General features: G+C 44.4%; 2 protein-coding genes across 6 annotated transcripts; both read left to right on the top strand.

The window, feature by feature from the left end:
• Window positions 1–26,485: 26,485 nt before the first annotated feature.
• Window positions 26,486–92,536, top strand: RGS8 (regulator of G protein signaling 8). Of its 4 annotated transcripts, none has more exons than XM_058274825.2 (7): window positions 26,486–26,609; window positions 63,991–64,064; window positions 65,992–66,119; window positions 68,803–68,904; window positions 69,720–69,784; window positions 84,985–85,151; window positions 86,353–92,536. In XM_058274825.2, the coding sequence occupies exons 3-7, from the start codon at window positions 66,094–66,096 to the stop codon at window positions 86,533–86,535; spliced, it is 543 nt and encodes a 180-aa protein (XP_058130808.1). In that variant the 5' UTR covers window positions 26,486–26,609; window positions 63,991–64,064; window positions 65,992–66,093; the 3' UTR covers window positions 86,536–92,536. The 4 variants fall into 4 exon arrangements, with proteins under 4 accessions (XP_058130808.1, XP_071063695.1, XP_004469172.2 ...); XM_071207594.1 differs by lacking the exon at window positions 26,486–26,609 and adding an exon at window positions 50,648–51,174; XM_071207595.1 differs by lacking the exon at window positions 26,486–26,609 and adding an exon at window positions 63,336–63,876.
• Window positions 92,537–129,198: 36,662 nt separating this feature from the next.
• On the top strand, window positions 129,199–134,976 carry RGS16 (regulator of G protein signaling 16). 2 transcript variants are annotated; one of them, XM_004469122.5, is made up of 5 exons: window positions 129,199–129,389; window positions 130,256–130,366; window positions 131,126–131,190; window positions 131,478–131,644; window positions 133,064–134,976. In XM_004469122.5, exons 1-5 carry the CDS (start codon window positions 129,346–129,348, stop codon window positions 133,283–133,285), a joined length of 609 nt encoding a protein of 202 aa, XP_004469179.1. In that variant the 5' UTR covers window positions 129,199–129,345; the 3' UTR covers window positions 133,286–134,976. The 2 variants fall into 2 exon arrangements, with proteins under 2 accessions (XP_004469179.1, XP_004469180.1); XM_004469123.5 differs by having other exon boundaries at window positions 129,215–129,389; window positions 131,129–131,190.
• Window positions 134,977–144,179: the final 9,203 nt, after the last annotated feature.

The following is a 144,179-nucleotide window of genomic DNA, read 5'->3' as shown; positions in this document are numbered from 1 at the left end:
CTTGGAACTGTGTAATACAGTAAGGTAGCTACTGGCCACACTAATGAAGGAAGTTTTATGTGGGAAAGTGTGTATGGAGGGTGGGGCATATGGGAATCTCATATGTATTTTTTGTAACATTTATGTAATCTAAAGCTTCTTTAAAAATAAAAAAATTAATTGAAAAAAAAAAAGCAAAAACTAATTCAGGGGAGCTGATGTGGCACAGTGGTTGAGCCCTGGCTTCCTACATACAAGGTCCTGGTACTTCAAAAAAAAAAGAATGCAAACTATCTTATTAACACATTTGAAATATTGGTACATTTTGAAATGAATATTTTGGATATATTGTGTTAAATAAAATACCCTATCAAGTTAATTTCACCTGTGTAGCAGAGTGATATGGTTATGAATTCCAAAAATAGATATTGGATTATGTTTATAATCTGATTTGTACCTGAGCATGATTGAGTTATGATTAGGGTAAAAGACATGGCAAAGACCAGAGTTGAGGGTTTTCCGATGTTGGAGTTTTGATGTTGGAGTTTGATGAAGACTTAAGCTGGAGCCCTGGGAAGTAAACTCACAGAGGAAAGAGAGGCAAGCCCAAGAAAGGGAGGAACCTTGAACCCAGAGAGAAGCAAGACCCTGGAAGGGAGGAAGCCTGAACCCTCACAGCCATTGGCAGTCATCTTGCTCCAACAAGTGAAAATAGACTTTGGTGAGGGAAGTAACTTATGCTTTATGGCCTGGTATCTGTAAGCTCCTATCCCAAATAAATACCGTTTATAAAAACCAGCACCCCTTTGGCTGACTAATACAACCTGTTTCATTTTACCTTTTGAATGTGGCTACTAGAAAATTTAAATGTGGCTACTAGAAAATGTGGCTCATGTTATATTTCTATGGACAGTGCTGCCTTAGAAAACACAAAGTTCAGATTGCACTAAGTATTGACCTTTTATTTACTCAACACAAAGTGATCCTAGTCTCTGAACCTGCCATCATCCTCCTACTGCTGACAATGCAGTTTTAACTCTTGGTTTCAAACTTGGGTATGTAGGTCAATTCCCTCACCTCCCTTTTAATATTAGTAGGTTCTATTACAGGAAGATTGTCATGGTCAAGCCTTATTCTTGCATAACCATAACTTATAATAAGAAAACACAAAAAAAAATGCACAGAAATGAATTTGGATCAACTACCAAGTCGAAGAGGACACAGGGGTTATCAGGATCTTGGCAATATGTTTGCAGCAATCTCAAGATTCTTTCAATTGTGTTTTTTTTCCTGTGGCATCTTTATGAGAACTTCCAATCTTCTTAAAAGGGTAAGTATTACTCTGTTTTCAGGTGGGATGTTTGGGCTTCATAAAGCTTTTCCACTGCTGCTGTCAATCACCATACAGCCTAAGTCATCAGTATCATTATGGCAGTGTTCATTATGGTTTATGAACATAGAGAACCAGATTGCATTGTGACTGACTTGACTCCCTCCATTTAAATCTAGATCTGAAGTCAAAATAAATGTGATGTGTTGGACTTCTTTTACTCTGGCCATGCCACTGAACAGAATACTCTTGTTAGGCTATCGACTGTTGTAGCTGTGTAAAGTCCTAATTTCATAGGGCAGTACAGATGTGGTCATTATGTGTGGTGCTGGAGGTGGATCTGAGCCCCCATTCATCACTTTCCTCCTTACCTTGAATCCTAGCTACTCCTTGACATTATCCTTGGCTCTACCTGTTTTGTTTCCTCAATTCTCAGGCTGACCCTGGCCACTTGGTACTCCAGGTGGCCCTAGATTTGGGAGATGGGTGAAGGTGGCTCTGAGATTTTATCCCAGGCATCCCAGACCAATCTTATTTCTGTGCCCAAATCCCAGTCATAGCTCTGTTTGTCTTAACCTATCAAAATTTCTTAGATATTTGATACCTGCAATTACTTGTCAGCTAATAAGTTCTAACAGTCAACAAAACCAAAGAGTACATGGTAAATGCATATGAAAATGCAATCTTTCATGAATTCCCCTAGATAATTAATTTCCTGGAATATTAAACATGACATTCATTTCTTTCCCAAAGCTCCTGGGAATATCTGAAACACAGGACAAATAATCTTTTGTCAAAATTGTGTTGAGCTTTAATTAACAGAAACCACTATATAACTTATATCAGACACTATATGAAGGTGCTGCATATAAATACAATATTTGGATGAATGAGCACCCTCTGTTGTGAAATCCATTTACTTCACTCACAACTGTTGACATTTAATTCTTTTTACAGAGCAGACTCTGAAACCATTAGTTGTACTTTCCTCTGTATTTGGATTGCCTATATTATGCATTGGATTTTTGGATTAAGTTGTGATGGCTTCTCTTTGTAATTTCTGGGAAGTCACACTAGCATTTGACTATGTAGTCAGGTTTTTACCTGAGGCATGTGCCACAAGAAATGATCTTCAAATTTCCCAGGGTGAGGGACCCTTGATTGTTTTCCCTGAGGCTGCCATCTTGCTTTTGTCTTCAAAGAGTACTCCAGAGGCTTCTCATCCTTTTTTTAACCTCATGCTTTTTACCCACATGATATATAGCATTCAGTTTCTATTAATAAACATTGCTTTTAGTGCAGATGTTTCACAAATGACCACCATCACTCTCACCTAGTCGGAGAACCCTTTTGCTGAAGCCCTATCCTCTCCTGAGAGTTTTTGGCAAAAGGATTTAAATTCTATTGATGAAATTTTAAACACTATTCAGGATAGGGGAAAGAATTTGGAAGGAGTGGTATGAGTCCTTCCCAGGCTCTTAAAATCACATCTTCTAGTTAGTTCTGTATTTGCTAATTTGTTCATTCATTCAAAAATATTTATTTTGCGCCTACTATTGGATAGGTTCTATTGTAGGCACTGGGAATACAATAGCCTAGAAGAGGGCTCAGAACATCAAGGAGAGCCTGAGTGAATAAAGTGATGTTTTGTTATAGTGGTGTGTGTGTGAGAGAGAGAGACACAGACAGACAGATAGACAGAGAGTGACAGAGAAAGACAGAGAGTGAGAGAGAGACAAAGCAGATTTTCCCTTGTGTGTGTGTATGTATGTGTGTGTGTTAGTAGCTATAAGATTCAGCAATATTATTCTATTATAAGATTTGTCAGGATTGCTTTGCTTACCGTAGAGCAAAATTTCCCAAATTTCTTTGAAGATGGATTCCTAGTTTTCCCAGACTAATTAATATCCTAAGAGTATGGTTTGTGAAATAGCATTAGAGAATAGTCAGACCTAATTAATTATAGGAACTCCTATTTCTCTAGCATTTAGGCATCCTTAGCCTTGCATTCTGGGTTATACTTATTTTATTTTATCTTCACAATTACCATGTAAGGTAGACATGGCACATTATCCCCAAGTTTAGACGAGAGGTTATGTGATTTGCTCAAAGTAACCCAAGTAATAAATGGTTTGGTTTTTTTTTTTAAGTTTCAAATCCCATGCTAGTCCCTTACCACCCATAATGTCAATAGTGGCAATGAATCTCAACACTATCTACTGAACTGCAAAGTGTAAGAAAAGGTATTGTAGCAGTATTGTAGTGGACATCTGCAATCAGCTATACTTAGAGAAAACACATTCTATAAAGTATCAATCGGGAAGTGGACTTGGCTCAATGGACAGGGCGTCTACCTACATGGGAGGTCCTCAGTTCAAACTCCCGCCCTCCTTGACCCATGTGGAGCTGGCCCATGCACAGTGCAGATGCGAGCAAGGAGGGCCCTGCCACGCAGGGGTGTCCTCCACGTAGGGGAGCCCCATGGCAAGGAGTGCGCCCCATAAGGAGAGCCGCCCAGTGCAAAAGAAAGTGCAGCCTGCCCAGGAATGGCGCCACACACACGGAGAGCTGACACAACAAGATGACACAACCAAAAGAAACACAGATTCCCAGTGCCACGGATAAGGATAGAAGCGGTTACTGAAGAACACACAGCAAATGGACACAGAGAGCAGACAATTGGGGGGGGGGGGGAAGGGAGGGAGAGTAAGGGGGGAGAAATAAATAAAAAATAAATCTTTTAAAAAATCAATTAACAAGAGATCAACGAAAGTCATTGGCATTTTCTTTTATATACTTCACTTCTGAATGAAGAGTGAATGATAGAGTGAAAGGAGAGGGGGGATTTATTCAGAAAGAAATTTTTACTGAAAGATTGAGGTTATTACAGGTGTAACCCAAATTTCTAAATCCTGTACATTTTCTTCAGTAATAATGAAAGGTGAGATTAGATTTCAGAACTATGACCCTTAAAGAAGACCCAAAGAGAAATGAAATTATATTCAATGTAATGAATTGGCTCAAGCAAGGAAGGAGTCTGATCCATTTTAGAGAGATGTTCCTCACTCCCCTTCCTCAGATCCAAGCAGCCAGGGACTAGTGTTGGTTCTTTCTAAAGTCTTCTGTGCCTTTCCACTCCCACTCCCACTCACCTAGTCCCAGCCTTAATTTCTCACACCTGGTCCATTACAATAATCTTCTACCCAGTCTTCTAGGCTTCAGTCTAGGTCAATGAGATCTACCTTCCATAATAAAACTGGCCTCCTTTCATTAAGCAATCCACTTTAGATGGAACTGAAGCTCTTAGTGACTTAGTACCATCAATAAAATCACATAGGTAACAATTGGCAGAGATGAGAACACTGGAGGTCCAAGGACATTCTCAAGCACTCTCTGAAAATTTGTGAAATTCGGCTTTTCATTTAAATGATAATTCATTAACCATGAGCCTATTTTAGGCCACCAGAGTGATCATGTCATTGTTGAGTCCTGCTATGAAGTTTCAGTGCCTGTGTTTGTGCTCATTATTAATATTATGTTGAGACCAAATAATGTTGCTTTAATTAGGAAGGGCCTTTTAGAAAAAAGGATTTTTCTCATCAGTGATTTCAAGAATCTTGATCTGGGAAAAGATTTTCCCATCTTTTCTAATTCTAAAGAAATGTTTTTACTACAGTTGGTGGGTTTGCCCTATTTCCTCTGGGATAGGATGGAGCACACATGGGTGACATAAGCAAAGGAGAATTATTTTACATTGCAGAAAGCCAGAAATAGGATGGAATCCAACTGTCAATCATAGTCAACCAACAAGCAGAAAATTGGAGAAATTAAAAATACTAGCTTGGAGCCAAGACACTTTGCATGGCCAGCTTTGTGGGGTCTAGAAATAAAGGATTATTGGGCTAGTGTCTATAGAAATTCTCAAGAGGCTACAGATGCCTTGCTGAGTGAATGAAGGAGCTGCCAGGTCACAAAGCAACTAGTGTGTATTCTTGGAAATGAAATGTTAATTAAAGGCCCTTGAGAGAGAGAATACAGACCAAGAACCTCTCTTCTTCAGAAAACCAGCCTTGGTGGATTTCCCTGCAGCAGAGAGAAGTCAACGTTTCTCTAACCCTTTACTCTTCCAGTGCAATGCAGTGATTTTCAAATCTGGGTCAGGGTATGGTAATATCAGAATTGCTTACAATGTTAAAAATACAGCTTACTGGGACTGAATAAGAATCTCAGAGTTTCAGGGAATGGGACTGGTCAGTCAGAGCTCTGTAGAAAACTCTTAAGCATGTTAACATGTTAAGCATGTTAAGGTTGCAGGGAGCACTATAAAATTTTCTTTTTAAAACATAGTCAAAAACTCTTTGCAAGGTGAATGCCTACCTATTGGTGTAATAATAGAGTGTAAGTGTTTTAAACTTTACCACCACATCGCATGGGCTATACATTACTTTACCCAACTGATAATTTATTTATTTAATATATTTTTGCTACAGAAGTTGTGAACTTACAAAACAATCATGCACATGTGTAGAAATCCCATACAACAAACCTTCACCCACATCACACATCACACATTTGTGAAACATTTGTTACAGATTATGAGATAATATCATCAGACTATTACCACTATGATTTTTTTTTAACATGCTAACTCCCCTTGGACGTATAACTAAGTCCTTACATATTAGAGTTTCTTAGGGACAGCAGAAGCAACCTGGCTCCTCAGTGACTCAGAGTTTGGAGATATTGGAGGACAGTCCAAGTTAAGAAAGAGATACTGGAAGAAAGGATGGGAAATGAAATTTAAGCTTCTTGGGCTTGCCCATTTGTTCCTACCTCTAAAGCCCTTTACTTATCATCACACACTTTTCCAAACTGTCTCTTATTCCACGTCATCTTTGCATTCAAGCTAGGGAAAGTTTTTCTTCATAAGCCCTTTTTGGATGTTTTTGGAATTTTGCCTAAACAAGGTCTGCCGAACCTGTCCTATGCTATTTTTAGTTTCTCCTTTGCACATGTGCCCTGAGGAATTGGGATCCTCTGTGCATTCTCTCTTCTGATGAATATTTGATTGGCAACCTTAAAATTTTTCTTTGTGTTTAAATTATAAACTCACTGCAAGCACAAGGCACCTTTCACGGTCTTTTAAACTACATGTCAATATGTGTTCTTGTAGAGTTATAATTACCTATTATTTCGTAGGTTTCTGAATTAAATATTCATTAAATAAAAGCTGAAAATGGTATTAAATCTATATATAATTTTTAATGTGCAAAAATTACTAATCAGTAGGTTAATATAGATTTATCAGTGTTCAGCTTATAAGACAAGAAAGGACATTATATGTCTTTTAATAATGCTTTTTTTTAAAAAGCCATGCACATTTACAGAATAATGCACATTTTCTTAGAATAATGAGTTGTGATGTGGCTGAGGGAGTTACTAAATGCAAATGAGAAATAATTTCACCATGCTGTCTTTGGAGAAAGAATATGATTTTAAATGTAAATGGAGGTTTCCCACTTTTACCAATGATCAGAGTTGACACAGCTAGTGGAAAGGAGCATATGGATGGATGGGGGCAGAAATGCTGCTCTCTGACATCAGGAGCACAGAAGAAACCTGTCAGGACGTCAGCGGCCAAGAGGGTTCCCCTTCATGACAAGGTATATTGAGGCGAATGAGATGAAATTAACTGCAGGCCACATCTTTCTCATCCATGCAGACATAAACGTCGTAGGGAAAGAATGTCTCTAAAACAATCAGCCATTTCATTTGGAAATTTTTATCCACGAGTCACAATACATGGACCTTGAATACTGGGGGATAGTGTAAACTACAAGGTAAACTATAATCCATGCGGTGCAGCTGTGCTCCAAAATGCAATGAATGTTCTACAATGATGAAAGAGGTTGTTGATGTAGAAGGAGTGAGGGTGGGATGGTGTGTGGGGTATATGGGAACCTCTTACATTTTTTAATGTAATATTTTTTCTGATCTATGTATCTTAACAAAAAAGACAAAAAAATAAATGCAACATCACACACACACAAATAAATAAAAAGATCATGCAGGAGCTTTAAAATAGAAGCAATGGTGTCTTGCCCCATCCCCATTCCACTTGTCAGAGGCAACCTCCTTTACGTGATTCTGTTTTTTTGTTTTTTTTTCATAGACCACTTTTTAGAGCAGTTGTATGTTTACAGGAAGATTATGCAGAAAGGACAGAGTTCCCATATACTCCCAACCCGCCTCCACAGTTTCCTTTATTATTATTACTTTGTATTAGTGTGCTGTGTTTGCTACAATTGAACCAGTTATTAGAATTATATTATTAACCAAAGTCCAAAATTTACATTAGGGTGCACACTTTGTGTTGTGTGTTTCTATGGTTGTTGTTGTTTTTTTAAATTTTTATTGTGGTGACATGCACAACATAAAATTTCCCATTTAACCACTTTCAGATATATATTTCAGTGGTATTAATTACATTCTCACTGTTGTGCCACTATCACCACATCTATTACCAACACTTTTAGTGTTTTTGTTAGTTATCTTCTTATTTCTAAATAAATACTATCTACAGCTCCACTCCTGTCAAATGAGTATTACCTTACACAATCCTCTTCCTCTTCCCCTTCTAATTATTATTAGTTCTGTTTCCTTAATTGAATCTTTAAAGAATATCCTTAAATCTCCTTTTCTTTTTCTACCATTTTGATACAACATTTTTAAAATTAGAGAAGTTGTGCGTTTACAGAAAAATCATGCAGAAAATACGGAGTTCCCATATACGCCCCCAGCTATTAACATGTGCCATTAGTGCGGTTGCTTTGTTACAAATGGTTCTGTCATCTTTATTGATTGCCTCTTGACACTCCACTGTGTTAGATGAGAAATGCAGGACACATTTTCTTCCCGCAACTTTTTTTCCTCCTTTTTGCCTCCATTAAATATCTGCTCTTGGATTTCTTTGCATTTATCCATATTGCTGTATGTTTATGCTTCATTTATATGTGCTAGCTAGAGTGGTTCTCTGTTCTTTGGAATCTAAAGCATTAAGATGGAAATAATTTGAATTGATTTATTATATAATTAAATATCCTGTTTTCTTATACACTCTACTGCCACTGAGCATTTTCCTTTATTTTTAGACTATCATCCTTCACAGCTATATAATATTCTATCACATGAGAGACTCACTGGAGCTTGGCTTTGGCTTTGGGATTAAGTCAGACTGTGCTGTTCAGCTTTGGTGCAGGATTAGTCTTTGGAAGCCCAAACAGCCAAATGCTTACTTCACGGTCAGCTCTGAATGTCTGAAATTCATTGTGACAGTGATTGTGTAATCATTTAGGTTACCATCATATAATATCAGCATAACAATATCTTGTAAATAAACATCATGTTTTCTGGATTTGTCATTAATATCAGAATATTGGAGCATTTCAATATGGTTAAGTTTTTATTCTAGATGTGAATGGAAATGAAAGTTTATGTCTTATTCATTTAAATCTCTCAGTCAAATACAGTATAAATATATATTTATTATTGCAGCAGTAAACTACAATAATTAATGATTGTGAAAGTTATTCATTTTATATATCAAAACAATTATTGGGAAGCGGACTTGGCCCAATGCATAGGGCGTCCACCTACCACATGGGAGGTCCGTGGTTCAAACCCCAGGCCTCCTTGACCTGTGTGGAGCTGGCCCGTGCGCAGTGCTGATGCGTGCAAGGAGTGCCGTGCCATGCAGGGGTGTACCCCGCGTAGGGGAGCCCCATGTGCAAGGAGTGTGCCCGTAAGGAGAGCCGCCCAGCGTGAAAGAAAGTCCAGCCTGCCCAGGAATGGTGCTGCACAGGGAGAGCTGACGCAGCAAGATGATGCAACAAAAAGAAACACAGATTCCCGTGCTGCTGACAAGAGCAGAAGCAGACAAAAGAACACGCAGCGAATGAACACAGAGAACAGACAACTGGGGTAGGGGAGAGAGGGGTGGAATGGGAGAGAAATAAATAAAAATAAATCTTTAAAAAACAAAACAATTATTAATAACTTGAATATAAATAAATAGGGAAAGGATACAAATTAGTATGCATTAAAAGTATATTAGCTAGATTACTTTAAGAAACACTAGGTACTTTTTGAACCTACAAATATTTATAACACTAAAACAATTACAATAAAAGGTAAAATATATTAATACAATAGATGATATCATAATTCTAATCTTTGCAGAATTATTTGGTGTTTTAGAATTCATAACATTAAAGAAAATAACCTAGTGGAAGTATATTTATTTTTCAGTTATTTAATTCTTTTTTGGTGATGAGTCTTTCAAGAAGAGGTCTTATTTGGAAATTCTTCATATTTTATGAGAGGGAATAGAAAGCAGAATGTCAATTTTGCTTCCTTGAAATGTCATGAAGAGAAAAACCCCAAGTCATAAAGCATCATATACCATCATCAATTCAGACGTGCTATTAAAAGCCAAGACTTAGCCTATATTCACGAAGCGCCAGGCACTGCTCTCCATGAACTCTCTGTATTAACGACTTTAATTCTCTCAACAGTCCAATGAGCTATGGTTATTAGTAGTCCAATCTACAGGTGAAGAAGTTAGAACACAGAGGGATTCGGTAATTTATCCAAGGTCTCCCAGTGAGGAAGTTGAAGAACATGACTTGAGCCCAGGCAGTCTGACTCCAGAGCCCATGCTCTTAATCATGATGTGATATTTAAATGAGCCCTACCTGGAAAATGCTTAGGATGGTTCCTGACATGTGGTAAGCACCCCCCAAAAGTTAGCTGAAGTCATCACTTGCTGGAATGGGGTGGGGAATGCTGAAATGAGATCTAGGCACTGTTGGATTAGTCACCTTTGACTGTCCCTGCCTCTAGACGGGGTATGTGGCTCCAGGGAGCCAAGAAGCCACCTGTGGCTAGGAGGGTCCAAGGTATCAAAAGCCTATGTGGAAAGTCTTCCTGCCCGGACAGGCCTCCAATGCCCCAGACTTGCATAGGTCCTTCTTGTCTGGGCTCATCACTAGTTTTCTGTCTCACTTTGAGAGTCACCATGAAGATGGCTGGGTCATTCTTGTTTAATTAGCATTGGGTGCACTAACTTTCCATCCTTGCTTTGGAGGATGGTGATGGAATGGAAATTACAGTGGAGTTGGCAGGTTGTCAGAGCATCGGGCTGGAGGGGCTATATATACCTGGCTTGACCCTGGAGGGAAAGAGGGTACCTAGGACTGATGAGAAGAGATGTATAAGTATTTTACAGAGAAAAACTTAGTACAGCCCAATGTGGTTTTAAAACAAAATTTGGCAACCCAAGGAATTTTCTGGGATTAGCAATACACAGTCACAAATGAAATTCATTCCCAAGGGCCATCAATGCCAGCTTCACTGCAATTAACATAAGAACTACAAACTGCAAGCTACTGAGTAGGAGTCCTGGGCCCAGATGTTAAAGATCCAGAGGAAATTTAAGGAGTGATTAATAAAAAAAAAAGCTGAGACACTGTACCTAAGTGTTCATAATTTATCTTCTCCATCATGTACCCTTTAAAATGTGCACCAATATTAGTTATTCATCAATTGTTAACATTAATGCTTTCTTCCTTTAATGGAGTTATGCTTTTATTTATTTTTTTAGAGCTCAATATATTAATTGAGCTTTAAGTTGAGCTTTCTTTGCCCTGTGACTTGGAGAGAGCCTGGCTGAATGACTTACTGTGCCATAACTTCAGGCCGCACTGTGTGGCTGAACCCACCAGAGTTCTAGACATGGAATCCAGTGGAAAACACAATACCTCTAGAATATCACCAGCCTTACAAACCCAAACCTACAACATGATGGCATGGATTGCCAAGTTTTGCGTTTAGGTCCTTCTCCCCACTCTTAGGTTTGGTTCCTCCTGGGGTCTCACAGCTGCCCAGCTTACCTTCCTCCTCCTCCTCATGGAAACTGGACATGGAGTGTGGTCCTATCCCTCACCAAAATTGTCATCAAAATGTCCTCTCTGGTGTGTGCTTTCTCAGGGTTCTGCTGGGTGACAGGCTGTTTTTGCTAGTTTGGGAGCTGTTGAATAGGTTAAAATGTTCTTCTTAGTCTAAGAAGTGTATGAAGAGACATTAAGGCACAACCCATCTGGGTCCACAAAAAGTTAGCAGCAGCCCAGCAGGGGAGTACTTTGAGCATCTGCTGTTTTGGGGGGTCTGTTTCAGTAATTAACTTCATGATACACTTCTACAATACTTAAAAAAAATTGGCATCATCAATAGTTCTGAATAAAATGCAGAACTGAACTGAAGTTAAGGCCCACGAAAGCACAATTTCAATACATTTTGAGATTGCTGCCATGAAGTCTTGAACTATGTAATTATTGTGGTAGGTGGTCTCCAGGGTGGCTCCTGAGGATCTGACCCTGCAGAATTCACGCCCTTGTGTTGTCCCCTCCCACACTGTAGCAGGCTGGCTCCATGTGACCAGGGGCATAAGGCAGCAATGATGATGTATCGCTTTTGATACTGGATTATGAAAGATTATGACTTCTGTTTTGGGTGCTCTCTTACTCTCTTGTGTCCTCTCTCCTGGGGCACTGCTCTAAGGGAAGCTGGGTGCCATGTCATGTGGATCCTCAGGCAGCCCGACGCCTCTGGCCGATAGCCAGCAAGGAACTGAGGCCCAGCAACCACTTCGTGAATGAGCTTGGAAGCAGATTCTCCAGCCCCAGGTAAGTCTTGAAATGGCTACAGGCCCAGACAGCTGGACTACAACTTTGTGAAAGACCCTGAGCCAGATCCAATCAGTGAAACCACTTCTGGATTTCTCCCTCAGAGACCATGCAAGGTAATACATATTCATTGTTTTAAGATGCTAAGTTTTGTGGTAATTTGTGATTCCTAATGGATAACCAAATTAACCAAATTACACAAATTATACAATGTAACCAAATTACACTTATACTATATAAATTGACTTTTTGATGAATAAGTAAATGGGCAAAACATTTGTTTCTTCAGGCCATTGTGCTGTGTTGTTGGTCATTCTGCAAAATTGTTTCTGGAATCATGACAAGAGGGGCCAGGTATTCAGAGACAGTGGGATGCATCCAGCATGCCTCTTGACCCACAAAACCTATGGTATTGCTACAGGTTTGTGCCCAGCAACATAGCACTTCTCAGAAGTTGAATTTTGCCTATCTTCATCAAGAAGGAAAAGAGAGTTTGGTGGTGCTTTTATAATTGCCTACTTTTAGTTAGAGAGTTTATTCTTGATAAGAGAAAACTTATATTTTGACTAGACCATAATGAAGCCAAATTCTCTTCTTAGAATTGGACATGTATGTGATTGGAAGAATTTTTCACAGACTAGCTTGGTAAGCTCAAACCTTATTTCTCCTCCACTAACCACATATTTCCAATGCTATTCACTTCCATATCATGATATGAACTCTGGCCGTGCGTCTTGGTGTCTTAGAGCTGAATGACTCAGTACGAGGGATGGCAGGAGTGTTCCTGGAAGCCATTTCTACATCAGGATGGCTAGAAATGACTTAATATACATGAAAGTGACAGACACATAGATAAACTAAATGTGTCCCTGACTCATCTTCCCCATAGCAGATCCCTAAAATGTCTTTTTCCTGGGAAAGAAGCACTCTCTTTTCTCTTGCATCATTAGTTGTAGGATGATACCAGCAGAGTGCTATGGTCGCTTTCATCACTCTGTGAAGAAGTCCTTCCTGAGAATTAAGCGTAACCAAGAAAAGCAGAAGTACAATAAATATTTTGAGAGAGAGAATGATTTCTGATTCCATCCCTGAATTCAGTTGTGACTGAAACCAAATTTATCTTCTCAGTTACGTGAGCCAATACATTCTAACCCTCCTTTTTTTCCCCCTTAACTAAGTTTGAATTCTTTTTCTGCCCTTTTCATGGCTATACCCTCAACTCCTAGAACCCAGCACGTGACTGATAAATATTTGTTGAATGAATGAATAAATTGGGTTTCTGTCACATTAAACCAAAGACGGCCTTACTAAACCAGGGAGATTTAAACAATTATAAGCAAGGTAGACTTAAAGTGCTGTAGACCAAGTGCCAGGAGATCGGCATCCTTGGCTAGGCACACATGGTGAAATAGAGAGGAAGGGCACTCTGGGAGAGGGCACATCTTAAGTAAATCCTGGATGAAGAATGCCCTGGGCATGCTCAGAACACACAGGTGTAAAGGTCCTTGGAGTGAGTTTAGTGGAGGAGATGGGGGAGATAGTGAAGGTGATGCTGAGAAGGCAGGGTGGTCCACCTCTGAGAGTTTTGAATAACCAACTGAGGAACTTAGAATTTATCTTGGTAGTCAGAGGGAACCAGTTGGTGATTTCAAGCAGAGAAGTGGCATATTATCTCTTCCAGGAATATTTTCAGTTTAACAGAACACTCAAGGCTTCTACCCAAAAGGATTTATTCTTTCACAATAGGAATTTGAGGCCATGAAGCAGGCTAGTGAAGATTTTCATGAAAGAACTTTCAATAGCTTCATATTATACCATGTAGACCACTGTTATCTTATGTCTAGTCATTTTCCTCTGATGATCTGGGGTTAAATTCAGTCATCATTTCTCAAAAACATAGTTGTAATATTTGGTACTCTAAAATGAAAATGTGAAGGCCTGAAGAGAGATAAAGAAAGGAAAACCAAGAAAAATCAAGAAAAGGCTTTCCACTTTCAGGTCCACTCTTTGCTTTGGAAAAATTTAAAATGGTGATTTAAGGTTAGGTTTCATTGATGATAAAGCAATCAGATGATTTAAAAGAGTAACAGCCAAAGAAGAAATTGCAGGGGAGCAGATGTAGCTCACAGGGTTGAGCAACAGCTTACTACACATGAGGTCCATGGTTCAATTCCCGAGCCCAGTACCTAAAAAAAAAAAAAAAAAAAAAAAAATTCACAAATAGCTCAGAAACTAAGACTAATTATATAAAGTTTGGTTGTGGTTGGAGCCTAGGGTATGTAAAATGAAATTAGACTGGGAAAAATAGGAGAGTCAAATTAGATAGTAGGAAAAAATATTTTAAAAAAAGGAAAAAATTAGTGAGTTTGGATATATCTGGAGAAAAACATGATGACTGTGAGCAATCCAAGTTATAGTATGTACCATGTTTTCCCTTCCCCCCCCCAACTTGTTGTTTTATTGCTGTCTGTGTCCATTCACTGTGTGATCTTCTGCGTCTCTTTCTTTTTTTGTCTTCTCTTCTCATTTTCTCCTCTAGGAATCACTGGGATTTAATCCTGGGGACCTCTGATGTGGAGAGAGGTTTCCTATCACTTGTGCCACCTCATTTCCTGGTTTCTGTTGCATCTCGTTTTGACTCTCCCTTTCGTCTCTCTCTTTTTGCTGTGTCATCATCTTGCTATGTGGCTTGCCGCATGGGCACTTGGCTCGCTGTGCTGGCACTTGGCTCACCACACCAGCACTGGTTTGCCGGGTGGGCCTGGCTCACTGTGCAGGCTTGCCTTTACTAGGAGGTCCTGGGGATTGAACCTGGGTCCTCTCATATGGTAGATGGAAGCCCAATCACTTGAGCCACATCTGCTTCCCTGTACCATGTTTTAATACCCTTAATTAATAAAAGTGACTTTATTTATTTTTTGATGGTTCGTATTTTTTTATTTTTTATTTTTTGTCTTTATTTTTTTAATGTAACATTAAAAAAAGATGAGGTCCCCATATACCCCCCACCCCCCTCACCCCACTCCTCCCCCCATAACAACAATCTCCTCCATCATCATGAGACATTCATTGCACTTGGTGAATACATCTCTGAGCACCGCTGCACCTCATGGTCAATGGTCCACATAATAGCCCACACTCTCCCACAGTCCACCCAGTGGGCCATGGGAGGACATACAATGTCTGGTAACTGTCCCTGCAGCACCACCTAAATCTATATGTTATAAACATATTGCATTTATGTGATGTCTCTGCTACTCATTTTTTCTCTTCTGCTTCCTTCTCTCTAATTTATATAAATGAAAAATTGTTTTTCCCTTTGATTTTGAAATTTACAGAAATTTTATATTTCTAGTCTCAAGGTATTCTGCTATTTTCCATGAATCTATATCTACTGTATTTCCTTCTTCTTCTATTATTATTATTATTTTTAAAGGTATTTAGATTACATAAAAGTTACATAAAAATATAGGAGATTCCCATATGTCCCACCACCTATACCTCACCCATTTCCCCACATTAACAACATACTTCATATTTCCTTCTTATTGTAAAAATGCATTTATTATTTGTTAATACATTATTAGAAAGAGATTAGTTTTTTTACTCCCTTCTCACATAAAAACAATTTTTTTTTCTGATTTTGATTTTGTCCTAGAGGGGAAGTGATCATAAAAGTTAATACTCTCTTCCCAGGAGGAACGACACTTTGTGCTGCTTGTCTCCTGAGCTTTGTGGTAGTGATTAGGGAAAGGGAAAGGATAGAGGGCTGAAGTACACAGGAACAAAGAAAAGCATTTTAGATAAGAAAGAAAGTGGGGGATCATGGGGAGATTGTAGTTGGGGTGGAAGAGAGCAATTTTTCAAAGCAATTTTAAGGAAGTTTTGATTTGAAATAAAAGGTTTCACACCTACCTGTCAGTCCCTTCAGACATTCCCATAAAAACATCCTATTTCTGTTTGTAAATGTGTTGGGATTGGATTCAACATAAAGGCGATTTCCTTAAGATGGCCAAGTTTCATTTAGGCTCCTTTTTTTTTTTAAAATCATGCAGTATTAAGGCATTTGAAAGTATGCAAAGAGGATCACAACAGTCATAAAGCAGTGTTTTTGCTCTGTCATTTCTCTCAAATTTTTCTTATATTGTTCTGGGGTTCCAGATTCTGAGTTACTTGATATGCACTCCTGGACTAAGCCTCTCAACTGTCATACAGTGTCCACCAATTTTCTCCTTTCTCCTCAGTTTAGGTGGTATCTCTGATCACTGAGCTATTATAGCCACTGTGATGCTATTGACGTCACTCGAGGCACCATTGCTGATGTCCACTGAGGGGTGGCTGATTCTGTAAATGACGCTAATGTCAACTGCAGGCGTTGCCACCACTGCCTTAGGAAGATATATCTGATGCCTTTCAAGGTACTGTGATGCTGCCTTTTTTGATGTTATCGTTGACGTTTTCCCATCTGGATGCTAATGCTATTAATAGTTGTCCACTGCTCAAACTGCCAAATCCATTCTGCTTCCTTTTGGTTTTTATCCTTAATCTCCTCTCCCTAGGAGTCAGGTAAGAGCCCATAGTGCAAGATACACTGAGAAGCAGAACCTGGCAAGCCTCAGAAACATTCCTTCAGTACTGGTTTCTCCTGAGATCTTTTTTATATTTTCAGTTCTCTCTTTCTTTAGAACATATTTGATCCCTTGAGGTGATTTGGCTTCTCATGTGCTGCCCGCACATCTAAATAGATGTGTTTAGATTCATCTAAATCAGCACATAATTTATGTTCTCAAGATGAGAGCCTGTCTGCATGGACAACAGTTTTTTTCATACTCTTTTTATTTGTATTCCCCCCTTTGATGAAATATTAATGATCATGCTATTAGGATATTTAGGCCATTGTCTCATATCCAGTAAAAATCCCAGTTTTGATAAAGACATGAGCTTATCTCTGTTATTCAAATATCTATTCATATATTCATTCATTTGTTCAGTACATGTGTACTGAGTAATTACTATATGCCCAGCACTGTTCTAAAGATTGTTGCTAGAGAGAAAGAGTGACCAAGAGAGGAAAAATCTCTCTCTTTCTGGAGTTTTCCTTCTCATAGGGGAGACAGGCTAAAAAGTAAACCAATATTATAATTTTAGATAATGGTTAAGTTCTGTGAAGAAAATACATCAGGGAAGGGAGTCAAGAGTGACAGAGTGAGAACAGGGTTCCTTGAGATTAGATGGTCTACCAGGGAAGTCTGAAAACACCAGACTATCAGTACTTTTAGTTGCAGGTTAAGTTCCATCTGGGGTGTCATCCAATGAAATTAAGCTGAGAGCTGATTCCATCTGTATGCTGAGGGCACATGTGTCATCTTGTTTACTTCAACAATTTTAGTTCAGAGTCATTGGCTTGTAAACTGGAAGGAAACACTCTTCTGGTTTCAGGAAATACAATAAACCTGACTGTTTTCCATAGGTAGGTTACTGATGTTTCTAGTAACATCCTCTGCCTCCCTCATCCTTCTCCCATTCTCAGACTGAGCGTTCTCCTTTTTTGAGGTTGACGATGAGGATGATTTTCACTTTCATTTTTTTTATTACAGGACACAGTATGGCCCATATTTAACCATATATCTGTACAACTATATTGTAGCAGGTTATTCAATTTTTAAAAAATGTACTAAGCATTTTCTCTGAATTTATTTTGCTTTCATAACTATTCCTCTAAGTCCCTTGTTTTACAGATGAGTGTACTAGGGCATGAACCCAGTAAGAGCAATGAGAGCTACTCATACTGACTGCCTACAATATGCCAGGGACTGGGAAAAGCATTTTACTGCATATTAGCTCCAAATTTTCTGGGAAACAAGTATTAATATGTTCATTATACCTTGGAGGAAGCTGAGATTGGAGAGATTAAGAGACCTAGCCAAGTCACCCAAGTACTAAGCACAATTTTCTGCTGACCCCAAAGCCTACTCAACTTTCCACTAAACAACAATCATGCCCAAAGTGTAACCAAGTGGTGGCATTTGGATTTGAACCCGGGACTTCTGGGATCTGAGGCACAGAAGAGCAGCAGGGCTAGAATGCAAACTCAGGTTCCCAAATTGCATTGTAGATGAGAGCGTGGACAGTGGGAGTCACACAGATGTAGGTTTAAATCCAGGTGGCAGCATGCCTTTGGATAGTTTATGTAGATTTTCTGACTCTCCATTTTCCTGTCTTTAAATGGGCATAATAAATACGTACCTCAAAGGATATTGAAAGAATTAAATAATGTGCCTTATTTTTAGAGGAGTTTTTGGTGCATACACAGCCCTTGACACATTCTAGCTATCATTGTTCTATCTCAAATGTGGCAGACACTAATGACTGCCAGCTAACAGCCACCCCTCTCATCTGATGGCAAAATCATGATTCTGCATAGCTTTAGGCAACCAAGATTTCTGGTAGGCTTGGGCCCTCTCCATCATGATGGATCTAAGCCAATGGTTTTCCTGGGTCCTGGATAAGCAGTGTCAACATCACCTGGAAACTTGCATTGGAAATTCTCAGACCCCATCCCAGACCTGCTGAATCAAAAACTCTGGGGATAGAGTCCAGCAATCTGTTTTTAACAAATCCTCCAGGTGTTTCTGATGTGGTCAGAAGTTTGAAAACCACTAATCTAAGGCAATCATGATAATCTTGTTCCCTTTTCCAGTAATTAGATTAAATATGGACATATGACCCAGTTTTAGAGGACCCGAGAAGCTAGCTAGCTGAATGGGAGTGGGGTGGTGCTCTGGTTTTCTTTGCAAATTCAAAGAAGTGCATGTATAATTGCCTTCTTTTTTGTAGGATGCTACTTGTAAATGTGACACCTGCAACCTTGCAACCATGAGGAAGACATTTTCCAAGAAAGGAGTAGCAGAAAGGTAGCAAGTACTTGGGTCTTTGTTGATGCTGCTGTGCTGCTGAACAACCAACCTTCAGACTTTTTCCATGTGTGATAATAAGTGCCGTTAGTATTTAAACCACTTTCAGTTCGTTTTCTTATTTGCTGCTGAAAGCAAACCCACTGATATCCCCATATTACACAGTTGCCTCATATAAACCAATGCTCTTTGGAGTGTTGAAAGATTATGGTGCACTGAAAATGTGAGTTTGAATTACCCTAATCATTTATTTTCTTTTTCTTTCTGTACTGGTGATAGAGGTGCAAATACCCATTTCTCTTTCCTTTTAAACTCTGAATGATCCAAGAAGATGCCAAACACCTGGGTGGAAAGAGATTCAATTGTTAATATGTGTTTAGTGATCTGGATGTTAAGCTTCTGAAAATGAAACATTTGGGGTATGAAGTAATGGTTTCACATCTTAGCTATGCTTCAATATTATATGGGAATATTATTAAACAAAACCAGGAATATGTGAAAAACAGGATCACCAAAGAGGAAAACTGACACGGGAATCACGGCAAACTGTCATGCCCATAGAGCAATTCATTCATTCATTTTTTTCAGTCATTCAGAATGAATTGACTATCAATATGTAGGACCCTGTGGTAAGTATGGTGGTATAGTTATGATTCCTGTGTAAGTATGACTTCATAGACTTAAAGACAGCCTTTGTCTTCAGGAGTATATGAAGACATTGCTACCTCATAAGGTGGCATGGTAGAGTTTGGTGTTTGTTTTTTTTAGGAGGTGCCTGGGATTGAACCTGGGACCTTGTACATGGGAAGCAGGTGCTCAAACCACTGAGCTACACCCGCTCCCCTATATAATATATATTCATTGCATGTTTAATGGCACCAGATGCTCTTTCGGGCTTTGTAGATACGGAACTGAACTTGACGAACCATAGCTCCTACTCTGATGGTGCTTTGGCTGCAAGGGGGAGAGAAAGACAGGACGCATCAACACACAAATAAAATATACAATTGTAAATTTGGATAATGTCATGAAGGAAAAGAAAAATGTATTATAAAAGACAGTAACTGGAGTGTTGTAATTTAAGTTGGGGGGGGGGTCAGGAAAGGACTGTTTGTGAAGGTGACATTTAAGCTGAGGCTTAAGGGTAAGTGGGAGTGAGCTCGATGAAGTTTGGGGAATGAGGGGGAGGAAAGCTTAGAAAAGTCCTCTTCTAGGAGCTGGCACTTGAGTCGAGTCCCAGAACTCAAATTGGTGGTAAAAAATGTGTGTATATGTGCATATAAAAAAGACTGTAAGGAAATCATCAAAATGCGAACAGGACTTATCTCTGGGCAATGGGGTTGTATATTTTAAATTCTCTTGTTTCTGCTTTTCTTTATTTAGTGTATTTTCTGTGTACTTCTTTGGTAATCAAAAAAGTTACATAAAAAGTAATTAGGGAAGTGGATGTGGCTAAAACGATAGGGTCTCTGCCTGCCATATGGGAGGACCTGGGTTTGATCCCTGGGGCCTCCTGGTGAAAAAAAAGAAGAGAAAGCATGCCTGCATGGCAAGCCAGTGCCCACGTGGCAATCTGAGTGCCCATGTGGTGAGCCAGTACCTGTGCAAGTGAGTCACGCAGCAAGATGATGACACAACGAAAGAGGGATGAAGGGGAGAGTCAAGGTGAAGCATAGCAGATACCAGGAACTGAGGTGGCGCAGGGGGCAGGGAATCTCGCTCCACATCACAGGTGGCCAGGATCGAATCCCGATGACTCCTAGAGGAGAAAGATGAGAAGAAAAGATAGAAAGAGAAATAGATACAGAAGATCACACAGTGAATGCGCACAGACAGAAAAAACAGCAGGGCGGGGGGTGGGGAGGGGACGTGGGGGGGGGGGGAAGTAATAATAAAAGAAAAAAGAGATAAAAATGGGTGTTTTTCCAACAGGCAATGATGGGGTTGGGGTTGGGCATGTGTGTATGTATGTGTGTGTGTGTGGTTGGGGGTATGTAGCAGTTTGATATGGTTATGAATTCCAAAAATAGATACTGGATTCTTTTTGTAATCTGGTCTGTACCTGGGTGTGATTGAGTTATGATTAGGGTTTTGATTGGGCCACTTCATTAGGGAGTTGAGTCCCCACCCCTTGGTGGGTGGAGACTTACAGAAAAAATCATGGCAAAGGACAGAGTTGAGGGTTTTTGATGTTGGAGTTTTGATGTTGGAGTTTGATGCTGAAGCCTTAAGCTGGAGTCCCGGGAAGTAGCTCACAGAGGAAAGAGAAGCCAACCCCAGGAAGAGAGGAACCCTGAGCGAGGAAGAAGCAAGCCCTGGGAAGAGAAGAACCCTTTACCCAGAGAGAAGTAAGACCCTGGAAGGTAGGAACCCAGGAAGCCTGAACCCTTGCAGATGTCAGCAGCCATCTTGCTCCAATATGTGAAAATAGACTTTGGTGAGGGAAGTAACTTATGCTTTATGGCCTGGAATCTGTAAGCTCCTGCCCCAAATAAATACCCTTTATAAAAACCAGCCAATTTCTGGTATTTTGCATCAGCCGTCCTTTGACTGACTAATACAGGGTGTATGTGTGTGTTCCAGGCAAAGAAATAGTTGAGGCAACAGCACGGAATGTTTCCAATAACTGTAGTTACTAGTAGCTTCTTAGAGCTGCAGCAGGGCAGTGGGGCTGGGAGATGGGACAGGAAACTAGGCAAAAGGTCAGATCATGGAAGACGTAGTGCAGTCAGGAAGACTTTCAAGTTTATCCCGTAGTCAATGGGGAGTAAGACGTAGTCAATGGGGAGTAAGACGATCAGATTGGTATTTTAGAGACAGCTCCCTGGTGAGAGTGTGGAGAGATCTGGGGCGATTGCAGTAATTGAGGTGAGCAAGGTGAGGTGGGGTAGGGGAATGTTGTTTTTTTTTAAGTGGTATATTTAAGGGAGAGACCTGGGGTTTGTTCCTAGCTGTTTTCTGTGGCATATTTTGGGACACATCATTTGGCAGTACTTGTCTGTGTAGACCAATGCAGCTGATTTGACCGATTAAAATTCAAACTATTAATTCAACCAGTCTGATGCCAAATAACTGGGTGGGTGAAGTTCTTTAGCTGCAGCCATGTATTGCAGTGCTCCACAGGTCCAGTCTCCCTTTTATATAGTCTTCACCATCAGTCCTGTGTGGCTTTGAGGAGAGGAAGAGAGCACCTGTCCTTTTCTTACCTTTGTGAGAGATCTGTAATGTCTGTACAGAGATTGATTTCCTCAGACCCAAATACCACTGAAATATAAACTGCCATTATTCTTTTCTCTGATAGCAACTTTCTGGGCAGGTTTTCATTTTTCCTGTTCCTTTCACCCAAATTTGGAGTCTCCATGACTACAATAGAAGAACAGAAGGAAAAGAATACTTCTGTGTTGGAACATCCTAAATGGTATTGTTTATTATAAAGTGTGGATATTTTAAAGGATGCCCACATTTTGGAAAGGTGTAAATGCTGTTCATATGGTGTTCCAAACCAGGACGTTTTTATGTTCTAGCCGTGGGCGGTATGTGAACACATCGAAAAGAAATATCAATAAGTACTCTAGAAACAGACTAAAAAGAGAGCTAGATTTCATGATAAAATTCAGATGAATCAAGATGTATTTGTTTACTTAGCTTGTAGGGCAGGATCTGGGTTTTTCTGCGACCTGAGTAATGAGCTCAGTTGTGACCATGGGTTGATATCCAAAGTACTGTATAAATTTACACTCTGAACCCCTGGGTAAAAACTTCAGGAAAAACTGTTGCATTTCCATGCTCTTTCATGGATGTACGACTAGGCTGCCCAGCATAAGTAGGAAATGAAGATAAGTCCAGTAGGCTTTTCTGAAAGGCAATGGATCTGTTGAAAGCTTTGGAGTTAGAGTTCTGGCTCTGCTACTTACTATTTGTGTGAACTTGTACAAGTCATTTAACACCCCAGGCTTAGATTTTCTCACCTGTTAATGAGAGTAACAAAGCCCCCTTGCAGGGTTACTGGAGGAGAATAGATAAGATAATATAAAATTCCTGGCATTGAATAAGCTCTCAAAAGTATTGCCATCCCCCTCTTCCAAAATTGTTACCTGTTCTTATTTGCACTCTGAAAGTTCAGAGAGCTATGTATGCAGCTACTCGAGAATTTTGATTTCAAATCATCACACTAATTAGAAACACTAGGGGGAAGTGGATGTGGCTCAACTGATAGAGCGTCCGTCTACCGTATGGAGGGTCCAGGGTTCGCTCCCCAGGGACTCCTGACCCATGTGGAGCACTGGCCCATGCGCAGTGCTGTGTTGTGCAAGGAGTGCCATGCCATGCAGGGGCGCCCCCACATAGGGGTGCCCCACGTGCAAGGTGTATGCCCTGCAAGGAGAGCCGCCCCATGTGAAAAAAGTGCAGCCCACCCAGGAGGGGCCTGCACATATGGAGAACTGATGCTGCAAGATGACGCAACACAAAAGAGATGCCGATCCCCAGTGCTGCCAGATAATACAAGCAGATGAAGAAGAACACACAGCAAATGGACACAGAGCAGACAATGGGTGGGGGGGGGGGGGGGAGGAGAGAAGGAGAGAGCAATAAATAAAAAATTAATCTTAAAAAAAAAAGAAACACTAGGGTTAGGGTGGTGAAAAGCCAGGGAGGAAATGGGGGGTTAGCATGGTGGGAAACCCAAAATAGGGTTTCTGAGTTTTCAGGCAGCTGAGATCCCAGACCTTATGCAGCATGTGGAGATTTCTGGAATCTAGTCGGTAGCTGAGGTCATCGTATTCCTGGCTGTCAGGGCAGATGGCCAGTCCTCTGGCTCCCAGCAGGCAGAGGTTAGGGTGATGCCCGGTGGTGCCACATCACTTTATCTGGATGGCTCCATGGACCCAGGTGGGGCCAGTGCTGGCCGACCCTGCTCCACTGAGTGGCCATCTCAATCTTTGTCCCTGTTGTGTGTCCCAGCCACTTCTCAGCCCTCCTTTCCTCCCCCCTGGGCCTCGTCCCAGTCAGGTGCTCTGCTTCCACTCAGGTACCCAGCCTGTGTCCTATTTTGGTTCTCAGCTAAAGGACAGCAAACCTCTGCTAAGGTAAAGTATTCACTGACAAGGTGGGATCTATGCCCTTTAAAAAGCTTTCTCAGAAACTGGGCGAATGACAATTTAACAACAGAATGATAGGCAACAGCTGATGTTTTGGGTGGGGGGCTCTGTCTGGCGCCCGTTAGAATGCATGTGGTGCAGCAGTTGTACTGACTCCTCAGATGGCTGGTCCTTGCTGGAGGTGGAGTTTCTGACTGTTACTCAGAGGAGGTACATTATCAGGTAGAGGCTGAGTACAGGAGGGTGTTTACTTTACGGTTCATCACCCACTCATGTCCAGCCTGATGCACTTTAGCCTGGAAGTGACTCTGATGGCAGAGCAAGGTGCTTGTGGGGTACTCTTTGGGTATTGTCCATCTGTCCAAGGCAGAAATCTCATGTCAGGTGGTTTCTTTGCACCTTCCTGCACTGCGGCCCATATCTGTGATTGCTCAAAGATGCCTTGGGTTTCCTGATGCTTGTCACTCTGCATTGTCATGAAAGTGCTGGGAAAAGGCTACCTGTAAACCTGGAAAACATACCCTGTAAACCTGGAAAAATGCTTCCATGGGAGGATCCTTTAAAAGAGTTTAACTTTGTTGATTTCCATGACAATGTGGAAATATTTTACCTACGACATTTATTGATGACTTCGTTTTTCAGGCACTGTGTTAGGTGCTTTTCATGATGGAGTGGACACTGTTGTTTTGCTTGTCCTGCATCCCTCATTGTCTTCTGTAACAGCACTTTGGTTTCCCTCTAGGGAACACCCATCCCCTGATGCATGTAATCTTTGGATTGGAGCCCATCAATCAAAGTTCTGTGCACTCCACTGGTAAAGAGGATGGGGGCGTGACCCTTGCTAGACTTATCAGGCTCTCTCTCCTGGAAATATGAAACTTGAGTTCAGTGAAACCAGGATGGAAAATACTTGAGTCAATTTATTCTGACAGGGTTGCCCTGAAGAGATTGTCCACTGGTTTCTGTCACCTATAAGCCTGATACTTCCCTGGTCCCTACCTTTTCTGGGACTTGGACATTCAGTTTTTCTCCTCTTTCTGGGAGCTTTCTCAGAGTTAGGTTCTATTGCTTGCAACTGAACTCTGTTTCACATTTATTGAGACAATGACCTGAATGGAGAGATGCCTTTTATTATTCCCATTTTACAGATGAAGAATCTGAAGCAAAGATGTTAAGGTTTCTCAAAAGTAAGGGTCAGTAGTGAGAGTGAAAAAAATAATTACCTTGACAATAATTTACAACTCTGTACATTTTTTTAAAAAATGGGGAATAGAGATAGCTTGTCAGAACTTTACATTCCATCTTGGCAGGGGAGTGTCAGTGGGCTATCAAGTCATCTGGTGGCATTCCATGGCACACTCCATGGCACAGGCTCATCCAGTCTTTGGCCCTATAGATCACTTACAGTTCACCAAGAGCTAAGGAAACGCAGTTCCTGGGTTCTGAAGGTGATCAGGTGTGAGGTGTCACATTGATATGGAGACCACAGTTAGAGAAAAGTCATTGTCTTCAACTGGCTCTGGTGACTTTGAGCCAAGTGTGTTGTGGCCCAAGGAGGAAGAGGTGTGTGTGTATGTGTGTGTGTTAGTGTGAGTATGAGTGTGTGGACTTCATAGCTCAGATTCTTGGGTGTTTTCTGTCAATAAGCATTTATGCTAGGCCTTTGGCTGAGGAGAACAAAATTGGTTAAGAGTGGAAATTATGAGACTCAAAGTTTTCCCTCTAAGGCATAAGACCAATAAAAGTGTGAAAGTGAGAGAAGGGTGAATGATGCCCCCAAAGGATTTTTAAAAACTCACACATACATAAAAGCACATTTACAAAAGAAGGAGGAAAATCAGGAAAAGGCAGAGTAACCAAAACCAAAGAAAGAAATGAAGAGAAGATTTGTGGCAGACTTCAGTTAGTCTACTTCTTCTAGGTCAGAGGATGTCTGATTTCCCAGCATTCTGCACTGGTAATTTTTCCCCTTCCACTATCTTCTGCCTGCTTAGAATGATGGAGGGGAGCTGTGAGTAAGTGAGCAGATGTTGGGAGCAACAGTGTCTCCTTAGATATCTAGAGGTCACCAACTCCTGCATGTGGTCACAGAGGAAGCGGCTTTCTGCTGACACAACATTGGGGTGAGGGATGGTGGTAGCCCTGAACCCTGTTCCCCCAGGCCCAAAGTTAATTGCTAGACTTTGAATGCCAAGAGAGTTGGTTGGATCTAAGGGTCTCAGCATAGAAGGACACAATCGGCTTCTGTCTAGGAGCCAGACTGGTGGCAGGAGAGATGGAACTGTGCTAAGAAACGCAGATCTAAAATTATCCTGCCCTATTTCTGCAGCTGAAAGACACACACTGGGAAAGTCATGGGTATTATGCTGTCAGTCCATTGATGCTTCTTACCCCTTGTCTGAGCTATTATTTCATTTCCAGGTTTGGGAGAGCCCAGGCATGCCTCGACAGAGAGGGGCTGAGAGCAGCTGTGAGCAGGTCTGCCTGACCTTCATACATTTCCTGGAAGGACACTGTTATGGATTGAATTGTATCTTCCAAAAAGGTACGGTCGAGTCCTAACCCTCAGTCCTGTGAACATAACCCCATTTGGAAAGAGGATCTTTGAAGATGTTATTAGTTAAGATCAGGTCAGACTAGATTAGGAGGGGCCCTTAAGCCAACATGACTGGCGTCCTTATAAGGATTGGAGATTTGGTCATGGTCAGCAAGAGAGAGACAGAGGGGTGGCCAAGCGACAGAGGCAGAGGTTGAGCTTTGCTGCCACAAGCCAAGTAACACCATGGCTTGTCAACCACCCACCAGAAGCCAGGGAGGAGCCATGGAACGGGTTCTCCCCTTTAAGAGGATAGGTAACCCAGCCGACACCTTGGTTTTGGACTTCAGGCCTCCAGAACTGGGAGACAGTATTTCTGTTGTGTAAGCCCACTAGTGTGGGGTCCTTTTTTCTGGCAGCTGTGGTACATCAGACACAAGGAGACCCAGGCCAGGGTTTCCTTTTCACTGTTCCCTGGGAGGGGTGAGGCCAGTCAGTAAGGGGGGGATTCCTTTGTCAGGCCACATTGTAAAGGGGTGAGGCCCACGTGGAAGACAGAGAGGGAAATAGATTTTTCCCCGGGCGATTCCTTGATGGACTAACATTTCTTTCCCAAGCTTACTGCTGCTTCACCTATTGGTTAAGAGTTTGGAGTCATACTGCCTGAGTTTGAATTCCATCTGCACTATTTACAAGCCTTGCCAACTTGGCTGATTATTTAATCTTTTTAAGCCTCAGTTTTAAATCTTTACAATAAGGATAACATTCAAGCCCGCTTCACGGTTTATAGTAAGGATTTAAAGAAATTCAGGCCTTTTTGTTGCCTTTTGCAGATCTTGTATTTTTACAAATTGAAGGTTTGAGGCAATCAGGTGCTGAGCCAGGCTATTGGAGCCATTTTTCTGTGTCACATTTTAATTAAGGTGTGTACATTGTCTTTTTAATCAAAATGCTATTGCACACTTAGTAGACTATGGTATAGTGTAACCATAACTTTTATAAGTGCTGTGAAACCAAAAAATTTGTGTGACTTACTTTATTGCAATACTTACTTCCTTTTGGTGGTCTGGAACGGAACCCGCAGTATCTCTGAGGTATGCCTGTAATCCACACAAAAAGCTTAACATCATACTGACATATAGAAAATATGCAATCAATGTTTGTTGATGATGATGATTAGATAGCTGTCTTAGGTGCCTCTGCCCTTAGAATTTTCCTGGCCCCACCATGGAGATCATCTGGCGCCAGGTCAGGAGGTTGCTTGAATTATTCTCCTAATGGTGCGAGAGGGGAAGGGCAGAAAAAGGAATAAGGATGATTTGACAAATATTAAAATCAAGTTATTTAAGCCTCTTGGCATACCCTACCCTGCTTCCTACTTCACTATGGACTTCTAGGCTCGAGGCCAAGCTCGAATGGCCAAGTTTCTTAGAAAGTTGGCTGAAATTGCAGCTGGCTGCAGTGTTCTCAGTGGGTGGGAGGACACGTTCCTCAACTGGACCAGCTCTGGGGAAAGCAAAGTAAAAATGATCATCTGCCTCTCCAGCCTCCTTCCTCCATCCTTTCACCATAGGAGAGTCCTCTCAGGCTTACGGGGTCTTTAAGATCTTTCCTTATTCCAATAAATATCTGGTTTTAGAAAAGGATCTGAAATGAATTCACACTGAAGTGTAAATGACTGACCACCTCAAATGTTACCTTGATATAAAATAATATATTCCCACATTGCTTTCTAAAGTCAGCCCATGGGAGTGTCAGGCCTTCCTACTTCAGTAGTTACGTACCTGCTCTCTGCTCGTTTTTGCTCTCTGCTCGTTTTCCAGTCTCTCCTCTGTATCTCAACACAGGCAAGTAGCATCATTAGCAGCATCAGTTGAAGAAGGGAGCCAAATCATTGCCCTGATTTACAAGATGTATCTCCAAAAATTACTCAGGAATCCTGGGGCACTGAATCTGACAGTGAGGAGAGGGCCAGCCTCTTGGCTCCAATGTCCTCTGCAACCCATTCCCATTTGCTTCTAAAACTCTCTACATTTATAGAAGAAGCATTGAACAGGTGGCTACTGACACCCTGGCAGAGTCAGGGCTATGAGAGGCATTTCTGGGAATTTGAAACCCACAAGAATGGGAAGAGCTGACCACTCTCCTATATACAGCCCTGTTTGAAAAGGGACTTCTCTCTATACATTCCTTGTCTTTTTCTTTCTTTTGTCATTTGTTTGTACATAATGCAAATGTTTACTCCTACCTTAGTATTGATTCCATGAGTATTATGAGATCATCTCTAAGGCTTTCTGCTTCCTGCTTATGCTTATCAATGCTGTATATTCTAGAGTAGCTTTTTTTTTTTACGGTGACACAGAGTAAGAAATACATTGCATATCTTCACCCACACTACACATATATACATACATATATGTTCTTTCACACAACAGTACTCAATCGTTATTATGTGTAAAAAATGCTGCCCACAAATTTTGAGACAGATTTCATTGATTTCATAGGTCACAGCCTGTAATGAGGAGGCTAGGCCTCCTGTTTGCCCTGGGCCAGCACACGATACCAATGGGTGTGTGTGGCCTGAGTGCCTCTGCAATGGGCTGATGACTACCACGTTCGCCCTTGGTCAGCCTGGTGGTTCGCGCCTCTTGGGGTTCACTCATCCTAGCATGGCCACCCTCACTCCCAGCACTACACCAAGGACACCTTGTATCTCCGATGTAGTCGTCTTGGCCAGGAGTGGGGGAAGTGAGGATGTGTCTGGGATTCACACCCAGCGAGTGACACACATAAAATGTCACCATATCAGCAACTCCTCTTTCCATAGTGGAAATGGCAGAGAGGGAATGGAAAAGGAACCTCTTGTAGGGTGAAGAATCTGGGTGAAGGGTTAGTACCATGCAGCTCCACTTTTGTCCCTCTTTGGGTTTGGGACCAAGATGGTCTCCCACCCACTTACCTGCTTTTCCCACGTTGGTGCATTTTTTCTGGGGAGGACTGAATTTGAGAAGGCTGTGGCTCCTTGTGGGCACGGTGATTTAAACCCAAAGGAAGGCCTGGGATGGGGCTTGCCTGGGAATGGTCTAAGTGCAATCATTTTAGGCATGCAATCTCAAGGAGAGATCTCACCAGCCCATTATCATGTACCCTCATGTATCCTGGGAAGTGATTCCTCTGCTAGTTTATACAAGCAGAGAGACACAGAAATTGCAGGTATGCCCATTGGAAGAATCACTAGTTCTCTGAGTTCCAATGGATGAAAAGGTACCTTTCTCTCAGTTTGCCCTGTGGATATCTACGTTTAACACAGTGCTACTTAGGCTCATATTTAAAGCGACAGTGAACTTTCAATTGTACACATGTGAAGCGTTTACATATTATCTTCCTAAGTCTTTATATACTGTTTCCTCTCACTTCTTTAGGGCAGAGACTGTATCATCTCATTCCTACTTTATATCTCCTGTGAAACTAAGCATCACATCATGACCTTGATGATGTTTGATAAATATTTGTTAAATAAATGATACAATTTGTGATTTGACTCTTACCAATTTTTATCTCGCACCAGCTTTTCTCAATACTTGGTCTACCCCATGCATACCTCCCTGACTTCCCAGTCAATGTGTGCTGAGGGAATACAAACAAAATACAATTAGGAAGGCAAATCTATTTTGAAATACTCACCTATAAACAAATGTAGGCCAAAGGCAAATTTAAATGAATCTCAGAATTGTCTGTAGTTATTATCCATGACCCTGTGCCGCCCCAAATTTTACAGATAATCAGGTCATAGTTGATATTGGTTCTGTATTTCCAGTTTAGAACAGAGGAATTCGGGTGGGAGGATGCTGTGAACATGGACTAGGAGAAAATAAGGTTAGAAAAATCCTGGAGTTGTGGTGAGTTAAAGACACAAAAGCAGATGGAATGATATTTTTCTGAGTTGAACTTTATGGAAATGTGCCTCAGTCCACCCCTATATAGCTCCAGTTCATTTTGGTATCTCATCAGATTTGTTCAGGCTTAAGGGAAGGGAATCAGTAGGATTTGTGGGACCAGAACAATTTCTTGTTTAGATTAGTGTAACCTCTTCTTGAGATGACACAACTTTCCCAGTCCCAGAGTATGGATCTGGTTTACAGCTTTTGCTACAACTCAAGTATTTCTCTCAGTACTCTGGACTGCCTGAGAAAGTGATCTTTCCTCTCAAAGGGCACAAGTAGGGAGTTTGTGGAGGTTGAAGCCTGGAGAACAAGGAATCTTTGCAAAATTTAAATCAGCACACTGATTTTGACTTGTATGTCCTGTGAGGACCATTCAGAACCTCTCTTTATGTTGTCCAGCACTGTGGAGTGCAGGGCACACAATAAGTACTCAATAGGCAACTCTTCGGGTGAGTGAATAGATGAGAGCATGAATGAACTCGCTAGAATCACCTTTCGTCATTTTCCTACATATTGTGGTGACCCATTGCACTCCCATTGAGAGGAGGGAACGTACTGACTGGGCCATATTCTTGGCCTATTAAGTAGGTAGGTGGACACCAATTTGGTGTAAATCAAAGGGTAAGCATTTTCATCTCCTCCAAAATCTCTCCCCCAATGACCCAGCCCATGCTTTTGACCTGATCTGAAATTCCCATCGTTATCATCAATTCAACAATAAAGTTGAAGAGTTGAATTTATTCAGCAAGTCACAAACTGTAAATATTTTACTTAGGATTTTACCCTCTTCAATCAGTTTATCAGATTAGCTGATTGATCCTTTTGTCAACAAGTGTATGAAACATAAGACAAATAATTTAGAAGCAGAGAACCCAGAGTGACAAACTCTGAGGGCAGATGGTGGGTGGCTCAAGGATTTCAGTGTAAGGACTGACTAGCCTCTAAGGAGGACCCCTTTGCCTTTGCCTGTTTAGGTGGGGAGTTCTGCTTCCCGATTTTACCCAGGCTTGGCCCCATCCCCAGTAGGAAGCCAAGATCTTTTATAAATATCATTCAATTTTCCCAGCGGCTGGAGAAGACACGTCTAAAAGTAGCTTTGAGGTCAACCCTGTAATCTTAGATCCTCCCAGAAGCAGCTACCTCTGATCTAAGCCTTGTAGGGACCTCCTTTGTGGTACATGTTGAGGGTATACTTTTTGTCCTAAAGGATAATTGGAAATGGATATGACTGAAGGGAGGTAACATTTCTGACCTGTCTCTGTGTCTGACTTTGCTGCCAGATTAAATTTCTTAAAATGCTTCTCTTACAATATCAGAGTTCTGCTCAAAAACATCCAGCGGTGGCCTGTTGCACGTCAGCTCAGTCCTCACTATTGCACCACTATTTCCACCAATTTCACTTATTTGCCTTGTTTGGAACAGAGCTATAAGTAGGGGAAAAAGATAGTTTAAATGTCAATTTGATACATTTAAGAAGTTCACAAGAAGCATGCCAAACACCCTGGGTAAATTTATGTGACAAATTCCTTAAATGATGAACAATATCTGCAATTTATTCACTCTAACTGGGGAGCCTGGCAAAACTATTAGATCGGGATTCAGAAAACTTGAATTTGAATCCTACTTCTGCTATAAGCCCTTCAGTAATTAGTTCTTTTATGGTGTCTCAGTATCCTCAAAGGTAGGTACCCACTGGATTAACAATTGATGGTCAAATTAGATGTTGACTGTGAAAGGACTTCAAATATAAAATTTCATCAATTAACTAAATTTAGAGATTGCCTCATTTTTAAAAGAGAAGTCCCAATGTTTTAGTCTATTATTCAAGAAACTGCCCATTTATGATATACAAGCAAAAGGGATGTGATGAAACATTTATCAGAGCTTTATATTTTTGCATCAGTTTTTAAGTAAAGTGCTGTTCTAGTTTTTTGTACTCTATAAAATAAATATAACACAATTTGGTCTTCCCGAGATACCTGTGACCTCTAGCAATTCCCCTATTTCACGAAGTGTATAGAAATGACAAGGGTTCTTAACCGTTTTTGTCCCACTTTTTGTCCCCTTTGCCAGTCAGGTGAAAATCACAGACCTCTTACTAAGTCCACACTATACTGTGTATTATTTAATAAATACACCTGCACCAACATGTCCCCATAAGAATAATGTTTTTTAAGTTTCAGTTCAAGCTCACAGATCCCTTGATAAGAACCCCTGAATTAGAAGTTAGAAGAATCACACTGCATCTCCAGCAGGCAGAGTCAACTTGAGGCTGACCCAGGGTCTAGTCTGAAATACCACCCTGGACTGGCACTTCCTGTTTCTTGAAAGAGGAACCAAGAAAGGTATAGCTCTTGGTTGCATTTTAGGAGGTGGGTAAGAGTGTGCTCATTAAAAAAAACAAAAACAAAAGCAAAAAAATGCATGGGCAAATTAACTCACACAGTTCTAGAGTGTGTGGTGTTGGGTTTTTTGGTTTGTGGGTGAGGTTGGAGTGAATGGTTACACCTGCTTCCTTCCATCTCCTGGGGCAAATGGTTTCAGCTGCTGCCCAGCAACAGCAGTTTCATAAAAGCCTTTGAGAGTAGCTTGGAAAATGTGTTAGCCAATAGTTGGACGGGACCCTCCCTAACAGCTGAGGGATGCTCCTCACTGGAGCAGAGAATGGGGCAGAAGCAGATGGAGCCTTTTCTCCCCCTGACCCCCAGGGCACATTGGTATGCACTTAGGACTCAGCGGGGGCGGAGCAGACTCGGCGGGCTTTTGCCCTCTGCAGTCTCCCTCGTGGGCTGTGAGGTACTGGGTCTTATCCAGGGCAGGCACTCTGTAAGGGATTGAGCGCCTATTAAATGTGTCCTCTCACGTGTCATTAATCAAGCAGCTGAATGGGGCCGGTGCTGCCGGAGCACAGCGTTCCTCAGGCCCCAGGGATCCCTTTCTCCAGATCCCGGACATTTTGGCTCAGGAAATAGAGATATCAGTCCTGCCAGGAAAGCCCCAAGCCTGCGGCACGTTGTGGGCCACTCCAGGGGTTTCCCTGCATCCCTCGCCTGGGATTCGCAGGCTCCATCACAATCCCAAGGGCTCTGTGAATCCCCCTGGATTCCTAAGCACCCTGCAGCAAGGAAGCCAACTGGGGAGCCTCCAACAGGGAGCTGCACGGGAGTTTCTGAGGACACAGCCTTATGGTGCATGTCTGGCCTGTTTTGTAAAATGTTTTCCTCTTTCCCTGTGGCAAGTGCCGTTCCCTGGGGGCTGCGATGGGAAAGTTCTCGGTCGGCATCCCTTGCCGCCCTCTCCCCCTCCACCACTGAGGCCTGGTCCCCAAGCTAATCCCTGCTCCCAGGAGGATGCTAGGAGCTGTCTGCAAAAGTCAGCCGCCTCCTCCCCCTGCCCCACCCCCTTCCACACGCACTGTGAAAGCTCCTTTGGTTTCTAAGTACTAGACACCCGTTCAGCCACGGCTCTCCTTTCAATGCCTTTTATCCTAGATAGAATAAATAAAGTTGACGAGGGCCTGCCTCTATCCTGATGAGAAAAACCTTCTGGCCTGAGAATGGAGGCATGTTCCCAGGGTGATGAAAGTATAGCAGGAGAGGAGAGGTGACTTTTAATATGAAAAGATGATTTAATATGTGCAAATCATACCTCCCTCTTTGCAATAATCTATCTTTTGCCTTAACCTTTTCAGAATCACAAAAGATAGTCGAATTTTACCCAAGTGGTTTTCGTCTCTCTAGGTTCTCTTTTGCAGACATGCAATGAGTCTACGAGCGCTACATAGACATTCTGAATATGTGAAACTGCACATTCATTTCATAGACGTGTGCACGCAGTTACACACACGTTGTGCTAATTTCCCCTTGTTCTGATTTATGCATTGAGTTCCATGCTTATGAAGTAAGGATTCTTTCAAGGTTATACAAAATGGTAAATGTCCGACTAGCTGGGATGACTCTGCCCTTTTCTTATTCAGGACTGGTGAAATTCTGAACACTGATGGAGTTTTCTCATTTAACCTTCACCCTCATCTAAATAATGCTGGTGATTTTTTTTTAGCAACCAAAATACCAGAAGCCTTGGGGAAAGGGGTACATGGTTTTAATTTTAGGGGGAAAATCATTATGCATCAGGGAGAGTGTTTTAGTTTGCTAGAGGCTGTGGGAGCAATGTACCAGAAATGTACATGCTTTTATAATGGGAATTCATTAGGTTAAAAGCTTACAGTGAAAATGTCCAATTCAAGGCATCATCAAGAGATGCTCTCACCAAGGTGCAGCTGTGGACAATCAGGCACATGGCTACGTCTCTCCTCAGCGGCGGGAGATCAACACAGGGCAGGGCACAATGCCTGTCTCTCTCCTCTCCTCCCAGCCCATGGCTTTTCTCTCTCCTGGCCGCAGGAGACCTCTCTCTATCTCTGGTGCTTCCCCCCCCCACCCTCGCCGTGTGTCTATGGGTTTTCAGTACGCAGTTTACAAAGGACCCTGGTAAGAGGATTAGGACCTACCTGGGTCCCGCAATCGGATAAAAGGCCCTTAACTGAAGTGATCTAATTAAAAGTGATCTAGTCAAAAGGTTACTTAATCTAATCAAAAGGCTCATCTACAATGGGTTTGTAGGCACAGGAATGGGTTTGCTTCAAGAACAGAATACTCCAGGTCCACAAAAGACTCAAATCAGCACAGAAGGGCTTTAGGCTGTTTTTAGGAACTTATGCAATTATTTTTTGACTTTTCAGATTGAGGGATTGTGTTTCTTGAAACAAATTTCATGTAGAAGGTAATAATAATAAAGAACTACCTTTACTGAATGTTTCTATGTAGCAGACATTATTGAAAGTGAACACGAATCAATTCACTTATGATCTGTTTTACAGATAAGGAAGTTGCGACACAGGTAGAAGTAACAGTCCTAAAGTGACACAGCTTTTTTTTTTTTAAAGATTTATTTTATTTACTTATCCCCGCCCCCCCCCCCCCCCCGCCATTATTTGCCCTTGCTGTCTACTCTCTGTATCTGTTTGTTGTGTGCTCTCTTTGTCTGCTTGTCTGTTTTTTCTTTAGGAGGCAATGGAAACTGAATCCAGGACCTCCCATGTGGGGGAGAGGCCCTCAATCTCTTGAGCCTCCTCTCTTCTCTGCTTTGTTGTGTCTCTCATTGTGTTTCCTCTTCGTGTCTCCTTGTCGCATCATCTTGTTGAGTCAGCTTGCCATGCCAGCCTATTGTGCCAGCCAATTGGGTCAGCTTGCTGTCTTGCTCTTCTTCCCTAGGAGGCACGGGAACCGAATCCGGGGCTGCCCATGTGGTAGGTGGGCACCCAAATGCTTGAGCCACATCCACTTCCCCACACAGCTTTTAAGTGGTGGAATGGGGATTCAAACCAAAGCAGTCTGGCTCCAGTGCCTGCCCTCTTAACAATTATGATCATCAAAGCAACCCAAACAACGAAATAAACCAAACAAGGATCAGATAATGCCACATCCTTATTCAAAGGCTATCCGTTATTTGTGAACTTTTCATGGTTTTGGCTTCTTCCTTCTCATTTTACCTTTTCCTCATTTTTCTGACAAGCAGTCCTTTGCCAGAGGGCAGCAGGGGAAGGAACAGACAGGGGAATCCAAATGCATTCACTTCCAGTGATCATCAGTCATTCTAGTAAATGTCAAGTGAGGAAAAAGACCACAACCAATAGCTTCTAGAGACATTTGGATTCTATTTATTATTATTACTATTTTTAAAAATATTCATTTTTATTTATTTATTTCCCTTCCTCCCCCCCACCAGTTGTTTACTCTCTGTGTCCATTTGCTGTGTGTTCTTCTCTGTCCGCTTGTATTCTTGTCAGTGGCACCTGGAATCTGTGTCTCTTTTTGTTGTGTCATCTTGCTCCATTAGCTCTCCTTGTGTGTGGCGCCACTCCTGGGCAGGCTGGACTTCCTTTCATGCGGGGCAGCTCTCCTTGAGGACCACACTCCTTGTGTGTGTGGCTCCCCTACGCGGAGGACACCCCTGTGTGGCATGGCACTCCTTGTGCGCATCAGCACAGCACATGGGCCAGCTCACCACACGGGTCAAGGAGGCCCTGGGTTTGAACCCTGGATCTCCCATGTGGTAGGCAGACGCTCTATCTGCTGAGCCAAGTCTGCTTCCCTCCAGTTATTTTTATCCTTCTTCTCACTATGCCAGAATTTTCTTATACCCTGAATTGGATACATGTATCTATACACATTGTAGCTTTTGGAAACCCTCCAGTTCCTATGTCCTTACTTTTCTCCTACTTCAGTTTGAATCATTCTAATAAGCATTTGACCACCATTTGGCAATGGAGAGTGGTTTCCCACCATAGCATTTTCTTAGTGATAGGAATATATCAGTTGAAAGATGCATTATGTTTTTAATATAGTTTATTTCCTTGGAGGGGAGTTGGGGAAGGTGCATCAGTTATATCACACTGCAGGTACACACAGATTGAAAGACATCGTGATTGTAGAAATGTTAAAATATGAGGAAAAGGTGTTTTAGAAGTGAGAAAATATATTACTTTTTTTCTGCCTTTCAACAAGGAATAAGCCTTGTTACAGTAGCATTTTTGTAAGGGTTCTTCTTATGTGGTCTGCCCTCTCTGGGTATCAGAATTTTGATTACAGTTGTCAGCTGGAGTTCAGCCTGGTTCAGAAGTCTATTTTTAACAATAGCTGAAGGGGTTCCTTTTTTCAAGACAAGAAAAGGATTATTTAAGAATAAGGGAACTGATTCATGGAAAGAAAGGGTGAGTTTCCTTCTTTTTTGGAAGGGGCTGGCTTCAGGGGTTGCTGCCTAAAGGGTGGAGATTCCTATCTGAGGCAACAGAGTTGGAAATGGCAAAGAGGTGAACCAGGTCTGAGATCATCAGGGGAAGCCAAGAGATTCAAATTCTAGAAATAAATTCAAGCACCATGATTCAGGTAGATTCTTCATAAAAAATGGTCCCAATTCCTTCTCCTCCTAGCCACACCTTTATAATGTAACTTTGTAGCTCCTCTTGTCAAGGTATTGAATCTGTTTCCCTACCCTTGAATCTGGGCTGGCCTTGTAACTTGGTTTGGCCAATAGAATGTGGCAGAAATGATCCACCAGTTCCAAGCCTAGTTCTCAAGAAGTCTTTGTGCTTCTCCTTTTACTTTGGAGGCCCCTGACTCTGTCATAAAAAGGTAGGGCTGTTCAGTGGATGATGAGATCCACCCCATGATCCTAGCAGGCCAAGATCAACTAAGCCTGGCCCAGAAAAGTAAGACCCCCAGATAACTCAGAGACACATGATCAGTAACAAATGGTGGTTATTTCAAGCCACTAAGGTTTTGTGTGGTCTGTTAGATAACAATGGCTGACCAATGCAATGCTCAAAGACAGGATTGAAATTAGTGAAACAGACCTAAGGATTTAGGATTTAGAATCAGATAGACACTAGGTTTGGAGCAAAAGCAGTTTAGGAAAAAAAAAAAGGTATGCTTCAGGCACCATTGTTGAGAATACCTTTGAGGTATCATGAGTTACCTTTGTGAGATATTGGTGGATTCTTAAATTCCTTGAGTTCTGACAGAAGGACAGAGGTGTGGTAGGCACAATGAAAACTAGAGAAGAAACCAAAGTTGTTTTGTTCACTGGAATATCTCTAGCAATCATGTCCTTAGCTCAGTTTCTGGCCCAAAAGAGGTGCTAAATAAATATGAGTGGATTAAATAAATAAATAAATCATCTCTGCAGCAGAAGATTCATTCATTCATACTTACAACAAATTTTATACTGAGCACTATATATAGGTGCAGATGCTCGTAAGTGAGCATATGTAGGAATGGGAATTTTAAAACTTCCACATACAGAGAAGCTCAATGTATTTAAACACTTTACTAAACATTTATCCTAAGCATGTGCATATGTACAACAAATTGTACAGTGTTCTGATATTTACTTCCGGTTTCCTATCTAAGGATTGTGTGAATCATGCAGCTGGATATGGGCTCTCTTCCCCTTGCTTCATTTGCTCCTGCTTTGCTGTTGACCACTTCTATGCCCCAGGCTGTTCATGTCAAACAGCAGTATGGTTTGGAGGGAATGCTTCCCTAAATAGCTATTTAAAAGTGATTACAGGTAGTTTTGCAGTTCTTAAAATTCAGACTTGGCCTACAGAGTCCCCCAAAAAGGATTCCTGAGCTCCAACAGCTGCAAATTCTGAGAATCCTGGAAAGGAGGACAGTCTGTTTTCTTTCAAAATGCTCTGCAAAATGTGAACTGCCTCTGTTTATTACAATGTGTGCATTTTTGTGGTGCTTCAACCTTTCCTCAGGATCTGTTGCAATGATGAGAGGGGTTAGAACCTGCTTCAGCATAGGTTTACAGAGTTTGAACTGAAAAAATGACTACCTCTTGTTATGGAAGTTATGAATGCTAAGATATTCCCTAGGTACTTTCTTTGGCTGTGTGGTCCTTTGATATTCTACCAGGTAGCCATTTTCTTTTTGCTATAATGTAGGCCAATTGTTCTCAAATTCAGTCTATTCATAGGGGGTCAGCCCAAAATGATCCCTAACCACAGCAAAACGAGAAAAAAAATAGCACAATGTAGGATGAGTGTGCGTATTTCTGTATGTGTGTGTGTGCGTATCTTCAGATCAATTTCCATGTACTTATATGTGGGTGCATGGTTGTCAATTGACTTTCATGAGAAGAATTGTCTCACTCTAAGATTATGTCCATTAGATTTTATTTTGGCATTAGAATTTTCTTTATTTCATAAAATGATGGTGATAGTATTTTCAATGTTTATATTTGAAAAATTATAAGGTTGACAATGCTGTGGTTGCTGCCTAGGGATTTTAAAAATGTAATGGGCCATGATTTACAAGCCTGGAAATCATTGAAAGGCTGTAGTAGGAAAAGTGAGGAGATCCAAGGAAGGATAATTCCTTGATTTCCAAAAGTAAAGAATTCTTTTAGGCAAATTAAACATTCGGGCAAGATAGCTGGCTCAAAGTTCACTCCCAAGCTGTGTTTGATAAGTGGACTATGGCATGATGGATGAGTAAATTAATATACCAACTATATTTGTTTTGGTTTGAGTCTTTTATGTTTACCCCAGAAAATTATATTCTTAAAGCGAACCTATTGTGAACCTTTGATTAAATCAGTTAAGGGCCATTTGATTACACTGCAGGATCAGGGTAGGTCTTACTCCTCTTACTGGGGTCCTTTATAAACAGAGGAATAAAAGCCTCAGACACAGAAAAAAAAGTTTTAGAGACAGAGAGAAACCTCCAGAAGTTGAAATCAACAAACCTGGGAGAGAGAAAATCCACAGGTGGTGCAGTCTGAAGCTAAAGCAACAAGACTCAAAGGAGAAGAGAAAGACAAGCAGACACTGCCATGTGCCTGATCACCCACAGCTGAGCTTGGGGAGCCTGGAGGGGAAGGCAGAGACCAGCAGAGCCACCATTGTGTCTTGACACATGGTAGGAGTCCAGGATTGACAGCAACGGATCTTTAGGGAGAGAGCTTTGCCTGATGCCTTGATTTGGACATTTTTCCCAGCCTTGGAACTGTAGGCTTTTAACTTAATAAATCCCCATTATAAAAGCCGACTCATTTCTGATATATTACTCCCAGTAGCTTTTAGCAAACTGAAACAATATTCAAATAATGTTTTATTATTATTAGTCTTAGTATTAGTATTATTTTAAATCTTTTTATTTTGAAGTGCTTTCAGATTTACAGGATGGTGATAAAAATAATACAAACCCCACGGAGAGAACTCCAGCATATCCTTATCCCCTCAGATAACCAGATATACCAATATTAAAATTTTTTATCTATCCCTCTATCCCTCTGTCCCTCTATCTCTATCACTATACTATCTCTCTCTCTTTCTCTCTACCCACACTCTGAACACTTGAGTGCAGGTTGTATACATCTTGCTCCATGAACACTCACTGCCACCATGTACATTTCCTAAAAATAAGATATTCACTTAAGTAACCACATTAAATGCAGTTATCAAGTTCAGGAAATTTTAAATTAATATAAAAATTACAGTCTATATTCCAATTTTTTTTCATAGATTCCGATAATGTCCTTTTGAGCCTTTTCTCATCCAGGATCTCATATTGCATTTAATTCTCTCTGTCTCTCTCTTTGGTTTTAAAAAAAACACATTTATTTATTTATTTGAGAGGGTGGTTATTTATATTAGTGCAGTTGTAGACTCACAGAAAAATCATACAGAAAGTACAAATTTCCCATATACTTCCATACGCACACACACACATACAGTTTTCCCTATTGTTAACATTGTGCATTAGTGTGCTAACTTTGTTAAAACTTATGAAACAGTTCTATTATAATTATATTAATTATATTATAGTCCATAGTTTACTTTAGGGTTCATTCTTTGCATTGTACAGTTCAGTGAATTTTTAAAATTTTTATTATTATTATTATTGGAACATACATACACTCTGTATTTGTCTCTTTAGTTCCTCTTCCTTGTTTTTTATATTGTGGGAACATATATACAATATAAACTTTCCCATCTCAATCATTCCCAAGCATACCTTTCACTGGGATTAATTGTAATCACTATGTTGTGGTACTCTCACCAACTTCCATTATTAAAACTTTTTCATCTTCCCAGACCCCCTATACCCAATATGCATTAACTACTTGTTTCCACTGACCCCAGCCCTTGGCAACCAGTACTCTACTTTTGCCTCTATGAGTGTGCATATGCTCTGATATTTTCTCTATAGTTTCCATGGGGCTTAAATTTAATATCCTAAATATATGACAATCTCATTTTCTTTGATACCAATTTCACTTCAATAGCATACACAAACTATGTTCCTATACCTGTCTCCCACCTTTTTGTGGTTCTTGTCACAAATTACATGTTTATACATTATGAGTCCAATGATATTCATCAGTACAGTTTATGCATTTGTTTTTTACGTCCTATAGGAAGTAAAAAGTGGAGTTACAAACCAAAAACATAATAATACTGACATTTCTGTTTACTCATGGCATTACCCCCCCTGGCTGAAGATCTTACTTTCTTTCTTTTTTTGTCTTAAACAACAACTCAGGTATTGTTTTTGTTTTTTTTTTTTAAAGATTTATTTTTTATTTTATTTCTCTCCCCTTCCTTGCCCCCCTCCCATTGTTTGCTCTATGTGTCCATTTGCTATGTGTTTGTCTGTGTCTACTTGTATTCTTGTCGGTGGCACTGGAAAACTGTCTCTTTTTTTTTTGCATCATCTTGCTGCATCAGCTCTTTGTGTGTGAGGCACCACACCTGGGCAGGCTGCACTTTTTTTGCACTGGGCAGCTCTCCTTACGGGGTGCACTCCTTGCACGTGGAGCTCCTCTACATGGGGGACACCCCTGCATTGCACAGCACTCCTTGTGTGCTTCAGCACTGCATATGGGCCAGCTCATCACATGGGTCAGGAGGCCCTGGGTGGGCGACCTCCTACCCAGGAGGACCTGGACCTCCCATGTGGTAGGTGGACACTTTATCCATTGAGCCAAAACTGCTTCTTATTGTGGCTTCTTATTCTTATTGTGGCTTCTATCTGTTGTCTACTCTTTTGGTTTTTTTTTTTTCCAACCAGCAGAATTGCATCTCTTGTAGGGCTGGTCTAGAGGTGATAACCTTCCTCAGCTTTTGTGTATCTGGGAATGACTTAATCCCTCTCTCATTTTTGAAAGACAGTTTTGTTGGATGTAATAATCTCTGTTGTTAATTTTTTGCTTTCAGCACTTCAAATATACCATACACAGCCTTCTTGGCTCAATGTTTTCAAATGAGAAAGTGGTATTTAATCAATCCTGGAGATTCCTTTGTATATGGCATATTGCTTCTCTCTTGTAGCTTTCAGAATTCTCTCCTTAGTATTAGCATTTGACAGTCTGATTATAATACATTGTGGTGTGAGTCTACTTGGGTTTTTCATGTTTGGAGCTCATTGAACATCTTGGATGTATATATTCATATCTTTCATTAAATTTGGGAAGTGCCCAATCATTATTTCTTTTACTATTCTTTCTGTTCCTTTCTCTCCTTTTGTTCCTTCTGGGATTCCCACAATGTGTTTATTGGTATGCTTGATGGTGTCCCACATATTCCTTGGGCTTTGTTTACTTTTCTTCCTTCTTTCTTCTTCTGTTCCTCTGACTGGGTGCTTTCAATTGTCTTGTCTTCAAGTTCACAGGTTCTTTCTTTTGCCAGTTCCAATTTGTTGAAATCCTCTAGGAAATTTTTAGTTTCTGGTACTGTGGTCTTCAGCTCTACTTGGCTCATTATCATAATTTCCTTCTCTCTATTGATATTCTCTTTGTGTTCATCTATTGTTTTCCTGATTTCCATTAGTACTTTGTACACATTTCCCTTTATTTCTTTGAGCGTATTTAAGACCATTTTAAAAAAATCTCTGGTGTTCCAGGTCTGATCCTCTTCATTCATGAACTCTAATGCTTTAATCTTCTCGTTTGCCTGGGCCATGACTTCCTGTTTCTTTGTATGTTTTGTTGAAACCTGGGCATTTTGATAGTTTAATGTGTTATTGCTTGAATTTAGATTCTGAGGCATCTGTTCCTTAAGTTTGTACCCAGCTAATGTTATTACAGAGCCCTCCTTGAATGCCAGGAGCTAACAAGAAAGAGAAGGGGAATGAGGAGGAGGAGGAGGATAAGGAGGAGGAGGAGGAGGAGGAGGAGGAGGAGGAGGAAGAATATATTTTTCAGTCTTTGCATATTGACCTGTGCAAGTGCACTCCTTCAAAGCTTATCTATAAAATGAGTTTAGAGACTAGCTCAAGGCCAAAGCATAGAGGCCACCTTGTTCCTTTCTGAGCATGTGTCTTGTCTTGGTTATGTACATGTGACCCTAGGATCTCCCTGTTTACACAGACATGAATGTCCCCTCTTCCCTAGGAACATGACATTGTATGTTCTACAGCAGCAATTCCTTGCTCCAGGCAGCACAAATTGACTGCTCTCCCATAGCATTCTGTGTGTGAGCTCTGTGAGCTGCCTTTTACAAACAGGGAAAGTTCTGTGATGGTGAGTCTGTGATGAGAGCCCTGGTTCAGTCTCTCAGGCTGCACCACACAGATTGGGCCAGACATACATGTGCCTAGGATGTACATGAGGGTTACTCTGCTCCCTCCAGAACCAGAACCAGGGGCTTGCACTGGGTGAATGGGCTGGTTCTGCACTAATCCAGTGAGGGAGTAGGGGAGAGGTCATTCAGGTGCCACAAGATCCTACCACTTTTAATTTGCCTTCTTGATTTGGTGATCACCTTGATACAGCCATCCTTTAATTGTTTTCTGTAGCTTTGAGAAAGTTGTTTCTGCCAGTTCTTGCTGGTTGTTCAAAGATTCAGTGTGGGGATGGCGCCCAGAAGCTTCCACCTCACTGTCTTGATTGGGATGGGACCTCCTAGGTTTATTCTTTTATACTCAAAATTAACTTGGGATGGGTAGTTAAAAATGTCTGGTATGCAGGGAATGCAGCTGGAAGTACCCAGAGTGGGCTTTGAAATTTGTGCTGTTCTATTTTGTATCAGTGAGCTTCTGCTGTGTAGCAAGCTGCTTTAAAACTTAATGGCTTAAAACAACAACTATTTATTAGGTCATAATTCTGTGGGTCAGCTGGGCAGTTTTTCTGGACTGGGCTAATTTTGACTGGGATCTTGACTGGCCTCACTCATGTGTCTCTAGTCAGCTGGCATAGTGGCTGAACTGGATTTGCTGGCTGCTGGCTGGTGCACGAGTGGTGATGGAATTAATGTTTCTATTTATCTAGTAAGCTCATCAGGGCTTCTTCACATGGGGCCTGCAGGATCCTAAGAGCAGCAAGAGAGAACAAGCTGCAATTCACAAGTGCTTTTCAAGGTTCTGCTTGTGTCCCATAAAGCAAGTGACATGGCCAAACTAGAGTCAGTGTGGAAGACACCGCCTAAGGGCCTGGATACAGTAAGCTGTGAACAGATTGAGGGCCTTTACTTCAACAATCTACCACACCTGGTATGAATAAATACCTAGCAATGATCTTCAAAAAAATTACTAAGCCCATTTTTATCCAATTTATTTCAAATGAGACAAGTAGGAGATATGTAGAACAGAATTGTATAATTATGGAATTGGAAACAAATTCATAGATAACCTAGCCCTGTCATTTAACAGAAGAGGAAATGGAGATCCAAAGTCATTAAATTACCTTTCCAAAGAGACAGAGCTAGGTACTGAGACAATTTTAAACACATCTGTGTACTCAAAGAATTTAATAGTCTAGGAAGAGAGGTAAAACTATATTGAGTCTTCCATTTTTTCAGCACCTGGGATAAGGTGAGGGAAGCAAAGTAAAACAGGGCAGATATAGTCTCTGCCTTCATGGAGTTTATATTCTAGCAGGGACACAGATAAGAAACAGGTAATGAAAAATAGTGTACTATACTAAGATCAGGATGTTATGAGGAGTCAAGATAGGGGCAGGCGAAATCCATTGGTACTTTAGGCACTTTACATGTATAAACTCATTCTCATAACAACAGTGTGAGGCAGGTTCTATGAGTATCCCTATTTTATAGGTAAAGAAACTGGCATAGAGTGGTTAAGCTGGTAATTGGCAGAAATGGGATAGAGTACAGGCTCTGCAGCACTCCCATCTGCTGCCTATCAAAATGGGAATAGGGAGAACTGGATGGAGCTGAAGGGTCATTCAGATAGGATAATCTAGCTAAGCACAGAATTTCTGGATATTTACTTTAAATTCTATTCCCTATAAATAACCTTCAAATACTTGCAAAATTTAAACTCTGTGGGTGAGTGATGAATGTGAGCACGTGCATACATGCAGACCTGTGCCCAAGTATGGATGGGCTTGAACTCTTACGAGCCTACATATAAAGTAATTCATATAGTGAGGTTCAATGGCTTTCTTCCTTTGAATATTAACTATTTCTTCCTCTCCATCCATTCATCTATCCATCCACCCCCTACACACTCATCTATCCATCCATTATTCCAACTATCATTCCATTCTATTTTATTTGTACTTGGACTCTTCTGACTCCTACCTACACTAAAACTGAGTTATTTATTTTTTAAATTTCTGTTGTTTTTTTTAACTTTCTTTCCTCAGGCTGGCAGGTTCTGCTTTCTCACTGCCATAGGCTCTCCCCTCTTTCTAGGGGAGGTGGACCCCTCTCTACTTTTCTCCTCTTAAACTTTAATTGTGTTCATTAATTGTGTTCCCTGTGACAGATGATATTGTGTGGGAGAGCAATGAAAGCTTTCTTCAACAGTGGCTAATTAATAAGAGAGATAAATCCACTTTTGCTGGAAGGGTAGGGAGTCTAAAAAACTATTGAAGACTGAACTCAGGGACGTGGATTTGGCTCAACTGATAGAGTGTCCGCCTACTACATGGGAGGTCCATGGTTCAAACCCCGGGCCTCCTTGGCCCGTGTGGAGCTGGCCCACGTACAGTGCTGATGTGTGCAAGGAGTGCTGTGCCACACAGAGGTGTCCCCCGTGTAGGGGAGCCCCACACACAAGGAGTGTGCCCTGTAAGGAGAGCTGCCCTGCATGAAGAAATTGCAGCCTGTGCAGGAGTGGCACCACAGACACAGAGAGCTGATACAGCATGATGACGCAATGAAAACAAGACACAGATTCTGGATGCGACCGACAAGAATGCAAGTGGACACGGAAAAACACACAGTGAATGGACACAGAGAGCAGACAACTGGGGGGGGGGCGGGGGGTAGAAGGGGAGAGAAATAAATAAAAAATAATTCTTTAAAAAAAAATTTAAAAATGACTGAACTCAGACATTCACTGTGTCTATGTGCATGTGCATGCATGTCTGCATGGATGTGTGTGTTACATACTCTTAGGGAGATATTTATACCTCCTATTTCACTGAAAGAGGCTCTCTAATTTCTGATTTTGGTTCTTCAACACTCTTCTGTATCTCTGCATTGGTTTATTAATATTCACCATCTTTTCTGGCTTCATTCCTGTTGAAATGCAAGTAATATCCTCATTATTTCCAAGGCTGTTTCCTTTGTATTTATTTTCTATTGCTGCCATAACAAATTACCACAAACTTAGTGACTTAAGTGACACAAATTTATCATCTTACCATTTTAGGTTAGAAATCTTACCTGGGTCTTAAAATCAAGGTGTCCACAGGGACATGTTTCTTTCTGAATGCTCCAGGGAAGTATCAATTTGCTTGCTCATTTGGTTGTTGGCAGAATTCAGTTCCTTACAGTTGTAGGACTGAGATCCCTATTTCCTTACTGGCCGTCAGCCAAGGCCCATTCCCCGTTTCTAGAGGTTACCCACATTCATTGGCCTGTGGCATCCCTCCTCCATCTTCAAGGCCAGCAATAGTGGCCTGAGCCCCTCTCACAATTCAAATCTTTCTTGTCTCTTCTTCCATCTCATCTCTCTGACTCACTCCTAAGTTTCTCTTCACTGTCAAGAACTTGTATGTTTAGAATGGGCCAACCTAGATAATACAGGATAATCTTCCTATCTCAGAGCCCTAAACCTTAATGTCTTTTGCAAAGTCCCTTTGCCATGTAAGGTAACGTATTCACAGGTTCTGGGATTAGAGTATGGACATCTTTGGGAGGTCATTATTTTGTATACCACACTTCTGTGCTCTCGCTTCCCTCTTTTTCCATATTCTTTTATCCTTGCCCCCATTATTCCCCTCTCTTCCTCCTCTTCTCCCTCCTTTCCTTTCTCTCCCTTATTCTTTCATTCTTAAAACAAGGATTTTTTGCTTTTTTTTTTTTTTTTAAAACTATCTACTATGTGACAGGCACTGGCAGTTAAAAGTTGGGTTAGTCACAGCCTCTGCCTCAGACAGCTTACAATTTAATGGGAGAAATTAATTTCAGTTGAAAGAAAAAAAAAAGACAAGGTCTTAGATGGCACAAGTTTCTCATACATTTAATCCCTTTAATCTCTCCCTTTTCCCATCCTAAAAAGAAAGAATATTGACAATGAATTAATAAAAATCTCACAATAACAGAAGGTTAAAAAAAAACCTATATCTAGAAGATAACAGTATATATGCAGTTTTAAAAAATATTTATCTTTAGGCTGTATAAACGTACCACAAATTACAGTGTAGTGTGATTGTTGTACTTCCAATAGCTTTTCACTATGGAATTGGTGAAATTCCTCAGCCAGAGATAGGTAAATAAATGTTTCTGCCTTGTCAGGCTTGGATTCATTTCTTCTTTCTTCATTTGGTGCTGTATTTGGGCAGGAAACAACTTCCCCCACCTCATTCTCCAAAACAAACACCTCACCTTGATGTTGCTTTCCTTTAAAGCTAAGTATCTTTTCTGGCTCAGCAAAACTTCTTAATTCAGTTTATTCTAACAAATATAGTTCCTATACATGCTAGATACTTTCTAGTTACTGGAGATACAAAAATGAGAGTCCCTGTTCTTTAAAGCAAAATCCATTTTTCGTTGCTTTGAAGGACTCCCCATCCACTCATATTTTGTTATTTTGCCATTGCTGTTTACAGTCCCCTAAGCCAGTTTCCTACACTGTGTTCCTAGAATGTGCACCAATGTGTTGAGATATTTCTTCCCTCAGTCTTTGAGCAGTCTGGTGGGGCCCTGGGCTCCATTTATTCCAGTGGTCCATGTAAAAATTATTTTCTGTGTGTGATTTACAGTGAATATCTGGGAAGCAATACTTTAAGCCAGTGGTTGTTAAGGGTGTTCCCGGACTTGTAACATCAGCACACCGGGAATTTGTTAGAAATGAAAATTCTCATGCCCTACCCTAGACCTACTGAATCAGCATCTCAGGGGGTGGGGCCCAGCAAACTGTGCTTTAACAACCTTCTAGAGGATTCTAATGTCAGTTAAAGTTTGAGACTACTTTCTTAAAGGTCACCAATGACTGAATTTCAATGTCAGCCAGCTTTATAACAGTTCTCACTGACTGATTTCTCGGCGGTATTTGACTCTCCTCAAAGCTCTTCTTTACTGTCTCCTGCCACACTTCATTTCTCTGGTTCTTCTACTCCCTCTCTCTGATAATTTTTCTCAGTATCCTTGATTGGATCCTCTTTCTCTACTCCTCCTTTAAATGTAGTCACTTCTCAAAGTTCTGCCCTCAGCCCTTTTTTTCTTGCTGTCTTTCAGTGAGTTCATGTACTTCCCTCATCTCTTATCTTCAAGTAGAAAGTTCTCAGGTCCCTACCTCTTTACTAAAAGCATGTGCTGTATTTCTGCCTCCTCCCAACTTCTGCCCTGAGATTTTAACAGAGTGTAACCTATCCCAAATCAAAATATCATAGCTTTTCTCTGCTCAGCCCAAATCTGTTCTACCTCCTGGGTTCCCTAGCCTTAAAGCCAGTTCTCAAATGGTAAAGTAGAGTCATTCTCAACTCCTTCCCATCATTTCCCATTCTGAACTTCCCCCATCTCTCAAGTCAAATCAAGTCCCGCTTTTTCTACCTTCCCACATCTCTGTACTTCGTCATTTCCTTTAAGCCCACTGTCTTATTTTGGCTCTTACCCTCTTTCCCCCAGGCACTTGAAATAACCTTTGATTGGCTTCAGTTTCTTTCAATCCCTGTCCACTCAGTATCTTCCAAAAACACATATCTGGTTATTACAATGATTTGATCAGCACATCTTTGTTTTTGTTTTTATTATCTGGTCACAATGTATGACTTTACCATGGCCTCCTATCTTACTCTATATTCTACTCAACCTCCCTAGAAAGAACATTCTCTGTGCCCAAAACACACCAGGCATCTCTAGATACTGTTCCTCAGCTTCGACTTATCTTCCCTCCTAAACTCTGCTTGTCAAAATCCACTCTTAACCTTTAATGTGCAGGTCAGTTGATATCTCCTCTGGGGGGGACTTCTCTGAATCTCTCAGTCTCCCCTTTTCTATACTCCCTCAGCATTTCTTTGGTACTCTTTTGAGTAGCTTATTCAGGCATTTGATTCAGTTATGTAAAGATCTATCTCTCCTTCTGGATAGCCTAAAACATGACAAAGCTGTCTTAGTCATCTTGGATACCCCAAAGCACTTAGCTGGGCTCCCATCAGTTGTTTGTTGAATTGAACTGATGTTGATGAATCAGTGTGGCCTTTTATGCAGCAGCCAGATGATGATCATGAAAGTCTACTGAAGCAATGTTCCACCGGTAGCATCCATCTCCCAAGGGCTCCTGCGTCCTTTCTCCTGCTCAATGCTCTACAGGACCTCTGCAGAGGCCTGAAGGAAAAGAACTTTCTTGTAGTGGGGAAGGACAGTTCCCTAGAAATCTGTTGCAATCTAGTACTTTGCCCTGTCTGCATCCCATTGCCTCCAGAGAAGACCCTTATTTAAGATCTCTACTCTTCATTAGCAGCATTTAAGTATTCCCCAGCTGCAGTTTCCTTTGATCTTCTCCAGTTTCCACTGCTTGTTTATTTCCCTGTCAGCCTCTTTTGCTGGCTGGAGTTTTAAATAGAGCGAGTGACTGTCAGCTCAGGGTCCTGTGCAGCGAACCTACTGCAAGTGGGTGCCAAGGGTTGGCTCTCACCCTCAAAGGCTGCTCCAGGCACCAACTCAAGCTGTCCAGAAGGTTCTGCTCCTGACCATCCAAATGGAAGGTAACAGACAGAAGCATCACAGGATACACGCTATCCCCTCCCTGCAACTGCCCTTTCTGCTCTGTTCTTGCCTCCACCACCACTGTGATCCCAGGTTGGGCAGATGGCCGAGAGGGCAGCAGCTTGCCTGGAGCATAAAGTGGGAAGTGACACGGAAACTTTCATGCATTATATTCTTCCATGTCTATTTTTTTCTCTCCTTCTTTAAGAAATTTGAGCCGTGGTTGGTATAAATTGTATAGCTGTTCCAACTTCCTAAGAAAAAGTGGTCTTGCTTGTTGGTTATGGAGGAAAAGAGAGACAACTGTGAAGCCAGGCCAGGAATATGGGGCTTTGTCCTTCCCCTTCCACCATTGCATGAAGCAAAATGCTTCCAGTCTGGTCTCTTTTTTGAGCAAAAGCAGGTCATCCTTCTCCCCCATGCCAGTGACCCTGCTTTACCTCCTTCTCCTGCTTGCCACTATGTGATCTTTTCTCTTCCCCACCTCCACTCGCTGTCACCCCCTCTGCACTCTGCCTCTCTCTGAATTCTCCAGAGCAGCCGGCCCCACGGAGGCAGCTGCCAGCGAGCGCGCTGTCTACAGGAGAGCCACACAGGCAGTGCCATCCTGCTCCGGTCTGCGGTGCCTCCCCCAACTCTGCGCGGCAGTGCGCATCATCTGTCAGAGTGCCCCCTCCCCTCCCTGCGCTTCCCTCCCCCTTTCCCTGCCGCTCGGTCTTTCCCTTTTCATGAGATGCAAAGCTGGGCGAGGAGCAGAACCGGAGCAGCATGCTGCAGCAGCTCTTCTAGGGGCGCCTTGGCGCGGTGGGCCGCCCCTGCGCCACTGTCTCCCATGCACCAGGAGGTGGCTGACTTGGTCACTCCGGGGCTCACCGAGCCATGCCCAGCTGCGGCCCATGCCAGCCACATCTTCCCTGCTGCGCTGCCCACCACCAGACAGGTAAGAGAGAGCAGCTCCTTTTGGAAGGGCTGAGTGGAGCTCTGAATTGGCCAGCTCGAGCCAAAAGTCTTGCTGGAAAAAAGGCACTGCCTTCCTGTCATAATGCCGGTTTATTTCCTAACAGAGCTCCTAGGAGCAGGTTAATCGTCATCCCCGCCATGGGCAAGGGGGCAGGAACATGCCCGCCCTTCTAATGAGTAGACTCTAAGCTGCAAATAACAAGTACCTTTTCTGTTCCTCCTCCTCCTCAACCCCAACTCCCCAGATCCCCTGAAATCTGCTTTCTGGTAGAACAGGATACTGTTTCTTCCCTCGGACGCCTTCATGGGGCACTGGAAATACTATAGGCTGATACCTGGACTATGACATTGTCTCTTTCATTTTAGTTTCATTCATATATTTATATATATTTGTTGTTGTTTTTGCTGCTGCCGTTTTAAACAGGTCCCCTGCACATCAGTTTGGCTGCACACAGCGTGTTTGGTTTCCAGTTGGCATGGAGGTCTCCAGCGTTGCTGGTGACTAACGCGGGTGATACATTCCAGTGCAGAACGACTCATAAGCGCAATGAGTTGGAGTGGGATAAAAATACACTGGAGGTCACCAGTTTCTAAGCAGGGAGTTGAGGGCACAGTTGCCACCTACAGGAGGTGATGAGTTCCTGGCATCAGCTAAATGTGTCCTTGGCGTAGTCTAGTTGGTGACTTTTTCCAAGGAGGAGGATGACTCTTCTCTTTCTATGTTAGGGCCACTCACTCAATACTCTTATCTGTTGACTGACCACAGACTGAAAACCTGCCTTTAAGGTCTGTGTAGGCCCTGGCCTCCAGGTGCTTACTGTCTAATGAAATAAGAAGGAAAACCGACACCATCCTGCAATTTCAGTTATTTTTGTATTATTTGTTCCCACAGATTTGGAAAACTTCAGGGTTTCCTTGGAAGATTGAAGGAGGTGCTGGAAAGTGGGGGAGTGAGATAACTATTATCATGTGATCATACAAGTGCCTGGGGGAAAGTTAAATCTCTAAAAATGCAACGTGGTATTATGATGCTGATGTGGCTGTGGTTAATATTTTGGGAATGGTAGCCCCATGGGCAGCCAATCAATCTGGCAAACTAGTCTTCATTAACTGTTTGCTCTCTGCCCAGTCTTAGAGTAGGGGTCCTGGAAGAAGTACGTGTTAGAGTGGGGAGGTTGATGGGAGTGAGGTGGGTGGGGAGGGGAGAGTGTGGTGTGTGCCCACATGGCCTGGCAAGCCACACATTGTGTCTTGCTGGCTGAGGCTGCCCTGGGCATAGGGTCCTTTTGACTTTTTTTTTTTTTTTTTACTTTCACACACTGCCTAACACATGCAGAGATTTGGAAACTTCCATATATTCTTTGTTCAGTTGAATGAAGCCTGCTAATGAAGCCAAGGTCTTTCTCCTGTGGGTCCATGGGCTCTGACTGGAAGAAAACACTGCCTTCGTCACAACAGCCATTTCACAAATGCCAGGCACTTCTGGGAATTGCACGAGAGTGTGGATGAATGGCTGAGAAGAACCTACCACCCTTCCACTAAAAAAAATAAAAAATCTCGAAGTGTGGATCTCACTGATGGGTCAGCAGCAGCAGCATCTGAATCACAGAAACATGTTGCTCTAGAGTGGACAGAGCACTGGAAGGCCCGTGTTCAAGTCTCACGAGGGCCATTCACTGATTTACCCTGGGCCGGGCTCTCAGGCCACTGAGCAGCTTCAATTTTGCAATCTGTAAAATGGGAATGATAACGTGTGCTCAGCTTACTCCTGAAAGTTTTTGAGGCTCAAATAAAAGGAACAGTGACAGCCCCCAATTGTCGAGCTCCTACCATGTGCGAAGAAACCTTGCTGGCCACGGTCCCTACCTTATGCTCTTTAATTCCCCCAATTTGCCAGAGGAGTTTGAGGCTCAGGAAAGCTAAGACACTCCATCAAGTTCAGCTAGAAAAGTGAAAGCACTTCATTTGCACTTTCCCTTTTCCTCTTTGTCCAAATATACATCTCCAGTGATGGTAGAAATGCTCCCTTGCTTTCCCTCTGCACCTTGGTGATTAGGATATTTTTCACTGTCCAAAAAGCATTAACCTTCTCATTAGGACCTCATCAGTGTCCTCTGTATGGAATTCCCCTAAGGCTTCTGATTCCTAAAAGAAAAAAAAAAAGGTCCTAGAAGGAAGAGGGTCTCTGAGTAGCTGAGTGGCTTGAAGTAGATTCCTCCCAGGGCCTGTCTCTCAAGGAAAAGCATCAAGGAGGATTTGTTCAGCATCTCTGTGCACGGGTGCACCCACACAGCCCTCGTCCCTCCTCCCACAGCCAGGGCAGACATTAGTGTGCACTTGGCACATGCCCGAAAGCAAGGCTTCCCAATGCTTACCCCTGAGAACGCTCCGCTCCCAGACGGCTCTGTGAAGGTAGGAGCAGCTCTCAGTAGGAGAATGATTTGATTGCTGAGGATTTTCCTTTTTGCGTAATTCTAGGTGGCTGGCTAGAACGGAGCTGGAAGAGAGGACAAGAAAGCCATTGCCTAGAGGCATTAAAAATGGAGGATTAGAAAGAGCTTATTTTATATTCAGAGGAAGGAGGGAGTGTGCAAGTTGCTTTCTGCCCACAGCTGTAGACCCTGATGGCAAATGGTAAAGCTTTTGTTACTGCCTACGAAGGGGAAGAGATTGATAACCAGTGCCCTGGCACTGAATGATAGGAGGAGACAGCCACATTTCAACTGAGGCTGCACTTTGTGCTTTCATCTCAGCCCCAAAGCTTTTTCAACTAGGTCCTGCTGTTTCTCTATCTCTGGCCCAGCTGTCCTGTTCACTGCAGCCTCGTTCCCAACCCCATTTGGTGTTGTGCCCCTGCCTTCTTATAATTCTGATGGTCTCAACGTGGCTTCATGTTTGTAAGACTGAATAATTTACAAGGCATGCTTGTTCATAAATCTCGTGTAATTCGTACAGTAACCCAGGACATTGGTACTGTCTAAATAAGCCTAATTTCAGAGGCGAGAAAGCAAGGTACTAAGGCAATATGACCCTGCCATGAAGGAGTAGAGTTGGAGTCAAACCCTTGTCACTGGACCCCAGATCCTGTGCCATTTCAACTACTTCATGCTGCCTCTCCTGGCCAGCACCTATTTCAAACATGCTCTCATGAACCCATCAGCTGGCTGGTTTGGTTAAGTTTAACAAACATTTATCGAGCCTCTTCTTGGTGCCAGGCACTGTGCTAGGTGCGGGAGTTGTAGAGATGAAAAATACGTCTTTACCTTGTGTCCTTATGCCTGGGACATTGCTTAGTGCAGAGGAGATGCTTAAAAGCTAGTTATTCAATGAATGAATGGCCTTTCATTGCCTTTGATGAACTTAGGGTCTGTTCAGGAGAAGCAAGTTGCAGGCACCTAATTGTGCCAGGTGCCGAGGTAGGGAAGGATGCATGGGAGACATGGGAACACAAAGGGAGGCACTTGTTGAGTCTGGGTGTTCAGAGGAGGTTCTTGGAGGAGATGGTCCTGATGTGCACCTTGAAGGATGAGCAAAATTTCATCAGGTTGAGGGCATTCCAGGCAGAGGGAATGGAATAAATAGGCCAGGAGACATGGAGCCCCATGACACGTGCTAAAGATGAGAAGCAGTTGGGGGTTGTTGTGGCACAAAGCATAAGCCAGGGTGTGGTGGACACCTCTTGAGGGGTCAGGACCCAGACCTGGGAGAATTTATGAGTCAGGATCTTTATTAAAACTTGCGCTTTATCCTTAGCCTAAGGTGGCAACAGGGTAGAAGGTAATATAGTCATGTTTGCAATTTAAACAGATTGTGTTTAAATTCAGAATGGAGTTGAATTTAAGGGAACAGAACTGGATCAGGGAGACCAAAGAAACATTAGAACTTGAACCAGGGAGGTGGCAGTAAGGATGGACAGGAGGAGATGGATTTGAAAACTATGGGGGAGATTTCACCAGTATGATTTGGTAATTGATTGACTATAGGGATGAGAGAAAAGGAGATTTCTCTAATTACTTCCCTATTTCTAGCCTGGGTTACTCAGGGGATAATGGTACTAGAAACTCTGGTCAGGAATTCCAGATGAGAACAAGATTTGTGTGTGTGTGTGTGTGTGTGTAGTGGGAGGGGGAGTGGAGGTAGAAAAGATGAAGGCATGAGGGTATGTGTGTAGATAAAATGGGTCAGAAAGAGAAGGGGAAACGATGTGTTCAAATTTTAAATATATTTACATTTGCAGTGCCTGTGGGATATGTTCAGCAAAACCTGGGCTCTAGGAACCTATATGATTGGGAGAGGAGCCAGAGTTGGAGAACAAGATTTAGAAATGGTCAGTATATTCAGTGTAGTTAGGACTACGGGCAAGGATGAGATTGCCCAAAGAGCATGCAAGGAGAGAAGAGCAGGAAGGCAAAGCCAGAGGGGGTCATGCCAGCAGTTAGGCGCTGGGCAGAGGAGGGGGAGGCGTCATCATCGAAGGAGACCAAGAGGAAGGGCTGTCAGGAGAACGTGATGCCATGAAGCCAGGGGAGGGCAGATGAGCAAGTGGGTGGTCCACCATGGAAAAGGCAGCCAAGAGGTCCAAAAGATAGGGCTGAAACAGGTCCATTGGCCCTTCTAATATGCAGGGTGCTGTTTCAGGGGGGTGGAGGGGCTGGAAGCCCGACGGCAAAGAATGGGGGTGGGGGAGATAGGAAATGAGGAAACACAGAAGACTCTGAGAGAGGACTGGCTCAGGGCCACAGGATTCACCTTGATTGGGCACATTTGAAAGTGGAAGGAATGAAGTAAAGGATGTGTATAACCGTGGGATAGATGTGTGGAGGGGGAGAAGGGGAAAGTCGTGGAGGTGCTTAGCTCCTGGGGCCTCGGTTATCTTGCTGAAACAGGAGACCGGGCTGTGGATGTGTGAAGGACTGTGCGTGTCACACAAATCCTCTTTTTCGCTCCACTTTGGCGTCCTGCTTTTCCGTTGCCTTCCCAGAAGCTCGCTGGCCACTGGGAAACTAATTTGTGGGAACTCAGCTTGATGTGTAAGTCTGAAAACACAGTAGGAATGAAGAAGGCTTAGGAGGTAGGCAAACATTTGTATCCTCATCCAGTGTTGACTGCTTGTGGCCGTGCATTGGGGGTGTGCAGATGTGCAGGTCAGCAGCGGCGAGAAAGGACGTGGCCGGAGTCTACTCCGGGGGCTCTGTCCTCGAATCCTGGCTATGCCGCTAAGAAATGCGACCTTGGGCAAAGTTAAATTTCTGTGAGTGATATTGAGTCACGGACGCTCTAAATCTCTATGCATTTTAGACCTACTCCCAGGAGTCAAATAAAAGATTTTTCTGAAAATGAATTTATTAATGGGGAAGAAAAGCTACAATGGGAAATATCCAGGAAATCCAGTCCCCTTTGAATTGCCTCCTCCTTTTACATTTCAGTTTCCTGCGCTAATATTTTACACTTCTCACGCTCAGCATAGTGAAGCACACTTCGTCATCGGTCACCACTTTTAAAAGTTTTTGTTATGCAAAAATTTAAATATATACAAGTCAAGAGAATAGAATACTGAGCCCCATGCTTCAACTCTCCCCACTCCCAGCCTAGGTGATTTTGAAATGATTCCCAAATAGTATATCATTTCAACTCTAAATAGTTCAGAATGTTACGAAAAAAATGGCCTTAATATCAATATAACATTAAAAAAGAATCATGAATCTTAATATCATTGAAAATCCAATCAGTGGTCAAATATTCCCAATTTTCTCATAATATATATATTTTTAGGAGGTACTGGGCAATGAGGACCTTGTACGTGGGAAGCAGGTGCTCAACCACTGAGCTACATCTCTTCCCCAGTGAGAGTTGTTTTTTTTTGCTTATTTGGTTGTTTTATTTTAGGAGGTACTAGGGAGCAAACCAGCTCTTACTGAGGAACAGAAGTAGCTGAGTGGATGAGCGCCTGCTTCCCATGTACAAGGTCCTGGGTTCAATCCCCAATAACTCCAAAAAAAAAAAAGGATTTGAATCAGGACTTAAAATAAGTCCATACATTGCATTTTTCTTTTCATACATTGCATTTTGATGTGCTTCTTAACTGCCTTTTTAACACTCATTGTATTGTCTGAGACAGTTCTGTAATCTTATAATGCCTCCTGATTTTATGTCAGACACAATTGAGGTTTAGACACCAAAGCTGCCACAGTTTAATTTTAAAATTCCTTCTAGACACACTCATAAGAGGAGTGTATAGATAGCGAATGAAGAACAGAGGCTAGAAAGAAGAAAAGGTGGCAGCAAGATTTAAGGAGACAAATAAAGGCTTACGTGGAACAAAAGGAAAAGAAAAGGCCAAGAAGCTTGAAATTCCTTACAAATGTGTTATACATTTTTGTATCACCTCAGTTAGCAGGTGGCAAAAATGAATCCTGAAATAATAACACTCTATTTATATAGTGCCTTTTCTTAAAGAGCTCATGAAATAGATGAGCAGACCTCGCCCAATAACCCTCTTTGTAAAGTATAGAAGTAGTAGGAATTCTAATTCCCATTTTTACAGATGATGAAACTAAATTGATAAGGCTAATAATGACAATAACAGTGACTTGCATTTAACAGTCATTTGATATTTGCCAAGCATTGTGCTAAACACTATTACAGTAGCTAATTTAATCTTCATAACAAGCCACGACAATGGTATTGTTATTATCTTCATCCTATCAATGATGTAAATAACATTCAGAGGGGCCAAATAATGTGCCTGCAGTTATATCCTAGAAAATTATGGAGCTGGGAATTAAATCCAGGTCTGTCAAACCCACTATTCTTTTTTTTTTTTTCCAGGTCACTCTCCTCCCCAATAAACCAGCAATCTTTTTTTACATACACTTGCTCACTGGCAAAATTTCACTTAAAAACAAGCTCAAAGCATCACCAAATATAATAATAGAGTACAGTATACTGGAGTTTTAAAAAGCACTTTCCCACAGAATTTCTCGTTTCTTTCTCATAACCACCTTGAAAAATAGAGGAGAGATATGCTAATTTGTGTTTTGCTGATGAAGAAATTGAAGTTCAAAGCTCCTGATTCATGCCATTCAGTTAGTCAGTGATTGCACAGCTAGTAAGGGTGGTTAGTGGTCATGGAGCTAGTTAAAGGCAGGATTAAGCTAGAGACCATTTCTTCTGATTCTAAATTCAGTGCTTCTCTGCTTGACTTTGCAAACCTCATGGGCCCACACCTTTAGCTGCAGACTTCTCTCATGTGCCCTCTGATGTTCCTTATGAGCAGTTGAGCAGAGTTATTACAAATTAAATATATGGATGCTTGAACTGGATGATGAACAGGAAATGAGGCTGCTAATGCTCAGAGGAATGACATTGAGACGTAAAAAAAAAAAATTTTTTTAGGAGAGTTTTGGGCCAAGTGGCCTCTTTCTGTCCTGCCCTTCCCTATGTCCTTCCAGTCTCCATGGAAACCCCAAATCAATGCAGCATATGTTGATTCATGTTTCTACTGTTACTAGGAAGCTATGAAGTGGAAATTGCTTTTAAAAGATTTGCGGAAGGGCCTTAGCATGCAGACTGGAATTCAAATCTAATATCCAAATGACTGTTTTATTAAAAGCATTTAATGTATTACTATTCTAGGTGGTATGTCGATTAAATAAAAACACAAGGGGCATTTGACAAAAAACCTCCTCCACTATCAAGGCTTTTAAAAATATTATATTGCAGATCTTAATTTCCTTTATCTTCAATTTAATTACATTTGTGGTGGCCTGTGTGACAATGCCAGGTGCTCCGTTTGCTCTTGATTAATTCCACCCAGCCTTGACAAGGCTGTTGGGAAAGATAATTTGCAAGTGCCTTCTCTACCTGTGCTGTGCCCCTGAGTGTTGTTAGTATAAAGTTCACTTTTCAATCTTGACCTGGAAACTGTATGAGTCTAAAATATTTCTGCTATAAAGGATCCTCAGGGATTTTTTTCAGATATTTTTTCCTGAACTCAAAATAAAAATCTGCCAGAATTTATTAAACACCTGCTATGTACAGGACAATGAGAATTGATGGCAAGGGGAGCAAGTCACAGAGCCTATCTTGTTGGAGTGCACAGTCAGTTAGGAGGATCAGAAAACATAAATCACAGATTGGAATGAGGCTGTCAGACCAACATGCAGCAGTGTGCCAGGTTGGGATGGAGGGCTTCCTTCTCACTGATAGGGGCCTGGGGAAGCTTTGGAAAGGAGTAGATATATTTTTAGCTTGGAAGTTTTGAATTTAGAGAAGAAGCTGGGAGTTTATAGGCACACCCAGGATGGGGACATTGTAGGCACAGACCAGCCTGGAGTGTGTGTGTGTGTGCATGCACACATGCATGCAATGGGATATAACACAGGATGGGTGAATGAGATCAATTTATGGATGTCTTGGAATGTTGAGCAGGGCATGGAGCTGTATTGAAACTCATTAAAGATTGTTACACAGATGACTCACTATGGTATCTGTCGATTTAAGGTATTGGCCTTGTACCTTTGTGGTGAGAATTAAATAAGATAATGCAAGTGCCATGTTTAGCATAGTCCCTAGCATATTAGCTATATGTGTGGGTCCGGAGGAGGTGGGTCCCTCTGGCAGTAGTGGTAGTGTATGGGAAGGTGGAGGACTGGGGGTGACACAGGGGCGGGAAGATCAGTTATTTAGGACAGGGTGGGGAGGGCACGCACTGCCCTGAGTGCTGAATAACCTCTGACGTGGTGGTGTCAATGGTGGTAGAAGATGAGGTTGAGAAATATTTCGGAAATATAATGGCAAGAGTTAGAAACTGATTCAGCAAGGGGGTTAGAGAAAAAGAAGCCAAAACTGATCTGCGGTGTTTAGACTCACATACCAGGACAGAAGTGATGTCACGAACACAGATAAGGAGTCCGGAAGGATAGAGGATTTGGGGAGAAAGGCAGTGGTTTCCAATTCAGTACAGTCTGTGGGTGCTGAGACATATGGAGCTGTCCAGCAGACCCTTGGAAAAGCAGTGTGGGGTTCAAAAGAGCCAGTGATTCTGGAGAGCAGTGCTATGTAGAGTGGGGGCCTGTAGAAGAGCAAGAGCACAATGGTTTAAGGCGACCTGAGCAGCAAGAGGAGGGCTGGGAATTGCTGTTTTCCAGGGGAAAAAACGTGAGTCATGGCCAGATGAGATGACACGTTCTCAATCTTCAGCCGGCAACTGAGGGGCAGTGGCATGAAAAGAATCCGTCTCTCCACAGTCCTGGGCCAGGGCTCTCAGCCCAGGGAATGCCGGGTCTGAGTGGGTGACTTCACTTCTGATAAGCACGCAATCCTACCTCCCTTTTCCTGATCCAGAGAGTCCCACCTCTCCTCACCTCTCCTACCTCTTGCCTCCAGAAAGAAGTCAATGCTAGAATGCTTACATTAGGTTTAGCTTAATACCCACGCCCCTATGCACCTGCCTCTATGGGAAGATTAAGTTAGAGTCCTCTAATGAGAGAGGACCTTACTGGGTTTGTGCTTCTCAAACTGGGGTGCTTTGTGGTAACACCTCAGCATTTAGAAGTGTTTTGGTTAAAAAGTCTGGACTCATTTTTTTTGTTTTGTTTTGTTTTTTGGTAATAGCTTTATTGAGATATAATTTACACACCACATACAATTTGCTCTTATTTTTAAAAAAGATTTATTTATTTATTTCTCTCCCCTTCCCCTGCCCCAGTTATCTGTTCTGTGTGTCTATTTGCTGCGTGTTCTTCTTTGTCTGCTTCTGTTGTTGTCAGTGGCATGGGAATCTGTGTTTCTTTTTTTGTTGCGTCATCTTGTTTTGTCAGCTCTCCGTGTGTGCGGCACCATTCCTGGGCAGGCTGCACTTTCTTTTGCACTGGGCGGCTCTCCTTACTGGGTGCACTCCTTGCGCATGGGGCTCCCCTACGCGGGGGACACCCCTGCGTGGGGGGACACTCCTTGTACACATCAGCACTGCACATGGGCCAGCTCCACACGGGTCAAGGAGGCCTGGGGGTTTGAAATGCTGACCTCCCATGTGGTAGACGGACACCCTAACCACTGGGCCAAGTCCGCATCCCTGGACTAATTTTAATTTTCTCTTTTTAACTATGCTATATGCATGTCAACACACTCTGGTCTCTCCCCTATTTATTTTCTGCTCTTTCCTTTTAAACTTTGTAAATTACTCTATCTTTCCTTAAACATTTTGGATTCGTTTATTGCCTTTCTGCAACTAGATTATTTCTCTAAAGGCCAATTTCAGCTTCTGATGACTGGTTAATATTTGTCAGCTTCCACTAGAGGCTTGGGTCCATCTGCAGTGTTACCTTGTCTGCTCAGTGGCTTTAATTCCTGGATATCAGACTCAAGGAAGCCTTTATCCCACCATTTTAGCCCTGAAAGACACTACCTTTGTGTTAAAATGGGGGCAGTTGCTGGAAGCACCAAGTTTGGTATCAGACATCATTTCTGCAGCTTATTTATGACTTGCCTCTGATTTTTTCACCTGTAAAATGAGGGCAATGAAGGTATCAGCCTTGTAAGATTGTTAATGAGAATTAAATAACACAAACACAATACTTAGCACAGTGTTTGGCATATAGTAAGTGCTCATTAAACATTATATGCTTGAGACCAGGGGTGGATTTGTCTTATGATATAAACATGGCTGGGATTAGAGAAGTGCTTATCAAAGGGCTTCTATTTGCCAGTTGATCTGCATGTCCATTTCTTACAGTACAGTGTACCAGGAAAATTTCAGAAGTGAAGGATTCTCTTTCTGCTTACGTTCTAAGCCCCAGCTAACAACATGGTTCAAGGGATTATGAGGAATGGAAAACTTTTCTTTTGCATCTCGTTTTATAACACCACGCCTTCTTTGCCTACCAGAGGGGCACTGTGGACATTATCAGAGAGACAATGAGTCACTGAGGAGGCAGCATCAGAATTTTTATTTCATCCTATCATCAGGCAATGAGTAGTCATGGCAGAATCATTTCACTGTGGAAATACAGGTTATGCACCACTAGATCTGACAGGAAAGGCTGGGTTCTAGCATGGCGCAGTAGAAAAAGCTCTGCTGTAGGAATCATAAGACACAAGTTCTGATCCTTGTGCTGTGTCTTACTTGCCGTGTTACTTGGAAAAAGGTACTTCACCTTTTTTATCCTCAAATTTCTCATCAGTAACAGGGATGATATATGCTATGGTGTGGGAGTGCCATGGAAATGCTTTATACATTGTAAAAGGTAAACATATGTAATCTATTATCTTTATTATAAAGCCATCACTCTCTATAGAGATTTCTGCTGCCTCTAGAAAATGCTGCCTTCTGGGTTTCAAAAATGACTTGCAGCAATGTGAGGCCTGTTTGGAACTAGTTCCTGAGTGGGAGCAAGAGATGTAGCCTTAGAGACCAAGAGAGTAATAAAGAGAAGGTAAGCTCTGTTTTAGGGCAGTGGTTCTCAAACCTCAGCATGCCTCAGAATCGCCTGGAGGGCTGGGCCCCGCAGCCAGAGTTTCTGATTCTGTGGGTCTGGGGTGGAGCCCAGGACTTGCATTTCTAGTATGTTCCCAGGTGATGCTGATAGTGTTGGTCCAGGGACCACACTTGCAGAACCACTGCACTAGGGCAAGCGGAAACAAAGATTCCTTCTTCTGGGACTGAATCGGGCAGAGTGAAGGTCTATGTGGCTAAGGAAGATTTGAAGAAAAAATAGAAAAGACAGAAAAATAGTGATACTGTGCAGATTGGGCAGAACAAAGGAAAAAGTCTCACTCTGTAACAACTGCAAGAAGGGGGAGTTGCTAGGTGATGGATGAGAGAGGAGAGAGAGGTGAATTTCCACTGTAGAAAAAGCCAGGTGAGAGGCAAGAGCTCAGAATCGGATATGTGCATGTTTAGGAAGACCAAGGTGGAAATTTCTTACTAAGAAGTGGGGTGGGTCGTAGTTGGTGCTGGGGGGAGGAAGTGAAAATGGGCAGGGTGAGGAAGGGGGACAGCTGAGAAGTGCCAGAGGGGGTAATTTCAGGGCTGTGTGCTTTGGCTTGGTAGTGCGGCACAATAGAGATTGGGAGAAAGGGGGTGGAATTTAGATGTGTGACCTGCCTCGTAGCTTTCCTGCTCTCTGCATTTATCACATCACATCACACCCAGCAAGAAGACAGCCCCTCTCCTCCTGGCTCATTAGGAGATTTGATTCAGCTTGGCTCCTGCTGTCAGCAGCTGTCTGGGGCAAGATCTTTATGCTCCCCACTCCCCGAGCAGCAACCAGCCTCCAGCCCACGGCAGAGCTCATTAGAAGAGGGCACTGGACATTTTGATTTTCAGCTCACTGGTGGCTGGAAAGAGTTAATACCTCCGACTTGGCTTCACTGTCCCCTGCACTGCCTCTGGGTGCAGAAGAAGGCAGCTTTGGGCGGTGGTGACTTCTGTCTGAGCTGCAGCCAAAGGAGCAGGGAAGCAGGTTAGGGAGACTGAGGAGGAAGTTGCGGGAGCAGTGCCAGGCGAGCTCTGCTCAGGGGCACCTCCTGTATCCCGCCAATGAGGACGGGCGTGCAGCCGGTGCCTGGGAGCCGAGCCACCGCCCGCTGGGTGTAGGCTGCTTCAGGACTGACTGGATGTGATGAGCAGAGAGAAGAGCTTTCGGCGGTGCTGCTGGCTGCCTGGCTCAAGCGGAGGGAGGTGTGTTGTGCATGTGCGTGTATGTAAGCGTGTGTGTGCCTCTGTGTGCATGCACACAGACCCATTCACCACCAAGGATTTGACTGCTAAAAGAAAGATCTACTCTTTCCCCAGAGCTCCTTAACTCGCAGCCTCTCTGACCATCCAGTTAGCAGCGACCCGCAGGCCATGAGGACTGGCCAAAGACAGTGAGTATTGCTTTTTCTTTTCCTCTTTCCTCTCCTGGGTGTCCATGTGTGTTGATTGCATTATCCATATTTAATTAGTCTGCCTCTCCATGCATACTGATTGCTCTCTCCCCTCTGAGGCTCTCAGTTTCTCTCCCCCTCTTTATAAATCTTCGCTCTTAACTTTTAACTTTTGTTTTCTCTTTGAGTATCCTCTTTCTATTACGTCCCGTCCTGTTTGCCCCATAGTCACCTATAACTTAATGCCCACTAGCAAGGGCTCATGGACAGTAAGTGCAATCACATCCCTAGTCTCCTAAATTTTGGGTAACCCCAAACCCTGTATCTCATAAGTCTAGGGCCAAATGGGATAACTGCCCTCAGGTGCTGGGATGGACACAGAAGCTGGGGTCATAGTATACTGCGGATTCTTATTTAATGGAGTCCAAGGCTGAGCTCATCATAGGGGATAGGGTTGGGGTATCTGAGGGGCAATGATGGGCAGGGCTGGATTTGGAAGAGAGAGAAGCAGGCATCTGTTGGAAAGGGCAAACCCGCGCAGGCCAGCAGTGGAATGGGAAGAGAGTGAGGAAGCCTGTGAGGATACCCTGCCCCAAATGACCTTGTCTGCTGAGTCAGGGTAGCAGTCCCTGGTTCGCTTGACTCTGGGGCAGCGAAGTCCCCTTTCCTTGGGGGTATATCTCGTAAGCAAGGGTGAATGACACTTAGGTGCCCAAGACATGATTTCTAAGGATCCTGTAGCAGCAAAGGGCTTTGATTTCCTGACTACTGGGCAAGCTGGGTGAAGGCATGGTTAGGACAAACGTTAGGAACTGTCCCTGCTGTCAGGCAGCACCAGCCATACTCCATCTCCCAGGGATGAGTCTTTCTGCAAAGTCTGATTTTTAAAATTTATAGTTTGTTTATTTTTATTTTTTAGTTCTAACAAAGCCACCTCTTTATTTTATTAATTATAGTATTATTAGAGAAGCGATTATTAAATGTATTTGTGAAATGTTTGGAGTAATATAAAAATAAGTTAAATGGTGTAGCTCAAATAAGAGCCTTTTATCTACCCAAATTAGGTTTCTTTTAAAATGGATTCTATGTTTGGTATCGGGATTCCCTAGGGGAACCCTTTAGGGATAGGCTTGCTCTTTTCTCCTATCAGTTACCTTCTGTGGGAACAAAGGGTTTGAAGCATTGGGAATGGGACCCTCAGGAGAGAGAGATTAAAAATCAACCAGCCTGCAACCTCAACATCCTTTTCCTCTTGTCCTCCCCACTTTGGGTCAAGAATGGGCCAATCCCCAGGTTTAGGGAGTTCAGGTGGCCTCCAAAGGGCAAGAAAGAGTGACTTGCATATTCATTTCTCCAGCCTGTGCCTTTGATCCTTGCAAAGGAGCCAGGCTGTGTGGTGACAGCGCCTGATGAGCCTCCTTTGCAGTTTCCCCATCCTTCCTCCCACTCGTACCTTCCCAAGGCTTCACAGGCTCTCACCTCCAGGACAGGTTCCCTCGGAGGGAGGCCAAAATCAGAAGAGCATCAAAATCAGAGCAAGTGCTGACTGCCCCCTCCTGTGCCCCTTGCCGGCTGGTCACTTGGGTCCCACTCTAGTAAGGGAAAGGAATGGTCATTTTTGGTATGCCAGGTTCATCCTTCCCCTAGGGCACATGTCCCATTTTACTGTTGATAGCAGTGATTGCAGAAATGGCAACTCCTGATCAACAATCAGCAAAGTGCAGCCCTTAACAATTGGTTCTTGTTAATCCTTGCTTGGTCTCTAACCAACCAAAGCCCCCTGAGATCAAACAGAGCTTTTTGGGATTGGTGTGTGTATGTGTGGTGGGGGGAGGTTTCCTTTGGTAGAAAAGCACCCGAGAGGGTCTATAGTGCAGCCAGATAAGAGAGGGAGACCCCCCTCTTACAGCAGATTCTTTGATTTTAGGTGAGAGGACGTGAAAGGGCACTCCCTCTGCCCCGCAGTCTTATCTCCTGCCCTGACGCCCCTGCAAACCAGCCAAAGGGTTAACCATAAGCGGATGCCTGTATGGCTGCCTTACTGATGCCACGGAGGTAACTGATCAACAAGTTATTTTCTTGCCCCTGCCCTTTCCTCTTTTCTCCAGCACCCCACCTCTCCTGCTGCTTGAGCCTGGCCCAAGCCTTCTAATCCAATGGGTGGTCTACTTGCCTCTCTCCCCCTTGGCTTCCTATTGTGCTGTCTTCTTACTTTTGTGCCTTGGCAATGACTTATGAGATGGGATAAGGGACTGTGCATGAGCCGTATTGAACTATTTAGGGATCTCTATGAGTTTACTGGGACAGGAGCTTCAGGGAGAAGGAAAATGAGGGCAAATATAGTCTTTCTTTCTTTCTTTGCTTTCTTTTCTTGCTTTCTTTCAAGTAACCTTGACCTTTGATTCTTGCTTTTGCTCTGGTTATTTTAGACCTAACTAACAAGATTATAACTCAGAACTCAGCTAGATAAGATGGAAAAAGAAAAAAAATTTTGACCCAAAAAATACTTTGTTGAAGATTTGGCAAACTATATGGGAGAATCACAGTTATTTTCACAACAAGAAGCACCCTTTACACTGGCCCCTCTAAACCTTGTTAAATAGCTTGCAAAGATTTGCCATTTTTTTGAAAGCCCTCTTAATTGCTTCTTGGGGGCAGTGACCTGACTGTTTCATAATTGATTACTTTGAGGCGTAGAGGAATGGACCAACTTACTGAAAGTTGTATTCTAGCCTGTGGAGTGGCCTGAGAAGAACCTTTGCTTGAGTTCACAGAATCTGATGACTCAAGGGCCCGTTGTCATTGCACCCTGTGATTTGTGAGAGGGAGCAGATGCATGAGATGCTCCCTGCCTCAGGAGAGAGACTGGCTGGAGCTGCTCAATTAAAATGCCATGAAATAGATGGCTTCACAGCGTGGCCTGGCTGAGATGAGAGGCGGGAGCACAGGACATGCAGGCCCAGTTTTCGGCAGAAGAGAGGATATTACTGGGAACTTGACTGTTCTGGCCCTAAAAGGCTCTTTGGAGATGAGCTGTGGGATACAAATGTTGTCCATCCCCCTCCAAATGTGACACCATCCCAGTAGACTGTGTTGGGTAAGATTTCTGTGAAGAAATACAATGACCACAGACGGGGATGAAAACCCATTTGAAGTAAAAGAAAGGGATTGAATTGGATGCCCTCTGATGTCCCTGCCTGACCCTTCAAGGATTTCTGAAAAGGAAAGGGAGAGCCAGTCTGGAAGGGCTTCCTTTCAACTTGGCATCTCCATGGGCAAATTATTGTGTGCCTGGCGGTCCTCTTTTTTGTTCATTTTTTTATTATCTTTTTTAAAAAAAGATACATAGATCACACAAAATGTTACCTTAAAAAATATAAGAGGTTCCCATATACCCCACTCCCTACAGCCCCACTCCTCCCACATCGACAACTTCTTTCATTAGTGTGGGATATTAATTGCATTTGATGAGTACATTGTAGAGCACTGCTACACGGCGTGGATTTATATAGTTTATGTTGGGACTTGGCGGTCGTCTTTTATAAGTTACGGGTAAGTCTTGGTCTGATCACACCCAAACCCTTCCTCTGACTTTTGCCCTTCCGAGGAGGTATTGCATGGTTAAAGTTCAGGGGTTGGCAAACTTATTCTGTCAAAAACCAGAGAGTAAATATTTACGTTTTGTGGGCCATACAGTCTATCAAACAGACAACTATTCAACTTGGCCCTTGGAGTCAAAAACAGCCTTAGATAACAGGTAAATAAATGGGTGTGGCTGTGTTCCAATAAAAACATTATTTACACAAACAGTCAGGTACTCTGGGAAGATCTGTCCCGAGGGTTGTAGTTTGTCAGCCTGTGATTAAAAGTAAATAGGGGCTGATGGTGGCAAACAGAAAGAGGCACTAATATAATTCCCCACAGGATCCTCCACCACAGAACTGGGGCCCTGATTAGTAGTGTCTTATATGGGGCCTTAGGAGAATTAAAAAATGTGAGAAATTTAAACATGCATGTTAAAATTTAAAATATGCCAAAATGTTAATAGAAATTGAAGAACTTAAGGAAGTGTAAGAGCTGAGCAATGTATACCGGCTCTTAACTGCAGTTTGTACCACTAATGCTTCTCCTCACCTGCAGCCACCAGTCCTTGCTGGTTGGTAACCATTCACATATACAATCACCTGTTACCTCAGAGCGGCAAACTTGATACAGAACTGATCTGCCTTGAAGCCCCATGTTTTGTGCGCTGAGGCTCTGTAAGATGTGCCCCTACATTATGCAAGCATGCTTCTGCTCTCCGGGTGAGCACAATCTCTGGAACTCGGCAATCGGGAGGTGCTGCTGCTACTTTGCCCTCCTAGTGGGGAGGCAAAATGTGGATTGTTATTATGTCATCACTGTATTTCCTTCCCAACAGAGAAGCTTAATTTAGAAATCCTTCCAAGCTAACGACCTTCATTGACTTACCATCAACTTGCCCCTGTCAGCTTTAGAAAGCATTAAGCCTCTAGGAATAGGGTACCTATTACTATTCCTGGAGAAGGATGTGGAGTGAGTATACCCCCTTGATCTTCCAGGTTTTTCTCCTCTTGTTCATGAAATCTTCAGGGGCCACCTGGGGGAAGGGAGGGGGCAGTGCCGGCTCCAGCTGTAGCAGCTGCAGGAGCCCTTTAGAAGGTTGACAGCTGTTTTCATGACAGTTTCCCCTTCCTTCTACCCCTGTGCTCCGTTGCAGGAACAAAGGGATGAGGACTCGACTGGGATGCCTGTCTCATAAATCAGATTCATGTAGCGATTTCACAGCTATTCTTCCCGACAAACCCAACCGTGCTCTCAAGTGAGTAGTAAGGCCACACGGCATTCCCGGGATGCCCCCTGATGGACTATATAACTCTGTCCTTCTCTCGTGAGTTATTGACCAGATGGGCCAAGTGACAATGAATTCCTACCTCATGGCAGCTCATTTTGTGTCCCTGAATGTGCGTGAAAGGAATGTTTATTTTCCTTCTCAAGATGTGTGGCTTAACAACCACAGAATGGGGACCTTCCTTTTTATCTCAAGAAAATCTTTTCATCTGTCACTCTTTAAAGCTGCGGGTGGTGAAGGATATTTCTTGGTTATACTTATTGGTTGATCTGAGTTCTCAGTTTGGAGACAGACATTCAAACCTATGCTAAACATCCGTTTAGGCTCAGATCATCAGGATTCAGCACCTATTCTGTACAGGTGCTGCTTAGATGAGTTCACAAACGTTACTTAGTTTAACCCTCACACAGCTCTGCAATGGGCATTATTATCCCATTTCAGAGGTGAAGAAATTAAGGTGATAACAAGAGATGGAATCAGGAACAGCACCTAATTCTTCTGACTCTTTCCATTGCGATCTTGACAGCTTTAAATCATGCATTCAGCTTTGTTCCTCAGACTGAAAGCCAATCTACCAAATTCTTGGGACTCCAATCCTGAGGTTTTCCCATTACTTACTTCAGGTTTTCTCATTATTTTACAAATTAGAAGTGACAGAATTGTAGGCGTCTGGGAACAGCCTTCACCTGCCTCCTGTGGTTCCAAGTTCTGTGCAAATCTTGTCAGGGGCTGAGGGCGGGGAGATCATTGAGAAATAGTCAAGAGAGACATTTCTTCTTTCCTAGGAGACTATCCACAGAAGAAGCTACGAGGTGGGCAGATTCCTTTGATGTGCTTCTCTCTCATAAGTGTAAGTAGAATTTGGGTGGCATCGTGTCATGGCAAATCCATGATCCAGGTTCTGTGCTGAGTGTCCCAGTCAGCTCTGGTTCTGGTCCCCACATCACCTAGAGGGGCATCTAGGTCATCAGGGCAGTTTCACTCTAAATGTAATGAGACGAGGGCCTTCTTTACTGGTTTCTGGGTTCAAAGTATGGTCTCATGAAGACTTTGTGTTGTCAGGGGTTTAAGTGAGAGAGTGTTCAGCTTGGGCCTTGGGAGTGATGGGGCTGGATGGAGGTGAGAGAGGCTAGGTTCCAGCCCAGATCTTGTTTATAAAACTAAATGGCCTCCCTTCAAGTCACTGGAGAGCCCTGGGTTACTCATCAGGCAAATGAATATTCTGTGCATCTTGTGATTCACAGTGCTTGAATTGGCAGAGTTCAGAAAGACTGGGTTTTGAGTTTTCTTACTGCTTTTTATTTTGGGGGTGTACTACGTCCCAGTTGTATTGAACCCCTCCGTTTCCGAGTGGGCATACATTTTACTAGAACACAACTTCCTTTTCCATTTATTCCCTTCCTCATCACTTATGCCTTTTTCCCACAAAGGCAGAAGTAGTTGTCCTGCAGATTATAGGGTGGGGAACTTACTTTAATGATGGCTAAATTTTTCAGCTTTTGTTTTTTCCTGGTCATGAGTTGGTCCAAACTCTTTGGGCTTTGAAATCCCAGAGGCACAGAATATATGGGGGTGGGGAGAGCAGGGACAAGGAAGAGAGAAGGGTATTCTGAAAGAAAGGAAGATTTTAAATAGGTATTTGGTGTGCTCCTCTTAAATCTCATCTATGTTTATTAGAAGTGCTAGCTGATCTGCTTTTAGCTTAGAGTAACATTTCTGCTTCAAGGGGGAGCATGCTTTTATATAATTACATAAAGAACGCTGCATGGGAATCAGACCTATGTTCTCAATTTTGACCCAGCTCTGCCACAAGATAGCTAGATGGCCTTGATGGCATCCCTGTGTCTTTAGAACCTATCTTTAGAAGTGATTTTGCTTTCTGTTTGATGAGCAGTTCCCTGATCATGCCCCCTGATCCTAATAAACTACTTAACTAATGCTTTCAAATAGATTTCAAAATGAAATGCAAAATCTAAAAATAAGCACATATTGTAGTAAGTAATTTTGAGGCAAATTGTCATTTTAGTGTTCTATGTATTACAGTGAGGAAGGAAAATAAAGCCATCTAGATACAGCATATATAACATACGGCTCTACCCCAAACAACAAGCTTCAACAGCAAATTTGTCAACGTTAATGGCATATGTACAAGAATATTTAGGATTTGACAGCAATACTTATTATTGTTTTTTTGTTGTTTGTTTGTTTAATGAGGCTATTCTGACTTTTTCCCCTGGAGTCTCATTAGGCTAAACAAATGTCACTACCAATTTACACTTTCTTTCCTAGTTGGATTTGATTCAAGGTCATCTTGAAGTTTGGTTTCTATTTCAGCCTCACAACTGACTCAGTTCAAGTCCCTGAGGCTGTTTCCTCATTCTAAAATGGGGATAGAAAAACCTGCTTGCTACCTGTCACCGGGTATGAGAAACTTAATATGAGGACACTTTCAGATATTTGGGGTTCTCTACTCAGGTGTTTTGTAAGGATATTGTGGCACTTAAAAAATGATATTTTTATTTATCAAATGTAAAATAAATGTGCATTGAAAATAAGGTGACAAATTTCTCTGCCAATTATGGATATAATTGTGGACAAAGTTTGTAGTGGTGAAATTAGTGGTTGGAAGCTTGAGGTATTAATATATTTGGTTTGCTGCAGTGGCAAGACCTGGAGATTTAAGAGGTTTAATTTCATTGACTTTCAGATCTGAAGACACTTTTTCTGACAGGGGGATTTTGCAAATGGATTACAATCTGACACCAGATTGCTTCTTTATGAAACCACTATAGAAATAGGCTTTTTGAACTCGAGAGTTCTGTAATCCTTCTTGGAGTCTGATGTTTTGTTTTTACTTCTGTTTAGTAAGGACATAAAAAGCCAAGGCAGTAAATGTCTTTTAGATGAAAGGGGTCCTTATGCAGGTGTCACAAGCAGAATTTCAAGCTTTTAGATCCTGTGAACGCTGTGAAGGAGTCAGAGCCCAGGTTACCTTGTAGGGTGTTGACAACTTTCTAAAAATCTCACTAATTTGGGTTAGTATTGTGACTCAATTAGGGCTGATTATGCTTTTCCAAAGGGATTGCATGTGTTAAAGCCCCTTGGGAGTCACAGCTGTTGATCAGAGGTGTGCAGGGCTTTCACTTAAGAGAAAAAAAAAAATGTCCTAAAAAATAAAGAGAGAAGAATCACGGAATGACTGGGTACTACAGGAATGCGAATTAGTCTAGAATCCACCATTCCTCAGCAACTCTCCTCCCTAAGTTTTCAAGTTTCAGAAAACTCAGATAATTATGTATTTTTCTCATTCTCAATCTATAGAGCATCTTTGTCATCCCTCCTCTGCCTGATGTGTTTTGGGCACTCACTTGTTTAAAAAAAAAAAAAAAGCTGAGTGATCATTATGTACAAAGTCCATGCTAGGCAGTTGGAAGTAGCTTTCACAAAGATGAACAGAACACAGTCTCTGGAGGATAACGCAACCTTCTGAGAATACACACACATAAACACACACACACACTAAACCGAAGAAACAATAGAGCGTACTAACTGCAGAGCATGGTGGCCGCAAGCCTTCAAATAGAATTCTGGCATTCGGTGCGCCTTTTAAATTCCATCTTGTTTATACCAGAAGTCCTAATAGAGCTGGGAGCAGAAGAGCTGCTTTTAGTTTAGAGCTTTGTGTCCACCTAATTGGGGAACAAAATTTTGTACAAAGAAGTGAAGAGCACTGGGTGGACGTCAGACCTGTGTTCTCAAATTTGACCCAGCTCCACTACTAGATAGCTGGTGGCCTTGACAGAGTCCCTCATCTCTTGGAAAATCTGTCTCCTCATCTGTCTAATGAAGGATCTGGAGCAGAACCTCTCAGAGTCTAGATCCAGTTCTACGCCTTGTTCTAGGATGCTGTCTACAGCAACCCCCTAGCTAGGCACTGGACAATCACATGTTGGAAGTGATTTGACCATGCTGCCTGCAGGGTTACATAAAACAGCTTCAAAGCCAAAATGGTTGGAGCTATCAGAAGAGGGGTAAGTCACCTGTGTTTAAGCCTTCTGCCCTCATTGGCAGTGTCCTACTCTGCAGAACACATAATGGGTTCAAATCTCAAGAAAAAAGCAACTTTGCTATTTTTTAAACCTGAGAATAAAAGTATCTGGCAGGCAAATCTTTGGAGCAGTTTTATTTCCAATCACATTTGTTGACAAATGTAGTACAAAGCTGAAGAAGCACCCGCAGAGGTCTGGGAAGGAACCTCTTCCTAAGTGTGATTTTTTTTTTTTTAAGCTTTCAAATAAAAAATGAAATTGCAGAAGCCTTCACTAGATGTGGGAAGGATTTCTAATGTGTGTTGTTTTGGCATCGTTTTCTCTGCGCATTCCAGTGACAATTAGAGTTGGTGTCTGAATTGCCTGTATCATCTGCTCCCAAGGATGTGGTGTGTAGTGCCCAGAAGCCTCTCTGTCCCTGCATCTCCCACCCAGGAGGGTGAGGCCTCCCAGCTTGTAAGCGATCTTTTCTGACAGGACATTAGGGGGCAGGCACCAAATTGTGTATCATTGGCTGATATTCCTCATGAGGTCCAGGCATATACTTGTTATTTAGCCAACTTCTAATGGACTTTCAGTCCTTAACTCAGACTCAAGTCTCCCTTCCTCTTTCTTTTCCTTCCCTCCTTTCTTCTTCCTTCATTCTTTCTTGGGTATAAAAGCTGGATGGGTAGAGATTCATCCCAGTTTAAAGGTGACGGTGTAGTTGCCTTCACTTCTCACTTCTCACATCCTGACCCACACCTGGATAATGGAACCCTCCACCCTGGACTGTATTTTGTTGCTTAAAACTTATTTTGTTGTTGCATGGAGGGCCTATGCAATATTAGTGGAAGAGTGCAATTGAAAAGTCCTCTTGTGTTTGCAGAGTTAGTACCCATCTCTGAGTCAAGAGACTCTATTCCCTAGGGCTGCCATAACAAAGTACCACAAACTTGGTGACTTAAAACAATAGACTGTTATTCTGGCCCCATTCTGAAGGCCAGAAGTTCAATATCAAAGGTGTCAGCAGGACCATGGCTCTAGGAGACTTTCCTTCCTTGCCTCTTCCTAGTTTCTTGTTGCATCCCTTGGCTTGTAGACCCATCGCTCTAATCTCCACCTGTCTTCACGTATATGTCTGGGTCTATGTCCGTCTCTTTCCCTCTTATAAGGAGACCAGTCACTCGACCCAAGGCTCACTCTATTCCAGTATGACCTTATCTTAACTAATTCCATTTGAAAAGACTCTATTTTCAAGTAAAATCATATTCATTGGTACTGGGGATTAGGACTTTAACATATCCTTTTTGGAGGCAAAATTCAACCCATAACAGAAACCAATAATGCAGCCTTTATTTTTTTCAGAAATTATCCCCTCTGGGCTAATGGTTATGATATAGAAAAATATAATGACTTGACATGGTCACACGAAAACCCAAGGGCAAACTCAACACAAATAAACAAGTAAACACAAACCTTATCAGCTCATGAAATTGCCTAAATTACTCATCTAAGTGGATTTTAGCTCTAGAATATCGCTTAACAATTAGGCTTCCATTTACTGCACAACCCTCTCTACATCGCTCTCCAAGGCAGAAGGTTCTAGAACAGTGCAATTCCAGGTGTGATCCAAGAAAGGCAGCACCAGCAGCTTCTGGGAGCTGTTGAGAAATGTGAACTCTTGGCTCCTGTTTTTACCTACTGAATCTGAATTTGTGGAGGTGGAGCCCAGGATCTGCATTTTCACAAGCCCTCTGGTAATTTTTATGCATACCAAATTTTAAGAACTGCTCTAAAACACAAGCAAATAAAATCATGAATCTGGAACATCCTGGTGGGGCAAAGGGCCCATGCTTTCCTGGGAACACACTGAAGGCAGTACCACAGCTTTCCAAAGTTCTCCAGCAGCATGTCCCTACCTCCAAATATGTCGCAGAATTGGTGGAGGACGTCCCCAGTTGGCAAGGCCAAAAATAAACAAATAGGCTGAGTGTGCTTTCTAGATAAATTGAGGCTAAGGGTACAGATGGGTAGAAAAGAAACTTTTCCTCCTTGCCATTAGCTCCACAATATTGTAATTTTTCTTTGCACCCAGGAATATGGGTGCATTTTGCCTTTAAAGAAGTTGTGGCTGTTATATATTAGGCAACTATTAAAAGCTTATTGAAGAGATTTGAATGAAAGTGATTGGACAGGCTTCTAAAACCCATTCTGTCACCAGAAGTGACCTTGGGCAAGTTATTTATCATCTGTTAACCTCACTTTCCTCATCTATAAAAGGGGCATGATAAGACTTACTTTGTAGAGTTGCCATGAGGATTAAATGTGATTAGGGATGTGGGATGTTAAGTACAATGACTTTTTGTAGAGGGGTCAATAAAGGATAACTATTTTTGTTATTTTTCCTTACAACATAATAGTAAATTCTTCGAGAAAATGTGCATTTCACACCTCCTAGATGCTGTCAATGGCATCAGAAGTTTCTCCTCTCTCCGAGACAGCTTGAGATTGAGGACTGATTGAGGATAGGTTAGGGGTTGTATTAGAATCACCAGTGGGGCATTTTCAAAGTTTTAAATACCTTGCTCCCTTAGTCTCATGAGGTTTTGGCATTCCTTCTTTCACCCTGTATGTGAAGGAATCCCTTTAGAGATGTAGTTTTTAAAAGCCCAGTAGGTGAATCTGATAAATTCCCTCTTTGAGAGTCTCTGTAGTTTTCCTATATCAAACCAACTCCACAAATATTCCTTGATAATTTTTGAAATCTTTTGAGTTATGGACTAATGGACTGATGGTTGGGGTTTTATAATATTTCTCTCTTTTTAAAGGAGTCATTTGTGAATGCTAAACGTTTGCCCTCTCAGGGGCAAATTTCATTTGTCTTCCCTTTCAATAGAAAACCACTTGCCACTCCACTTTTTAAAATGATGGCTACATATATAGGCTTTATCTTTTCTCCCCTGATTATCTGACTCAGTTTCTGCTTGATAAAATAGGGAAGACCATTGGAATAGGATATGTAAGAGCGAGAATCTCCTAACACTTCTGCTACCAGACTTGAGCAGTGATAGCTACACAACCTCAGAACCTCTCCATTTCCTTTTGTCCAATGTGTAGTCTTGATCATAGGCTCTCTCAGGCTTTTTCTAGTTCAAAGACCCAAGCAACCTCCAAGTTGTAGTACTATTATATCATCTAGCTATTTATAAACTAACAAAACAGAAATCATTGAAGAAAATTACTTTAATCAAAGACTGAGTGTAATTAGCATACCAACTACTTGTCAACAAATGTCAGTAACCGGAAATCATTTGTTCTCCCAATAATCCCCCTACCTAAACCTTGATTAGCCCCAGTTATTTGTTCAAATATCTTTATTTTATCTATTATGAAAAAGGAAGGCTTCGGTCCCAAAACTATAAATTTATCACAACTTTAAAATTAGTGGTTGGGTTCTGAATCAAAGAGGTTTTTATTTCACCATTCATAGATGTATCCTGGATTTTATGAATGTATTTTCCTCTCCTATCATCTGCCTGACCTTGGAACCCATTCACCAGTTTATTTTCTTCAATTTATCAGGGATATGCGAGGACTCTGCACTTTGGGACAGCACTCTGGTAAACAGAGAGCGAAAATAAATAAATAAATCTTTCTGTGATCTTGTATTTTTCCTAGCTCTGGAACCGAGATAGGCTCAAGCCCATCCCTGATGCCAGCTAAATCAGAGCTTCATGGACCTTGAACTGTTACCTAAGCCTCCCCCCACCGCACCAGCTGCACTGCTCATTCATAGTGACCCAGTTTCCTTTCTTATGTAAGCACCCTGCATTAAGGAGCTGGAGGGAGAATGCCAGCAGCAGGCCGCCTTGTGGCTACGCGCGTGTTCTTGGAGATCCTGTGGATGCTCGGGATGCCAACATCCTTCCCTTGGCTCCAGGACTTGTGGGCACAAGCCTTTCCCTCCCTGCCATTAGATAGACTCCAATCTCAAAGCAGCTGTGATATTCCAGAGCTTTGACTTCTTCTAGAGTCATACAAAGAAAACCAAATGGAAAAGTAAGAATGAAATGAAATGAAGTGAAAAAAGGGCAGACTGTCCATTGCTCTCCCATTTTCCTGAACGGTCTACCACCTGCTGCCTTTGTGTTACCAGGATTGTTTTTGGTATCAGGCATGTGATGTTCTGTGTGATGACTCCTCATGCCACTGAAGTACAGGAATAATAGCCACCAGCACATGTTGAGCTCTCACCGACTATGTGCCAGGCTCTGTGTGTTGCTTACGTGTATTAACCCCCTTATCCTCACAACCCTTTGGAGCAGATACTATTAGCATCTGCATTTTACAGATGAGAGAACTGAGCCACAGAAAGGTCAAGCATCTTGCCCAAGGTCATACTTAGCAAGGGTGTGTCAGAGCCAGGACACCACAATCCCAGACAGACTCTTCAGAGGTCAGTGAGAGTCACTCTTAGCTGCTGGACGTTGTGGGTGGGGATGGCGGGTGGTGGCTGGGGACTGGGGTATGGGGCGCACTTGCTGATAGGGGAAGCACCACAAGTGCAGAGCAGCTCACACTGAGAGAGCCTTTCAGAAGTATACCCTGCTCCTGCATTTTGACATATGGACAAGCAGAAGGGAAAGAGAGGGTCCTGCTGAAAGGAAAGAGAAAGATGGAAGGAGTGGAGGGAAAAGGGACAGAGGTCAGAAGAAAAAAGAGAGGAGGGTCAGGGAAAGATGCTGAGGAGTTAGTGAGCCTGTGAAAAGCCTGCTGGGAAGAAGTGGGAGGTGAATAGCAAGAGGGAGGAAGGGATGTGGATGGGATGAAAAAACATTCCTGCTGTCTCTAGTCCCCTAGATTCCTTTGCTAGGTGTCCCACAAGCAGGAAAGGTATGCCAAGGGGGAGGGGGCGAGTGGTCTGTACATAAAAGCTGCTCCCATCTGCTGTGGGGAAGGGGGTCTCCTGCAGCCGCTGGGGCCTTCCACTCCCCTTTCTCAACTCCACTGCTGCAGGGTGAAGTTTCTCTTTGCTCAGGGACCCTCCACCACCTCCCTTGCCCAGGGCCCGCCCTGGGAATATGAAAAGTGGGGGCTGGGAGGTGGGGGCTGAGAGGGGATAGATGGAGCGGGGAGAAGGTGGGAGAGCCGAGGAGGGCTGAGGGCAGGTGCACTCTGTGCAGGGCTCGGGGACCTTTGTGGGGCCATCTTGGCAACTTCTGTTCTCTAGAGGCTGCCGTCAGTCCAGGCCCTCTTGGGGAAAGGCCAGTGAGAGCAGTGCCCTTCTCTCCTTCCTTCCTGTCTCTCAAGCTCTTCTCTTGAAACCCTCTTCAACTTTCCAGTGCCATATTTTACTTTGGCTCCCTTTGCATTCCCTCTGGCGCCCTGGCCCTGCCCATGGAGTCACCACAGTTTGGGCAGAGGCTGCCTGCAAGGACAGGATATTTTTATCTCTGTTACACTGTCCCTGGGCCACTGTTGGAAAATATGCCTGTGGGCTCTGTAGGGTGCACACAGCATCTTGGGAAGGATGCTTTCTCTCTTTCCAAAAGATGAAAGGGCACAGAGAAGGTGGGTCATCAGTGGGGACATAGAGGAGAGAGTTTAGGCAGATCCCAGGTAATAGGTGGTACCTAACTTGTTTTCTAATGGCCTCGATTTGCACCCCAGAGAAGGTGATGGCAGGTGCTCTTCCACTTGAGAGTCTCCAGGTCTGTAAGCAAGAGTGTCTTTGCTGTGTGTGTGTCTGATTTTGGTCCTTGTTTATCCCTTCTTTGGAGGAAATGATACCTTGAGGCCCAACAGTGATCTCTGGCGAAGACCAAGCTGAGAGAGCTCTCAAGTCATGCAGATGTGCCTGACAATCCTGTTTCCACCTCTTTTCTGCCCAAGTGACAATTAACTGAAATGCTCTAATTCCACCTTACTGAAACTTCTATATAAGCGAACATCTATAGATGGCTTATATAGAGCTACTGGGCACTTTCATGTGGATTAGCTCATTTAATCCTCCTAAACAATCCAATGCAATAAATCCTCGGATGATTCCCATTTTACAGATGAGAGGTCTTGGGTGTTGAGCTGTTAAGGAACTTTTCCAAAGTCACACAGGATTCAAACCCAGGGTGTCTGACTCCAGAGCCTTTATCTTCATCATAGAGTTGATGCAAAAATTAAGTGAGTTAGTATAGGTAAATTGGGTAGCATAGAACTTGGCCTGATGGTGGTGATGGTGATGAGGGTGGAGGTACAGTGGAAAACAGTGGGCTGAATCTGATGCTTAAGCTGCTATGGGGGCACTGAACAGAATGCCAGCTCTACCTGGGAGAGTTCATCAGATCCACCTCCTCACTTTACAGGTGAGGATGCTGAGACCCAACAAATCTGAATGTGTTGTTCAAGCTCAAAGAGCTAATTATTGGCCTAACTCTGATCAGAATTGGTGCCCCTGAGTGAGACCTGTGATGCTCCTGTCCCAGATGGGACTGGCAGGGTATAGCAGGCTGCCTCTCCGGAGCTGCCAGACATTGGTGATCTGGATACAAGTTCACCACACATTTCACCCCCAATGCCCAACCACAATGTGTCAGTCTCAATTGTTTTTCCTGCAATTCAGTTGAATTCTGTGGCCCTTTCCTCATCCTCTCTGTTTTTCTACTCTCAGACCCTCTTCCACCTTCCTCGGTGACCTTGTCATTTTCCCTCCATCCCACCTGCCGCCATTGTTCCTGGGAACATCATCATCCATGGCATGGCCTCCTTGTCTTGCCCGGCAATGGGTCTCCTCCCATCGCTTCCAGGTCCTCAGTGGCATAGATATCCCTGGGTCCCATCGCTAAGGAGAACAGCTCCACCTCCAACACACATAAGAATGCAGGCCTTGTGGTTTGCCATTCCTTGCCACTTACTGACCTTGTGAACTTGGGCAAGTAATTTAACTTCTCTAACCCTCAGTTTTCTCACCTGTCAGCTGGGGAAAATATCAGGACCTATGCTATAGATTTGCTATAAGGAGCAAATGCCATAATGTTCATAAAACATTTAGCACGGTGCCAGGCCCAAAGTAAGTGTTTAAAGTTAGTGCTTACTGTGGTGGTTATTTTTTTTAATTCTTTTTGTGGCTTCGTCTTTTTGTTGTTGTTGTTGTTTAAAACCTCCTACTTATCCTGTTCCCCTTCTTCCATGTCCTGATGGCCAGTTCCTAAATTCTTGTTCTCCAAGTTTCATTTGCCAAGCTGGAACTGATGGTCCTCTCTTGGAAGGATGGGTTTACCACAAAAGTCCTTTGTCTCTTCCTGGTGTTCTGTCACTCTCTCCAGGACATGAGGTCAATGCCTTCACCACTGTTGCCAATTTCTTGTTGTGTTCCTATTCATTTTTACAAGCTAGCTGTTTCCAACCTTTTCTATTCTCTTTGGTGTCCCCACAATAGCAAAACAAGCACTTGAAATTATCCAATTAATTATTTTTAAATTTCTGTTACATTAGACTAGACCGCAAGTTCTGTGAGGCAGTGACCTTGTCCCCAAAACTTCTTAGCACGTGATTACAGACCACCTTCTTTCTCAGGGACCTCACCCCTAATGAATTCAGAAGATCAAGGCCATCCAACTTGATTGTTCTCATATGTGTCCCTTCCTTGAACATTTCACTGTCCTCATCTCCCTCTTTTTCTTTACTTCTGACTCTAAGAAGATGAGTCTTTCTACTTCATCTTGGTCTTTCTCTTCCTCTAAAACATGTCTTTACCATACTACTCTTTAGCCTCTTTAATTTCTTTTTTCTCTGACTCCTTCCCTTCTACCTGCAAACATATCTGGAAAGATCTTACTTTGAAGTTCTATGGATCTGGCTGAGAATCTTGGCTCTACTCTTGCCTCTGAGTATCTCTGGGCAATTTATTCTACTTCTCTAAGCTGTCAGTTTCTTCATAAGGAAAATGAGGGTGATATATCTATGTATCAGCATTGTTGTAAAAATTAATTGAGCTGGTATAAAATTCCCAGTAGAAGTATAGCATGCAGTATATAAACAGCATTCCATGCCTCAAATCCTTAAAATAAAATAAAATAAAATAAAATAAAATAAAATAAAATAAAATAAAATAATAAAATGCTGCTTTCCCTAGTCCTACCACTTTCCCCAGCTAATATCTGACAGGAACTCCTTCAATTTCCTGTGCCAAAATTAGAAACTTCTTTGTATCTACACCCAGCCTGCCCTCTTTCTCTCTATTATAATTCTGTTCTCAGGCCCACTTCTACCTTCCTAGGGACCACATTCTACCTTCCTAGGGACCACATTATACCAATTAAAGTCTTTCTTTCTTGGGCTTTAACTCCTCCCACTCAACAAGTCCTTTCTGATCAGATCAGACTTCACTCGCTCTCAAGACTATTTAAAATAAAATCTCTTTTCCTCCACTCCTGCTTCCTTCCAGCTCTGTTGTGTGGTCCCTCTATTTCCTTCTCTGACATGTTTCTTGCAAGAACCATCTGAATGAACCATTTCCACTTCCTCCCCTCTCATTTGCCCCTATACTTACCACAGTAAGGCTAGAGCTCCCATCATGTTACTGAAACACTTGCTGCCAAGGCCACCACTGGTGGCTGAACCTGGTTCCTGAATCTAGTGGTCATTTCTCAGACTGTATTTAGCTTGACCTCTGGGTAGCATTGGACATGCTGGCCACTTCCTCCTCCTTGAAATGTCCTCTTCCCAGGCCTTTTGTTGCACAGTTATCTCTATCTCTGTGGCTCTCTCACAGGTCTGTAAGTATATAACTAGCCTATAAGTAGACTCAATAAATTTTAGCTACACTATCATTCCTACTACCATACTATTATGACTATTTCCAATTACTCAATAAACTTTCCTAATCCTAGGCCTCTTCTCAGGTGGTTCCCTCTTCCTGAAATTCTCTTCTTCCTCTTCTCCTTCCTTCTTTCTCTTAGTGTCTTTCTTCTCAACTTCACATCTTAGCTTAGAAGCCTCTTCACCTACGATAATTCCTTTTCCTCTTCAGGTCTAACTCAGGCGCCCTCCTGGCTACTACCATAGCACCTGATACTTTCCCTATCATGCACCATACCACACTACACCATAATCACCACACTCATGTTTTCTTGGACCTTGGACTACAAGTTCTATAAGAGCATAACTGTGTCTCTTTTCAAACATCCCTCTAGCAAGTTCCCTGATCACAGGATGGGCAAGTGAGCTGGTGAATGAATGGGGATGGCGTTATTGCTGCCTTGGGTGGGGAGCTGGTATACCTTATTGTCAGTTTTTTAATGCTACATATTATTAGTTGTGTGGTCTTAGGCAACTCACTCACCTTCTCTAAGCATCCATTTCCTCATCTTTAAAATGAGAAGTAAAACAATGTGCCTGAGAGAGCCTTGCAGGAGTCATCTCTTTTAATCTGCCTAAAACCCAAGAAAGCTGAGAGGTAAATTTAAATATGAAAAGAGGTAATGGTTATGTCTCTTGTAGCACTGGGCCAGACCCAGAGTCTCCTTAGGTTATGTTAACCCATACCATAGAGGAACGCAGAAAGATAATCTTCTTTCCTTATCTTTAACTAAATTCAAAACTGGCTCACAAGTGCCTGTGCCTGCTCAGTGAAAAGCAAAACAAGATCTAACACAAACAAAAAACTAGCTTTCTCATTCAGGGAACTTAGTTCCTTCTGGTTTGAAAAAAACAGACTCTTCCAAGTCATTTCCCAGTAACTTTTTAAGATAAACACACAGACTGGGAAGATCATCCCCTTCCCCTTTCCTTCCCATTCCCTGACTACGGTGGAAAGTACATGAAGACCGAGGCAGCAGGGGAGGGCCTCTGGCCTGTGTCCTCAAGTCCTGTTCCTGTCCACTGCTGGTGTCCATGGCTCGTGGAACTCGTACTCAGGTCCGCTTACTGACCTGCCCCTCCCTGGTTTGCATTGAGTCACCTTGGAGGTTTCCACATCTCCAGCTGTTTTTCCATCCACTCTCCACCTGTAACCTTTGCCACATGGTCCCCTTTTCACACACAGTGGTAATCTCCTGGTAAGCATTCAAGCGCTCAAATCTGAGTTCCCTCTGGAGCCTGTGGAAACTTCTGGATCTCTTCCATGGAGAGCTTGGAGAGGACAGGGTGTAGAAAGGGCGGCAAGAAGACCATCCATAGGGCGGGGATTTTATAATTTGTTCTCCAATGTATCCCAGGACCAAGAACAGTGCTTAGTACATTAGTAATTCTTTAAAAAAAAACAGTGAGTTGAGTGAACAATTCTCAGGTCGTTGCTCTGCATACATATCACCATGTCACAGTTCTAGGGTCATTTTGATTCTCAACTTATCTGGGATTTCTGCTCCCTCCTCTTGGAGTTTGAACCCAAAGTGGAGGTGAGGAGGGAGGGTGCCATGAGCAGACTTCTTATTTAGGGCTCAAGTATCTTTCCCTTCTTTTCCTTCCCTGGCATAGGAACAATTTTATTTCCATCCTGCCTGATGGGAAGCAAGCTTTAATCAGATCCTACTTTCTTCATACTCCATGGTTTGCAGTTAAGGTGGCCATATGGACTGCTCCTCAGCTATGGTGGTTAGGATTTATACCATTGTCCCCAGGTAATTAACAGTAGTTCCCCTTCACTCTCAAAAATGCCCTGGCTTGGATGATAGATGACAGGACCACCCTACTTTTGTTAAAGACTTTAAGCTCAGATCTTCAGACTTAAATATCTTCGTGATTTGATGCTTGGCTTTGGGAGTGCCATGAGTTCTTGGCTCTTGCATTTAAAACTCTTAGCTTTTATGACAATTGTTCAATTTTGAAAGTCAAAGATGCACAATGACTTTTTAATTAGGAAAAATAGAACATTTCAGAAAAGTAAAACTAAATATTTTAAAACATCAACAGCATGGCATCCCCAATCCATCAGAAGGATCCCTGGTGCAAACTGGCTGATGTCAAACATCCAAGCCATCTAAGTCACCCAGAATTAATCACTGTTAGCATTTCATCTTTTGGGGGAATTTTAGAAAAGAAATAAAACAGCCAGAGTCCTTTTTAACCAATGCAATGACTTTTAAAAATTATTGGTTATATCTGCTCTTCCCAGGAGGACAGTTTATAAAAAATTATGGATGTTATTCAGTTTGTGAAGATTAGGCTAAGGGTTTAAAGAAATTATAAGAAAATATTATAAAATGAAAATATTAACCAGAATCATAGGCTGTCAATAAACATTATTCCTCTTTCCAACACTATGTGCTTATCTTATGCCGGTTGGAAGTTCTGCTTGGCATGACACATGGTGTCGATTAATAAATAGAAAAGGGTGTATTAATCATTAAATCATTTGGTAGAAAAATTTTAATTAATATTAATTAAAACACATAACTCAATAGGCCAGATCTTTTAAAACAAAGGGTTGATGGAATAAAACATTAAAATACAGGACCTGAAAGTTTTTTAAAAGAGGCCAAGAACCACTGTACATGGAACAGAATAGAATTACTGACTGAATTTCAGTAGGATGTTTACTTTCAGATGTTTTTCTGGTAGTGGTAAAGGATTTGCCCTGAGACATTGGCAACCTCGTGTAGTTTGTCTTGTTATAGACTGTTTTTTTTTCAGGGTGATTGACTTGGGTTAGGGTAGGGAATGGAATACATGCATTTCCTTGCCTTAATTAGCAACACAGGCTCACCAGAAGACCCAGGCTATAGCCAACTTAGCATTAGGGACAGGCAGTGACCACTGATGGCTGATTAGAGTGGCCAGGCTTTCCCATAGTTGCTATCACTGTAGATCCCTAAACATTTCTCTCTGATATCACTGTGGTTCTTGAATAAGAAGTATGCTTGCCTCTGAGGGTATCAGTGACAGAGTTTTCAAGAGAGTGTGGATGAGCAATGGGGGTTGGGCAGTAAGGGCCACCTCACATGACTTCCCCTCTTTCTTTTTATCCTGTGGTTCTTGAGCTTAAGCTTCTTTCTCTGTTCCTATTTACCTCTCACCATATCCGCAGATGGGGTGGCTGCATTCCGCGCCTTCTTGAAGACAGAATTCAGTGAAGAGAACCTGGAGTTCTGGTTGGCCTGTGAGGAGTTCAAGAAGACCAGATCAACCACCAAACTGGTCTCCAAGGCCCATAGGATCTTTGAGGAGTTTGTGGATGTGCAGGCTCCACGGGAGGTATGTTGGTGGTGGTGACCATCTTGTCAGACCTCTACCTGGGGCTTCTGCTCACATGTCTCTCTCTGTGGGAATCTGAGCCAGGTTTGCTGAGGACTTTCTTATACCTCACCACTTTGACAGTTGCATTAGAAGAAAAAGGATCATTTTCAGGAGCTTCTGAAGCTCAGGGCTTCTGTAAAAGGAGCTCTATTAGATTTTTAAACTGTTAACTGTGTTAAACATGTCAGCAGCAACTGTGTTGCTACAGGGATTTTATAAGTATAGATACTATTGAGTCCATTTTAATTTTTCTAGTAGAGGGCAGTGTGGTTTAATGGAATGAGCATCTGCTTTGGAATCTTGTTCCAGTCTCAGCATCACTACTTACTAACTGTGTGATCTTGGTCAAGTTACTTAACCTCTCTGAGTTTCATTCTCCCCAAGGTAAAAGGGTATAATCTCACTTACCTTTCAAGACTACCATATTAGGGAGAAAGCATCTATTACAATATTCGTCATGGCTCATTAATAAGTAGCTAGAGTTATTGACATTATTTTACGATAATTTATTCTTACTAATTTTAATAAGGAAATGAATTATTGCTGTTCTGAGCTGTAAAACAGAATTTTATTCGGCAGGGTTTAATGGAAGAAGCAGCTGCAGGTGCAGTGTAGATGCATTACCTACCTTCAATTATATTTTGACTTAGCGTGCCTGAGATCTTTGGCTAGTTGACCAAGATGCCATAGGCCCCTTCTGATGCTGGTTGGAACAAAGATGTACATTCTAACAGAGCTTTTCTTACTAGTGCGTTTGTTTCCTTAGTAGTTAAGAAGGGACAAGAGGGAAAGCATACCTTAAGGAGTCCATAACAATAGCTGGTTTTAATCAAACCCTTTGCCTGACATTATGAAGAAGTCTGGATTAAAAGTCAGATAATTTACAGTTTTAAGTTGGCTCTGATTCCATGCTACTTTCAACAGACCTTTTAGAGTCTTTTCCTTCAGTGTCCTTATCTATAAGTTGGAACTAAGACTATCTGCTCTTTAAATCTCACAGGATTCTTGAAGTGGTGAAATCAGCTTGAAAAGCATAAATCACTTTATGGATGTAAGATGCTTTATGATGCTGTCATTAAAATTATTATAGACTTAGGGCCTGCAACCAGGCACCTTGACCGTTGAGGGCTTGTAACCTTGCTCTTGTCTGTGTCTCTAGGTGAACATTGACTTCCAGACCCGAGAAGCCACGAGGAAGAACATGCAGGAGCCATCCCTGACTTGCTTTGACCAAGCCCAGGGAAAAGTACACAGCCTCATGGAGAAAGACTCTTACCCCAGGTTCCTGAGGTCCAAAATGTACTTAGATTTGCTGTCCCAAAGCCAGAGGAGGCTCAGTTAGACCTTGATGGCGACTCTTGGAAATCACTGGCTTTCCCCCCTCCCCTTGCTGCCAAAACCATATTCTAATGTGAAATGTCATAGGTGTTCAAAAGCAGTGGCATTTGGGGTAGGAGGCTGGAGGTGAGGAGAGGACGAAGGGCCATTCCAAAGAACGACCTGGCCTCCAGGCCTTGGACTCTGCTCCGTTTACCTATGCTTGTGTTTGGGTTAGTGGTAGTATACCTCGTCACCCTTCTCTGGGTCATCAACTTGCCCTCTATATTGCCTTGGGTCATCCCCTCTGAGAAGGCAGATTTGCTATGCTGGGCTAATCTGTAAATAATGCAAATGCAATTTCCGCCCCTTGCACACCCTCCTCAGTTCAATTCCCTGACTCCCCACCTGTCCTATATCCCTGGGAGGAATGGCTGGAAGACTGTGGCTCACATTTGTGATTTGCTATCACAGTGTAGTGGCCAGTCCTGGGTATTGGGACCGCTCACCTTAGGAGAGAGGTCTCTGTGGAATCCCAGGTATCTAGCACTGTCATTGACAGGTGACCTCTGGCAGAAGGGGCAAACGCCATGGGATTGGGCGTTTCTTCCATTTCCACAGTGTGCAAAGCTGTGGTCACTGCCCATCTTAGTCTAGGAAATTCACAAGACTCCCCCACCCTTGCATTTCCAAAAAGGGCATGGGGAGCCATCTTTCATGACCTCTGACATGGAGCTGCTATGAAGAAAGATGCAGCTTGCAAGTCTTCCTCAATTCTACCAAGAAGTTTTCTAGAAGTTGAATGACCAGGGAATGTAGAACCTGTAGACTTTTGTGCAGTGGGACACCATGTTACCAGTCCGTCACTTCATGTAATCTCTGCCATCACCTCCCCGTGGCACCACACATCGCTGGTCTCTTAAGATGATAGACAACTTGGAAAAGGGAGGTGAATTCTCACAGCATGGACAACTCCCGTGGTGCCTAATATTTTCCTGTCTCTTCCCATCCACACTTCCATGCAGGTCATGTATTTATGATGGGGGAGAAAGGGAACTTAGGCTGAAACTCTCCCAGCTTGCTTCCTGGGAGCATGCTTTCTTAGAAAGGTCCCTCCCTTAAGGGCGACCTTGACTCTTCTGCAGCTTCCTCTTGACTTCCACCTTCCTGGGACTGACCATGGAACAGGAGATGTGGCTAAGAAGATCACTGTGAACATCTGGCTTGGGGGCAAATGGGCCTGGCTGTGGAGAGCCTTCCTAAACTGCTTTCCTGGTCCCCTGGGGCTGCTACTGAAAGTGAGTCAGGAAACTCTTGTAGAGGATGTGTGCAGCAGGTAACCTAGTCTAGCTACTCAGGAAAAAGTGGACTTTGACACAAGAGAGCAGTGCCAAAGAGACAAAACTTCAGCAGAAACCAGAAAATGGAAGAGGATCCTGGAAGCAGCTGTTTTCCAGGTGGTCTGAAACTCCCAGAGAACGTGGAGGACTATTGGAGTAATTCAAGGTGATGGATTTGGCTCTTAGATTTAACTGCAAATCTGCAAAACTTTATGCTTGTGTAAATGAAACAGCACATGAAATTAGGTGTCAAATCTAGAGTGCGGGTAATCGAGAGCTGGGCCAAAGCACACTCTTCAGTGTTTGCATTCCTGTCCAAGAATTTTGTGGATCTCTTCCTTCCTTGACTACATTAGGCACCTTAAAACCTGCTGGTGTGAAGAGTCACTGACCTGCCAAGGCACATTGTTATATCTATGAGTGAGGGTTGGCTTATCTGTATGAATCACTGAGGAGAGGAAAAGCTGTTGCTTCTAAGTCCTCACATTGAAGAGACCTGTGGAATTTCAGTTTCAAGAACTCAGAAGCCTCAAATGGGTGTTTCTAGTTAGATGGGTAGTATTCCCCACACACACTGGTTAAAAAGAAAAAAAAACATTCTTAGCTAAACCTGCCAGAATTGATGTAATGATAAAATTCTCTTACAGGGTATTTTCAACATTGTTTACATATGAAATGTGCATCTGCTGCCAACTTACTGTCGAATTTGAGGTGCATATAAATTGGAAGTGCATGAAGTTATGGAAATGCTAAACGTTCTATGAGGGGACTTTTCACCACTTCCAGTATCCCAAGGACAAAAGTCTGAAAATTGTGCAGCGGCCTCATTTGTAGTCCAGAGTTCTTGCCAACTGGTGGGACAGAGGCTGCAGATGGTAGTGTCATGGCATGCTGGTAACTTCTTCCTACGATGGGGAGGTGTGAAGGACCAAGCTTGGGTATCCTGAATTTTGCAGCTAAGCCAGGGTATGTGGGTGAGTGTCCATGTGTAGAGAAACGTGACAGCTATTATGGTACTTCTGTAGAGCGTCTCTACGTGTATGTGTGTGTGACAACTGTGAGCAGTAGGCTAGGAGACCGCAGTGATGTCTTCTAGTGTAGGCGTAGCCTCCCTCCCATCTTTGATGTCCTGCTTCCCACAAAAGGTACACAGCATTCTACTCTGATGTCCACTTTTAGGCACTTTGATCATGCCAACACAGATTTTGGTTTGTGATGAAACAAAGAAATGTTTACAACATCTAGAGCAATATCCAAGCATACCTCATTCCTGACCTTCAGAGTCTACCCATCCTGTCCTCTCTCCTTTTCTCTCTGCCCTATGCCCTCACCTGCCTCTCTGGGGCAGTACCAGCAGGTGTTGCTGCTTCCATTTCATGTCTTCCTTTGCTCCTCATGCCAGGCTTGTTCTATGGACCACCTTCTAGGCTGAAGGCTTGCTCTAGTCCTGGGATCTCTGCAGACCTGAGGCAGCCACGGGAGGTAGGCTGGGCAGGGCTGTGACTTTCAGAACTGCTCTCCATCCTCTGAGTGATCTTTAGGGACCCTATTTGAGGGCTAACCTGTTTTGAGGCTCATGTGAGATTTGCTGATGCCCTTGGCAAACTAAGTAGAACGCAGTCAATGACAACCATCACAGTTCCCGGCTCTGCAGGGACAGGAAGGATCCTCTGAGGCAGTGCTTGTCATTAAACTTGAGCACGAACAGTGATCACCACAAAACCCTGTCACAAGTGCCAGTTCCCAGGTTCCACCTGACATGCTAATATCCAATAGATGTGGGGTGGGACCCAGAAATTGGCATTTTTAAGAAGTTCTGGTAAGTATATTGATGTGACCTTTGGCTATTCATTAGAATCACCTGTGGAGTTTTTTTTTTAAACAAATTTTATTTAGAGTGAAATAAACTATATAAAATTGATTTCCTCCACCAAAAATAACAGCAAATTTTCTGAATTATTCCTAGATAAACCACAAAACACTTATTTTTGTAGGCTTTCCAGGTTTTGCTTATAAATCAAGATGAGGCAAGAGATATAGTTATGAAAATAGAAAAAAACAGACGAATTAGTTGTCAGTATCCATGGCCTCTGATTCTGCCTTGACCATGAAACATAAGTGCCCAACATATACCTGCTAAAAAGCTTATGAAGCTGTAGGCTCAAAAACGGAATGTAAACAGCAACAACCAGATGTGGAAAGAGGCATTCAAACTTTATAACTTGTTCCTTTAGGTTGACTTGATAAAGACAAAATCTACACTGAAATTCTTGCTTGGCAAGATCAGTTTCTCTTGCTCTGTGGTAATTCCCCTAACTGTCCAACAGAAATTTTTAACAACATATTTAAAACTCCTACTAGTTAAAGATCAGTTGTGAGCATCATTGTAACATTTTACAAAATACATTCGTGTTTTCCACACCTCTTCAAAATACCTACAACTGGACTGATAACCTGACAATTGGATCCACAGTGAAGATGACTTAACTAACATAATTAAAGAGTGCCACTAACAGAGATTATACCAAAATGAAATGTGACACTTTCAGTGCTATCTTCTGGAAGAACAGTTGGGTTTTCAAAGCATGAGAGTTCAAACAGGGAACTTTTAATTAGGTAGATTATTAATGATTCAATGGGAGACCTATAGGCAAAGATGTTCAGTGATTAAGCAGCCTATGTATACCTTATACCTTTTCTCTACATATAATAGAAAATCTATTTTTAAAGTCTCTTAGGTATTTTCAATGGTTTCTGAATTACCTGTCAGTAATTCTGAATTACCACACTCTGAGAGTCTAATATCCAATAGACCTGAGGTGGGACCCAGAAATTAGCCTTTTTGTTTGTTTGTTTGAAATCGGCATTTTTAACCAGTTCTGGCAGGTGTATTGGTGTGACCCTTGGCTGTTCATTAGAATCACCTGTGGAGTTCTAAAATCCAAACACTTGGGCCCATGCCAGAACAATTAAACCAGAAGCTCTGGGACTGGGTCCCAGGCATCTGTATATTTTAAAGCTCCTTATGTGATCCCAGTGTAGAAATGAGGTTGGAACCACTGACCTGAGGAATGAGAGAGAGCACAGCTGAGGGTAAAATACCATGGTGGGGCAAGAGGTCTGAGAACATCCAGATGGAAATAAGTACAACGACCAAGAATTCTGGCTGTCCCGGAGTTTGACTTCTTGGGGTAACTACCTGTATACCCTCTGCAATCTGATTTGCTCCTCTAAGATAAATGTGTGTGTGTTACCCAAGCTACCTGCACTGTTTGGCAGCAGGTATGCCAAAAGGGGCCGGGGAAGGGGAGCTGAAGGAGTACTTTATCAAGAGATCTGTCATGCCTCCATGGCTTGTTGGCAGCGCTTCCTCCAAGCCGGCCTCACGGGCTGTTTGCTGTGTTCGTCTGTTCTCGTGCTCTCTCGAGTCTGGCCGTTTTGTGTTAGGTGGGCCTCCGTGCCCAAGGCCAAGCATCATGGTTAGTTGGAACTCAGGTAGTGCTGAAGAGAGTCATGGTGAGAATAACAGTAGTAACACAAAACTTCCACATTTCTTAATGGAGGTGTCACATGTGTGACAAGATCCTTGTGGCTTTTCCAAGGCCACAGTAGGATTTTGGTCCCCCCTCTAAGTTCTTATCTTCCTTTTTGGTCCCAGGCTGAGTGGGCGGCTGGGAAGTTTCTAGCTGATTTCACTCTCTGGTGCTCCCCCCAGAACTTGCTGCTCTGAATAAACCAAAGCTGTGACCTGGTGTTCCACCCAGGCAAGAGGTGCAGCTCCTTGGTGCAGGACCTCAGGGCTTCTCCCCGCAGGGCCGGCGTGTCCGGGTACTCCAGGCGCTGGGGCTGTGGAGGAGCTTGCTCTGCTCTGAGGGCAAGGAGGACCCTCCTGTGCTGAGAGCTGGAGGAGGGTGGGAGTGGAGAAGGCTGAAGAGGAGGGAGCAGGGGGTGGGGGTGGGTGGGGGTAGGGGAAGAAGCAGCAGCTTATGCGGTGTCCGCTTCTCCACAAACCAGAAGGGGAAGGTGATGAGTGCACACTGTGAGGCAGGCCGGCCTCCACCAGCCAGCGGCTCCAGCACCCTTCTGACCGTCCATGCCCCCGCCAGGCAGGGCACGGCAATGATGGCTTTCCCGGTATGCGGTCCCTCCATCTGCCAAGTGTCAGCCCTCTGGCAACCTGCAACTCTGCGGGTTAGAAGCAAGAGAGACTGCAAAGTCACCCCTGGTGGCGAGAGACTGGGCACCTGTGCTGCTCGGCCTGAGACTGGAGGAAGAGGCCAAGAGCAGAAATGTCTTCCTGTCCTGGGGTCTCCCAGGACTCCACAGGGTGCCGTGGACCAAGAAGGGAACCTCGTGAAGGGACCACTGGCCTCCCCGTGCCTGGGGCCCGGGTCCTCTCCGTGGACTGCTCCCTTCTTTGACTCTTCTTCCTTTCGCGCCCTCCCCCTGCTGCCCCTCTGCCAGGTGTGGAAAAGGTGGCTGGGCTCGCCGGGGCCGCAGCCACCGTAGCATTAGCTGAGTCACGCGGCGTGCACAACAGATGTGTAGCAGCTCATCTGCCATATAAACCGCTTGGCTGACGGAGTCCTCATTGAGTTGTCTCATTACTGTGAAAAGTGGAATAATGTCATTCACCTTTACTATAAACAATGCTGTGAGAACATAATAAACAGAACCTGAACAGGCTGCCCTCTGCTCTCTGCCCACATTTCTGGCCGGCTGACTCTTTATGAGGAAACGCTTCAAGTAACACATGGCCTCCCCAGGGAAGGCAGGCGGCCCCACCCAGGCAGTGTCTGGCACGGGGCCTGGCACCAGGAAAAGCAGGAGTGTGGGCGGACACGGGATGGGGATGAGCGTGGAGGTGGAGAGTGACTTTGGGCCATGAGAGTGGCTTTGAAACCGTAAAGTGCTATACAAATGCCATGTGGTATTTTTATTGGTACCACCTACTGCTTGAAAATGCAAGGAGAGAAGGGACTAAGGGAAGGTTTGTCTATTTGTTCAGCTGGAGCAGTCTGAAAATGGAGTGGGTGGATCTTGCTTATGGGTATACCTCACCTTACACAATCCATGTGCCCCTGAAAAGGGTGCATGAGTCATCTAATCTTGTCTCCAGTGATGGGGTGCCGTGGAGGGGATTGAAGGAAAATAAGGCACAGTACCTGCTCTGAAAAGCTCATTCTTCAGGTGGGATAATAAGATGTAGAAATACAAAATTCAATAACCAAAATAATTTAAAATGCTCCAGAGGAGGTCTGTCTTTAAAGGAAACCTGAAGTTTCTTTGAAAGGGAAACTGTAAGGTTAGGTGGAAAAAGAAAAAGCCTTTTGTAATGCAAATATCACCCCCCCAATACCAATTTTGTGGACTGGGCAATTATTACTGTTTCCCCTTTAAACAGGGTCCACCTGCCCAAAAGTTGCAAAAGAGGTAGCATCTCACCTGCCCCGGGAACCCCTTCCCCTCATTTCTAGGTGCTGAAGATGTTTGAGGCTCCGTTCTTATCTTCCTTTCAGTAAAAACGCTGGCCTTTGTCTTCTCTCTCCCCACTGCCCACCTCTTAAACAGTGTGACGATGATAACTGCCTGTTAGATCCTGCCTGTTCCTGAGCATTATCAAGCAGGGAGGTCGCAGAGGGGTCTCATGAGAATGTCCGAGCAGGGGTCTTCACGGGGCTTTTATTTGCATGGCCCCCCAGCAGGGCATGCCCTGAGCACACCGCGCTCAGGGCCGGTGCCTCAGAGCAGAGGCTGCAGTGCCTTACGTGGTGAACTTGCCTTCCTGGTGCCACGCAGCCAGGAGCTCTCTGACTCTCTGACTCAAGGACTACTGGAGAGCCTCTACCTCAGACCCCAAACTCAGGGTCTAGCAGATGCCCCAAATTCTACTCCTGGGAGCACATGCATTTGTGCTAAGGCTGTACATCAGCTGAAATGTAGAGACCTCTGGGGGACAGACTATGATTAGGCAACTAGCAGTCACATATTATGAGTGAGGACACATTTATAGCACTTGCCACTGGGAGCAAAATGGCCTCAGGGCAGTGTTGGCAGTGGGAGGGGTGCCAGGTGTGAGGAGAGAAGGAGGACATGGCTGGGGATGTATGGAGAGGGTGCCCGGCAGTGGGCACAAGGAGGGCAAAGGGAGGGAAGGTCAAAGCCGCATTTCACCAGCTGCCCGGGGGGCACAAGCAGACCTACCGCGAGAAGGGGCAGCACCCCACAGAGTGAGGGCGGAGGCTCTGATTCCACCTTCATGACTTGTGAGGCCCTGGGCAAGTTACCAACATCTCTCTACCTCAGTTTCCTCAGTTGTAAAACAGGGATCATAACACTGCCTGCATGAAGTACATGGGTAACAACAGGCTAAGTGCTTAGAATACTGCCGGACATATGGTCATGTGTACTAACTGTCGGCGCTTATTATGAGTTATTAATTTAAACAAGATAATGCTTGGGGAGTCAGCACCTCGCACAAGCATAACTCAGGGGATGAACTCAATAAATAACGACTTTGGGGGGTTCCTCTTTCTCTGTCATTAACTCCCTGCCCCTAGTTCCCATAACTTCCCTGGTCAATGGTAAATAAAAGGCAGTTGAGTGCCACCTTAACTCACAGTCTTGATTCAGTATTCAATATGTCCAGGAGAGTGTGAAAAGAACCCTCTGACCTTGATTTAAAGTTGAAACTCCTGTCAGAATGAGTGGAGGGCTGCAGCTGAGGAGGGGATAGGCCTGGCCTCTCTCTTTCCAGCTTGGCTCTTCTATTCCTTCTGCTGCTATTGCCACCTGGGGCCAAAGCAGAGGGTGTTGGGGGCAGCTCATCCCTGGCAGGCACGCCTTGGGCTCTCACACCTGGCAGGACTCTGACGGGTCCTCCGTAGATTCCTTGGAGATCCTGTCTCTGGGAAGCCCTGGCTGCAGTTCCCTCGACAAGGACGAATGCTTCCTTCTCTGGCTGGCGGCTTAGCCTTTCCTGGGCAAATGCTCCAGCTTCTCTCAGCTGCAGTCTGTTTGCCCCTCTAGCGTATCCTCTTGCACAGGTGTCCCCTGACCCTACCAGGTCGCTTTCCCTCAAGAGGCCCACACTGGCCCATTGAAAACATGTAGGCCTCATTTACCCATGAGAATTACCAGGCAGCAACTGCTCTGCTTTGCTCTGTAGCCAGAGCCCCCAGCCAGCCCACTGCTCACTTTTGAAATTTTCCAGGCTGGAACTGGACTGAGTCCTCAAGCATCAAGGGGCCCATGTCAAGCTTTCCAAGGCTCCCACAGAATCTGCAGCCCCTGGGAGTGAGGTAAGAGGCAGGGACCCCCTGCCTCCCCTTTCCAGTGGGGTGGGACTTAGAGCACACTAACAGTTCTCTCCCCAAATCTCCCCAAATCTTCTGACATGCTCACCTCCTGCTCTTTTTCTCCGTGGGTGTAAGTTTTACTGCCCCGTCACTGGTTCTCCCCACATCCCCTGAGTGCCACTTGGGCTTGGTCTGAAACCTGTTTGGGTATCTGAGGTCTATCTCCTAGGCCGTGAAAAAAGCCTCCATTTTAACATCCACTTATGCATGAACATACTTGCCATCTCATTAGCACTCAGCAAATGTGAAGGGAAAAAAGTGAAGTCCCTTCTGGTCCTATTTTCTGTCAACATGGATCCATGGACAGAGGAAGACAAAAAAGAGGTCACTGAGATAACTCCCTCCTGGGACAGAATTCTTAGCTGGGGCTTGTCCTGTCCCCTGTCCAGGAGTTGGGGGACAAAGCCTTCCTGAAGGCTGGAGGGAACGGGTGGTGATGATGCCATGGGTGCCACCTCCCCTGTCCATGCCTTATTCCCACAGCATAGGGGGGGCATCCAAGCCCACCCCTCCCCTAGGTCACAGGGCTGGTGACCCAGCCACGAAATCATAAAGGCCACAAGCCTGAGGGGACTGTCCTTTACCTGGGGATTTATCAGCACACTCTTCCTGTTATTCCGGCCTCTGATGCTAGACTGTCTGGGTTTGAATCCCAGCTCTAACTTTTACAAGCTATGCAATCCTAGGAAAGTTACTTACCTTCTGTTGACTTTGTTTTCTCATCCATAAAGCTAAAATAATAAGAAAGAGACAACCATATGGGGCCCTTGTGAACTTTGAGTAAACACAAGGGACAATGCCTGGTACAAAGTATTCACACAGTGTGAGTTACCAGGTATCACCTCTCATGCTGGGATGACTGGGGAGCCAAGCCAGCACCCTGCCCTCTTTTCACAGCTCACTTGCTTCTTGACTGAATGTCAAAGAAAACCACTTATCAGGGATTGAATCGTGTCCCCCATGAAGGGTATGTTCAGATTCCAACCCCTGGTCCTGCGGGTGTGAACCCATCTGTAAACAGGACCTTTGAAGGTGTTACTAGTTAAGGTGTGCCCAGACTGAATGAGGATGGGCCTTAATCCAGCACTGCTGAAGTCCTAAAATCAAAGGAAATTGGACACCAGAAGCGAAGCCACAGGGAGCAGCCAGAGCTCAGAGTCAACAGAGCCCAGAAGGAAAAGAAGATGCTGCCATGTGCATAGCCAAGGAACCCCAAAGGGTGCCTGCCAGTCAGAAGACACCTACCCAGGAAAGAGCAAGCCTTCCAGCCGCAGAAACTGTGAGCCAATCAATTCCTGTTGGTAAACTGACCTATTGTGTGGTATTTGCTTTAACAGCCAGAAAACTAATTCTTCACTTAAAGCAAAAGGTATTCCAGGATGAATGTTTCTTCCCTTCCCCCATGAGTTACAATCTCCCTGAGGGCAGAGGCTGTGCCTAGATCGTTCACTGCTTAGTCCATAAATATCTCTTATAAAGATTATCATATGGGCAAATGTTTTTGAATACCTTGGAGATTAGGCATTGGGTAAACTGGAAGGAGGAGGGAGGAAATCTACAAGCTGGGTCCTTAAAGAATTTACTTAACTCTTTACAAAAATTGGCACAGGGCCTTACCAAATGAGTGGTATGGATGTAAGTGGTATAGATCCAAAGCAGCAATATTAAGAGAAAATGCTTATTGAGCAGGAACTTTGTTGAGAAATTTAGATGTGTCAGCTCATTGAATCCCTGCCACAATTCTGAGATAGATACCATTATTATACCCATTTGGCAGATGAGGAAACAGAAGCACAGAGAGGTTAGGTAACATATCTCAGGTCACAGAACATGTAAGCGGCCCAGTAGGGGTTTAGAACCCTGGTGTCCTGCGTTCAGAGCCGGCCCTCTTCACGTCCGCCCTGCCGTGGACTGGAAGGGAATGGGGGCCGGGGGTGGTGTGGGATGGGAAGGATGAGTATACCACAGAGCAGGCGGGGTGGGGCGAGCGTAGGGTAACGGTGGGGGTCAGTTCTCCGTCTTTTCCACCCTCCCCGCTCAGAAATCTGGAGAAGGTGCAGGCCGGGTGGAAAATCTTGGTCCTGAAAGACTGGAAGCAAACGCACTGGAAAGTGGATGAGCCAATTATCTGCCGGCGCTCTTGCTGGGCAGCGAGCGCAGGCGCGCCTGTGCGTGCTTGTCTGTTTCTGCCTGGTTTGTACTCGTTAGGACCCTTAGCCTGCTCTTGTCTCCCAAGGGACACAACCTCCGAGCACGCCCTTCCTCCCAGGAGGCTGAGGTCACGGCTTGTTCCCTAACCAGGGACAAGTTTGGGCTCTTGTGCATCTGTCTGGGGCAAGCACATCCGGGGGTGCAGGCGCCGTACATGCTCTTCAGGGGAGGGAGAGGCGGCTCCCATCCTGGGGCGCTAATCTCAGCCTTGCAGGCACCCGAAGAGGCGGGGCGCTCCCCTCCGGAACCCCCGTGGTGGGAAAGAATGTGGGATTTGGATGCAGACAGGCCTGCCAGGAATCCCAGTGCTGGTGCTTACAATAGGTGATGCTGGGGAAAGTGTCCAGTCTCTCCTAGCCTCAGCTTTCCTAACAGCGAAAGGAGATAATGCCCAGGCAGGGTGCCTAGGAAGGTTAGAGATGACATATATAAAGCATCTAGGACTTTATATCAGGGCAGGGCGTGGTATTTGATAGGTGCTCAAAAAATAGTAGCCATAACAATGATTAATTTGGAGATCCAGAGCCTGGTTTACAGACACCCAGTGCTGGGCTATCATGGGGGGTCAGAACCTGTCATGGAGCTGTGGGCAATAGAAAGTCTATCCAGGTAGGTTAAATGTAAACTGTACTTGCAAAACAAACGAACAGAATCACTGTCAGCGGCAATGACCCGATGATTTTCAATCCCGAGGCGCTCTGCCCTGCCCTGCCCTATGATCTAAATATAACAGGAATTATCTTGCTACACAAGATTTTCAATGCAGCACCCTAAATTCAAACAAATCAACTGAAAGTTTGAGTTGGCAGAGTTAAAAAAAAAAAATCCTTGTTTATTTCAAAGCCAAAACAATTGTCAAGTACTTTCTGCATGCCCTTATCTTATTTATCCCAGGACCAGAATTATAATTGACTTACAGATTTTAAAATAACATGGGGAACAGAACAGAAGTGTTCATTGTCATTCAAGGTCCAGGGTATTTAAGTGGTTGGTTCTGCAATAGATTTAAATGGAGCCTGTCTCGACTACAGAATAGCTGTATGTAGTTTTGCTGGAGTATTAAGAGAAATGATGTTTTTAAAACTTTTAAACTGAAGTTCATCATTCATACATGAACATCCTTAAACAATTAGTGTATAAGTTGTGAACTTACAAAATAAACATGCATAACATCATACAGGGCTCCCATACGCCTTGCGTTGTTGTGAACAGTTGTTACCAACTATGAAAGAGCATTGCCAAAATATTACTAATAAGTATAGCCAATATTTTACATTTGGTGTATTTTCCCCCCCAGCCCATCTGATTAATGACACCCTTTATTTGTACTATATACATGTTATAGCTCATGAGAGAATGTTCTCATGTTTGTTCTGATATCCACAGTCCATCTTCCACCACAGGATACATTGTGTTACACAGTTCCATACTTTGTACAGTCCATTCAGAGAGTACACTCAGTGGCTTTTACATTCATCCAAGAGTTTTGCTGTCATCTCAAGTTTAGAATGTTTTCATTATTTCAAAAAGAAAAATCCCATACCCCTTTATACCTCCCACTGTTGTCCCTTAGAATTGATATATCTACTTTGCCATTGCTGCAAAAATATTACAATATTACTGTTAACTATAATCCATAAGTTACATTCCCATGTATCATTATACACTTAACACTTTGTAAAGGAAGAACATTCTTATACTATTAACCACAGTTTTCATCTACCACCCAAATCACCACGTTATGCAGAAGGGAAATTATTTTTATTACATGATCTAAAAATGAAATTGTCAGGGTTTTCCAGTAAGTGCTTTATCAGGTCAGTTGTAACCAATAAACAAGAATGGTTTAAAACCAGCAACTCCTCAGGGCTTAAGTTGGAAGCATCCCACAGGAAATGGCAAGGAAGGGATGAAGGGCTGGGAAGGGGGATTCTCAAGTGTGGCTTCTGGGACCTTGTGTATCATCATCATATTCAAAACACAGAAACGCGCGAGACTGTGGCATGCTGGGTCAGGGCGCTCTTCCGCTCCCTTCATCACAGGGAGGAGAGACAACTCCTGCAGAGAGGAACATGGGGTAATTACCCACAAACAATCTCAGCCCTCACTCGACCAGGAGCTCAGTGAAGTCAAGCAGCCTGGTAAGGACTGAGCCAGGGCTGGAGGGCAAATAAATTTGCATTCCAGACTCTGGGGCAGTAGTTGCTAAGATAAAGCAACCCCCTGTGAGAAGAGGAGAGAGTGCCTGTGGACAGCATGGAAGCACTGGGACCCCACCCCTCAGACTGGCAAATACCACTTGCTGGCAGCTCTGCCCAGGGACTTGTCTCAGCCAGGAGGAGACATTCTCACACAAAGGGGCTGCATCTGGGACTGCTCTGCAGCCAGGGAGACAATCTTACTCTGTTGAGGGAGCAGCTGTTGGCCCACCTGCTCACCAGGAGAGGATAACCCCTTCTTTGAGTAGGAGCATGGGAGCCATACCCTCAGATAAAGGGCCAGAGTGTCAGTGAAGAGAGACGTTGGTCCGTTTGGCCAGCACCAAATGCCCAGGCCACTAGCGTGGGCAGGTGAGCCAGGTGCAGTGGTCTGTCACGTGCTGCCCCCCACGCCATGGAAGATGCCATGCCCAGGACTGTAGCCTGCCTGGCTCAGTAGCATGTGCCCTGCATTACCCTGCACTAGAAGCTGCCCCTGTCCCAGGGCCAGACCAGCAGGCTGAGCAGAGTCTGGTGATGCCAGGCTCGGGGGGAAAGATTCTGGGGCGTTGGGCTACTTGCACCTCCACAAGGATACGGGCAACCCACTCTGCACGTCCCCAAGCAGAGCCCACCCACCTTGGGCATGTGTGTGCTTGTCTGTGGTGGGGCAGGGAGATGCTCTCTAAGGTTGTAGAGGAAACCTCCATTCTGTTCACATTTACCAGCAACCAGAAGGGGAACGAGACAGACTGGTGGTGAGGAAGTAACACATCCTGCAGTCGTGGAGCTGGAACGGGAAACTTGTTGGAGGGGTTGGGAAGGAAGCAATCAATTCATGTAGGGATTGCTGTCTTTTATTAAGCACTTACTGTATGCCCCATTATCTTATTTAAGCCCCACCACAGCTCTATGATACAGGTACTGTTATCCCATTTTATAGATAAGGTAAATGAGACTCTGATGGGTTAATTAATGTATCTCCAGGCGAATGGCAAGATGGGGTTGCAGACCAAGTGTGTCTGACCTGACCCTGGAACTGGCACACTTAGCTATGGCCTTCCACCACCTCAGGTGGCTGCGCTTTGCCATCCCATGGCCCTTCTAGAGCTCCTCTCTATGAGTGAACTAAGCCATTCAGTTATTTAACATTTCATAGGTTGCTCACTTCTTCCTCTCTTTTCACCCAGAGCATAAGCTCTTATACGGAAAGAGTCAAGTCTGGTCACTTTTCATAGTTGTGTTTATTCTACGTAACATTGGGCTGTCCTTCCTGGATGAAGATGATGTCCCTGACTCTCTCTCTGTAGGGCTTGAATATTAGAGTCTTTTTCCAGTCTTTCCCCCAATTGCTCTTGATAACCTCAAGAAATTCCATCAGAAGATGAGGACTAGGTGAGGGGCTCTGCCCCCGGCCAGAATAGGATTTGAGCCTGAGGGCTTTCCGAGGAGTGTTTTTAAGGCCCGCAATTACTTAAATAAACACAAATCTGTGAATACTGTAAGGCAGGAGCCTAAGGCAAGGGAACAGCTGGTCTGCCGAGGGCATATTTGTCTGGCAATTCTAATTTTTATTTGAATGCCCATCTGCCTTGTCAGTGACATCATGGCACAGCTGCGGATCTTGTTTTCTCTTCCTGTTGAACACGCCGGTGGCATGGCCTTCCACTCAGGGAAGATTAAATGGCTCTGTGGGTGGCCTCACCCTGGTTAGTGTGTGTGCAGTGGGGTGCAGTGGTGGGGGAGGGGCAGAGAGGGATTGGGGGGGAGAGGGTGGTGCTGAAGAGCAGAAACAACGGGGCAGCTCTGGCTTTGCGTGAGCATGGGGACCGCCTGGGGCCGGCTGGGGCAGGCCTGGGAGCATCTCAGCACCTCATTTGCTGCGTGCAGCAGGGGTGGGGAGGGGCTTCCTGGGAACAGGCTGCTCTGAAGCCCAGAAACATTTGCCACTTCTGCAGCTAAGCCATTGGTCCTGGGACTAAAGGGCCAAATGAGTATCTGTCCAGAGCCAGGACTGGAGGTCCTGGAGGTTCCAGAACACCCCAGGCCCAGTGCTCGGGCCAAGGCCCATGAGCACAGGTATATAGAGTGCCTAGTACAGGGAAGCAGATTTGGCTCAACTGATAGAGCATCTGTCTACCACATGGGAGGTCCAGGGTTCAAACCCAGAGCCTCCTCACCCATGTGATGAGCTGGCCACACAGTGCTGATGCGCGCAAGGAGTGCCGTGCCACGCAGGTGTGTCCCCCCCCAGGGGAGCCCCACGCACAAGGAGTGCACCCTGTAAGGAGAGCTACCCCGCATGAAAAAAGTGCAGCCTGCCCAGGAGTGACACCTCACACACAGAGAGCTGACACAGCAAGATGACGCAAAAAAAAGAGACAGATTCCCGGTGCCGCTGACAAGAATACAAGCAGACACAGAAGAACACACAGCGAATGGACACAGAGAACAGACAACCTGGGGGGGGGGGTGGCCGGGAAGGGGAGAGAAATAAATACAAAATAAATCTTTAAAAAAAAAAATGCGGATTAACAGCAAAACCTTAAAAAAAAGTGCCTAGTACATTCTCCACTTTTTCCTCACCTTCTGGTCTCCATTGCAGCCCTGGTTCAAAGCCTGTTCTGGTTATCTACTAGCTGTGTGACCTTGGGCAGTTTTCTTAACCTCTCTGAACCTCAGTTTCCTCATCTGTAAAATCAGCATCTCTACTGCTAGGTATATAAATTTCAGAAGCATTCTTATGCAAGGACACCAGGTGACAGGTACAAGTATGTTCCTAGCAGTGCTGTCAGTAATAGCAAAAGTCTAGAGATTACAGAAATGGTCCTCAAAAGAAGAAAGGATAAATTGGGATATATTTGCCTATCTACTGCAAAATACAATGAAATATTGTATAGTTGTGAAAATGAAAGGACAACAGTGACATATAACCAGATGGGTGAACTTTACCAAAATCACACTGCGTGAAAGAAGCAAGTTGTTTTACTAAAATTCAAACACAACCCAAATACACAACATATTTTAAGGTTTCCATATATATGAAATAAAACTAAAAAAAAAAAAAAGCAAGGAAATGAAAGGGGATAGGGTTGACTTGGGTAAGGGGAGGTAGAGAAAGACTGGGAGAGGAAAATATAAGTAGATGTAAGTTGCCATTGTTGTAGGATCCAAGGGTTTTCATTGCTTCATGAAAATAAATGAGTGGATGAGAGAAAGAATAAATAAATAAAAACCAAGTCTGGACCAATAAGGATAGCCTGATATGAATCAAGAATTATAAATTTGAATTCAGTTGTTTGCCCTGAGGTCCATTAAACAAAATATCATGGTTGCCGGGATTGCAGGACGGCATTAAATGAGATAATGTGCGTAACAACCTACTAATGCAGTATCTGACTCCCAGTAGGTGCTCAAGAAATAAACTTTACCTTTCTATACTCCCAGCCAGCCAGGGACTTTATCTTGCTCCCCCAAAATCAGGATCCTTAGAGCTTTGATCCTTTAGGGCCGAATTCCACATTGGCCTCTAATTTCCTTTCCCTTCCTTCCTCTCTTCCTCCACTGTCTTCCCCTCCCCAGAGCAAATCAAGCTTATCTAGCTTGTGTCTCTGTGTCATGGGGCTAGTGTATGTGAGAGAGAGGGCTTTGAGGTTATATGGAGTGCCCCCAGCAAACTGTTGCTTTCCGATGTGCTCTGCAACATAGCAGAGGATGAAAAGGAAAGACAAGATGCAACTCTGGCAACTGGGGAGCTTCCGGTCCTGTGTGGAGGTCCCCCGCAAGGAAAATGGACATGTGACAGTGCCATTGGTACTCAGAGGGGAGGGACTAGAGGTGGTCTGTAATATTCTAGGACTCCTGGAGAAAGTGGCCTGGGGAGGCACCTTGGCATGGTGCCTGTGATCTAATGGAAGGAACCCTGGATTTGGAATTGGAGTCATGTGATCTATGGACCTTTTACCAAAAAAAAAAAAAAAGACAATTAAAAAATAAATTAAAACAAACCAAACAAAATAAAAAAGCCTAGTTTAGAGTCCTGACCTTCCTTCTCACTGACTGTAGGTGGCATTGCTTAGACTAACTGAACATCACTTTCCTCATTTGTAAAATGCAGCTTTGGAATGTAAACACCAACACACTCTCATGCAAATGACCGATATAATGCCTGGCACACGGTGGACACTCAACAAACTCCATTTCCCCTTGAGGGCTCTAGTGTCCTCCTTAAGGGACTGGTATACTCACTCCACTAGAGTGAAAATTGGCAAGACAGCATCATTTCAAGTTTCTGCTCTGCGAAGTGGGTGGGATAGCTGGGTAATGTTTGTCATGGGTTGGAAGGAGTTCCCTGATTCCCACCCTTGCCTCCCGAGCCACTTCGCCCATATCCGCTGGGGCAGGGTGAATGGAAAAGACAAGACAAATCGCACGTACTCTTTCCTCGACCTTCACGTCAGATGGAACTAAAGGGAGGGTGACAACCAGAGAAGTCCTGGAGGGAGAAAGAAGTCACAGAACAAGCCATAGAGGGGAACCCTGATGGTGGAGAAAGTTGGGAAAAGTGTGAGGATACTTACAATTTTATAACTCGTAGGCCTTTTTAAAAAGCATTAGTTTGGCTGGAGGCATTTAAACCTCCTTTCTCCTCAAAAAGTGGCTTCTCTGCCCAGCCCAGCAACGTGATGAGGTCTAGGTCTTTGAGATCAAAGGGAAGCCTGGGGTGAATTCTGCTACTTATTTTCAAAGCAGACGTATTGAGCACCAACTGCATCCTAGGCATGATGGGAGGCTTTGTTTGTACTTTTTTTTTTTTTTAATCTTCACAGAATCTTGTTATCTGACTAGTGAAATGCCTTCAAAAGTTTATTTTCTAGGTGAGGAGGTGGTTTCTTAAATCAGGGATGAGGTTAGCAGAGACAGATAGTGAAATACGTGAGGATCGAAAGTAGGAGTGGGGGTGGAACTGACTGGTGAGAGGCGAAGCTTGCCCCTGTCACAGACAGGAAGTGAGGGCGGCTGGCACCGTCGGTCACACCTGCCAGTCTAACTCAGAGCGGAGGTGGTGTCTGCGGATTCTGACCAGAGTACAGATATGAGCTTTGGGAAGGAGGCCCTTGGAGGCCCCAGCTTCTTCTCTGGAAACATTTCCCACCATGACTCACCTCTCACGCAGCTAGTCCCAGCGCACCACGTTGGAAAGGGAGGGTGACTAATGTTTGCCCCTTCTCCGGGCAGTGTTTGCGCTGACCCTCGGTGAAACCCTTAGGGGGAAGGGATGAAGCGCCATGAGATTTTGAGCATCACCTGGAATTGGGGGAGGAAGGAGGATTCAAAAGGGCCCCTTGGGTGCTGTTCTCATCATTCCAAATGGGCAGAACTCTGTCTTACTTGAAAATGTGGGCTGCCTCCCCCTGTGCCTTTATGTATTTGAAACTCTGGGGGATTTGTTTGTCTTTGTGAGTAGGGAAAGGTCTTCTGACATTTAGGAGAAATGTTGTGAGATAGTTGTATATGAAAGTGTCTTATAAATAGTCAGAGTTACGTAAGTGTAAGGCAATGCTTTTATTACTGCTTCCTGTGGCGCCTGCTGCAGGCCGAGGCCTCTGATCTCACTCCCTCTGGGAGCCCTTCTCCCTGCACAGGAGCCTGACCCAGATTTGAAGCCCAGGAGGCATCTTATGTAAGCATCGGCTAAATGGAATAAGACCCCTCTTCCCAGTCCAACTTTGGTTTGATTTAATTCAATTTTAAAAATTTGATTAGGTGTTCACCCTGTGTCCAGGCACTGCACATAGCTGAGGATACAAAGGAAAATAATACGTGCATAGTTCCTCTCTTCAAGGATTTACAGTTCAGTGTTTGAAAGAAAAAAAGTGGAAATCTTTGTGTTAAAAGAAATTTTAGTTAAGACCCCAATACATACAGCAGTGAGGGGGCTGCTTTGGTTGAGGCAGGGGAAAGGGGAAACAAAGGAGGGGGAGGGAGAGAGGGAATCCTGTGGACTGGACCTCACCATTTCCCCTCGAGGCACCTCTAGGGTTTCTCAGAGGCCAGTTTGAAAAGCAATAATTTCCATACAGTTTTTTTTTTTTAAGTGGAAACAGGAGAATATTTTCATGGCTCATGTGTTCCTAAAGAACACAGAAAGCAGTAAGCTTAAAAGAAAAAACTGATAAATTAGACTATATAAAATTCTAAAACCTTGGCTCATCAAAAGACATTGTTAAAATAAATAGGGAAGTCAGACATGGGGAAGAGTTTTGCAGTACATATATCTGGCAATAGACAAGTATCCAGGATATGTAAAGAACTCCGATGACTCAATAGAAAACAAACAAACAAAAAATGATTTACAAAATTAGGCAAAAGACATGAACAGATACTTCACTAATGAAGATACATAAATGGTCAATAAGTCAAACAGTAAAACTACTCAGTATCATCCATCCAGGAAAAATGAAAATCAATTGATTTGCCAACAGACTGCTTTGTAAATAGTGTACCTTATGCCCTTAAGGGTTCCATGGATCCCCAAGTGATTTTCCTATTTTAGTGACAAAACTCTTTCTCATGTCCTTCCTTTGCCTCTACATTATTTGAAGCCACTGTGCTAAAGTCATGACGATACAGCTTGACTATCCATAGAAGTCCCTGGTAATGTAAATCTTCACTTGTGTCCTCAGAAGACTCTTTTCCAAGTTCATAAATGACGTATTAGTATTTCTCTTTGCCAGGGAGGGATTTCCCAGTGGACTGCAGTGAGCTACTGTACTCTAAGCATAACTCCACAATGATTCTCTCCTGCCCATAAACAGCCACACTTGTGAGGTGGAAATGACTACCCAAAGAGTGATAAGAGACCTCTGTATAAAGCCCCAAAGGCTCTTCTGGGCACTAGCACACATTAGGAAAAATGAAATCAAAATCCACAGTGAGGTTCCAGAATCTGCCGACTAGAATGCATAAAACAAAAACCCCAATCGCAGCACAGGTTGGCAAGGACGTGGAATAACTGGAGCTCTTATTCGTTACTGAGGTGAATGCAAAATGGTACAAATCACTTTGGAAAGCAGGTTCACAGTGTCTTATAAAGTTGAATTTAAACCTGCCTTATGATTCAGCTATTCCACTCATGGGGATGTAAGCCTACGTCCATAGAAAGACTTGCATGCAAATATTCAAAGCAGTTTTCTTCACATAGCCAAACCATGAAATAACCCAAATAAGGACGACAACGGATAAACAAATTGTGGTCTATTCATACCATGGGACCAGTCAGCAATGAAAGGAATGAGCTACTGATACATGTAAAAGCATGGATTTATCCCAAAAGCATTCTACTGAGCAAAAAAAACCAGACACGAAAGACTACATTCTGTGTGATCTCATTTATGAGCAGTTCCAGAACAGGCAAACTTATCTATATTTTTAAAAATCAGAAAAGTAGTATGTTGGTTTGTAGCAGGGTTTAACTGGGAAGGGGCATGAGAGAACTAATTGGGGTGATGGAAATATTCTAGTCTTAATAGTGGTGGGGTTACATTTGTGAATGCAGTTGTCAAAACTCCTTGAAATGAGAATTTCACTGTTTGGAAGAAATATCTCAGTTAAAAAGAAATGTTAAAAGGCAAGAAATTGTTAGTTTCCAATTTCAAGAAGGCAGAGTAAAGACCTTTCATACTTTTCTCTTAAAAACAATTTACAAACACCCAGTAGAACAAGAAACAGCAAAATAACCTCCAACTCAATGTAACATGGAGAGAGAAAGCAGATGGAGGAATGGCAAGACTTTGCAGAGACCACAGAAGCAAAACCTGAGCCCACCGGGGCAGAAGCGAGGGAGGGGAATTGATTGATTGACTAGAGGCACCTTCATTTGCCTGAAGAATTCTAGAAATATTCAAGTACTAGAGGAATGAGGTGAGGGTTGGGAGAGGGGCTGCCGAAAGCAGAAGTACTGTTTGGGAGCTTGATGAGAAATGTTAATTTTGCCCTCCCTATTACTTCTCTAAAACACCATCAACATGAACCCACAAAACCCCTTCTCCTTTGACTTTTCTGCAAACCTGGACCTTCCTAAAGGGTTTGGGAAATCTGAAGCCAGGAAGATCCTGGACTACTTCTGTTTTTCCACACTATACTATACTTCCCTGATGAAAAAAAGTTACCAAGTTAGTTACTTGCTTGAATAGAAGGGAAAGGGGAAATTCTAGATAGGAAAAGAAAAAGCAGGTTAATACCTCCAAATATCACCTAGCTACCTAAACATGCACGTGCACTATATATTTTTTAGTCGTATACTTTATGCAGTATTTCCACTATAATTTATTCTCAGTGCAAAGCGGTGAGGTAGAACAGATACTATCACTCCCCATCTTACATGTAAGGGAAACCAAAGCACAGAGAGGTTACATGAACTGTTCAAAATCACACAGCTAGTTATTGTCTAATCAGAACAAGGGCCTGGGTCTCTTGGCTCCAAGATCAGTATTCTTCCCTGATTCAATGAGCATTCTTCCATGCTTCAAAAATATAAGCAGACAGACAAGAAAGAGACTATAAGGCATGATTCCATTTATATACAACCCTAAACAATGCAATCTAATCCATAGTGACAGCAGATCAATGGTTGCCTGGGGATAGAAGGGTGGACAAGAACAGGAAGCAGGGACTACAAAGAGGTATGAGGAGACTTTCAGAGGTAATGAATGTTCTCATTATTTTGATTGTGATGATTTCACTGGTGTTTACATAAGTCAAACTTATCAAATGTACACTTTAAATAGGTACGGTTTATTGTATGTCAATTATCCCTCAATAAATCTCTTTTTAAAATATGGGCAGAAGTGAATCAGTGACTGGGAGTTCTTCCGATTATCATTACCACTTTTATAGCCATTATGAAACATCCAGAATAATACAGACCTTGCCTTCATGGAGATTGCTTGCTTAAAGAAAAGGACTTCAAGAAAGGGAAATAAGGCAAACGAACATGAGCATCTAACATATTGTCTTTTTAAATTGTCATGAAAAATGATGCTCTGGATAGCTGAGGTTTGCAGGGCAGGCATAAATAACTACTACCCCTTTTCCCACCCCACTAACAGTTGAGTTCACATGCCAAGCATTTGCTACATCACTGGGTTTCATTCTAAAAGTTGAGGGCAAAACCAATTTTTGTTAGTGGGATTGCTTTCCATATTCTTTCATTGATTCAAATACATTTTTGTGCACCTACTCTGCAAGGCTCTGAACTCATCACAACACAAGCTAGGATAAACAGCATAGTCTCTGTCTTCAGGGAACTCACGGGCTGAGCAACCACCCCTGCACCCCTAATTTACCACTCTGGCCTCAACTTTCTTTTTCAGCGTAACTTCCACTCATGATTCCTTTTGTGCCTCTTTTTCTCAACAAGGAGGTTTACTGTTTGTGCCCCTACACACACCCCAGACCATTTCCTTTACTGATGCTATTCCTTTGCCTGGAATCCAATTAAACTGAGCAAAGAAATTTTGAGCATCTGCTGTGTTAGGACTGTGGGAGATGCTACAAAAAGAAATGATATCTTGCCGCTGGATACTGCAAATCTTGGTTTTTCAATGTTTAAATCCTATCCATCCATCATGAAGCCTTCCCAGGTTTCCTGAGCAGCTGTGATTTTCTGATCTCTGCCACTTTGGTGAATTTGAATGGCAGCTCTCTCCTGGTGCTTTAAACTTGCTGATAGGTGATTCCTCAGGCATGCCTTATCCAGGGGAGCACAATGGAGACACCCAACAATCCCATGACTCACTTTCACAGATGGGTCGCTGAAATGCTGCTCTTTCACTTCCCCAACCCCAGATTTTGCAACCCAGCATACAGTGGGCAAGAAAGGTCACAGCCGCCATTTACTGGGCCTCCCTCCACACGTTGCTTGGGCCACCTCCTTCTTCAACTCACCTTTGCTTCAGTTGCTACCACCACTTTTTCCTCACCTTCCTGTTTCCCTGGCTGTTGACACCCTCTCTGCCTTCCTCTCTGCTGCTCTCCCACTCAGTCTCTGCTCTACTCACTTAAATGAGCCCTAACCACAGATGCCCTCACTTCCCCCTATAGCTCAGGAGCTCACCCTTTTCTAGGCCACCCTTTCGTCCCATCCCATAGTCCAAGTCTGTCCCAGAAGCTGACGCTACTCTGTCATGGGCCCAGAGCCAGATCACAGTTCAATGCTACTTTAGGGAGCTTTTCGGGTTTTTCCAGGCTTAGGCTTATCAGATGTCTCATCAGACCAGGGAATGTGGTCAGATATTTTCTTCTGCGGCCTGTGAAGTGAGAGGGGTTGGGGTAGCCCCCTTTACTATTAGGGTAATTTTGATTGAAGCAAAGGAAATTCAGCTTGAACCAGTAGTAGCAAAAGGGTTTTTTTTGGCAAGAGTACTAGGACATCCTGTGGAATCTGGGGCAGAGATGCAGCCTGGATGGGATCAGAAATCTTGAGTACAGGTTAGCCCTGTCTCTCCACTCCTCTCAGCTTCTCTCTGTGCATCTGCTCTACCTTTTCTCTTCTCACAGACAGCCTTCCTCTGTTTCCTAGTTCACATGACAAGACAAAAAAAAGCCAATAGCTCCTGTGTTTACATATCAGTCATCACAGAAAGTCATCGAGAGGAAGACCCTTCTCTCAGTCTCAGGTCCAAGATGCCCATTTTGACTCAGATGTGTTCACTTCTGGCCACGGAGGCAAAGCTGTATTGTAACACCACAACAGCGGCTATGACCATGGGGCTGCATGAGGAAAAGGAAAGATTCCTAGAGCAAGGGGTACTGGGGCCCCAATCCAAAAGACCCTCTCATGGAGCACATAACAATAGCCACTCCCTCCAGGAAGCTGGTTCCCCATTCTGCACCCAACCACCCAGACACTACTGTTACCAGTATGGGGGTATCTTCTCTCCCCAAGCCGGCAGTCACACATTAAGCTCCAGGAGGACAGGGACAGAGTTCTGCGTACCTCCCAGTGCTTACCCAGTAGCTGTGCTCAGCAGCTGAGAGAAGATGATAATGCCAGGAATTGTTCTGAGCCTTTACATAGGAACTCATCTAACCCTCAAAATGACTCTATTATGTAGGTGAGAACAAAAAGGCCAAGGAGGATAAGTAATTTGTCCAAATATCACGCAGCAGTAGGTGGTGGAGCCAGGAATCAAACCCAGGCAGTATAGTAGTATAGTGCTCAAGTCCCATTTCCTAACCAGTAATCCTACCAACTCCATGATGTCTGGTGAGTTTCTACCTTGGTTCTCAGGTTTTTTCCAAGTGAACCATATTTGTATATGCACACTAGCAGCAGTGTCCCTGGATGAGAAGGAGAAGCAGCAGTCAGGAACTTCGTGGCCTTTCTTCCTTAGGTGGAATTGGCCACTCTCTCCTTTATGTGCACACCTTACCTGTACACAGGTAGCACCAGACTATATACCTGTCTGTTTCAATGGCATGACCAGAGTTTTTGCTTTTTAAAAAACTATTTATTGTGATAACAAATACACAATACAACATTTCTCATTTTAACCACTTTCAAGTATATGCTTCAGTGATGGTAATTACATTCACTATGTTGTGCCTCCCTCATCACCATCCACTGCCAGAGCTTTTGTATTATCCCAAACAGATGAGGTTTGTCTTTAATATTTACTTACTATAATTTTATTTTAAATAAAAGTATTGCTGGGCAATTAGTTTTAAAAGTTATATATAGAAAGACATATAATAAAAATGAGCTCTTTCTCTATCTCCCTTGCCTACACTCCACCTACCTTTCCCCAGAGGAAACAACTTCAAGTTAAATTATTCATCTGATATTTCCCATATATGTCTAATGCATGGAGTGTACTGCTCTCTCTAGATTCATCAGTTGTAGACATCAATTATTTGACTTCCTATTGTGGTAATGAGGGTTTTAAACTCATGTACTAGAATTTTCTTCTCCTAATGATCCAATTTCTGGTTAAATCTAAATTCAACACTCTTGTTATCATGATTGTGTAAATACTGTTTACCATTAAAAAGTATTTAATTACATATCCACTCTTGCTCCTTTTTTGTTTGTTTTTTTCCTGGGATTAATAATTGTCTCTAATTTTCATTTGTTTAGTTTTCTATCAACACCTCACTAAATCCTCCCACATGCTCCAACAGCTCTAGAAACACTGCTCAATGAAATTTCCACACTGTCAAGCATGTTAACTAATTTTTCCCCCCTGAGACATTCTCCTGGAGTCCCCTGACCCCTTATTTGGGATAGGTCTGCTGTCCAACTATTGTCCAGCCCTCTCCTTTGCTGACTTCCTGAGAATTCCTTTCACTTCTCATTCATCTCCTGATTCTTGTTGTCTATTCCATCCTCTACCTTATTTTATGCCCTTATTTCAACAGAGCTTATCTTCCAGTCACAGTCCTCTGTGAAAGAGTACATGAGTGATAATTTGAGATTTTTCTGACTGAAAATCTTTCTTTCCTGCTCAGTCTTTTTTTTAAATTTTTATTTTTAAAGATTTATTTATTTATTTATTACTCTCCCCTTTCCTCCCACCCCCCTGCCCCAGTTGTCTGTTCTCTGTGTCTATTCACTGCGTCGTCTTCTTTGTCCGCTTCTGTTATTGTCAGCAGCACGGGAATCTGTGTTTCTTTTTGTTGCGTCATCTTGTTGTGTCAGCTCTCCATGTGTGCAGCACCATTCCTGGGCAGGCTGTGCTTTCTTTCGCGCTGGGCGGCTCTCCTCACGGGGCGCACTCCTTGTGCGTGGGGCTCCCCTACGCGGGGGACACCCCTGTGTGGTACGGCACTCCTTGCGCGCATCAGCACTGCACGTGGGCCAGCTCCACATGAGTCAAGGAGGCCCGGGGTTTGAACCACGGACCTCCATTGTGGTAGGCGGACGCCCCAACCACTGGGCCAAGTCCGATTCCCTCCTGCTCAGTCTGGATGTGGGTGGGGTGGAATTCCAGGTGAACATAGTTTCTACTTTGGATTTTGGAGGCATTATTACTATTGTCTTCTGTTTTCAACATTGCTATGGAGGAGACTGATGTCATTTTTATTCCTCTTCATTGTGGTCTGTTCCCCAACCCCTTGCCCTGGTCTATAAACTTTTAGGGTCTCCTTTTCCCCCAGGGCTTCTGAAGTTACAATGATGCAGGTCTTGATGTGTGTCCTTTTGCATTCAGTATGAGCATTTGGTAGGCCTGGCCAATTTAGACTCTGACACATCACTTTAGGGATGGTTTACTTATACAATTTCTTTGATAATTTCCTCTCCACTGTTTTCTCAGTTCTCTTTCTGATATTCCTATTAGTTAGAAATGTGATCCTTTGGCTTTATTCCCTAATTTTCTTTTTTTCCCTTCTTCTCCTCCCCCTCCCCTGCCCTACTGTTTTTGTTGCCTGTGTCCATTTGCTGTGTGATCTTCTGTATCTATTTCTCTTTTTGTCTTCTCATCTTTCTCCTCTAGGATTCACTGGGATTCAATCCTGGGAACCCCTGATGTGGAGAGAGGTTCCCTGTCAATTGTGCCACCTCAGTTCCTGGTCTCTGCTCCACTTCACCTTGACTCTCCCTTTGTCTCTCTTTTGTTGCGTCATCATCTTGCTGCATGACTCATTTGTGTGGACACTGGCTCACCATACAAGCACTTGCACAGGCACTTGGCTTGCCATGCAGGCACTCGGCTCACCGCGCAGGCACTTGGCGCAACATGCGGGCCCTGGCTTACCATGCAGGCACATTTTCTCTTTTTCTTTTTTTTTGTTTTCACCAGGAGGCCCAAGGGAGCAAACCCGGGTCCTCCCATATGGTAGGCGGAGGCCCTATCACTTTGAGCCACGTATGCTTCCCCTAATTTTCTTATTTATTCTTTCTTACTGTCCTTTTCTTGATCTTCTTTCCCTTCTACTTTGCTGGAAGATTTCCTTGACATCGTTGCAGGACATTTCTATTGATTTATGTTTTTCCTATCATATTTTTAAATTCTAAGAGTTTGTTCTTCTTTTCTGAGTGTTCCTTAAAAAAACTCTGTTCTTGCTTCACAAGTGCAGTATTTTTTCCTATAATACTTCTCTGAGGATGTAAATGTGGGGCTCTGTCTTGTTTTAGTTTGTTTGCCTTCTCTTCTGTCCCCTGCTTTGTTTCTGGTTTCTTTTCCTGTTTTCAGTCTCTTTCACATTTGAGACTCTGCTCTAAGTTCTGGTGATCCTTGGTTGTTCATGTATTTACGAGTGACGCAATAAGAACAGGACTTACAATTCTGTATGCAGGAGTGGGACTGGTTTTTTTTTTTTTTTTTCCCCAAATGTCAGCACCTTTAGGAGTCCTCTCTGGAAAGGTTTGGCCTCTCCATTGGAAATGAGGCACAGCGTCAGGCAACGGTCTGGCTTGCCTCTCTGGCCAGCTCTGGTGCGAAGTAGGTACCGCTTCCGCTAGGGTAAGGGTGGCTGGTACAGGCGCTCCGCCCTTCGGCCCTCCCACTGCACGTCATCTCATGCCCCCCCCTGCTTGCCAAGCCGACCGCCTAGCCTTATAAGGGCATGTAGCCCGCCCGGACCAATAGGGAGCTGGGGCCAGCAACAGCCCTCCCCGCACCAGCCCAGTATATCAGTGCCTGCAGTTCCACAATAAACCGGATCTGCGCCATCAGCCAGTCTCCATGGTCTGTCCCCTCTAGCCGGGCCGCGTCATCCTCGCCTCCTGCGACCCCACGAAGCCCCGCAGAGGCTTCAGGAAAGACAGGGCCCCTTGGGCTGGTGGCAGAATGGAACAGAGAGCTGTTAGGTGACAAAATAAGAGGGAGCTTGGGACTGTTTTCCAGGGGTTTCCCTGGGGGGACAGCTAGACCCTAGAGCAGAATGCCTGGGAGGTGTGATTGGGCAAGGAGTCCATAGATAGTCCTACAAGAGTTCCCCGTTCACTGAGAGAAGTAACAAAGCACAGAGAGGTGCTGGACCTGAGGGACATGTAGACAGGCATCTTGGCTGTCTCAGCAGAAATGTGAGTGGAGAAAAGACCAAAGACCAGACAGCCATGCCCTGCCCTCACCCCTCCTATTCCATGTCTCAGCATCGCATAAGCCCTATAACCCTGGTACCATTTCATGGAGAGACATCTCAGGAAGGTCTGATTTCTTTTCTTTTCTTTTTTCTTTCCTTTTCTTTCCTTTCCTTTTCTTCTTACTTTCTTTTTTCTCTTTCCCTCTTTCTCTCTTTCCCTCCCTCTTCCTCTCCTTTCCCTCTCTTTCTCTCTTTTTGTTTATCTCTCTCACCTCTCCAGCCGTCTGCAGAATGGCTACTCAGAGATAGAAATTAAGTTAAGCTATAAGACATAAACAAAGGAGAATTTTGAGAACTGAGATTCCTACCTGGTAGGCATGCATATGCATATAAACTAATTCCAAGTATACAAAATAATAATGATATGAAACAAAATCCTCAGTACAAAATGCAGGAGCTCTGGATAGGTTTCTGTTGGCTTCCTGACTTCCCTCAGCCTCTACATTCTGGGCCTAGCCTGCATCCATCACTGGGAGGCCAAAGAAGGATTCTCCCTGTGTCACCTCAGTCATACTACATCAGGGAATCACCAGCCCTCCAATGGCAAAGTCAAACAAATAGAGCTGAAACTGCCAGCATTTCTGGAAAGAATTTCAGCTTCAGCTTCAGCATCACACATGTGTATGCACACACGGTCACATGCATGCACACATGGATTGGGTTCCCAGCTTGCGAAATCGAGGGAGAGATGGAGGAACCTTGCCCAGAGGCCTTTGGTATCTCTAGAGTTCTTATGAGAGTCCCAAACAGGTGTTTGGGGAAATTCAAGACATGCCTTGATTCTTGTAGTCTGGAAGTTGCAGAAAGGCAAGATGAAAAGGATACACCGAGGCAGGCAGGGAGGCACACAGTAGGACAGCCACAGGGACCAGGCATCCTCCTGCACACTGGAGAGAAGCATGCCTCCCCTTCCGCCATCTCCCGGAGAGCCTGGAGCTGAGGCAATGTGTCACTATATTTTCAGCAGTTCTGCTAAGCTTTGTCTCAGAGACGCGAAAGACAAGTCTCCAGAGGTTTGCGTGTTTGATTCACACCCTAACACGGCAGCTGTCTGCTGCCAGGGGAAACACGGCTGTGCAGATTTCCAGCAGCAGCCAAGAGTAAGTCTTCATCCCTTAGAGCCACTTTGCCTGTCTTGTTGTTTGGGCTTTGAGGAAACGTGTGAATGATGTAGTGCCAATCCTCTTTGCTAGGAATGCCTCATGAAATATATCAAGGACTCTATGCTCCATATTTCAAAGAGAGAAACTGAGTCCTGAAAGGCTGGACAGGTGATCTAGGACAACAGTAAAAAGGACCCAGAAATCCATGTTCATGCTCCCTGCTTTTTCTGTCCATTCTTGCCAACCAAGCTACTCTGAAGTATTGATTTATTATTAGACTGCTAAATGCATATGTACAACCTGATTAATAAAAATCAAGATGAAAAAAAAATCCATTCACAATACAAATGCCTTAGAGGATGATCTTTCTTACTAAGCAGTAATTCTTTTTCACTTTGTAAAATGATTGCCTTTAGGAGTCCATCATGGTAAGCTTCCCTAGAACTTTTAAATGTTGGCTTATTGATCTTTGCTTGTCAAGAAAAGCAGGGAAGGGAGTGAGCAGTGAAACTTTCAGCTAGAGTGCCTCGTTTTCAGTGAGAGCTGAAGTGTAGTTGGAGATTAAAGTCAATTTCTGAAATGATGATGTAAGCTGATGGGTATATAAATTGATTTACAAAAAAAGGCAGCTTTGGGACCCATTGTGCATTTTGTATTAAGTGAGAGCTACCGATAGCAATGTAAACCAGAGGTGTAGAATCTCAGAGGGGCTGGCTTTGTGGAGTTCTGGTGGGCTAAGTCTGGGTACAGGTAGAAGAGTCTGCTTTGCCAAAGAAGAAACCAGAGATGGTTTCCAAACAACCTCACAGATCTCATCTGCCTGGAGGCTGAGACACCTGGAATTGCTGGGGTAACAGTTGGGGCTCTAGGGATGGTGATTGGCAGGGCAAGGGGCTGTACAGCCTGTGGCACTAAGTCCAGATGGCGTTTTCCGCCTTCTCCCACCACACATCACGGCAAGGACTGGGGAGCAGGAATCATTTCTTCTGCATTAGTATGCCTGCCTTTCTCTTCAACGCCCTTGGGAGGGCACACGTTGTCCTGAGAGCTTTTCAGACTTCAAATTTGGGTGCCACCACGACCTAACTGGAGAGACTGGGCAAGATTCCTAACTTTTCTCAGCCTTAGATTTTACTGCTAGAAATGCACGGGATGCTCTCCGTGAAGGAAGTGCCTACAGTAGGGACTCAAAATCAGTGGCTATTATTTTTATTGGAAGGGAGCCCGAAATCCCATCAGTGAGAAAGAGAAAGGACTGCATCCGGCCATCCAGAGGGACTTCGATAGAGAGCAGATGAATGGTCAGCCCCCCCCCACCCCCCACCCCCACCCCCCGTCCCCCGCCCCGCCAGCCCAGCCTGGCGGGAGCTTTGCATCATCAGCAGCAGGGTGCCAGTTAGCTACACCCATCTGGGGCTTTGAATCAGGAGCTGGTGATGCACAGAAATGAGACGGTGGAGCGTCCGCGCTGGGGTTGGCGGCGGCTGCAGCATCCGGTTTCCAGGGGCGGCGGGGCAGGCAGGGTGCCTGGGGAGTTCCAGCGTTGGTGGCGGAGTAGGCTGAGGCATCGAGCCTTCAGCTGTGGCACCTGTTGGGCCCTCATCAGACGTTTTGTGGAGGGACTTTTTGGCTGCCTAGCCTCCATTTGTTCTTGTGTTTCCTGAGACTTTCTGAAAATTCTCTGGGCAACCCCGAACTCCTTTCAATAACTTCTTCAAGTCAGAGGAAGTCAATTTCTGTTCTTCGCAACAGAAACCAGTACGCCTCCCAACCACCTTACTGAAAGCAGTTCCCCCGACCCTTTCCTTTGTTGCGCCTGTCCCTGTTGGTAGTGATTTCAGCAGTTTGATACAGCTTCCGTATCTGTCTTGCCTACCAGAACAGAAGCCCCCTGAGGAGCCAACCCGTCCCTCCTCACCGGGACTCGCCTCCGCCAGTCCTGGAAGCTGCTTGGCGCAGGGTAGAGGTGACGCCCAGAGCGCGGGAGACAGACTGCGGCTGAGCCAAGCTCACCCCCAGGGGTAGTGCCCTCCCGCGCCTCGGCTTCCCAGCAGCAGAGCAGGGATACCAACACAGGCCCTGTGAGACCTGAACAAGGTAACTAAGTGGGGAGCAGCTGGCGCACAGTGTCGATGAATGACCGAACGTGGCCAGGAGAAATGCAGGGGAGAATTAACTGTTGTTTTTCAGGATTTTAAGATCTTAGTCCCATCACCTCAAGTCCTGGGAGGGACCTAGGGTTAGATGTGGAAAGTTTACCAGATTGGAACTTCGGGGTTGTCTAGGGGGTCACCGAAGTCGGGGTGCAGGCTTCCAGGTGTCCCCTCCCCCCAGGTTTGTTGTATTAGCATCCCAAACGGGGGCCCTCAGAGCCTGAGAAGTCCAGCTTCTCTGAATCCATTGCGTCATGGACCCCTCTGCCCCCAGGGGGCTTTTTATCATCTTTCCCCGGCCAGTGGGGAGGGCCAGCGGGACTGCAGTGCTTCCAGGAAGAGCTGCTCCTCCAGGGAGCGCCAAGCCGCGGAGGAAGCCGGAAGGTGGAGAGGCCGCCTCTCACCCGGCCCGGGCGGGGCTGGGCAGCCGATCAAAACACCGCATTCCTGGACCGCTGCTTCTCTCTGGGAGGCTTGTTTACCTTTTCCCTGGCCTGGGCCCTTCCGGAGCCGAGAGCGGGCGCCCCACGTGAGCCAGCCTGTGTGTGTATACATGCGCAAGCAGAGTGGATGGGGCAACCCGGCCCGCGATGTGAGTCGCAGACATTTGCTGCTCTATTTTAAGCTTCTGAAGCCTCAGGTCCTGTCTGTTTCCCAGCAGTTGTCACTTGGTCAGAGGAAAGGGAAAGCGGGGGTGGGAGACAATGAGGCCGAGCCACAGGCGCTCATTAATTTCAGCTGGGTGGAAATTCCCATCCTTCACACCAGCGCCCCCCTCCTTCCTCCTCTCCGCCCTTCCCCGCCCCCCTCCTCCCCCTGCTGCAGCGCCCAGTGACTCAGAAAACTTCACTGGTTAGGGCAAAGTCTTGATAATTTTAATAACAAAATGAGGCCAGAACTGCGTATTTGTCTAGCGAATTAGACTTCTTAGAATGAGAGAAGACTCTTGTCTCTCATTTTTAAAGGTAAGTCAGACATTATTAAGCCTGATTGCAAGGAAGACAACTGGGGTACAGAGAAGTTAGTGATTTCACATCGTCACACAGCTGGTTAATCATAGCACCAGTCACAGAGCACAGATCTCCTGAGTTTTAAATCATGTTCTGTCACTCAGTACACAGTCATTTAGGATATGCCCCCCACAGCACGGAGCTTTTCTCGGGCTTATGAGCCTCTGTATTGTGAAGAGAGAAGCATTGGGGCTGCTCCTCAAGTACACGGAGGGCATTTATTGAGTGCCTACTGCGTGCAGTTACTGTGCTTTTGTGGGTTCACAGTTTCTGGAAGAGAAAACTGCTAAACACATAATTTCAACAAAATATGGTAAAGTGTTCTGCTGTCAGTGAGTACAGGATGTTATGGGAACACCGAGGGAGGGGTAATTCGCTTTTCCAGGCAATGAGGAAACTGTCACAGTCAAGGTAGCTTTCCCCCCTTCCTTTCATTATGAAAAATTTCAAGCAAACAGAAGAGTCAAAAGGTGGTTATAGTGAACACTGCCTGGATTCAGCACATTGCTTTTCTCTCCCTTGATATATAGATAGGTAGCTAGGGAATCTATCGATAGACACACATATATGTTGATATATAGCCAAATCATTTGAAAGAAAGTGAGGGGTGTCATGGTAGTCACATTTCAGCATGCATCTTCTAAGAATAAGTACATTCAAAGAAGGGAATTTTGAACCACATTTTGTCAGATGAGAAGGAAGGTCATTCTGGATGGTGGCAACAATGAGTGCAAAAGCAAATGGGTGAGTGACATGGAATATTTGGAGGAAAGGTTGTTGAGCGTGACCAGAGCTGGAGGATTTAGGGAATGGATGGAAGAGGAGGTTGCAGCAACTGACTGAACCAGGCTAGCAGGGACCCAGAATGCCCCCATAGAATTGATGTGACCCAGTGGAGGTGGGAATGACATGCTCTGATCCATCTTAATCTGGCACTGAGTGAAATACGGGTAGGATGGAGAAGATGGATTAGGAAGCAAGAGAGTGAGGACAGTGGTTGTGTAAGATACAGGGGGAAGATTCCAGAGATGAAAAAAGGGTTACTGCACTTGAAGGCTGATTGGAAATTGGAGGGAGGGGAGTGAGGGATAATTGATGATGAGTGTGATTTCTTCCCAAAGCAACTGAGTCGACCGTGGTGCCACTGACTCAGTCAGGTGTAGTGATGTGTAGCAGACACCAAATTAATTTTGGATAAGTTAAGCATGAAGATACCTAATGGGCAGCTGGAAATAGGGATCACAAATAGGGGCCAGAAAGGCTTGGGGGGGGGGGTCATCAGCGTACAGATAGTGGTTGGAACAATAACAGCTGATAATCTTTTTCCAGTAGAGGCAGTAGTATGAGAAGAGAAGAGGGTATAGGCTACAACACTGGGGAGCATCTCTATCTGGCAGGCAGGTAATGACAAAGAGGAGCTGTGGAATTGAGCCAGAGTGTGATAAAGCCTACCAGGAAGGTTTGAGGTCAACCTTAAATGAGCTGAGACGTGTAAAATTCCAAACATCAGGCTAGGACTTGGGGGGTCACTGAATAACTGGATAGTACTGTTATTAGAGCTGAGGGAAGTTCTACATGAACAGACTGGTCCCAGGGTCCAATGCAGCCAAGAGTGACAGAGCTTACTCTTGTTAAATTGTACTTCGGAAGCTGAAAGTCCTTTTACTCTGCTCTGCCTCCTCCCCAAAAGTGAAGAAGAGGAACAGGGTCAGATTGAACTACAAGAGAAGGTAAGTATTAGAGGCATGGAATCCTCTTGGAGCTGGGGATACAAGGGTGTCAGAACACAGGGCAGAAGAGAGGTTTTTGCAAGTCTGGGTGGGGGTGGGGCGAGGTGGGGTGGGTGCGCAGTATGCAGACTGAGTGGCTAACAATGGAGTCAGATGACCCAATATGAAATCATGGTCCCTTCCTATCTGGCCTCAGTATCTCCATGTGTAAAACAAGGACAGTAATCGTACCTTCTTCATAGGTTAGTGTGAGGGTTAAAGGAGAGGACTGTAGTAACCATGATGTACAGCACAGAAGAAATGCTCATTAAATGTTAGCAATTCTTATAGCTATTACTGCAACCAGAGGGCTCAGAAAGCCTGGGGATTTGGATCCAGAAGCTTCCCTTGTAGTCACACAGGGAGCAGCAGTCAGACGCCTGGGGAAGAGGGAGGGGCTGGCCCCTGGCTCAGTCACACAGCTCACCGCGTGTCTCTCAGCGTTCAAATGTGTGGGGCCCATTAGGGAGGGCTCATTTCTTTCTCTGCAAAACATCCCTGCACCCCTGCTGTGCTCGTCCCTCTGTCCACCTGGGCCTGTTTCTAGGACAGCTGCTGTGTCAGGGGCTGATGGCCCGGGAGCTTGTGAAAGGACCACCTGTTCCCATTGCTCCCTCCCTCCCACCCCAACCCTGCCAGCCCCAGCCTCCCAGCTGCTCACACATCAGACCACGTTTCTCCCTCCACTCAGGTGTTGCAGGCACATTGTGAGAGGCACGTTTCCTTACAACTTGCCACTGTACTCACAACTAGTGTTGATGCTTTGTCAAGTCTCCCGTTTCCCTTTAAAACAGTTTTTCCTCTGTGCCCCTGCCTCAGCCCTCCCACTCCCCACTCTCCCTATTGGCATGGGGGTTCATGGAAGGTGACTCAAAGGACAGGGAAAGGACTGCAGAGGGGGCAAGTCCTGAACTCCCAGGAGATGGCCTCTGACCTGATGTCTCTGAATGCATGTGTGGTGCCCACAGGTTGAGGTTACTGTTCCTGGGGCCCTTAGGTCTGATCTGTGGCCTTTGTAAGCACCTAGAAATCCCTGATCAGGACAGTGTGGAGAAATGGCCAGAAGCATCAGCCTGGGGCAGTAGAGAAGCTGCTCAGAGGTAAGGAGATGGGACATCACGAAGGTCCTGGGTTTGGACCTTATAGACAGAACTGGGTTCCCATCTTCTGTTTCCTAGGTGCATCACCGTGGGTAGAACATGACCTTGTTGAGGTCTGGTTTCTCATCTGCAGCAGTGGTGTCTGCAAAGCACTGAGCTCAGGGTCCCATTGTGGTGGGCCTCACGACACAGCAGCTCCCCTTCCTCCAAAACAAGGCCCAGAACAGCTTCAGCCATTAGCGGACCGAAGTCAGCTGAAATCTGCTCTTACTACCAAATCCAGAGCTTGGGTTTGGCCCAGAGCTTCTCACCAGCATGTGCCTCTCAAGAATACTGAGGAGTAGGGGAAGAGAGGAGTGAGGCACGCACATATCTTCAAAAGACCTTGGAAGAGCTCAAAGATCGGTAGGGAGAATTGGCCCTGGCACTGTGTGTTTGGTTCTCTTTCTAACTCTAGCTGAGCGCTGGAGCCACTGACATCTTAGACCCTTCCCAGACTTTGCCACAGCTTGCTCTGCATCAGACCACTCTAGAGAGTCACAAGAAAAGGGCCTATTATGGGGTTTGTAAACTTCACTGCATGATCCAGCCTCTCTGTGCCCCATTTCCAGAAAGTTGTCTAAAGTTTAGCTGAGAATGTGAGCATTCTGGGGAGGCTGGGTTGACTATAACTCTACAAAGGTATTAACCATGTTTAGAGTGGGATTCATTCATTCATTCAGTCAGTATTTAATGTGTCAACATGGTACCAATCACTGGGCTAGGTGCCAGGGTATGGAGTTTCAGGCCCCTCCGAGGTCTAACTTGAAGACCTGCCTGAGTGAGCACCCAGATATCCAAGGCAGCCTTCCAACTGAGAGCTGGAGTGTCTTTGGAACAAGGTTGGTCTGATTCACTGACCTGGGCTGGAACTTGCATAGGCTTAAACAGCTACTCATAGAGGTTTCCATCTGTGGGGGTCTTTCAGTCCCCTGCACCTAAAGAACAATGCTTCCCTCACTCTTTTCTTATCTCCTTTCTCCTCTTGACACAATGATAAGGCCATTTTTAAGAGTCTTCTCAGAGAGCTGAGTGTTTTCTCCTTGCCCACAATGTCACGTATCATGCCACGGTGGTTGCCCTAGTAGGAGAATAAGGTAGGGGAATGGAGTTGGTCAGATTCTCACCTCTACCCCCGGGCCAGGGGATGGCATCTGTTAGATACCCTCAGCCTCAACCCCAGTGCTGGCTCCCTGCCTGGAGACAGCGGCACGATTCACATGCAGGGCCTGCCTGGCCTTCCATTTCTGAAGTGAAAAAGTGCTCAAGCCTCAACTTGGGCAGGAATAGGGAACTGGAAGGGTAAACATCACCTTTTGACCACTTAGAAATTCTAGGTTTCACCCTTTTCCTTCTAGTCTTTTATTCTAAGCAGCTTCTCCGGACCTTGGACAATCATTAAAAGAGAAAATTCAGATGATGATGAACTTTGTTCCTAAGTCTTAGTGAATGGAAGTGAGATGATCTCAGAAAAATGACATTTGTGACAAAGATGAAGAAGGGGAAGAGGATGAAGGTGAGAAAGAGGAAGATATCCAGAAACCCAGGGTTCTTAGGTAATTGTCTTATTTTGGACTCAGCACTATGAGGATAAGCTGTGGCCCCCTTTTCTGGCCAGCAGTTTTACCGTTACCCTAGCAAATGCATCAGTGTGATGGCAGGGGAGCTGGAGCTTAGCAGGAGGGAGCTGAGGCCATGGGCAGAGCATGGGGCAGGCAGAGGGCAGGCACAGTGTGGGAGGGAACCTGGGCACTGACGGTCAAGGCAAATTCAGGAGTCTGGAGGCAGGAGGACAGTGGGGTCAGGGTGTGGAGTACAGCAGACGGAAACAGCCCAGCAGGCAAGTTCGCCTGCGTCACGCTACAGAACCCAGAACGTGCAAGAACCAGGGCAACCCAAACCACAGAGGGCCAGGGCCACAGGAGCCGAGAGGAGCACTACATCCCAAGAGGTTTAGAGCTGAGGGGCTCCCTCCCTGGTGGGAACCAGGGATGCCAAGAGCAAAGCGGGAGGGGCATGGGCTGGAAAGGTTGGCAGGGGAAAACGAAGCTCTGAATTTTCCAGCAAATACAAATAAAAGTACAGATGATAATGGAGGGACTTTAGCAGAGCAAGGGGCTTTTCACAGGCACACTCAGAAACTGCAGGCACAAGGAACTAAGAAGTGGAGAAGCAGGAAAATCCAGAGCCGGTGATGACATGCAGCTAAGGGCAGAGAGAGAGAGTGGAAAATATGAATAGGGAGAGAGGAATGGAGTGGGGAAAAACAGAGGGGGTGGGGAGAGCATATGTGGAAAGAGAATTACAGAAGGCAGGGGGTGAGTTGTAGCATTTTGCCATTATGCCCCAAGAATGTGCTTCATTCTTCTCCTCTGAGCTAATTCTGAGTCTCAAAAAGTGTCACCTAGCAGGTTGGCATAGTGCATGATTAGGAACACAGGCTCCCAGCTGACCATGTACTAGCTGTGTGACCTTGGGCAAATTACTTAGCCAATTTCTGCCACAGTTTACTCAAATGTTATGTGAAAACAGTATGTTACCCACCTTATGGGGATAATTGTGAGGATTAAGAGAGATAATTCAGGCAAGAGCTCATGAAACAGAGCCTGGCACATAGTAAGTGTTCAATGAATATTGGCTATTATTATTTGTGTTGAAACATCGGCCAACATTCTGGAGCATATGTTGAATTGAGCAAGTTGGGACTGAAGATAAAAAGATGACCACAACTATGGTCACTGCCCTCCAGGAGGTCATAGAGGAAACCGACTAAATCAAGTACAGGACAACGGAGGTAGGACTGAGGCACAGGATGGCTCCAGAGAGGACCTGGTCAACTACTTGGGGATGAGGTGGGTGGGGGAATTAGCACAGATATTAGGAAAGAGAAGACATTTGAGCTAGGTCTCAAAAAATAAGCTGAACAGTCGTGAAGTCAGTACTAATCTAGGACGACAGAACTCAGAACTGCCATTGCCTCTGATGAAAGGGATTGGCTGGAAAGGGACACGGGGGCATTTCTGGGCTAACAGAAGTGTTCTGTAGCCTGGCTGGGTATTGGTTACTTGTCAAAACACATTGAACTATATACTTAAGCTCTGTGCATTTTATTATACATATATTATACCTAGTAAAATTAGCTTATTGAAAAATATTCTTGTAGTTGTACTGGGAGAGTGGGGCCTTCAAAGTCAAGGTTAGGGGCCTGTAGGTATAAGGCATACAGTGCCTCTGGTAACCTGCCAGCTGCCGAGTCTGGCTGGATTTTAGGGTGTGAGGTGAAGGGAAGGGAGATAGAGCCTTATATGCCATGCACAAGTGTCTGGATATCATCCTTCAAGCCATGGGTACCATGAAGAGCTGAAGCCTCATCTCCAGGAGGCTGAGACTGCCTGCTGTGGAGGCTGGTGTCTGGGGCCCGTGTTGAGCAGAAAGCAGCAGGCCTCCCACACACCATCTCCTTAGAACTCTGCCCAGAGTCTTCCCTGAGGGGGAGGGATGAGGATGAAAAACCAGAGAGGAAGAATACAGCTGACAAAGAGAGCTGTACCCAGTGCCCTCGAGGATAATCAGGGAGGCACACTCAACTTCCTGCAGCCAGGCTGAACTCGGTCAACTTCCTCCACCCAGGAGGGAGGGCACCCAAAGCTTCTTTCATGATCCAGCAAGGAAACATCTCCAAGGTACTGCCTACTTCACTTCTGCTGGAGGCCACCTCTGCCTCCTCATCCAATTGCCTCAGGATAAGTGTAGCCCCTGTGGTTTTAATGCCCTTAACCCTAAAAGTGGCACCCAATGGTATTCCACCTAAGTGTCTCTGCCAGTTTTTAAGGAATTCCTGAATCTTCTTGCCCTAGGTGAGCACTCTGCAGTATACCCAGACTACAGCAGACTTCTTCCGAGCTGGTTCTTTCATTTGGAACACTTCTTCAACAAGTCTTGGACCTAAATCTCACTATCCTCTATCCTTTTCCTCTATGAAAAACCCCTCCAACTCCTTTATTTTTTTTTAACAGTGATCTCCCCCTTTCCTAGACATTTGTTCCAGTTCCAGGTAATAATTCCCTTTCACCCCCACCATGTTAGTATTGTTGCCTCACTAAATAAATTATTAGGTCCTTGGAGGTAGAGAGGAGTCTTAAGAGCTAGAGCTTCCACATTGACTTGGGAACACAGTAAATTCTAAATAAATAGATAAATAAATTAGGCAAGGGAGTGTAGAATTTATTAAGAATCAAGAAAATTAGGAATAAGTACACCTGAGACATGGGTTGCAGGTGTGCTACAGGGTAAGACATGCAAATAAATATTTATTAGATTTATGATTGAATTAAAAGGATCCAGACCATGGTGGGGATCGTCTGTACCAAAGTTGAAGTCAAGAAAGTGCTTTCATTTCCCTTAACCATTTTCAGTAGACAAAGATCTAGTATAGATGTCAGCCTCTGTGGTACGGGGAGTGCTGATGTTGGAGGACTGAAGGAGATGGAAGGCAGTGTGGTTTCTGGACATTGCATGATATTTAATCCTGATCCTAGCTTTTCCCAAGCTGGTGACCCCAGATGACATAGGCTGTGCCCCCACAGCTTCCATTAAAGAGAGCAGAGCTGTGCTGGGAGCGCTGCACGAAAACAAGGTCAAGTTTTGCCAAAGCCAGTGCAACTTGCTGGTGAGCTCAATTTGCTGAATTTACAGCACCTGTCAAGTCATCCTGCATTGCTGAAATTGCAGATATGATATGAACTGTCCTGCTGGGAAGAGAATTTGGGATAAATTGTGAACTTCAAAAGTTTCTGCCTGGAAACTGAAGAGGTAACCATGGCAACCAGGAGGCAGGGTGAACTCTGAGAAGGCCCTTCATCTCCAACAGGGAGCTTTGTGCTCTTGGATTTGCCTGTCTGTGGGAGGAAGTACTAGCTCAGGAATCTGGAGATCAGGCCCAGGTCTCCGTTGTTTTAATGCACTTAACTAAAGGTGCCTCTGGCACTGTTGTTTTGTTGTCTGCAAAATGGACATGAAAAACCTCTTATGGCGGCTTCCCAGGGAAGCCGAAAGGCACGCAGGCTTGAGGAACCCTAAGCAGGTTCTCCTTGGAATCAGTATTCATGTTGTCATGTGGCCATGTCTGGGCAGGTTCAAACTTGGTGCTACTGAGGACAAGGCTGTGCTTTTGGTCCTTCCATAAACTCATTTTTGTTGCATGAAGAAAAACTGCCCCACAGACTACATCCACACCCCCACCTGGCAGCTGTGCTGTGGAAGCACCAGGTGAAGCAACCCCTCACCTCGGCTCACCACCGCTGTCGCCAGCAGAACGTCCTGCTGATGAGGGAGTTTGCTGCTTTGTCATGTGGATGAAGGACTATGCTGGAAAACAGAAACTTTCAAAAGTTTTCTAAAGATATTCGCATTACGTTTGTGACCGACTGGGTCATCTCCTGCAGGTCCTGGCTTTCTGAGGGAATCTGCCTTGGCAAATGAAGCCTATGCATCATTCTGATTTTAGCTTCTGTGGCTTGAGCAGTAACTCCAAAGCTGCTTTCTCAGCCAGCCTTCTCTTAAGCTCTCTCAGCTGGGAACATCTCCTTACCTGTTTCTCTTTTACCTCACCCTTTACATCCAGGAAAGCAGAGGAGGCTTGCTGAGGAGTAGAATTCTTGGATACCCCTTATGAAATAAAAAATTCAAGAGACACAAATTCCAAGAGACACAAAAAACTCACTGCTTTTCTTGTTCTCTTGGGATTCCTGTATCCCTACTGAAAGTGAAAGCTAGCACTTTCTAAGTGCTGACTACGAGTTGAGCCCTGTTGTCAGCAACTTAGTGTGGTACAGTTTGGCACGCCCTCCAGATCCGTGCTTCAGGCCTGAAGCCCTCATCTCACGAGAGACCCAGAGCAATGTCTGCTGTGGGTTTATAGCGCAATCCTGCAGAGGAGCGCTTGCAGAGGGAACTGCCTTGTTTAAGATTAGGCGGTCTTCTCTACTGGACCGCACCCAGTGACGGGTTGAGAAACAACCTTGCTTCAATGGGGAACAGTGACGATAAGCCTTCCCAGCTCCGGATCTTCCCATGTTTGCTGAATGCAGTGGCATGAAGTTCAACTAAACCCTTTCGCTGACACTCCTTCCTAAGTGTTGTTCTGGAAAACTCTCCCCAGTAAGCCTCTTGTGTGCAAATCTGTTACCTCAGAGTCTGTGTCCTGTGAATTCAAACTAAGACACAGGTATTAACTTATCACCGTCCCTGTCTTAGAGATGAGGAAACTGAAGCATGGAAAGATTGAGAAACCTGTCCAAGATCTCCCATCTGGAAGTGGTAGAGCCATGATTTGAAACCTAACGATCTAGCTCTAGACCCCACACTCTTAAACTTTCATGCAGCCTCCTAATAATCCCAAGGGAGCTGGGAACGGGACTGTAATGCCTTTGAGGGACCGGTGAGGTGAGGAGTGAGGTGGGCACATTTATTACCTTTATCGCAGAGCTAGCAACAGCTTTAGCTCAGGGTTATTCACCAGTTACAGAAGTCGTGGGGTTCTTTTTGATTTTTTGTTCTGTTTTGGCAGTGGAAAAAACCTGGTAACTTCAGATTTGAATTTTGGTGCCAACATTAACTTTAACTTTAAGCAAGTTATTTAACCTCCGAGGAGTCTTAAAAGTACCTGGCACACAGCAGGTATAATGCCCACCCCTCACCCCATCCCCCAACCGTTTATTTCCGGCTCTGTATCTCGGGCAAGTCTCTTTAACTTTCTGATCTCAAGCTTCTTCATCTGTAAAATGGAAAAGATGCTGAAGAAGTGCTCAGCACCGTGACCAACGGGGTAGGAACCCAATAAGGAGTCATCAGTAAAATCAAGGTTCTGTCTTGGCTGTTACACCCTGTGCCCCTGCCCTTCAGGACCCAACAGGTTCAGACTCTTCCAGGGACCCACACAACACGTGCAGTCCCGCCCCTGCCCGCACCCCACCCCCCGCAAACCCTCCCGACTTGAGTTGTTTTCCCGCTTTTACCAGAGGTCGGCAGGGTTTTGTTTTTTTTCCTCCCTCTAAACTGGGCGTGCGCTTCTCGTCTTCGCGTTGCTTTCCCCCGCGTCCGGCTCCCCACGCCCGGCGCCGGCGCGGAAGCCGGGGCAGCCCCGTGCGCCCGCGCGCCGCCCCCCGCTGGGAAGGCTGGGGGCGGGGCGGGGCCGCGCAGCCTCGGGCCGCGCAGCCTCCGCTCGCCGCACCCGGCCCCCTCCGCGCCCGGCCCCGCTCTCCCATTGGTCAGCGGCTCGTGGCCCCGCCCCCGCTCCCTCCGAGGGAATAAAAACCGGGTAGCGGCTGTGGGGCGCGACCAGCTTGATAAATCCGAACTTTCGCGTAGCGTCTTCGGCTCCCACTGCTCTTCTACCTCCTCATCCTCGGAGTGCCGGTCCGAGCCGCCACCATCCTCCCGACGACGTGCTGCCCTGAGCCTGCAACCATGTGCCGGACCCTGTCCGCCTTCCCTACCACCTGCCTGGAGAGGTAAGAGAAGCTTGCCCCGCTGCCCAGAGGAAGAAGCTCAAGTTCTCCAACTCTTAGGGAATGCAGCGGCAGCTTAGGAGACCTGGGTGGGCCGGAGAGTGGGCGCCAGTGGCTCGAGTGGAGAGGCAGAGGAAGAGACTAACTTGATGCCGGCTGCTCTGATACTTCTCTTAGAGTCATAGAGAAGAGACGTCCCTGGAGAAAGGGGAGGGATAGGCGAGGGCATGAGGGTCCCACTGCTTGCCTCCATTCCCTTGTCCTCTGACAAACGGCAGCCCGCCCGTGGTGACCTTATGAGACCCGACTGCACGAAGGCCACGCTGGCAGAATAGGTTCTTCCCAGTTTCTTAAGCACTTGATTTTCAGTTCACAGCTCAGAGCTAGGGGCACGGTCCCCTCTGCCCCTGGGAAGACAGGGAGATGCTTTTCAGGTCCTATCCATGAGATGTGTGTGGGCTTCTCAGGAACTGGCTCAGTAGTCTCCAGACCTTACCCACTCTGGTGGCTGGGAAGGAAGAGGCACAGATCCAGAAATACTCCTGATCAGCCTAGAGGGTGCTGAGCTGCCTGCCTTCTGCTAATCATGAGGCACAGAGATAGATCAGTGTGACTTAAGTGGGAAAAAACATACATACAATGCTGTTACAAGTAAAAGGCCTACCTGGACTCTAACACCATTTTGTTGTTTCTGGATGGATGATGCTCATGAGAGCAGCAAAGTCTGGGCCCTAGCAACAGCCTTGTCCCAAGAATCCTTGTGGCAGGAATTTGGGTGACACCAGCTTGACCTCTGCTGGGTCCCATAATCCTCTCCATGTTAGCTGATAAAAGAGTGAATCCTTATGTGTGCAAACATTGTTTTCCAGAGCCAAAGAACTCAAGACACGTCTGGGGATCTTTCTTCACAAATCAGAATTGGGCTCTGAGACTGGAAATGCTGGCAAGCTTGAGCGGGGCAGTAACTGCACCAAAGAAAGGTAAGTCCTCAAGACAAAAAAACCCCCAAAACAAACAAACCACAAAAAACAATAATAAGAAAAAAGAGAGGTCAGTCCAGCCAAGGACTCCTAAAGGGGAGGGAGCCAGATTTAGGAAAGGAGTCATGAGAAGGAAAAGACGAGGAGAAACTAGGGTTTTTTAAGGTCTGCGGGCTTGGCTCCAGGGATCTAAGTCCACCCACAGAAGGCTCCTCCGGGTCCTGAGTGTCTGTTATCATATGATCTCATCTGGAGATATGCATTGCAGATGAAACCAGGGCCAGGACCACTTGACTTTACTGCTGTCAGCATGGACCTTGCCTACAAGCCCTCCCATACTGAGCATCTGCCGTTGCTAGTGCAGTCCTAGGTTCCCTGAGGTTTTGGGTGGACATAGTCACTCTTCATGAGGCCTTTTTGTCCCTGGAGAGATATACAAAACAGTCTGAGAATGGGCAGGTATTTTTGTATTTTGGGGCAGGAAAGATACAGCCTTAAGAGACACTGGCTGAGGGCAGAAGGGTCCAGCTTCAGTTCATACTTAACTGAATCGCCTTCTTAGAAACACCACTGCCCCCACCCCCCAACCAGGAGCGGGAGGAGGCAGCTTCAGCAGTCACCCAGCCAGCGGTCGTGTGAATTACACAGATTCCCATTAGAATCCTGGCTAGGATTGTGCTCTGCCTTGATTTGCTGCTGTTTGTTATTATTTTTTCCATTTTAAAATCTCGGTTCTTTTTTTTTTCTCTCTCTCTTTAGCAGAAACTTCTCAGAAGATGTGCTGGGGTGGAGAGAATCGTTTGACTTGCTGCTGAATAGTAAAAGTGAGTAGGACCATGTTGTGTCTGTCTGTGCACGGCACGTGTGTGCTCACGTGCTCTGAAGTACACACATGCGGGATGCTGAGAGCGTGGGCAAAATAATAGTAGTAGTGATAATAATAATAATGATCCCCTAGTGTGCCAGCCTCTATTCAGAATACAAAGGCAGGTCCTTGTTCAGGAAAATTGCATCCTAAAAATAGAGCCATTAACTGCAATTGCTGTCTTTTCTTCCTTTATTCCCTTCTGCCCCTGGTCTGACCTGTCCCTCTTCCCTCCCTCAACCACAGATGGAGTGGCTGCCTTCCATGCTTTCCTCAAGACCGAGTTCAGCCAGGAGAATCTCGAGTTCTGGCTGGCCTGTGAGGAGTTCAAGAAGATCCGGTCGGCTGCCAAGCTGGCCTCCAGGGCCCAGAGGGTCTTTGAGGAGTTCATTCGCAGCGAAGCCCCTAAAGAGGTCAGAGCCCCCACGTGTCTCATGATCCTCCAGACTCTGCCTGCTCCTTCCCTACTGAGAACTGGGGGTTATGGGGCCAGGTGGTGAAGGATGGGGTCTAGAAGTAGAGTGACCTTATTTGTCAAAGGAGTGCGTGGGTTTCTGTGGCCGGAGATCAGGAAAGCCAGGCTCCTTCCTCCCCTTGGGGGATGGGACCTCAGACTCCCAGTGGGGTGGGAGTCATGGAAAGGCCCTTGGGCTTCCCTCCATGCCCACGTTTGTAAACCAAGTGCCCTTCAGAGGCTCAACTGCTGACGACCGGGAGATGAGGAGGTGGGGTCTTAGGTGACAGGCTCAGTCCCATGGCTGACCCGCCTCAGGCCACCGACCTTGTGGTCAGTGAGCTTCTGCCTGGCAGTCACGTTGGATAAAGAACATGGGGCCACCTGGTGGAGAGAGAATTGTCATTCATGCTTTTGTATCGTGTTTTTATTTTCTGAGTACTTTACTCTCCCTCATTCCACAAATATTTATTAAACACCAGCTACTTGCCAGGCACTGTCATCGTCACAGGGGATAGAGCAGCGAACAACAACATTGGGTCTAAATCCAATGGGAGAAGATAAGAACCAAGTCAACAAATGAATTTATGATGTTGGGATGATCTGTGCTCCTGTTCGAAATAAAGCAGGATATGAGAGATGGGGAGTGCCAGAGGTATGGGAGGAGGGAGGTGAGTTCTTTCATTTTAGAAAGGGAAGTCAGGGCTGGGCTCTCTGACAGGGTGACACTGGACCAGAGATGTGAATGAACTAAGGGAAGAAGAAACATGCTGACAGGAAGAACAGTCTCAGAGGCCACAGCGTGGCAAGCAGGCGGCAGGAGGGAGGGCGGATGGCAGATGGCCAGGTGTGCGGCCAGGCAGCCTGGTGGGTCTGGCAAGGACTTCAGCTTCTCCTCTGAGTGCTGAGGGAAGACAAGGAAGCGCCATAAGCAGAATTGCCACCCGACCGACTTGGGTTTTTAAAGGTTCGCTCCAGCTGCAGGTGGAGGATGGGCCAAGGGAGTCGGGGTAGAAGAGAGGGACCTGCTAGGATGCTCCAGCATTCATCCACGAGGGAGGGGATGATGACCCGGTAGACCTGCTTTCAGAAGTGGGGGTCAAAGAGGTTGAGTTCATGTACTTTCTTAGTGTAGTGTCACCATAATTTTGAATCACAGATGTGGGGACAGGCACAGAGCTGGAAAGCCAGTTAATGATAGACTCAGGGAAACGATCCAAAAGAGAGAAACATTTTTTTTAAACTAAAAACAAAAACAAACCAAGGCATCATACAAATCCTAGCCAGTCTTCTGGCCTTTTCACAGCCCCGCTGCCCTGCAGTCCTCCCTCAGCCCTCCCTTCCTCACTCACTGGTGTGCCCGCCCTCCTTCCTGCAGGTGAACCTAGACCACGAGACCAGGGAGCTCACCAGGAGGAACCTGCAGGCCGTCACGGTCACGTGCTTCGACGCGGCTCAGGGGAAGGCGCGCACCCTGATGGAGAAGGACTCCTACCCACGCTTCCTGAAGTCGGCCGCTTACCAGGACCTGGCTGCCCAAGCCTCGTCCGCCTCCGCCTCTCCGTGCAGCTGCAGCCTGGCTGAGCCCTTCCACACCTGAGCCTCTGGGGCAACAAGGAAGCCAGCCTGGAAGAGAGGTTGAGTCACCCATCCCCGAGGCTGCCATCCCGAGTGGGAGGCAGGTTCTACAAAGACAGCACAAAGGACAGTGAAGGAAAAAGCCACTTCAGCAGCCTGTTTCGGAAGCTGCGCCTTCTCCTCCAGAAACTGTGGGACTCAATTCCATGCATGAGAGGGTACCCCCCACTCCCAGGACCTGTGGCTAAATCTTGCAGATGAGGGTTGGGTGGGGTTCTAGGGAAAAGAGGGGTGGTGCAAGAGTCACCGTTGGTTTTCATCGTTCGCAATGGGGCAAGGACATAGTCTAAGGTGGTTTGGGAGATGGATCGGTAAAGGGAAGCTTGCAAACGGGTGGGAGAAAGAGCCCGTCACCTGCTTTGCCTGTTACCAGTTGACTCTGATGGCATCCTCTTTTCCTGATTCCCAGACTGTTCTGGGCACAGAGGAGCAGCGGGTAGGAGGCTTCCCCTTCCGCCCTTGCCTTCCTCTGGGCTGCCCGAGGGTCCCTTAGATGGCACTTCTCAGTATCCTGGGTACCCAGCCTCTCAGACTGGTCAAGTCCCTGTGTCCTGTGACTCTTCCCAAGATGAGATTTCTGTACCTCAACCTTTGAGCCCCTTTCCCAGTCAGTAGGGGTCCCTGCAGGAGGCCTTGCCCCTTTGAAATTAACCTTGGTGCTCTTGGTGACGGCTTGCAGGACCTCCATCTGCAGCGTGGTCCACCTGTGAGGAGGGCTTGCTGAGTGGCCTCTTGGTGTGCTGCCCTGAGGAGAAAGGCGTGGGTCTCTGGGGACAGGCCGTCTCCCTGCCAGCAGCTGTGATGGGCGCTCAGCCGGTGCTCCCCTGTGTTTGGGGAACTGTCTGGGAGGACTGAGGACCAAGTGGCTAATCTTGGGCCCCGAGGGATTTCTGGCCCCTCTTCCTACCCTTGACTTATAGCTCGCCCTTCCTCTGTCTCCGGAGGGAGCAGCATGGGATGAAGGAGAAAAGGATCAGAAGAAACAGATCTCCTCTTGCCAGTTCCCGAAAGTCCCGTTTAAATTTGAAGCCGCTGTTTTTTTGTAGGTATGAGACTAGGGGGAAAGTTGCTGCAGGCCGGAAGGGGGGCCTCATATTTCTTTTCTGTGAATGTAAAAACTGGACAGTGTCGGGAGGGATGGACAGGGACCCCCATGACCCTTGGATGGAACGTGGTGGGGGGGGGAGGCTGCTTGGACGGACGGAATCAGAACCTGCCTGTCACCTCAGGGCGTGACTGAACCGACTTTCCGAGGTGGGGCTTCCCGCGCCAGGACCAGGCTGGGGGCGCCACAGGGCAGCTCACCCGTGGATAAAGAACTCTGCCCTGAGCTCTCCAGCAGCAGATTATTTAAGTCTAATGTGTTGTTGTTTTGTGACTATTGTCTTAGCATATTATTATTGTTATTTATTATTGTAATTCCTGTCTGCCTGTCGCGGGGAGTGCCGTAGGAGTCGCAGCCTGACTTCCTCTCTCTGCCGGGCTCTACCTCTGAACGCGCTGGACCTTCGGGCCTGTCAGGAACTCCTCACTCTTAATATTTATTTATTGTTGACAATGGAGCTGGTTTCCTGGGTATGAACGATGTTCTCCATCCCCGTTTCCTTGATTCAGCATATTATATTCTTGTAAAATAAAAACTCTGAGACCACGTTTCCGAAGCCCGTGTGGTCGGGAGGAAGGGAAAGGGCAGTGCTGTGGGCTTGGCCTCGGAAAGGCTGCGGCTCCATGAGGGCTTCGTGGGCCGGAGGTCAGAAGCGAGGCTGCAGTGAGGCGCCTGGCGACTGGCAGGACCAGACAGAAGGGGCAGGCCCGCTGTGTCCGGACAGCCGGACAGCCGGCAGCCCTGACAGAAGGACGGGGCGGCCCCCACCCCCGCCCCTGCCGCCTGACCGCCTCGGACAAGCCGTTCCCAATCCTGCCATAACCACGCGTGGTCGAGTAGCCACACGTCAGTCAGGTGGTGCTTTCGGTGGCATTTTTCACCTCGGCCCATTTCCATTTGAACTAGCATGCTTTTCATAATTTCTTATAAATAAAAAAGAATTTCTACTCTCTGATAATTTCACTGAGGCCTCTGAGATGAGCTATGGAAACCACTGCCTATGCAGCCACCCCATTCCTTGGCCCTAGGCGGAAGAGGGTCAAGCCAGGTCCTGAAGAATTGGAGGGTAGGTTTGCCAGGATCAAATCTGCCCTTTCCCTGTCAGTTGCCTGCTTGGTCTGCCTTCTTTTCTTATCCTATCATTCCTCTTGATTTTTCCCAATGGCCTCTCTCTTCTCTAGTTTGAAGTATCTGCTTATACACAGCTCTGGCACTTCCAGTGACTTTAATTCCTCTCCTTTGTTAGGCTAAAGTGAGCAGACCAGGTCCATATGGTAGGAAACCCTGTGAATCACACCCTGAGCCCAGATCTGAGGAGTGAGTCTGTGGGTGACGCCAGGAGGGGTTCTGATGGTGGTTAAGGACCCAGGAAGGAAGACGGAGGGGGGCGCCGAGGCAGGGCCCGGCTCCCTCAGTCTTGGAACAGCCTGGCGACATAGGTGCGATGTCCTCTGACGCAGGTGAGAAAGCTGCAGGTCCCAGGAGGGAAGATGCCCAGGTGGACAGCTCAAGGGCAGCTGCAGAGTGGGGATCAGAGAGCTGGCTGGAGGGACGTGGCTGGGGAGGGAGGAAGAACGGGGCGCCCGGGGAGGCATGGGGGGATGAAGAGGGGCATTTGTGTCACGCCCCCCTCTCACGGCTTCCATCTTTGCCTTTTAACGTGCACATACTGACTGACAGAAAACCAACAGCAGTAACCATACCTTCTACCGCAAGCAGCCTCCTTAATGGGTAGGCGGGGGATTCTGAATATGTTCACACAAGGGCAGACACGTGTGTGTTCCAGGAGGAAAGGATGGGTGTAGCCAGTGAGTGACAGAAGCGCATGGGGCTGATGGACATGGACAACCAGGGTGGGTGCTGGCCGGCCCCGCAAACCCGACCATCCTCAAGGCTTGCTCCCAGCTGATACCTCTGTCCCACTCCTTCCCACACTCGGTGTCTTGGAATCAGTGATGTTCCCCGAAGAACATCTTAGAGAAGAAGGACTTCACTGCAGAATAGATCTCCCAGGCACCAGGCTCAAAACAGGCCCACCCCATTCTGGCTCTCAGAGCGCCTCATGGTTTCCTGAAGATGGCAGCACTAGCAAGCAGCCCTGTCCTCTTCACACTCACCGGCTCCACCCCTGCCTCTGGGCACCACACGCTTTGGCCTAGGAAGCAAAAGCAGCACCCAGAGGGGGTTCTGCTGCCGGGGGACCCCTCGAACCTGCTCTCTGGCCACTCCCTCAACTGCCCCTTAAAAAAATCTTCTGCAGAGCCCAGACTCACCCTCCTAGTCCTAGTCCAAGTTTCCCCACTTTTGCATACTGGACCACCTCTCTGCTGTGTCCCCTTGCTCTCAACCTTGTGGGCCCCTGCCTCCTTAAATGGTCTAAGGATGCATCTTTCAAAAGGTAAGAGTGCATCGTGGCTGCATGGAACCTCTTCAAAGCTTCACCGTGAAGCCAAGTCTACATCTTACCAAGCCATCCCAGGATTTCTCCCGTCTCACTCTACACCTTCTCTGGACTTATCTCCTGCGCAGTGGCCTCTACTCACAGGCTCTTGCATTCCCATTTTTTTTTTTTTTTTTTTTTAACACTGGTGCACGTCCTTCTCTCTGCCAGGAATTCCCTCTCCCTTTTTCTCCTTTTCTGAGGAGGAGCGTGTGTAGGGGGAACATCAGCTTTCAAATCCAAGAAAAATTTCACCTCAGTGAAGCCTTCCCAGACTTCCACTTTACAGTTCTGTGATTCCAAGACACTCTGTTCTTACTTTGATTATGGCTGTTGTGTGTGGCAGGGCACTGGAACTTATCTGTTTCCAGGTTTTGCTCCCCTTAAACTGAGCTCTTCAAGGCTGGGGGCCAGTTATTTATTTATTTATTTATATTTTTTTAAGATTAAAAAAAAAATTTAATCCCCCCCCCAGTTGTCTGCTCTCTGCGTCCATTCGCTGTGTGTTCCTCTGTGACCGCCTCTATCCTTATCAGTGGCACGGGAATCTGTTTCTTTTTGTTGTGTCATCTTGTGTCAGCTCTCCGTGTGTGGCGCCATTCCTGGGCAGGCTGCACTTTCTTTCGCGCTGGGCAGCTCTCCTTATGGGGCACACTCCTTGCGTGTGAGGCTCCCCTATGTGGGGGACACCCCTGCGTGGCAGGGCACTCCTTGCGCGCATCAGCACTGTGTGTGGGCCAGCTGCACACGGGTCAAGGAGGCCCGGGGTTTGGACCGCGGACCTCCCATGTGGTAGACGGACGCCCTATCCATTGGACCAAGTCTGCTTCCCACAGGGGCCATTTATTAACCTTCACTGTAAGGGGGACACAGCACAGCCAGGGGGTTCCCAGCACTGGCTGTGGATTTAGAATGTTGAAGTCCTGGCTCCATCGCTCACTTGCTGTGTGACCTTGGGAAGTTACTTGAGCTGCTTTAGGGCTCAGTTCTCTCACCTATAAAATGAGGGTAATTAAACTGCTCCCCCATAGGGAGGATTGAACGAAATGATACATTGAAAGACCTCTGAATGGTGTTTGTACAAGGTTGGTAGCTGGCAGACGTCAGCTGTTATTATTATCTGATTCCCGGGACTTAGCACAGTGCCTTGTTTGCAGTAAGCATGATTCAAGAGATATGTATTGACTTTTGAATATAAAGGCAGAACCAAGATTCAAACCCAGGATTCCAGGTTTACTTTTCTTTCAAGTATACTGCAGCTGCTTCAATATCGTGTTTCACCAGCTGTTCAGAGCATTTCAGAATTTCAGATGAGGAAATAGATGGTTGAAACCATTGCATGAACCCAGTGTATCAGAGATGATGGGACTCACTCAAGTCAGATAGTGAGTGCCCAACCTGTGCAGTTGCTGCTGGTTCCTGGCTCATTCCTCACCCTCTGCTGCCTCCCTGTGGCCATGTCAGACAATGCAAGCTTTTTGTTGGTATTGTTTGAGAAGTTTGGTCTTTTCCTTTGGAATTATAGTCACTGACATTTCTGTTTCTCTATTTCGTTTATTAATGCATTTAATAGGTATGTGAAATTTTCATCGAAATGATAGGTATTATCACAGTCACTAAAATACAATTTCTACGGGTATAGGGGTTAAATCGAGATTTCATTAATCAACAGGGCTGAAATTAATACTGACTGTGACGTTTTTAGGTAAAAAGAAAAAGATGTGCAGGTTCTATTAAGTACTGCTATCAAGTTAATTCACTTCATTGAATCTTTTAAAATTGGATGGCATTCAATTTCCTTAGGGAAGAAAGTAAAGACTTGAAATTTAAATAACTGAGGAATAATGCTAAGGGTAAGAGGTCTACTGCATTTAGGTGCTAGATAATGGAATTTGAGTTGCCATCATTTAGAACAGTTATCTTTTCACTTACAATGTTGATGATTTCCAAGCTTTGGTCACTAAACTGCCTGGACCATGATTTAATTTAAACTTGGAGAAAAGTAATAATGTGTGAATCCATCTTTTATTTGCAATGGATTCCTACTTAAGGCATAGTTCTGTGTTGGAGAGTATTATTGACTTAGCTCATTTCATCTTGCCAGTTTCAAGAGGCAACTTCAAAGAAAGTTCAGTATAATAATTTAAATAGCAGGCTGGGAAGTTAAGACAACTGAATTCAATCCCACTTCTGCTACTTACTAGCTGAGTGATCTTTGGCACATTACTCAATTTCTCTGACCCTTATTTTTTTTCTGTAAAATGTGAAAAACAATAATACTGGCTTCATAAGCCTTTTGTGATAACACAATGGGAAAATATATGAAAAATATTTATCAGAGTGCTTGCTACATAGCAGGTACTCAATAAACAGTAGGTTATTGTGACAGTAATGGTTCTAAGTGCATCACATATATTAATTTCTGTAATCCTCACAACAATCCTAGGATGTAGCTACTATTATTATCATCCTCACTTTAGAAATACAGAAACCAAGGCCCCAAAGATTAAGTAAATTGCTCAAACAGTCGGGAGTGGCTTTATCAGTTAGCTACTGTGTGTAACAAAGCATTCCCAAATTCATTGGCTGAAAACAATGCACACTTATTGCTCCTGAGTCTATGGTCAATTGGGAAGGGCTTATCTGGGCCAGGCTTAGTTGATCTTAACTGGGCTTGCTTTAAGTCTATGGTCAGCTGAGAGCTGACTGATCTGGGGTGGCCTGAGTCATCTATCTGGGGATTGCCTGGCTGGGGCTATGGTGGATACTGGCCGCATGTCTCTCTCATCACCCAGCAAGCTAGCTTATTTACATAGTGGAGGCAGGGTTCCAAGAGAGTAAAAATATGCCTGACATGGTCCTTCTACCACATTCCATTGGATGAAACAAGTCACAAGGCCAGCCCAGATTCAAGGAGAGGGAATCTATCTCAGGGGAAGAAACTACGAAGTTCCATTGCAAAAGACTGGGATACAGGGAGGGATGAAGAAATGTGGCTTGAATTTTATTTTTTAATTTTTATTTTTAAAGAAGCTTTGGATTACACAAATGTTATATAAAAAATATAGGGGATTCCTATGTGTCCCATCCTTTCACCCTCCCACACTTTCCCACATTAACAACATCGTTCATTAGTGCGGTACATTTGCTAAAATTGATGTACACATATTGGAACATTGCCATTAACCAGGGACTATAGTTTGCATTATAGTTTATCTTCTATCCCACACAAATTTATAGGTTATGACAAAATATACAATGGCCTATATCCGTCATTGCAATGTCATGCAGGACAATTCCAATGTTCGGAAAATGTCCCATGTTACAGCTATTTTTCCCTCTCCCTCCCCTCAGAACTTCTGGTGGCCACTGCCTTTATAGCAATAATAGAAGTTCTTCCACTGCCAGGAGAACAAGATCTATAAAAGAATAATAGTAAGTCTACTTTAGTCCATTGTTCATTCCCCAATCTTGATAATTTGGGCTTGGTAATGTCCACTCTGCTTCTAATTGAGAGGGGGCCTAGGTCCCATGGGCAGATGGATGGGACTATCTTGCTTGCAGTTGCAGACACTTTCTGTTCCTTGGCATGCGCATTGTCCATCATCATCTCCTTATTAGTTGTCCTGTGTGAGTCCAATGAACTAGAGAGTAGGTGGTGCAACTCTGTTGAGCTTCAGGGCTCAACCTGCACATGAACAGACCAAAGATTTAAGTCTCCGGGACATACATTTAACAAGTATAGTGCTAATACCAGGTTCAAATAAAAGGGGCAGAAGAGCCACATGTAGGAACCTATAAATGAATCTAAGTCTGTTTCACTGAGGAACATAAAGTCCAAAGTAAGTCCTATTGACAGGGTCTTGAATTCCTGAGATTATCTGACCTGCTTAGACTCTCTGGATATCTCAAAAGCCCTCAGGAGCCTCCTTGCTTGAGACACTGTTTACTGTGGCAGTCAATGAAATCCTGCTGAGACGTACATGAGCATATCCTCCAGCCTCACTTTGAAATCTCTTAGCCATAAAAACTCATTTGTATAATATTTCCCCTTTTTGGTCAAGATTTTTTTCTGGATGGAAATGTGGCTCTTTTTAGTCATCATTCTATCATAGTGGGAGAACATGGATTTGAACCTCTGAATCTAGCCCCAGAGGCCTTGCTCTTGAACGTGCTGGAGACTTAATGCCTTGAGATCTGCTAGCTAGGGTCTGGCTGTTTGCTGCCCCTGCCCATGAGAAAGGAATGATCTGGCCACAATCCTCACGTAACCACAAGGGCTAGGGAGGGCCCAGCTCTGCCAGCTGTTTAGTATTGCCCACATTTCCTGCTACCACTCTGTTCCTTCATAACCCTGTCTTCTAATTACCTGGGTCATGATTATTTATGATTTTATTTTTAATTAAAAATTCCGTATGTTAGCCACACTTCCACGCTCTCATCTTATTTCATTCTTCACAGATCACAGAATAGATAAGTGGAATGATTTCTACAGTCGTAGGAAAGTGAGGCAATCTAGACTTGATTAGCAAAGTTGTGATGAAATAATATATATATATATTTGGTTAATGTTTAAGTGTGTGTGTTTTCATGTTTTTGTTTTTTTGAGAAGTTGTAGGTTTATATAAAAATCATGCAGAAAGTACAGAATTCCCATAAACCTCCATCACACACACAGTTTTCCCAATTATTAACACTTTGCATTAGTGTAGTCACTTTGTTACAAATGTGAAGCAATGTTATTACAATTATTCTATTAACTGTTCCATATTTTTCATTAGGGTTCACTGTGTTGTACGGTTCTATGGCTTGTCTTGTATATTTTTTTAAAGATTTCTTTCTTTCTCCCACCCCCTCGTTGTTTGCCCTTCCTGTGTCTGTTCATCTTCCTTGTTTCTTTGGGAGGCACTGGGAGCTGAACCCGGGACCTCCAATGTGGGAGGGAGGTGCCTAATCGCTTGAGCCACCTCCATGCCCTGCTTTATTGTGTCTCTCATCATGCTTTTCTTCCCTGTGTCTCTTGTTGTGTCATCTTGTGTCAGCTCACCATGCCTGCCATCGTGTCAGCTCGCTTTAGGAGGCACCAGGAACCTCTGTTCCCTGCTTTGCTTTGTCTCTCATTGTATTTTTCTTCTTATGTCTCTTGTTGTATCATCTTGTTGTGTCAGCTGGCTACACCTACCCATCACTCCAGCTCGCTGTCTTCTTTAGGAGGCACCAGGAACATAACCATGGACCTCCCATGGAGTAGGCAGGAGCTCAATAGTTTGAGCCACATCCATTCCCTCTATGGCTTTAAAAATTTTTCATTCTGGTAACATATATATACAATCTAAAATTTCCCCTTCTGACTAAATTCAAATATACAATTCAGTAACGTTAATTACATTCACAATGTTGAGCAACCCATCACCACCATCCGTTAAAGACTTTTCCACAACCCCAAATAGAAACTCTGTACCCATTAAGCATTAACTCTCCATTCCCTACTCCCACCCAACCCCTGATAACCTGTATTCTAGTTTCTGAGTCTATGAATTTGAATATTCTGATTAATTCTTTTAAGCGATACCATACAATCTTTGCCCTTTTTTGTCTGGTTTATTTTAGTCAACATGATGATGTCTTCAAGGATCATCCATGCTGATGTAGGTATCAGGACTTCATTCATTTTTATGGTTGAATAATATTCCATCATATGTATATACCACATTTTATTTATTTATTCATCTGTGATTGGACACTTGGGTTACTTCTATCTTTTGGCAATTATATATAATGCTGCTATGGACATCAGTGAGCAATATCTGTTTTAGTTCCATTGGGTAAATATGTACCTAGAAATGGAAGTGACGGGATACATGGTAATTCTATACTTAATTCTCTAAACAACCACCAAACTTTTCCACAGCAGCTATACCATTTTACATCCCACCAACACGATGAAGAGTGTTCTTATTTCTCCACATCCTCTCCAACACTTGTTATTTTCCTTTTTTTTTTTCAATAGTAACCATTCTAGTGGTTATGGTATGGTATCTCATTGTGGCTTTGATTTCCATTGACCTAGTGGCTAATGATGTTGAACATATTTTCATGTGATTTTTGGCCCTCTGTATATCTTCTTTGGAGAAATGTCTATTTAAGTCTTTTGCCCATTTTTTAAATTTGGTTGTTTTTCATTTTGTTCTTGAGATGTATGATTTCTTTATAAATTTCTTTATCAATTCTGAATATTAAACCCTTATCAGATATGGTTTCCTAATATTTCTTCTCATTGAGTAGGTTGTCTTTTCATTTTCATGATAAAATCCTTTGACGCACAAGTTTTTAATTTTGATGAGATCACATATCTATTTTTTCTTTTGTTGCTTGTACTTTTGGTGTAAAGCCTAATAAGCCATTGCCTAACATCAGATCCTGATGACACTTCCTTACACTTTCTTCTAGGAGTTTTATTGTTCTAGTTTTTATATTTAGGTCTTTGATCCAAAATGAGTAAGCTTTTGTATATGGTGTGAGATAGGGGTTGCCTTTAATTCTTTTTTTAAAAAAAAGATTTATTTAATTATTTATCCCCTCCCACCCCATCTGCTTTCTGTCCATTTGCTGTGCCTTCCTCTGTGTGTCTGTTTGTCTTCTCTTTAGGTGGCACACGGAACTGATCCTGGGAACTTCCAGAGTGGGAGAGAGATGTTTAATCTCTTGAGCCACCTCAGCTCCCTGGTCTGCTGTGTTTCTTATGGTCATTCCTCTGTGTCTCTTTCTGTTGCATCATCTTGCTGCACCAGCTCTCTGCATGGGCCAGCACTCTGTATGGGCCAGATTGCCATGTGGGCCAGCTGCCTTCACCAGGAAGCCCTGGGAATCAAATTATAGACCTCCCATATGGTAGATGGGGGCCTAATTGTTTGAGCCACATCTACTTCCTTTCATTCTTTTGCATATGGATATCCAGTTCTCCCAGCACCATTTTTTGAAGAGACTATTTCATTCCCAACTGAATGAACTTAGCATCCTTAACAAAAATCAATTGGCCATTGATGTGAGGGTCTATTTCTGAACTCTCAATTCAATTTCATTGATCTATATATCTACTCTTGTGACAGTACCATGCTGCTTTGACCACTGTAGCTTTGTAATAAGTTTTAAAATTGGGTATTATGAGTTCTCTGACTTCATTCTTCTTTTTAAAAGATGGCTATGGCTCTTCAGAGCCCCTTGCACTTCTAAATAAATATGATGATTGGCTTTTTCCATTTCCACAAAGAAGATTGTCGGAAGTTTGATTTGAATTGCATTGAACCTGGA

The sequence above is a fragment of the Dasypus novemcinctus genome, chromosome 13 (assembly GCF_030445035.2).
Source record: "Dasypus novemcinctus isolate mDasNov1 chromosome 13, mDasNov1.1.hap2, whole genome shotgun sequence".
NCBI classification, from domain to species: Eukaryota; Metazoa; Chordata; class Mammalia; order Cingulata; family Dasypodidae; genus Dasypus; species Dasypus novemcinctus.
This window is presented reverse-complemented; position numbering and strand designations above follow the sequence as displayed.

What these genes read in the sequence shown, in the direction of transcription:
- RGS16 (XM_004469122.5), top strand. Translation starts at nt 129,346, where the DNA reads ATGTGCCGGACCCTGTCCGCCTTCCCTACCACCTGCCTGGAGAG. An exon ending in CTTGCTGCTGAATAGTAAAA is followed by an intron (nt 131,191 to 131,477) that starts GTGAGTAGGACC and finishes CCTCAACCACAG; the next exon opens with ATGGAGTGGCTGCCTTCCAT. An exon ending in GCAGCGAAGCCCCTAAAGAG is followed by an intron (nt 131,645 to 133,063) that starts GTCAGAGCCCCC and finishes TCCTTCCTGCAG; the next exon opens with GTGAACCTAGACCACGAGAC.
- RGS8 (XM_004469115.3), top strand. Translation starts at nt 50,968, where the DNA reads ATGCAAAGCTGGGCGAGGAGCAGAACCGGAGCAGCATGCTGCAGCAGC. An exon ending in AAACCCAACCGTGCTCTCAA is followed by an intron (nt 68,905 to 69,719) that starts GTGAGTAGTAAG and finishes CTTCTTTCCTAG; the next exon opens with GAGACTATCCACAGAAGAAG. An exon ending in ATGTGCAGGCTCCACGGGAG is followed by an intron (nt 85,152 to 86,352) that starts GTATGTTGGTGG and finishes CTGTGTCTCTAG; the next exon opens with GTGAACATTGACTTCCAGAC.